The sequence below is a fragment of the Podarcis bocagei genome, assembly GCF_964188305.1.
Source record: "Podarcis bocagei genome assembly, chromosome: W".
NCBI lineage: Eukaryota > Metazoa > Chordata > Lepidosauria > Squamata > Lacertidae > Podarcis > Podarcis bocagei.
Window position 1 is genome coordinate 57,252,567 of NC_138131.1, and position 144,179 is coordinate 57,396,745.

Sequence of the window (144,179 nt, forward strand, 5' to 3'; positions counted from 1 at the left end):
TAAAATATGTTAAGATAATCATATGACAGAAAATAGAGAAAGATGGAAAGGATTTGCTGAAATAATTAATAGAAATGGAATACAAAAAGGGAGGTGAGAGGAGGTCGATGAAACAAGGGAATGAAAGAGAGGATATTGAGATGGTATGATATGTGTTTTTTGAACTGTTTTTGCTTTTGTTTTGTTTAATGTGTTAATGTTGTGTTGTGTATTGTTTATATATTGTACTGTATGTTTTTTCTTCTTTTTTCTTCTTTTTTCTTTTTTCTTTGCTCTTCTTCTTTTTGTAAGGTTTAAAAGTAATAAATATTATTTTTTTAAAAAACAAATCCACCAAACAGTTTCTTTGTTCAACCCACATTTTACCAGCTTCCTTGCAAGAATATCATGGAGGACTTTGTCAAAATCAAGATACACTTTGCCTAGAGTGTAAGGTCCAACAAATTCACCCAATGCCTTGCTGACAATTTCATTTCCCAGAAGGTGGAAGAAGCAACAAGGGGATCACCCATCTTGGACCTGGTCCTCACCAACAGGCCCATCTATTCCAACATCCATTTCTCACAGTGGATAAACAGTTACCTCTGAGAAACCAGCAAGCAGGACTCAAGGAGAAGAGCCCTCTCCGCTCCTGTTGTTTCCAGCAACTGGCATTTGGAAGCATAACAACTTCAAACTATGAAAGCAGAGCACAGCCATCAGGATTGGTAGCTATTGATAGCCCTCTCCTCTTCCATTAATTTGTCTGATCCTCTTTTAAAACCATCCAAGTTAGTGTCTCCTGTGGGAGCGAGTTCCACAGTTTAACAATTTGTTAAAGTGGAAGGGTGCAGCATTCCCTAAAATGGGCCAATCACCAACCAGGGCAGGCAGTGGGAAATGGGGTTGGTTTTTGTGTGCAGCAACCTGGACACTGAGGAGGCACTTGGGGTGAAAAAAATTCCCAGTGCAGAATCATAACAAAAATTACAAACATTGAATCCAAAATAATACTATACAAAAAAAAATGGAACATACAAAAAGAAAAAGAAAAAAGCAGAGGAAACAAAACAAAACAAAAAGGCACACATCTACAGAAAAGAACCATATCGTCATTATAATCTAGTCATTACATACATATACACATATTGACTTCCTTCCTTTGTTCTAAGACCTCAAAAAAATTACTCTTACTGTATTCTTGTGTCTAATTAGATTACTTCCATCTTTGTACTTTTTTTTTTTTACACCATTTTTCTTTTTCTTTAACCCTGTAAAGCATCATTCATTACATACCGATATACTTACTCCAGAACAATGTTTTTTTATATTCTTTAGCACATCCCCATTCTTTTAATAATTTCTGGTCCGATTGTCCCCTTATGAATGTTGTGAGTCTTGCCAGATTTATGTATCCACAAAATTTAATTTGCCATTCTTTCACTGATGGAATTTTTCTCCCTTTCCAGTTTTTTGCTATAAGCATCCTGGCAGCTGTTGTTGCATAAAGGAATACTTTCCTTTGATTGTCGGGAATATCGTTTGTGATTAAACCTAAAAGGAATGCCTCCGGTTTTTTACTGAAAGATATTTTAAACATCTTTTTGAGTTCTTCATAAATTTCATTCCAGAATTGTTTAATAGGTCGGCATTCCCACCACATGTGAAACATTGTTCCTATTTCTTTTTTGCATCTCCAACAGGTATTTGATTTTAATTTGTAAATTTTAGCCAATTTTACTGGAGTTAAGTACGGTGGGACACACAATTTGTGGGGCACACCAAAGGTTTGTCAGGAAAAAGCACCAATGCAAAAGCCAGCTGCAGGTGGCTGGAAAGCAAAACAGGATGTTGTTGTCTCGAACTGTACTGTTGGGAAAAAGGGGGAGTCTATTCTCTGTACTGAGCACCGGATGTTAGCTCAGAGTGTTATCTGACCTGTGCTGGAAGCACAGGGGTGGAGTTGTGACTCTTCTGATGGAGTCTGGAAGGTGCAGTCACGTTTCTATGTACTGCTGAATGACAGGAATAAAAGACATGTAAATAGACTCCTGTCTGTCTCATTTCCCCTCCCTGGGGGGGAAAGCAGGGAGGGAGAAGCAGAGGGTGTGTTCTTCTCACGTCTGACGAGGAGAATCGCCGATTTACGACCTTGCCTGCCGGGAGACGCAGACGGAAAGGTCAACAAGTATCTCACTCAGTTTGCCCGGGGGAGGCCAGTTACCTCTGACTGTGAGCTGAGATACTGACAAGGTTCACCTTCTTCCAACTTGCCTAAGCCTTGGGGGATGGCCTTCTGTGACACCATTTCCTCTCTTTCCTCTGATTTTTCTCCTGCCGTAGAGGTTATTCAGGGGTCAGCAAACTTTTTCAGCAGGGGGCCGGTCCACTGTCCCCCAGACCTTATGGGGGGCTGGACTATATTTTTTTTTTGGGGGGGTGAATGAATGCCTATGCCCCACAAATAACCCAGAGATGCACTTTAAATAAAAGCACACATTTAACTCATGTAAAAACACGCTGGTTCCCGTACTGTCCACGGGCTGGATTTAGAAGGTGATTGGGCCGGATCCAGCCCCTGACCTTAGTTTGCCTACCCATGGGTTATAATCATTTGTAGGAGGAGCACTGCATTCACCTCCCTCAGGGCCCGTTTTTGTTTTTCAATTGTGTACAAAGGTACTTCAGGAAGAACTCTTGCTTTGATTGGTCTTTAGCTTTTTCTGCCTTTTGGTTGTGGTGCTGAGGTCCATCTGGTTGTTTTCTATCAGCTGTAACTCACTAAAAAGATGAATACATTTTCTATAGAAGATTAAGCTGTAGCTGTAAAATTTAAAATGAAGTGTATTTTCACTTCTTGTGTGTGTGTGTGTGTGTGTGTTACATAACTACCAAGCAACTCCACGGTCTATCTATTTCATTTATACATAAAAAAAGAATTCCAATGTATGTACTACTTGAAAACTGATTGCCTTCTTCAAAATATAAAATAAAAGTAAACTATGATTAGGAATGTATAAGATATAACAAAAACTAATCTGAATAAAACTGCGCCTCTCAGAGGTCTCTACGGGGCCCCCCTGACGTCTGCGCCCTAGGTGGCTTTCTAGATGTCCTGATGAGAGCCCCAGCCCTGTGTGCGTGTGAGCGGGGGCGGGGGGAGGCTGCACCGAGCGCCTTCAGGGGGTCCTTCCCGGCCTCTGAGAATGATCTCTTGGCCCTTTCGGCCTGGTGGGACTCTGACTCCCATCAGCCCGAGGAAGCACGGTCAATGGCCAGGGACAATGCAAGGAAACCTACTGTTTTGTTCGCTTTCGATTCCTTTTGCAAGTGCATTACATTTTGCTTTTTCAACTGTCTGAAGCAAGTTGAACTCGTGTATAAAAAAGTGTTTCAGCTCAGCCTCTCTGAGACAACCCACGAAATAATCCAGTAGTCTATTGAAGCATTCGTCGAGATTTGCTGCAACCCATTCATCATCATCACGGGACCACTTGGTACATGCATGAAAAAAGGTAGTTTTGGCAAGGTAAGAATGGACGCGCAGCAACATCGCGCTCGCTGGCCCTGCCGGAGAGTGGCGCGCACATTGAGGAAGAGCGCAGGGGAAGAGCGAAGTCAGGCTACAGCGCTTCTGCCTGTTGGTAGATGTTTCCGGGGATGCTGTAAGCCTGCAGAACCCGAACCAAACCCCTGGGTCCGCCTTGCTCAGGGCCTCAGAGGCTCTCCAAGGATTTCAGGCAAGGAGAGTCTCTCTCAGCCCTGCTTGGAGATGCTGAGCGGGATACACTCTAGGACGTCCTGAGCGTGAGGCGGATGCTCTGCCACTGAACCGTGTCTGTCCTTTGCCTCTGCGCCCTGTAGCGCATCAGCAGCACCCAGAGGAGACCTGGTTGGGGGAAATACTCTTGTGCGAAAGGGAGAACCGCTGCAGAAAGAGGGGCTGCGTTGGCCACTCTCTTTTGTCATGTGGATTTCCCCATCACCGCATTAAAAAAAGTCAAAATACTAGGAGCACGTTCTTTTAAATTGCTCATCCCTTCGTTTGAAGGTGGTTCGAAATCCTTTTTCAGGCTTGCTATGGGACATTGGTTTGGCGCGTTCCTCCGTCTTCCGATGCTTCTTTATGTTATGATGATCATGTTTAATGTATCTATTAGCGATACATGTGTGCTGAGGCTGCTGCCCGAGAGCATAACGCGCTGGTGGCTTACAATATTATTATTACACAATAAAAAAATTAATACATTACAATATTTTATCATAATTACCGTTTATAATATGTTACAAAGTATAAATTTTAATATTATATAAAATGTATAGTGTACAATCATAGTATAACAAAAATAATATTAATGTACCCCCTGAATTTATAATAATAATATAAATATTTTATACTATTTTATCGTATTAACATTACTATATCTTACAGAGTGTGCTATAAATTATATAACACAATATTGTATAACAACTCTAATATTTATATGTCTTCTGCCCTCAATATATTATTACATAATTATCATACATTCTAATTTATATTAACATGCTATGAATTGTAATATATTATATTTAAAGTATATAATGTTATGGTATAACAGTAAGATTGATATTTCTCCCCGCCTTCCGAATTACCCAAATCTCTAATAATTTGGAGCGTGATTTGCTGAGTGGGTGGAAGAAAATAAAAACGGCATATGAGGCTGGGCGCGGGGAAAACAAATAAAAACCGCCACCCCCGTTTTCTTTTCACCGGCGGTAGCGGCATGAAGTTCTCCGGCTGACGCGTGTTCTTTTTCGACACAGGCAAAGAAAAGATGCTTCCGAGTCTTGTTTGGTTTTTTTCCTGAAAACAATCCGAAACACATTTTGGAAGGGGGGGGGTAATTTTCCCTCCTCCACTCTTTTGCTCGGTCCTGGACTCCCCTGAAATCCAGGAAGTCTCCTGGCCGAGGCGAACCGGCCCGGCTGAATCTCCGCGGCGCCTCAGTCTGCGCGCTTTGGGCTGCTGGCCAGTTCCCCGGGCTGACCGTGAGGAGCGAAGCGCGCCGCTGGGGAGGCCCGGTCGACGTCACGCGCGCGTGCACCCATCCAACCATCCAACCATCCAGGGTGAGAGAAAACAAACCCGGAGGGAGACTTTCCCCCCCAAGAGGATAATACCCCCCATGCCCCCGCCCCATGTTTTCCCGAGGAGCACAGAGTTTCGGTCGCTCCAATCTGGAGTGGGGGGGTGGGGGTGGGTGGGAAACCAGGGAGGGAACCAACAGAAGGCCCTCGGTGCTGGACCTCAGTGTCCAGGCAGAACGATGGGGGTTGAGACACTCCTTCAGGTATACTGGACGGAGGCCGTTTAGGGCTTTAAGGGTCAGCACCAGCACTTTGAATTGTGCTTGGAAAGGTACTGGGAGCCAATGTAGCCCTTTCGCCTCCACTGTTGCTCCTGAGTAGCCAGTGCGCCCCGTCGGGGCCTCAAGTGCATGGAAGCCAGTCTCCAGCTGGGCTGATGAGGATGGGACGTTTCGTCTTCGGGCTGCGCCAGGAGGTGGGGCAAGCGGAGATCTGCTCAAAAGGCCGCGGGGGGGGGAGCACTGCCCCCATCGGGTGGGTGGGGGTTCTGACTCCCGACGCCCCACCCCATGGGTATAATGGAGCCCTAACTCTCCACTCCCCAGCGCCCTCCTTCCTCGGCTGGGCGCTTCTTACCCCCGCCCACCCCCACCCCCACCTCAAGAGGCGGTGGAAGAGACTGGGCTAGCGCAGCCTCCCCGCCCAGTTATAAAGGCGGCTGCCCTCCCCTGCCCATCGGTCGGTCGGTCGGTGCCGCTGCCAGTCCGCCCTTAGGTCCCGGACCCGCCGCCACCATCACCGCCGATTAAGGCTCAGACGCTGCCCGGCTCTCCTACTTTCAGAGGAGATGATGGATTGCTCCTACGACGATGATCTGGACGAGCTTTGCCCAGTCTGCGAGGACAAGGTATCCGGTTACCATTACGGACTGCTCACCTGCGAGAGTTGCAAGGTAAGGGCCGGCCGTCGAGGGACAGCGACCCGCTCGGGTCTGCCTTCCGCAGTCGAGAAAGGGGCTTAGTGGTCTTCTTCTTAGGAAGGAGAGAGGGAAGAGGTTTGAGATCAGGGATCCCCAAATTTGGACCCCCAAAAATGTTTCAGGGCAGCAGCGTGGGCTTGTGGGGTCGGATGCCCTTCTTTTAAAAAAATGCAGGCTTCCCCTTCCCCAATGAACTCCGCTCCACCCGCCGACTGAATAATGACCCCCGGATGGGATTATCATAATAAATGCCGCATTGAAAATTGGCTATCGCCCTGGGCTTCTTAACTGCAGCGCCCTAAAACACCCCAGAGCAAAACCGTCAGTGCAGAAAATTATGGTGGCGTATTTTAATACATGACGCTGGACGTGCGTATTTAAAAGAGGTTCATCTCTCGGCTAGGGATGGGGTTTACAAATATTCGCAGGGCAAAACGGTGAGTACAGGATTGAAAAGGAAATAATTAGGATGCAAACAAAATTTGAATTATTATCGCTATCACTGCTTCATGGTTATAGGAAATAGTGATAACTGCTTCAGTATTATTAAAAATAATCATTAAAATTAAGCCATGCTACTAATATTAGCAACATAAATGCAAATCATTATATTGATTAAAATAGCTCCAAAATTATTGTTAAATATATTTTTCTTAAGCACCAAGCCATCCACATCGAACTCTGGATTACCCAGCGCTTCAGAACAGTATTTCATTAACCCCAGAACCTTTCCCATATTCTGTTGAAAATCCCGGTACATATTTCGACCTGTAGAAGCCGTCACTCATCTTAATTTTCTCGGGCCCATCTCTGTAACGCAGCCCCACAACGCTTGCCCTGTAGAACCCACAATACGGCCTCAGTTCCTTTGGGGTTTTTGTTTTCGATCATTTGTGATATTTTAGAGGCCACAGGAGGACTGCGAATGTTTATCACTTCTCTTCAAACCCCGATTTTACGGATGGCGAGTTTTAAGGAGTCTGTGATCCGGCGCCCAAAATCGCATGTAACGCCGATTTGATGTCACTCCCATTCAGGAGCGATAGGTTCCCTAAGTCTGTTCCGGGGAGGGGGCGGGGGCCGGGGGGCAAATGCTTCCCCTGCGCGGCCTTTTCGTCCCTAAAACTCTTTTCGAAAAATGCGCGGTAGGAATTCTTTGGAAATCTTCTCTGAGAATGAATAAAATGCTTCCGGAATAAACGAAATTGACTGGTTTGCGGGCGACTCGATCAGGCAATGTGTCCGGGAAAATGCATCCCGGTCTGGAGTTCTCTTTTTTTTTTTAATTCTTTTTATTGAATTCCTTTTATACACACAACAGAAAAAACAAATACATTCATACTAAAAAGAAAAAAAGAAAAAGTGAGAAAAGGAAAAAAAATCAAGTAAAGTAAAAAAGAGGGGAGACAAAAAACTACAACAAAGAACATAAAAACAACGACTTCCTTCCCTACTGATTTCGGGTATATACTTTCAATAGTTTCATTTTTACCGCTGGTATATTATTTTTAATTTGCACATCGGAAGTTTTAAAACAGACCTGCTGTATTTGGTAAGTTTTTAAAATTACCTTCAAAATAAACCATAAATTTGTTCCAATCCTCTTTTAGCTTTGTATTTTTGTGATTTCTTATTCTTTGTGTCAGTCTTGCCAATTCAATAAAGTCGTATAGTTTTAATTGCCAATCCCTCACCGTTGGAAGATTTGTGCTTTTCCAATTTTGAGCGATTAGCATCCTGGCCGCTGCTGTTGAATATTGGAATAGAGTTTTGTCTTTTTCCTGAATTTCTTTCCCGACCATCCCTAGTAAAAAGGCCTCTGGGTTTTTGGGGAATGTGTATCTAAATATCTTTTTTAACTCATTATATATCTGGTCCCAAAATTTTTTGATTTCCTCACATGTCCACCACATGTGTATAAAATTGCCTTCTTTTGTTTTACATTTCCAGCAAGCCTTGTCTGCAGTTTTGTACATTCTACTCAGTTTTTCTGGTGTTAAGTACCATCTGTAAATCATCTTTTCCAAATTTTCCCTAATTGCAGCGCTCGCCGTAAATTTTAATCCCTCACTCCACAGTTTTGACCATTTTTCGTATTCTATACTATGCCCCAGATCTATCGCCCATTTGACCATAACTTCTTTGATCTCTTCATCTTTAGTTTCCCATTCCAATAGTATATTGTACATCTTAGATAATATCTTCGATTTACTTTCAATTACTTCAATCTGAAATTTCGACTTCTTTTCATTCATTCCTGTTTTTTTATCTTCTGTCCATTTTGCATTAATTTGATGATACTGTATCCAACCCGTCAACTTCTCCTTTAGTTCTTCATATGGTCTTAGTTTCCAGCTGTCTTGGGATCTTACTAGTAGATCTTCATATGTCAATTTTCGCTCTTCCATATTTATTTTTTTAATTGATAAAATATCTGTTGGGGATAGCCACCAGGGTGTTCTCCATTCCAGCAGTTTCTTATTTCTTTCCCAGACTTCATACAAAGGACCTCTAATGATATGGCTCGAAAACCTTTTGTGTACTTTTTCTTTATTTGACCAGAGGTAGGCATGCCAACTGAATCTATTATCGGCCCCTTCCAGGTCTAATAAGTCTGTGTCTTCTAAGGTTATCCAGTCTTTGACCCAGCAAAGACAAGCCGCTTCGTAATATAATTTTAAATCCGGTACTGCCGATCCTCCTCTCTCCTTTCGGTCTGTTAGTAATTTGAATCTGATCCTTGGCCTTCTTCCCTGCCATATGAATCTTGAAAGGGTCTTCTGCCAGTCCTTAAATATTTTAGTCCCTCTGATAACCGGTATATTTTGAAATAGGAACAGCATCTTAGGGAGTATGTTCATTTTTATTGCTTCCATCCTGCCCAGCCACGAAAGATTTACCCTGTTCCAAACATCCAAGTCCTTTTTCACTTTGTTCCATGTTGGCGTATAGTTATCTTCAATTAAATTTATGTTTTTGGGTGTAAGCCAGATTCCTAAATATTTTATTTTTTTAGCCACTTTGATTCCATATTGTCTCTCTAATCTTTCCTTCACATCATTTCTCAGGTTCTTCGTCAACATTTTTGTTTTGGTTTTGTTCAACTTGAAGCCCGATATTTTGCCGTACTCCTCCATAATCTCCAATACTTTGCCCACGCTTTCTTGCGGCTCTTCTAGGGATAACATCAGGTCGTCCGCATAAGCTTTTAATTTATACTCTTTAAGTCCTATTTTAATCCCTTTTATCTCTGTTTTTGACCTTATTTTATTCGCCAAGACTTCCAAAGCTAAAATGAACAAGAGCGGGGAGAGGGGGCATCCCTGCCTTGTTCCTTTCTCTATTTTGAATCTATTCGTAAGGTTGTTGTTTATTATCAATTTGGCATGTTGGTTTGAATATATTGCTTGTATTCCTTTCAAGAATTCACCCTCAATCCCTGCCTTTTCCATTGATTTTAGTAGAAACCCCCAGGAGACGTTATCGAACGCCTTTTCTGCGTCTATGAAAATCAGGGACGCCGGTATATTATTGTTAATCTCCAAATATTCAATTAGATTAATGACATGCCTCACATTATCTTTCAGAAATCTATTTGGGAGGAAACCCGCTTGATCTTTGTGAATTAACTTTATTAAACATTTTTTCAGTCTGTTCGCCATGATGTCCGCATATATTTTGTAATCATTATTTAGTAACGATATTGGCCTGTAATTCTTCATGTTCGATTTGTCCGTGTCTGGTTTAGGGATTAATGTTATAAAAGCTTCCCTCCATGATTCGGGTATTTTCCCTCCTCTTATAATATTATTCATGGTGTCACAGAGTACTTGTGCTAGTTGACCTCCCAAAACTTTGTAATATTTGGCCGATAACCCGTCCGGCCTGGTGCTTTTCCCAATTTCATTTTTTTAACCGCATTCTCAATCTCCTCCATACTAATAGGTCTATTTAATTGGGTTCTTTCTTCTTCTGTAACAGTTTTCCCTGTGCAATTCTCTAAATATTTTTCTATTTGGGCTGGGTCTTCTTCTCCTTTCTTATATAACTCCTCATAAAATTTAAGAAAACTTTTTTGTATTTTTTTGGGGTCTACTATTAATTCTTCTTCTACCATTATTTTATTTATGACATTCTGCTTCTGTCTTTTTCTCAATTGCCAGGCTAGGAATTTTCCCGTTTTATTCGCCGATTCGAAATATCTCTGCTTCATTAGCTTGATTTTCCATTCTATTTCCTGGTTCGTTAATATTGAGTATTGTCTTCGTAATATTTTTATTGATTGTAAACTTTGCTCGTCTTTCGGGTGTTCTATTAATTTCTTCTCGTGCTCCCTTAGCTGTTTAAGTATTTCATCTGTCTTTTGCTGCTTTGTTTTTTTCTTATGGTTGTTTTGCTGGATGAAAAAACCTCTTAAAACCGCCTTACTGGCGTCCCAGACTGTTTCTATTTTTGTTCCCGTGTTGAGGTTCAAGTCCCAATACTCTTTTAGTGTAGCCTTAGCTTTTTCGATGACCTCATCGTTGTCCAACAGAAAATCGTTCAGTCTCCATCTGAAGCCTCCATTTGATTCTCCTTTTAATTCCAAAGTTATTGAGTTATGGTCAGAGAAGGTTCTCGGTTGAATTTCACATTTTATCGCTCTTAAAGTAATTTCTCTTGAGGCCCAAATTTGGTCTATTCTTCCCCAGCTTTTGTGTACTTCTGAGAAAAAGGTAAACTGTTTTTCTGTTGGATGCTTATGTCTCCATACATCTGTTAGGTCCATGTTCTCCTCCAAGTCTTGAAATGATTCCGGTAACTTTCCTTGTTTTCGTTTTCTCTTTTCTGTTTGTCTGTCCATTTCTAATGTCGGCACTGCATTAAAGTCTCCCAATAATATCATCTTGTTATTTCCTAATTCTAGTAACACTTGTTCCAGTTTTTTGTAGAACTCTGACCTATTTGTGTTTGGGGCGTAGATGTTTACCACGTCGATCTTTTCTCCTTGGAAGCTTATTTGAACCCCCAGTATCCTTCCTTCTTCATCCTTGTAGGTCAGTTTGGGTTCCCATTTTTCGTCGACATATGTTACCACTCCCCTTTTTTCCTCTCTCCCGGAGTTTATGAATTCTGTTCCCAGGTTCTTATTTATTAATACATGTTTGTGCTTTTTGGTTACATGAGTCTCTTGTATACAAATTACATCCAGTTTTTTCTTCTTCAACACATTTGCAATTTTATTCCTTTTTGTTTTTTCATTCAGTCCATTAACATTCCATGTTAAAATTTTGAGATTCATTATTGCTTTTATCTATTAACAAGTCAGTAATTTGTCGGTTTAGATTTTAGGTTTTAACCGATTTAAATTCGGGTGTTTTGATTCTCTACTTCCTCCTGTTCCTCCTCTGCCTCTTCCTCCTTCGCCTCCTCCTCTTCGTCCTCCTCCCCCCCTCCCACTCCTCCCTCTCCTTCCGGCCTTCCCCCCACTCTCCCCTCCCCCTCCCTCTCGCGGCCCCTCCCCCCATGACCCTCCATCAACCCACCAAGCTCTTTTTCATATCTGCGAAGGAATTTACTGACTTCCTGAATCTCTGTTATCTTGAACCTTTTTGCTTTGTAAAAAAATGAGATCCCTTCAGGGAATTCCCATCTGTGCTGTATACCGTTCTTTTTCAAAGTGTTGACTGTCTGTTTATAGCCCTCTCTCTTGCGAAGGAACCTAATTGGTATTTCCTTAAAAACAATAATTGGTTTCCCATCAATCATTAATTTCCTCTGATAGCTTTCTCTCAAAATTATGTTTCTCATCTCTATCGATCTGAAAATCACTAAGCAGTCTCCTGGAATCCTTTTCTGTTTGTTTTGTTTCGATCTTATTTTTATTCTAAAGGCATTTTCTATGGTTTGTGCAACTTCTTCTTCTCTCAATACTAGCCACCTCGCCAGTTCTTTTGTCATTTTTCCTTTTATATCTTCGTCCCTTGCTTCCCCTATTCCTCTAAATTTCAAATTTAGCTGCTTTTGCTTCATTTCCATCATGGCTAAATTATCTAAGACTTGATCTTGGCTTTTATTTAGTTCTTCAAAATTCTCCTTAATTTTTTCTACTTCTCTTCTCTGATCTTTCATTTCTTTCTGTGTTCTCCTATTTGAGTCCTCTAAGGACTTTGTTCGGACCGTTAGATCTTTAATTTTGTTTGAAAGTTCCCCTACCACAACCTCTATTTTTTTATCAAAAGATTCTTGCATCTCTCCTAACTTTTTTTCCATGTGGGTTTCGTTCTGTCTAAATTCCTCTTTTATTTTCAGCCATAAAGCATCCAAATCCCTTATTTCCTCTTGCCTTGAAATTTTCCTCTCTATTGGTGTTCCCACTGACTTTTTCCCGTCTCTCCCCGCCATCTGCCCGGTCTAATTCCGTCCCTCTTCCCCAATCCTTAAGGATAAACAAACTTATGTGTCAGAGCTGCTTCCAGATCCTAGCTCACAGAGGATCACGCTAGCCAGCGATCATTAAGTAAAAGTCTTTATTGAGTTACAGTTTCCATTCTCAAGCTGCTGCGTGCAACTCTACGTCTAGTGGTTAGATCGGCGAAGCTCCGTCTGAGTCTCCGCCCCTTGTGCACCAACTTAATATCCTAGCCCTGCTCCACCTTTTCCGCCTGACTGTTCTCCTCTGGGTCCCTCTGCCCCCCGGGGTCTCTTCCTTCCGGGATTCTTCTGACGCCGACCCCCCGGAACTCCCTGTCTCCTTGCGCCGGGCTTTAGGACCTGGCTCCCTTTCCTGGCTGCCTACTGCGTCACTTTCCTGTGCATTTGAACTTGGCGTGCGCGCCCAACCTTCCACTTTCCGTCTGACCATTTCTTCGCTCCCCAATGGAGGTGTGGCCACTCCTGACTCGTGCCCTCCCCCCTGTTGTGAGCTGCCAGCGCTTGATCCCTGGCGCTCTTCCTCTTCCCTGCTCTCTGGCGGTGACGCTGGTCCCGATTTCCAACTGCTCTCCTCTGAGTCCCCTCTGGCTCTATCTTCCTGGGGTGTCCCCCTAGGCTCCCCCCTTGCCCTGGCCACTGGTGCTCCTTTCTGTGAATCTTCTGATTCACTGGAAAGACTCGGAGATCTCGGGTCGTCGTCATCACTCATCTTTTCTTCTGCCTCCTCCCCCTCGCTCTCTGTTTCCTCCCTTGCCCTTGCCTCTGCTCCTGAACCCCTGACATCCATCCCCCCCTCGAAGCCCCCCGTTCCCCCCTCCCCTCCTTCCGGTGCGGGAGCTGGGTGCTGCTGTGTCAGGGGGACGAACGTCGGATACAGTTCGCTTCCCGTGGCGGGCCTCCATCTGAAGTCTCCCGGTTCTTCCTCCTTGCTCTCGTCGACGACGGTCACCTCCGCTTCCATCTCTGTGCCGCCGTGCTCGAAACCAGGGTCGTCCCCGAAAACGTCCATGTCCGTCTCTCCCTCACTTCCTCCTGGCGGCGTTGCTCGTCCTGGACCCTCCAGCCACTTCCTGCGCCACTGCTCCTCTGGTCTATCGTCCCACCAATGCGAGGGTTCTGAGGCAGATCCCGAGGGTGACCCCTCCGGGGAACGGGCGTCTCGTATCGGGTCCTCGTCCGAGTCGAACCCCCGGAACGTGCTGGCAGAAAGCGTGGGCGTGAAAAGCCAGTCGTCGAAAAAGTCTTCTGGCATTGGTCTATGTGGGAAGAGGGCATGAAACTCGTCTTTGAGCAGAGGTTCGTCCAAGGCGTAGCCTGGCACCCAGCTGTTCGCACTGGCCGGGGTGCCCTCCTTGGCGAGAAGGTATTCTACCCCCTCTTCCCCCCATCTGGAGTCCAAAATCTCCGTGACTTCGTTGATGCGCTCCTCCTGTGCCCCTCCCGCGTGCCCGGTTCTTTCTCTGAGCGGACTCGGTGCCGTTCCGGGTTCCTGAAACCTGTGCGGTGCCTTGTAGGGAGTGAGCACCGATCTGTGGAACACCGGATGCATTCTGGAACCCTCCGGAAGCGCCAGCCTGAAAGCCACCGGGTTGACCTGCTCTTCGACTTGGTAGGGCCCCAGTTGCTTATGCCCTAGTTTCTTCTTGGCCAACGACCTGGCCGGCACTGCGTGAGCTGCTAACCAGACCCAGTCTCCCACCTGGATCTCTTCGCCAACCCTTCTGTGTTTGTCCGCTTGTACCTTGTATGCGTGTTTGGCCAGCTCCAGGTGCCGCCGCAGCTGATCGTGGACCTCCTGCAACTCCGACGCGAACGCATCTGCTGTCTGCGGCTCCCCCTCCTCCATTCTTTCCAGTCCCGGGAAGGTTCTGGGGTGCCTCCCGTTGTTGGCGAAGAACGGCGTGACTCCCGTGGACACGTGCTTCGTGTTGTTGTAGGCGAACTCGGCGAGAGGCAGGTAATCCACCCACGTCGCAGGCTGTTGATTCGCATAACATCTCAGGTACTGCTGCATGATGGCATTGACCCGCTCCGCTTGCCCGTTGGTCTGCGGGTGTCTCGCCGACGCCAGGTTGATCTTGACGTTCAGGAAGCCCATCAGCTTCTGCCAGAAATTCGAGATGAACTGTCGCCCTCGGTCGGACAGAATAGACCGTGGCAGACCGTGAACCTTGAACACGTGGTCTATGAACAGTTTGGCGGTTTGTTCCGCCGTGGCCACCTTAGCACACGGAATGAAATGTGCCATCTTGGAGAACAAGTCCACCACCACCAGCACGGCCGTCTTGCCCCTCGAGCTGGGCAGATCCGTGACAAAGTCCAGGGCCACTCTCTCCCATGGTTCGACCGGAGTTTGCAGCGGTTCTAGCAGTCCGGCCGGCGGTCTGTGCACTGGTTTGGCCCTCTGGCAGGTGTCACATCTCGCTACGTAGTCCACGACTTCCCCTCTCATTCCGGGCCACCAGAAGTCTCTGGTGACTAATTCCACCGTCTTTTCCTTGCCGAAGTGCCCGGCAGTGGGCGCGTCGTGCAGCTGCTGCAGTACCTTGGCGCGGAGTTCGTCTCCCGGCACGTAGATGGCCCCTTTACGGATGAGCAATCCATCTCGCAGCTGGAACTCGTCGGTCGCTGCCGTGCCCCTTTGCACCTCTGCCATCTTTGCTTGCGCGAAGGAGTCACCCTGCAACGCTCGTCGCACCGCCTCCAGGTCAACTGTTGCCGCAGCGCACGCCCACACTGTTGGTGCGAAGATGTGCATGGCGGCCGCTGGCGTTGCCTCCTCCAGATACTGCGGCTTACGGGAGAGAGCATCCGCCATGATGTTGGTGTCCCCCGGGACATACTCTATTCGGAAATCGAAGTTTGCAAAGATCTCAGCCCAACGTATCTGCCTCTGGTTCAGGAACTGTGCCGTGCGCCAGTGCTCCAGATTCTTGTGGTCCGTGCAGACCTGCACCGTGTGCTTGGCGCCGATCAGGAAGTGCCTCCACGCTTTGAACGCTGCATGAATGGCCAGCAACTCCCGGTCCCAGATGGTGTAGTTCTGTTCGGACTTGCTGAGCTTCCTGGAGTAAAACGCTCCCGGCCTCCAAACCCCCTGCGGGTCTTTCTGCAGCAGGACCGCTCCCACGGCTCTGTCCGAAGCGTCTGTCTCCACCCTCATCGGCCTGCTGGGGTTGACATGAAGCAGCTGCTCTTCCGACGCGAAGAGACGCTTAAGTGCCTGAAAGGACTGCTCCGCCTGCTCTGTCCAGATGAACTTCTTTTTCTTGGAGCTGAGCGTGTCCGTGATGGCCGCTGTCTGCATGGCAAAGCCTTTGATAAACTTGCGATAGAAATTCGCGAAGCCGACAAACCGTTGGACCTCCTTCCGGTTGCGTGGGCTTTTCCAATCCAACACTGCTCAAACCTTGGCGCTGTCCATGGCGAGCCCCTTGTCAGACAACTTGTAGCCCAGGTAATCCACCTCCGTCACGTCGAATTGGCACTTCTCCAGCTTGGCGTAAAGCCTATGCTGCTGTAGTCTACTCAGCACTTCCTTGACGTGTCTGTCATGCTCCTGCTGCGATTCCGAAAAGATCAGGATGTCATCCAAGAAACAGACGCACGTCTTGTAGAGGAGCCCGGCCAACACGTGATGCATGAAAGCTTGAAAAACGTGGGAGCCATTTTGCAATCCAAAAGGCATAACTCTATATTCGTAGGTGCCCAGGGGCGTGAACATGGCTGTCTTCCACTCATCTCCTTCCCGCATGCGAATGAGGTTGTACGCCCCACGCAGGTCCAACTTGGTGAACACGCTGCCCTTCCGAACCTTTGCGAGGAGGTCGTCGATTCGGGGCATGGGGAAGTCTGATGGCTTGGTCATACTGTTTAAGATGCGATAGTCCACTACAAGCCTTTTTTGGGGCGTGTCCCGCTTCTTAACAAAGAATACAGGACTGCCCCCCGCTGCCTTGGACTCTCGGATGAAACCGCGCTCCAAATTGTGATTTATGAACTCTTTGAGTTCCTGCAGTTCGTCCTCAGACATGGAATACAGCTTCCCTTTGGGCAGCGCCGCCCCCGGCAGCAGGTCAATTTTGCAGTCATATGGTCTGTGGGGGGGCAGCCTGTCCGCCTCCTTCTCGCAGAAAACCTCCAAAAATTCTGCGTACTTGTGGGGAACCACTTGCAGCGTGCCTAGCTACAGCTGTGACTCCTCTTCCTCTCCCTCCTGCCGGGGCACGATGCAGTGTTCAGCACAAAAGGAAGAGCCGAAGGTCAGCTGCCTCTGGTACCAAGCTAGCGTTGGGCTGTGCTTGTCCAGCCAACTCATGCCCAATACAATGGGCGTGTCCGATAGTTGAGTGACGTTGAAGCTGATGATTTCCCTGTGATTCCCAAGTCGCATCACCATTGGTGGCGTCTGCTTCACCACTTGCCCCCCTAGCAGCTCCCTGCCGTCCACCGTGACCACCTGCAGGGGCAGCGTGGCAGGCAGCAACTGTATAGCGTGCCGGTCGACAAAGTCCTGCCCTATAAAGTCCGCATTGCTTCCTGAGTCAATGGTGATTGGCACGTCCATGGTGATTCCATTGGGCAGCTGGAGCGATGCGGTGAGCCTCACCACTGGCTTGGGCGGGAGGGGGTCCATGGGCTGTAGAATCTCCGGGGACTTCTTCACTGACACGTCTGGCTGGGCCCCAGTGCCTCTTCCTCCAGCCAGACTCCGTCGTTTCCCTGCTGCGTTGCTGCAGTTACCATTGCTGAGGCTGCAGTGTGCTGGTGGAGCCTCCGGGGACACTCTTTCGCCATATGCTGCGGATCCTCGCAGATGTAACACTTCCTGTTCCCTCTAGGAGGCTTCGCTTTCACTGCTGCCGGTGCTAGGGCTCTGGCTGCTGACTGAGCCCTTGCACTTCCAACCTCCATAGGTTCCGTCCCTCCTCCAGACGGAGGCGTGGATTGCGCATGCGCTGCTTCTCTGGGAAGGAAGGAGGGGCCCCTGGCTGGTTCGCGCCCTCCACGCCCTTCGTCCCTGCTCCACGGACGTTCTTCCAGCCGCACCCCCACCGCCAGCGCCCTCTGAACGATCTCCTGCGTGGTCCGGGGTCTCTCCCCCCTCGCAATTTCATCTTTAACCGAGCCGTGCAATCCCTCCCAAAACAGGTCTCTGACCGGAGGCGAATCTCTGTCCCATTCCAGGGCGCTGACCAAAGCGAAAAAGCGGGCATGGTACTGCCTTACGCTGGCCCTCCCTTGCTTCAGTCCATGTATCTGCTGCCGAGCAAGATCCACGTCAATGCTTGATAAAAAGCACCCATCCATCGCTTTAATAAAGGCATCCGCATTTTGGAGCGCCGGATCCTTATCCCTCCACAAATTGCGCAGCCATGCTTTAGCATCTCCATGCAAATGGGACATGATGAATCCCACTTTCTCTAGTTCATCTCTAAAGTCTTTGTTCAGCAGTTGCAGTGCACACATTACATCTGCTCTAAAGTTGGGGTACTGTTGCAGGTTCCCATCGAAGTGAGAGACCAGACCGCCTGTGCGTCTCCCCAACCCAATCCCCTCCGGTTTGGGTGTCAGTTGCCCTTGCTTCGTAAGCACTTCCAACCTGACCTGGAGATCCCTGTAGGCGGCAGCTGCGTCCTCTTCTCTCTTCCTGGATGCAAGAGCCTCGGCATTCAGTTGTGACACTGCTTCTCTGAGTTCCGCTATCTGCTGCTCAGCCGTCATGTTGCCTGCCGTTCGTGAGCTCGCTAGTAGGCACCCGTTTTCTCTCCTCTCCTTGAGGCCGTAGATGCCCACAATTAAGGGACGGAGCTTACTGTCAGAGCTGCTTCCAGATCCTAGCTCACAGAGGATCACGCTAGCCAGCGATCATTAAGTAAAAGTCTTTATTGAGTTACAGTTTCCATTCTCAAGCTGCTGCGTGCAACTCTACGTCTAGTGGTTAGATCGGCGAAGCTCCGTCTGAGTCTCCGCCCCTTGTGCACCAACTTAATATCCTAGCCCTGCTCCACCTTTTACGCCTGACTGTTCTCCTCTGGGTCCCTCTGCCCCCCGGGGTCTCTTCCTTCCGGGATTCTTCTGACGCCGACCCCCCGGAACTCCCTGTCTCCTTGCGCCGGGCTTTAGGACCTGGCTCCCTTTCCTGGCTGCCTACTGCGTCACTTTCCTGTGCATTTGAACTTGGCGCGCGCGCCCAACCTTCCACTTTCCGTCTGACCGTTTCTTCGCTCCCCGATGGAGGTGTGGCCACTCCTGACTCGTGCCCTCCCCCCTGTTGTGAGCTGCCAGCGCTTGATCCCTGGCGCTCTTCCTCTTCCCTGCTCTCTGGCGGTGACGCTGGTCCCGATTTCCAACTGCTCTCCTCTGAGTCCCCTCTGGCTCTATCTTCCTGGGGTGTCCCCCTAGGCTCCCCCCTTGCCCTGGCCACTGGTGCTCCTTTCTGTGAATCTTCTGATTCACTGGAAAGACTCGGAGATCTCGGGTCGTCGTCATCACTCATCTTTTCTTCTGCCTCCTCCCCCTCGCTCTCTGTTTCCTCCCTTGCCCTTGCCTCTGCTCCTGAACCCCTGACATTATGTTTCTTACTGCTCACCCCTAGAGGGCGCACAATCTAGAAGGGGATTCCGTTAGCCAGCTCCTTGAACAGGTCAGAGCACTATTGTAAAATTCAATAATAAGGGAAAGAGGAAAGAGGGGGAAAATAAGAAGAAGGAAGGGAATGGAGCGGGGAGGAAACTGGAAGAGGGAGGGGAACAAGAAAGGGATACAAGAAATCCAAAAACAGTGAGGGAGGGTTTAAGATTCTTTCTTCTAGTCTGACTTCAGCTACTTGTTTAACCTAGTCGAAAGTTCTAGCTTTGACAGCAGTCCAGTGTTCAAACCTTGTATAGATTAATGTCTCCGTGGGGACAGCCAGAACTACAAGCCAGGGATAAGGGGGGCGGGGGAGGCGGGAGGGAGGGGGGGTAGACGTAGGAGGAGAGAAGGGGAGCAAAGGGTAGAGCAGTGCTGGGGGTCCTATAGGTTTCCGAGTCTTTCTGCGGGGTTTAAATAGTCTGCAAGAGAAAGGAAGGTGGCTAGATTTCACTCCTGGTATCCAACTGGAGTGAGGTGAAGGACAAAGCTTCCACCGCCCCCAGAAAAAAGGTGTTCTTCAGCTTAAACAGAACTGAGGGAAGTCACTACTTTCGTAGTTCTAGTTGAAATTAAGCCTAAACAATGATTAAATCCGTCGAAGTCCAGCCAGGTATCAAAGTCGCGCCAGGTTTCCCAGCCAGGTTTCACAATATCAGCTTGGTTGCAGCCCAATGGAGATAGAGACTGGCGTACGTGCTCAAGCTCACACAGAGTTTTCCTCCCGCATCCGACAAGCTGCGAGAGCTGCAAAATCCGGCAAGAGCCAAAAAGTGTGGAGAAAGAAAAAGGGAGGGGGGGACGGAGGCTCAAAGTCTCCAAAAGTTGTTTTGTTTAACACCGCTGTCGAGAACCAGCGGGGCTGTTGGAAGTATTGAGGAGGGGGGCAGGGCTCGTCTCCTCCGTGTTTCAATCAGGGCTCTTCACCTCTCCCCCTCCTACCCCCTCCGTCTCCGTCTCTGGTTATCGTCTCCTTTCAATCTTCTAAATACTCCTTTTAGTCTCTCTCCAAACTTGCCTCTAGCGATCTATTTAATACAAAGTCTCTAAGGTCTCCTTTCCAAGTAAACGCTATCTGTCTTGGATACTTTTGCCCCCCTGAAACTCCCAGCGGGGACTTTCTCTTCTTTGTTTCTACAGCGGGTAAGTAAGAGTTTCTTTGTTTCACTCTCCCGATTAGCGTCCCAGCGCCATCTTAGCTCCGAAATGCAGATCGGGCTCCTTAGTTTAATCAGGTTATATCCAACACGCCTTGGGCTCCATTCTTCAAATTTTCAGTTCTGACATTTGTTAGATAGCCCCAGAGGCGGTTGTTCTTAAAGTTACGGAGATTTGTCGCCACTTTCAGCTGGTGCTCGAAGCATTACTGCATGGGGTTCGCAGGGCTTACCATAGTGCGTCTCTCGATCCGTCACTCCTGAGTCATCCCAAAATAGAGAAAGCTCAAAGGGGTTTCGGGTCCCTCCGATGCTGCCGGTTGCGCTTCCCTCAAGGGGGCCCCCCTTGAGGTTTCGGGGGTCGCAGTGCCTTTGCGTTGCCCCCTCAGAACCCCCTATGCAGTCCGGAAAAGCTGTTCAGCAACTTCTCCGCGCATCCATACTGCAGGCGATCCAAACCGGAAGTCCCCGGTCTGGAGTTCTCAAAAGGTGATTCAATGAAGGAGATTCGTCTTTTGGGGAACCACAAGTCTTAGCAGTTAATATTATTGAAAAACTGAACCTAGGGGAGCGTTTGGCGATCTGGGGATCTGGGGACGCTTTCTGGTGAGCAGCATGTGCACGTCGGGGTGTGGATGTGATGGCAATTATTTTCCAAGAAAGTGCCTTGTAGATTTTTAGGCGCGGGAAAATATATGGCTGCGCGAAAGACGCCCGATGACCCTGCACGCCTCTTTCCCTAGAGTCGAGGGGGTGAACCAAATGGAGCCCCGGAGCGCTGCACTCGGCCCTTCTGTGCAAAAGGCCTAGTGGTGCTCAGGACCAGACCCAGCTGGTCTGCTCCGTCCTTCTCTCCAGGAACGGGTCTGCGCCAAACAGGGTCTCCGGAGGCCGCCAGAGGACGGTGCTTGGCAGGGGCCCCTGCTGGGAAGGGTCGCTTTGCAAGCGGTGGGTGCGAGAAGGGTTAGGGAGAAATTGGGGGGGATGAGGCGAATATTGCCCTCCATCCCACCCCCCAAATGATGACACCCAGCAAGGGCATCCCTTTAAAGTGAGGTTACAGGGAACCAGGCAGAGGGCCTTCTTGGTAGTGGCGCCCGCCCTGTGGAACGCGCTCCCAGCAGATGTCAAGGAAATAAGCAGCTATCTTATTTTTTAAAGACATCTGAAGGCAGCCCTGTTTAGGGAAGTTTTTAATATTTAAGTTACAGATAGGTAGCCGTGTTGGTCTGCCATAGTCAAAATAAAAAAATTCATTCCAGTAGCACCTTAAAGACCAACTAAGTTAGTTCTTGGTATGAGCTTTCGTGTGCATGCACACTATCTGTGTATCTGAAGAAGTGTGCATGCACACGAAAGCTCATACCAAGAACTAACTTAGTTGGTCTTTAAGGTGCTACTGGAATGAATTTTTTTATTTTTAATATTTAATGCTGTATTGTTTTTAACACTCCATTGGGAGCTGCCCAGAGTGGCTGGGGAAACTCAGCAAGATGGGCGGGGTATTATTATTATTAATAAAAAAATAAATAAAAATGTCTGTTCTTGGGCATTTTTCTGCTTTGTGGATTTATTTATTTGCCGGGTGAGGGAAGACATTATTCTGTTTTTCTTCGTTCAGTTCAGTTTAGTTTCTTTCCAGTTCCCCCGTCCTCCCTTGCTGTCTCTAAAGGTGTTTTTGCTTGCTTGCTTGCTTGTTTTGAGACGGTGCTTTTGAGATTCCCACCTTAATGGTAGGATCAAGGAAGGTGGGGGAGGAAGAGGCCCAAAGACGGAAGGATGTGTCTCCGGGTATGTCTGTCACATTTGTCGTGAGGCTCCCACAAAGAAAGGGCAAGGTCCATGGAGTCTCTTCAAACTTCCGGAGGTGTCCCCCATCATGTGTGTGTGTGGGGGGGGGGGGAATCGGCAGCTCCAGCTTGAAGGCCCGGCCGCCCCCACCCTCACCACCAGCGAAAGGGAGATGCGCTTTCCCTGGGGGACTGATAATGCCCTAAGCGCCTTGCGGGGGTGGGTGGGTTGCCAGTTAGGTCCTGTGAGAAACTCTAGTCTTAAGAAACATCTGCCACCCTGTCTCAGTCTCTTGCTGGAAAAAGTGTATTCCTTCACTTACACTTCAGAATTATAATTAGAATTATTAAATGTATTGCTCACTCTTCACCAGTAGGTCCCAGGGCGGCTTACAACAATCTGAAATTCAGAATTAACAATTGTGTGGTAAGCTGGCACTGCTCCCCCCCCCCCCCGTGGTTCTTGCAGTTTAACATCCTGGCGGAAGGTTAGATTCCAGGAGGCAGAATATGACAGGGCATGGGGTATCTGCAGACAGGTGCCGGGGCTGAAGCGAGGGGGCCTGGGCAGTGGAGCCAACTGAGGAACCGTGCCCATCTTGCATTCTGAGAAGAGGCGCGCTCTTGAGGCTCCCTTTCCCCAGGGTGAGGCCACCTCTTCTAGGGATTCATCCCTGGAGCTGAGCCGCCCCCCCTGTTCTGAGTCGAATATCTTTTTATTTAATTGCCTGAGGTTGTGACGTCATCGGCGGCGTGCAGAAGTTCACAAGACAAAATGACTTGTGGAAATGTGCTTTATTTAAAATAATCACAATATAAGGTGGTGCTGTGGGTAAAACCTCAGTGCCTAGGGCAGCAGCTGAAGAAGGAGCAAAAGGGTTTTCTTGTGTGTGTGTTTCTTTGTGGCTGATTAGCTGCTCTCCCTGTGCAAAGGTCAGAGGGGGCAGGGTTTCTGTTGAGGCAGGTGATTAGCTGTGGGAGGAGCTTATCAGAGTTTGCAGGGCAGCAGTTGAAGAAGGAGCAAAAGGGTTTTCTTGTGTGTGTGTTTCTTTGTGGCTGATTAGCTGTTCTCCCTGTGCAAAGGTCAGAGGGGGCAGGGTTTCTGTTGAGTCAGGTGATTAGCTGTGGGAGGAGCTTATCAGAGCTTGCAGGGCAGCAGCGCGAGTAGTTTGATCCATCTTTTAGATATAGGGGAGCTAGTCTCAAACGTTTGTTGGGGGAGACCTAGGTTTTTTTTGGGGGGGGTTATTTGTCCTGTCTTCACGCTTTTTAAGATGGAGGACCACTGTAGCCACCCCCAACGACATGTTTTCAAGATGGAGGGTGAGGGAACAGCTGCAGTCGCCTGCGGTTCCTGCGCAATGTTTGCCATCTTGCCAAAGGTTGCAGGCAGCTTTACCTGCAGCAATTGTATGTTGATTGCCCTCTTAGAAGACAAAGTCCAGCAACTGGAGGAATGTGTAGCTATGCTCCAAAGAATTAGAGAGCTGGAGCTCTTCTTGGAAGCAACAGAGACCTTCCCGCCGGAGTATTTATCTACTTGGAGCAGCCCCACGCTGCTCTCTGATGTTGCAGGCAGTTACAGCTTAATATTGCGCGTTTCAAATGCCCTTGCCGTGCTTTTTAGAGCCTTTTAGAGATAGTAGATAGCTTTTTAGAGCTTTTTAGAGATAGTTTTTTTTAGAGCGAGTATTTTTATTGCCTGTTAAGCTTTAGCTAACATCGACGCTGACTCCAGCCTGAGTGATTTATTACCTCCTTATCTTACTGGTATTTGGCTGCTGGAGGTTTGCCTTCCACAACGAAACACCTCTCCAAGTGCAACTATAATAGAAGAGAGAGGAAGAGTGAGTACAGAGCTTTACTTACACCTTGGAATTCCACACAGCTGGTGGGGCACAGCGGGGGCAGTAAATTAACGTCAACATCACTGGAGGGCTTTCAACGCCGGCGGGAAGTATCATCACATAGTCTCTTCGGCAAGTAAGATGGCGGTTCAAGCCAGACAGGATTTCATCACCCTCCTCCCCCCTACGTTTCACCTGCCACAGTCGTCGTAAGTAATGCTGCTGTAAAATCTATTTTATCTATCCCCCTCTATCTCTGACCGCTAGAGTGTGAACTGTCGGAAAGTCTGGCACGCAGTGGACCACAGCCACTTCTAATTAATTAACTAGACGTGGAGCTTCTGGGGAGAGCGTTATTTAACGAGAGGAGTGCTAATTTCAGCTTGTCTAACTGGGACTAAGCAGTGCTATCTACACATCCACATATCCCACATAGCTCCATATACTCTACGGAGATGGTGCTCACCAGACAGAAATGTAAAGTTCTGAGGATCTCCCCAATGCAGAGGGTTGAATCAACACCAATAACCTCGCAGACGAAAATTTTGCATTATTTTAAGCCTAAAATAAAAACGCCCATATGCTCCGAGTCCCCACTTCTTCACGACTGGTCTATTGACCGAACTGTCAGGATTCCAGCTGGGGTCAGAGGTGAACTGGCCTCACTCCAGGCATTCGGCTGGAATCCTTGTTGACCTTCCGTCTGCGTCTCCCGGCAGGCAAGGTCGTAAATCGGCGATCCTCCTCAAACGTGAGGAGAACACACCCTCCTCCTTCTCTCCCTCCCTGCACTCCCGGGGGGGGGGGGAGAAAGACAGACAGGAGTCCTTTTTACATGTCTTTTATTCCTGTCGTTCAGCAGTACAGAGAAAACATGTCTGTACCCACCAGACTCCGGCAGTAGAGTCTCTGCTCCACCCCTGCACTTCCAGTACAGGTCAGATGACACTCTGAGCTAACATCCGGTGCTCAGTACAGAGAATGGACTGCCCCTTTCTCCCACCAGTACAGTTGTAGACATCAACATCCTGTTTTGCTTTCCAGCCACCTGCAGCTGGCTTTTGCATTGCTGCTTTTTCCTGACACGAACATGGTATGGGAAGGATCCTGATACTGGTGAGGAGAGAGAGGGGATCAGTCTGGCAATGGAGATGGCTCAGATAGTCTCCCAATCCAGTGCTACCGACACTTTCGTAGAACATGATCAAGAACGAAATTTGAAACGCCTGGAAGTCACACTGGATGGATCAGTTAATGCAGCCAGCCCCAGCGAAAAGGCTAGGATGGAACCCTCAAGTGCGACGAGAACAGAGGAAAATCCAAGTCAGCTAAAAGGAGCCTGCTGGGACACAGATAGCAATATCTGTATCCTGATTGGGCTTTTCAATGAAATGATGAAAGAATGCCAAATGCACATAAGTAAAGAATTAGGACCAATTAGGAACTTTCTTATGGAATGCGTGGGTTTGCTAGTAAGCCTGACAGAGCTCATCAGGAAAGGAGCAATCTCACACACCCCCACTCCAGCGGCTGAAATTCCAACAGAGACCAGTATCTCAGAGAAGGTCCCAAAGAGAGCCACTCCCATGTCTACCAACAGTCGAGTCACACACACACCCCACCTAAAAAGAAGCATCGCCACCAAAGAATACACCCACTTCACAAGAAGAAGTCTAAAAACATAAAAGTGGGAAGGCGGACTAAGAGTCATACACGAACTAAGAAATTGAATTTTTCTAAGTTATTCAAGCTCCTGGAGAATCCCACAATAAAGGAATCAAATACAAAGAATACTAAACCCGTGACCCCAAAACAGAGCATTATCCAGCAACTTAAAGTGACAAGTGCATCACAATCCCCTAACCCTCAATCAACGAAAGATCGGAACGAACAACTAGATAAAGACCGGCAAACCTCCTCTGCTACTGTGGAGACTAACACCCCCATTCACAATAAGATAACTCAGAACAATCAAACGCTGATCCTCAACAGAAGCAGATTGGTTATTTGCCCTATGTACAACCGTACAGAATTACATTCACTGGACCAACAAAGAACGTATATTTTAAAAAAAATTGACCTAGCACTCAGAGGCCTCCTATTACAAGGTAACGTTATCAATGTAGATTTTCTCCCAAATGACAATAAGTATAATCGAGTGATGCTGACATTTAAAGATGACTCGACTGCAAAACAAATATTAATTAATAAGGAGAAGCTGCAAAGGGTGGGCCTGACAGTGACTCGCCTATTCGAAGTGCCTGGCCCCCCCCTCGTGCCTCATCAAATTAAATAAGAAAGACATCCATTCAAAGGTGGTGGAAATCAATAAAGCTGAATATCAGAATAATCACCAGTCGCCTCACGAACTGGGTACCCCCCCACACAACTTCTCCCTCGAAGAAAATACCTTAATTAGTCAATTCTGGACATTCCCACCTCTAATACAAGCTGAAATCCTAGAAAGATTAGAAACGCTAAGAAATAAGCTGGCAGGGAAAGACTTATATAAGGAAACCAAGGTGGATGTCCATCGAAAGAGCAAGTGCCCTCCCAAAATGATCATCTCACATGAACTCGATTCAGCGGCTCGTCGACCACGTAACCTTCAGATAAAGGCAGAGATTAATCTACCTGCAATCAAGAAAGTACAACTCACAAAGGAGAACAATGCATCGCTCCCTATAAGGAAAAACATGCCTAAGGAAACCTCACCAGGCTTCTGGTCCAAAATGAGATACTTAGATGAAGCGGAATTAGGCTACAACCAGGTAGAGTACCCCCAGGAGGAGGCCTTGTATAGCAAAGGCCCAGTGTCTACCAATGTGAGCATTTACCATCTGACACCATAGAACACCTGGGCAGTTCTCCATGTAAGGATGATAGTCAGCTGCCACGTAGAATGGTAAATTCCAACAGTACCTTGGAAGATAATTGACAAGGAGTGGATCTTGGTAAAGCCAACCTTAGCTTTTTATCATGGAATATCGCAGGATAGCAAAAAAAAAAAGGCAGCTGACCCATCCTTTGTTAAATTTATCCAAGGCTACGACATAGTATTTTTACAGGAGACATGGCTCACAGGGGACCTAGAAGTTAACGGCTTTTCCTCAATGTCCCTCACAGGATCCCCAAGCACTAAAGGGGGGGAGAGTCAAGGGTGGCCTAGGCATTTTAATATCTACAAGGTTGAGGGCGTCCTTAGTAAAGTTAGAGACACTGAAACACTTGGCTATGGCCTTACTAGTGAAAAGTAGATTCTTCACCCTGCTACTGATTAATGTATATCTCCCCCCCCCCAAAGAGGCAAGCAGCTGATTAAAAACACCTGGCATGGGCTAGAAACATACATTGATGGTTTGAAGACTCAAACCCCTGCAGCTTCAGTGCTAGTGGCTGGTGATCTTAATGCCAGAATTGGCCAGTCTGACGAAGCATTATATGCACACTTCCACGACTCGCCACCCATCGTGGAAGAAAACCATCTTATACCCACCAGACTCTCAAAAGACAAGGGATGTAATTATGCAGGTCTGTGCCTATTGCGTCTTTCTAACAAACTGGACCTGGTCATACTAAATGGGCGCAAGAATGGGGAGACTTGTGGGGAATTTACTTTTATATCAAATGCGGGAGCTTCCACTATCGACTATGTTATGGTATCATTTAATCTCCTAAATAGAGCCCTTGAGTGCAAAGTGGAGGAGAGGGTTGATAGTGATCACTTACCGCTCTGCCTCCTCCTGGATGCAAGAAAAGATTTATTTTGCAACGATAAACTTGAAGCCCCCAGGTCCTCCAACATGGAGTTGAGATACTCACGTATTAGATGGTCCGAAAAGCTGAATGCCGAAACATCTGAAAGGCTATACTCGGACACATTCCTCATGAGAAGAGATAATCTCTTAAACTCACCATGTTTTGAATCTAGAATAATCTTGTTCCAGGATCTGATCTTACAATTGCAACCCCACCTGACCCAAAAAAAGACATCGCGCCAACCTTTATTCTTCAACAAATCCAAACCCTGGTTTGATCAGGAATGTATTGCTATGAAGCGTTCTTTGTTGAATAAGTACAGGGATTACAAATCAGCGAACTTACCCTTGCTTCCCACGGAATGGTTCGAAGCCAAACGTAAATATAAAGATCTGATTAAAAAGAAAAAGCTTCAGGCCCAAAGGGGGGAGTGGCAACGTTTATTAGAGGCCTCTCGAAGGAAAGACTCAGCCACTTTTTGGAAAATAGTCGCGAAAAGTTGGCAAGACTCCCCGATTGAAATTGATTATACTATACCAGTTGGGATTTGGGAGGCTTACTTTCTATCTTTATATACATCAAATCAACATCTGCAGGCCCTGCCCCCAGCTCCGAGTGATATTGGCGCCGAATGGCCCCCAGTAGCAACTGAAGAGATCTATAGGCTCATCCAATCCCTTAAACCTGGAAAAGCACCCGGCGTAGACAACATTACATCGGAACTCCTTAAGGCTAATGTTGAATGGTGGGCCCCTGTGTTAGCTGCCCTATTTACCAGCATAGATCAATCGGCCACTGTCCCTGAGGACTGGGGATTAGCAATCATCATCCATTTATTCAAGAAAGGGAGCCGATCAGACCCGGCTAATTACAGGCCAATCAGCCTCCTAAGTATCATTAGCAAATTGTACGCTGCCCACCTATGCGACAAATTAGTGGACTGGTTGGAACAAGACCACATTCTTTCAGAAGCACAGGCTGGTTTTAGGGCAAATCGGTCAACCTTAGACCAGGGCCTTGTTCTCCAACATCTTGCGGAGAAATATACATCAAGAAAAGGAGGTTCCCTATACGTGGCCTTTATAGATTTCAAATCTGCTTTTGATTTAATACCGAGGGACAGGCTTTGGGGAAAGCTAAGTGCCGCAAATATAAACAAACGCCTACTGTATCTCATCCACAGTCTATATGAAAATACACGGATCCGGGTAAGGTGTGATCGACAGGGCCACCTAGCCAAGGAAATCCAAATCCATCAGGGGGTCAGGCAAGGGTGTGTCCTTGCGCCTACTTTATTTAACTTCTATATCAACTCGTTAGTAGGAAATATGGAGAAAGAAAATGCCCATCCCCCCAAATTGGCTGGTACGCCCCTCCCGGTCCTTTTATATGCGGACGACACAGTTTTAATTTCTTTTTCTTGTGTTGGATTAAGAAAACTTCTGAGATCTTTTACCAAATACTGCAGCACCGAACAACTAACAATTAACTACAACAAATCCAAAGTCATGGTGTTCTCTAAAAAAAGGAGGAGGCACAAATGGAGAATAGACAATCGCTCAATAGAACAGGTAGCAACCTTTAAATACCTGGGTGTAACCTTCCAGGAAAGGGGCTCCTGGCGCTTTCAGATTAATAATACTATTGCAAATGCAGAAAGATCTACCAAAGCGTTAATAAGATTCTTCTATGGGAAAGGGGGCCAATACATACCGGCAGCCTCCCAGGTCTTTGCTGCCAAAATACTATCACAGTTGTTATATGGATCCCAGATCTGCAGCTTTAAAAACCTTACTCTCCTAGAGGCATTCCAAACTAAGTTTTTCCGCTGCCTGCTGGGGATACCCTCTTGCGTATCCAACATAGCGGTCCGTTTGGAGGTTGGGCAAATTCCTATCAGTACTCGGATATGGATATTGAAGATTCATTATTGGCTAAAGCTTATTTTCTTCCCAGTTGGGCTGGCACCTTTAACCCTATTAGATAACTACCAATCTAAATGGAAAGCTACACTGCTGGAAAAGCTCAAAGGCTTGGGGATCCCACTACAGACCCTGATAGCGACAGGCTTCGAGAAAGCTAGGACTACAATTCGCCAGCGTATCTGGGACGTAGAATTACAATGCCACATGAGCGAAATGATCAAACACCCATCAATAAGGGACCATGGGAGAGGTTTCTCTCCAGCTAACTATCTGTCAGGTCTTCAGGTACCCAAATACAGACGGTCTTTTACTCTCGCCAGATTCAACGTTCTCCCTTCTGCCTTACTTCAGGGCAGATTTGAGGGTAAACCATATACAGCACGGGTCTGCCCTTGTGGCTCGTTGGAAGTTGAAACTGCTCTACATGTACTATTACGTTGTCGTCTTTATGAGGATATACGTTTGACTTTTATTACACCTGTTTTGCAAAAGTCCAGTAAAGAATCGGAACTCCATAGTTTAAAACTACTGCTAGAGGATAAGAATCCCAAGACTACATTAAATGTAGCCAAATTCTGTGTGTCTGCAATCAATCGCAGGAAGCAAGTGGTATCCCATAATGACCAAACCCCCAAATGTTAGCTACAGGAGCACGCTAATAATTAATTTTAATTTTTATATTTAAATCCTTGTTATATTCATATTGCCCTTTGTATTTCTGATATTTTTATGATCTGTGATATTGTGTGTGTTGATGCTGGTCTGTGACCGTATTAATAAATTCATTCATTCAGAGCACACCGTCTCCACCAAGGAGGAGACAGGGGACACCCCTGAGAAGGAGGCTAGTTCACCAACGCAGGTGCCAGATATATGGAGAAACGTGACTCAAAGAAGTAGGAGGCCCAGGGTTCGCTCTGATTGTTTAGAAATACACAATCGCTTTGAAGTCCTCTCCCCTAGCATGGAAGACGAAGAACAGACTCCGTTTGAGGATCTCTCCCTCATTACAGTTGATCAGGTATATGAAGACGAGCAGCAAAGTCAGTCCTCAGGGAATGTTCAGGCAACCTTGGAACGGACAGCTCATGGAAGAACCCCTAAGAGGAGGCGTGTAGTGGTGATAGGGGATTCCCTACTGAAGGGAACAGAAGCAGTGATCTGTGGGCCTGACAAGATGTCTCGGGAGGTGTTCTGTCTCCCCCGGGCTAAGATCCAAGATGTAACTGAACGACTGCAAGGAATCATAAAACCCACTGACAAATACCCCTTCCTCTTGGTTCATGTGGGAACCAATGACACTGCAAGCAATAGCCTCCAGAAGATCAAAAGAGACTACGAGGCTCTGGGCAGGAAATTGAAGCAATTAAATGCACAAGTTGTCATCTCATCTGTCCTCCCAGTTGAACGCCGTGGCCCAGGGAGAGAGGGAAAAATAGTGGAAGTGAACAGCTGGCTTTGCAAATGGTGTAAACAGGAACGGTTTGGATTCTTAGATCACGGACTGCAGTTTCTTGAAGATGGACTTCTGGCAAGTGATGGGCTGCACCTCACAACGGTTGGGAGGAATGTTTTTGCCAAAAATCTCAGAAACCTCATCAGGAGGGCTTTAAATTGACTAATGTGGGGGAGGGAGACAGTGCTCCTGAAGGTAGGAGTCTATCAATTGATGAAGATGATCATCCAAATGTCATAGACCAAATGGAGCAAACAGCACGCAGAACTAGTGGTGGGAGGAAAAAATCCTTAAATAAGAGACACGGGGGAATGATTAATGGACTTCAATGTCTGTACACTAATGTGCAAAGCATGGGAAAGAAACAAGATGAGCTTGAGCTCTTGGTACAGCAAACTAAATATGACATAATAGGCATCACTGAAACCTGGTGGGATAAGTCCCACGATTGGAATGTAATAATGGAGGGATACAATCTATTTCAGAGAAACAGACCAGACAAGAAAGGAGGAGGAGTGGCATTATATGTCAGGGATGTGTATACCTGTGAAGAGATCCAAGATTTAGAACCTCAAAGCCAAAGTGAGAGCATTTGGGTCAAAATTAAGGGAGAGAAGAATAACAGAGACCTCATTGTGGGAGTTTACTATAGATCCCCAAGCCAAACGGAGGACATAGATGATGCCTTCCTGGAACAGATGGCCAAGCATGCAAAAGGAAGGGAGATAGTAGTAATGGGGGACTTCAATTACCCGGATATTTGTTGGATGTCAAACTCAGCCAAGAGCATAAGGTCAAAAAGATTCCTCACTGGCCTTGCAGACAACTTCATTGTCCAGAAAGTGGGAGAAGCAACAAGAGGAACAGCCATTTTAGATTTGGTCCTAACCAATGTTGATGGCCTGGTTAGTGGGGTAGAAGTGGATGGATCATTAGGCGCGAGTGATCATGCTCTTCTGAAGTTTACTATACAGCAGAAAGGAGCAGCCAAGCATACTAGGACTCAATTTCTTGACTTTAAGAAAGCCGACTTCATAAAACTTAGGGAAGTGCTAGGTGAGATCCCATGGACAGTAATACTAAAAGGAAAGGGAGTTCATGATGGCTGGGAGTTTGTTAAGAGGGAGATAGTAAAAGCACAACTTCAGGCAATATCAATGAGACGGAAACATGGAAGGTGCCTAAAGAAGCCAGGGTGGCTATCTAAAGAACTTTTAACTGAGTTAAGATTAAAAAAGGATGTGTACAAAAAATGGAAAAGGGGGGAAACCACCAAAGAGGATTTCAAACAAATAGCCAGCACATGTAGACACAAAGTCAGAAAAGCTAAAGCACAGAACGAACTCAGGCTTGCTAGAGAGGTTAAAAGCAACAAAAAAGGCTTTTATGGGTATGTTCGTAGCAAAAGGAAGAACAAAGAAACAGTGGGGTCACTCAGAGGAGAAGATGGTGAAATGCAAACAGGGGACACAGAAAGGGCTGAACTCCTCAATGCCTTCTTTGCCTCAGTCTTCTCCGATAAAGAAAACAATGCCCGACCTGAAGAATTTGGAGCAAATGATTCAGCAGAGGAAACACAGCCCAGAATAACTAAGGAGATAGTACAAGGATACTTGGCTAGTTTAGATGTATTCAAGTCTCCAGGGCCAGATGAACTGCATCCAAGAGTATCAAAAGAACTGGCAGATGTGATCTCAGAACCACTGGCAGTCATCTTTGAGAATTCCTGAAGAACAGGCGAAGTCCCGGCAGACTGGAGGAGGGCAAATGTTGTCCCTATTTTCAAAAAGGGGAAAAGAGAGGACCCAAATAATTATCGCCCAGTCAGTCTGACATCAATACCAGGGAAGATTCTGGAGCAGATCATTAAGCAAACAGTCTGTGAGCACCTAGAAAGGAATGCTGTGATCACCAATAGTCAGCATGGATTTCTGAAAAATAAGTCATGTCAGACTAACCTGATCTCGGTTTTTGACAGAATTACAAGCCTGGTAGATGAAGGGAACACAGTGGATGTAGCCTACCTTGATTTCAGCAAGGTGCCCCATGATATTCTTGTAAAGAAGCTGGTAAAATGCGGTCTTGACTATGCTACCACTCAGTGGATTTGTAACTGGCTGACTGACCAAACCCAAAGGGTGCTCATCAATGGTTCCTCTTCATCCTGGAGAAGAGTGACTAGTGGGGTGCCAAAGGGTTCTGTCTTGGACCTGGTCTTATTCAACATCTTTATCAACGACTTGGATGATGGACTCAAGGGCATCCTGATCAAATTTGCAGATGACACCAAACTGGGAGGGGTGGCTAACACCCCAGAGGACAGGATCACACTTCAAAACGACCTTGACAGATTAGAGAACTGGGCAAAAACAAACAAGATGAATTTTAACAGGGAGAAATGTAAAGTATTGCACTTGGGCAAAAAAAATGAGAAGCACAAATACAAGATGGGTGACACCTGGCTTGAGAGCAGTACATGTGAAAAGGATCTAGGAGTCTTGGTTGACCACAAACTTGGCATGAGCCAACAGTGTGACTCGGCAGCTAAAAAAGCCAATGCAATTCTGGGCTGCATCAATCAATAGGAGTATAGCATCTAGATCAAGGGAAGTAATAGTGCCACTGTACTCTGCTCTGGTCAGACCTCACCTGGAGTACTATGTCCAGTTCTGGGCACCACAGTTCAAGAAGGACACTGACAAACTGGAACGTGTCCAGAGGAGGGCAACCAAAATGGTCAAAGGCCTGGAAACGATGCCTTATGAGGAACGGCTAAGGGAGCTGGGCATGTTTAGCCCGGAGAAGAGGAGGTTAAGGGGTGATATGATAGCCCTGTTCAAATATATAAAAGGATGTCATATAGAGGAGGGAGAAAGGTTGTTTTCTGCTGCTCCAGAGAAGCGGACACGGAGCAATGGATCCAAACTACAAGAAAGAAGATTCCACCTAAACATTAGGAAGAACTTCCTGACAGTAAGAGCTGTTCGACAGTGGAATTTGCTGCCAAGGAGTGTGGTGGAGTCTCCTACTTTGGAGGTCTTTAAGCAGAGGCTTGACAACCATATGTCAGGAGTGCTCTGATGGTGTTTCCTGCTTGGCAGGGGGTTGGACTCGATGGCCCTTGTGGTCTATTCCAACTCTATGATTCTATGATTCTAGGGCTTGCCGATCGCATGGCCGGCGGTTCGAATCCCCGCGGCAGGGTGAGCTCCCGTCTTTTGGTCCCAGCTCCTGCCCACCTAGCAGTTCGAAAGCACTACTAAGGGCAAGTAGATAAATAGGTACCACTTTATAGCGGGAAGGTAAACGGCGTTTCCGTGTGCTGTGCTGGTGCTGGCTCGCCAGAACAGCTTCGTCATGCTGGCCACGTGACCCGGAAGTGTCTCCGGACAGCGCTGGCCCCCGGCCTCTTAAGTGAGATGGGCGCACAACCCTAGAGTCGGACACAACTGGCCCGTACAGGCAGGGGTATCTTTACCTTTACCTTTAATGTGATTCTTCTTCTTATGTGGAGGTGGTGATGGTGATGTGATGTGATGGAATTGGAATAATAAGAAAAAAATATTTTTACCCCGCACATTTAATTGGATTGCCCCAGCCACTCTGTGGGTGGCTTTCAGTATATATATATAAAAATAGTAAAACACAGTAAAACATTACACCTTATAGAGCTTCCCTATACAGGGTTGCCTTCAGATGTTTCCTAAATGTTATATAATTACTGATCTCCTGATGGGAGGGTGTTCCACAGGGCAGACACCACTACTGAGAAGGCCCTCTGCCTGGTTCCCTGTAGCTTCTCTTCTCGCAGTGAGGGAACTGCCAGAAGGCCCTCGGAGCTGGACCGCAGAGTTTTGGGTGCTTGTCGCCCCTCCTTGATAGGAGTCAGGGAGGTGGCGATGGTGGGGTCCAGAACGGGACAGCTTGATTAGATGCTAATTATATTGGAGCTGTGGTCCCCAAAGGGGTCCCTGGCTTCCCAATTCTCCTTTGCCCCAGTTAGCATGGCCACCGGACTGGTTAGGGGTGATGGGAGTTGTACCCTTTGCTATCAAGTGCTTGGGTCCAGGGCGCTCCGGTTATTGTCCCTGCTCAGCCCTGAAACTCTCCCCGGTTTTGCCACATTTCCCTCCTCCTCTCACCGTTGCTCCATCCCTGCTTTGCTCAAACGTCTCCCTCTTCCATTTCCGAGCTGCCTCTTGTGGATATGATATGATATGATATGATATGATATGATATGATATGATATGATATGATATGATATGATATGATATGATATGATATGATATGATATGATATGATATGATATGATATGATATTATTTCACTCCTGGTGCGATGTGTGGTCTTCTGCATGTAGTTCCAAACTGTGATAATTTACAACAGGTACTTTATAATAAGCAAACATCCAAACGTGGAAACTATTATTTTATTTTAAAAGCCACATGTTCGATCTCCAGCTTTTCTAAGTACCGCTGGGAATGACCTCTGCCCATGAGCTCTGCTGCCAGTCCATACAGGCAGTGTTGAGTCAGGTGAACCAAAGTTCTGCCTAGGTATGAAGCAGATTTCCATTTTCCTGAACTGCTAAGACAAAAAAAATGAACATGCTATAAGCTTCTTCATCAGATGCATATGGGGACATGACTCTTGGGTTGTGGTATTGTTTAGAGATTGTTGTTGTTGTTTATTGTTTACGACTACTTTGGAATGTTTGTAATTGTGTGGGTTTTTTTACATGTTGTAAGCTGCTTTGAATATGGTTTTAACTTTGGAAAGGCAGCACACAAATAAAATGATTGAAAGACAGAGAGAAAGTTAACTGAAATCAGAGGGAAATTAAATGGATTTATGAAGAAGAAGAAGAAGAGTTTGGATTTGATATCCCGCCTTTCACTCCCTTTAAGAAGTCTCAAAGAGGCTAACATTCTCCTTTCCCTTCCTCCCCCACAACAAACACTCTGTGAGGTGAGTGGGGCTGAGAGACTTCACAGAAGCGTGACTAGCCCAAGGTCACCCAGCAGCTGCATGTGGAGGAGCGGAGACATGAACCCGGTTCCCCAGATTACGAGACTATCGCTCTTAACCACTACACCACACTGGCTCTCTGATTACTAATAGTATCACTATCATCTTACAAAGGGCCCCAAAGTATCTATCAGCTGTAAAGACAAAAACAGTCTATGCCCACAGACTCACCACCAGAGAGACATGGCACAAAAGAAATAAACAAGGAGGAAGGCAGAGGAAAGCAAGTGTTGGAGCAGTTGCTTCCTAACTGGCCCACGGATGGGGCCAGGTTGGTCTCCCCTTTGCAGTGTTGCTGTTCCTTGAACAGTCCTTCAGATACCCGTGATAAAGGATGCAAAAATGGTTACAGTCACCCTTCCCAGAGCAGAGTTGATGATCATAATGCTTTGGTACATGTGTAGTGGGATACACTCTCACACATATTCAAGTCTCCCGATTCCACCCTGCCGCTTTCCCAGTTGCCCCCCTTGTGTCCCAAAGAGCACCAGAGGGAACTGGGTTTTGAGACAAGGAGCAGAGCTAGCTAGCTAAACACATTTAAAAGGACACAGAATTTTTTATTTTTTAAAAAATGCTTTTTATTGACTTTTTCCAAAAAACAAAATAAAACAGTCTTTACAATCCTTCTTAATGTCATCTTATTTACATTGCGCAGAATCACACTTCGACTTCCTTCCTTCCCAGTTGCGGTTTTCTTAATATGCATCTTCTCTTACAGTTTCTTCTACATTTCTATACACGTCACAAGAATTATATTAACCCCGCTGTAGTTCTTAAACCTTTACAATTAATTCCTATATATGTTACAAATTTACTCCATTCTTCTACAAACTTTGCCCCTTTTTGGTGTCGGATTTTATATGTCATTTTTGCTAATTCTGTATATTTGAAAAATTTAGCTTGCCATTCCATAACTGTTGGGATCTCCGATGACTTCCATTTTTGGGCTACAAGAACCCTGGCTGCTACAGTGGCATATTGAAATAATATATGATCCTTCTTTTTTATTTTGTCCCCTATTATCCCTAATAGAAATGCCTCCGTTTTTTGGGGGAATGTGTACCTAAGGAGTTTCTTAAGTTCATTATATATTAGATCCCAATTTTTTTTCATTTCATCACATACCCACCACATATGACAGAGATCCCCATCCTTACGTTTGCATTTCCAACAAGCTTTGTTACCCATTTTGTACATTTTCGCCAATTTGACCGGGGTTATGTACCACCGGTACATCATTTTTTCCAGGTTTTCCCTTAAAGTGGCACACGCTGTGAATTTCATCCCTTTATTCCATAAATTTACCCATTTATCATATTATATGTTGAAACCAAAATCAATTGCCCACTTTACCATCACTTCTTTTATTAACTCATCCTTGGTATCCCATTCCAACAAAAAGTTGTACATCTTGGATAAAAGTTTTGTTCTTCCTTCAAAAATTTCTATTTGATATTTAGATTTTTTTCTCACTAAATCCTAATTTTTTATCCTCCTTCCATAAACCATTTATCTGATGATATTGTAACCACCCTGTTAACCCATCTTTTATTTCCTCGTATGTCTTAATTTTCCATCCACTCTCCGTTTTTACTAATATATCTTCATATGTTATTCTCTTTCCTTCCATATTCAATTTTTTCGTTGTTAATATATCTATCGGTGATAGCCACCAGGGTGTGTTTCTTTCTAATAGATTTTTATTTCCCCCCCAAAATTTGTACAGGGTGCCTCTAAAAATATGTTTCATGAAACCTTTATGGACTTTCACCTTGTTGTGCCACAAATAGGAATGCCATTCAAATCGGTTGTTGTACCCTTCCAAATCCAACAAGTCTGTGTTTTTCAAGATGATTGATTCCTTAATCCAACATAAACAGGATGCCTCGTAATATAATTTCAAGTTTGGTACTGAAAACCCTTGTCTTTCTTTCCGGTCTGTTAGTAATTGAAATTTAATCCTTGGTCTCTTTCCTTGTGAAATAAATCTTGATAGGGTTTTTTGCCAATCCTTGAACTGAGATGACCCTTTAATCACAGGAATCGTTTGAAAGAGAAATAACATCTTCGGAAGAATATTCATTTTAATCGCTGCCATTCTCCCGGTCCAGGACAGCTTTATTCTGTTCCATGTATCCAGGTCTCCTTTAATTTCTTTCCATATTGAGGTATAATTGTCACTAATTAAATTAATATTTTTCATTGTTAACCAGATCCCTAAGTATTTTGCTTTTTTCACTACTTTAGTTCCACATTTCTGTTCTAGTCGCTCTATCACATTCTTCTTCAGATTTTTAACCATCATTTTAGTCTTTATTTTATTTAATCTAAATCCTGATAATTTGCCAAACTCCTCTAATTCTTCCAATACTTTGCCAACACTGGTTTGAGGTTCCTCTAAAGATAGTATCAGATCGTCCTCATAAGCCTTCAATTTAAACTCCTTAGTTCCAATTTTTATTCCACATATTTCTGATGCTTTTCTCACCCTGTCTGCTATTACCTCTAAAACCATTATAAACAGCAATGGAGATAGCGGACATCCCTGTCTCGTTCCTTTCATAATATCAAATGATTCTGTCAAGTTATTATTAACAATCAATTTTGCAGTTTGATTGGAATAAATAGCTCTTATACCCTTCATAAATGCACCTTCTATCCCCATTGCTTCCATACTCTTTAACAAAAATTGCCACGACACATTGTCAAATGCTTTTTCTGCGTCAATAAATATTAACGCTGCTGGCATTTCGTTTCTAATTTCCAGATATTCTATAATGTTTACAATATGTCTCACATTGCCTTTAAGTTGTCTATCAGGGAGAAACCCAGCTTGATCCTTATGAATCAGATCCTTCAAACTTCTTTTCAATCTGTTTGTCAGTATTTCTGTAAAAATGTTATAATCATTGTTTAACAATGAAATAGGCCTGTAGTTTTTGATGTTTAGTTTATCAGTTTCTGGTTTAGGGATCAGAGTTATATATACTTCCTTCCATGTGTTTGGGATGTTCCCTCCTTGAAGGATATTATTCATGACTTCACAAAGTATGGGGGTTATTTGTTTAATCAAGATTTTATAATATTTAGCAGAGAGTCCATCTGGGCCTGGAGCTTTACCTATTTTCATCTTTTTTATCGCATTCTGAATCTCTTCTGTTGTTATTGGTTTACTTAATTGCTCTCTTTCTTCCTCTGTTATTTGTTTCCCTTTGTAATCTTCTAAGTACTTTCCTATTTTACTTATTTCTTCATTCTCTTTCTTATATAATTCTTCATAAAATTCCTGGAAGGCTTTCTTTATTTCCTTCGGGTCTTCTATATGATGTTCTCCTACTTTTAATTTATTTATAACACTCTGTTTTTGTCTTTTTCGTAATTGCCAAGCGAGAAGTTTCCCTGTTTTGTTGGCTGATTCAAAAAATTTCTGTCTCATTAGTTTAATTTTCCATTCCACTTCTTGATTTACTAATATTGAAAATTGGGTTTGTAACATTTTAATTACTTGCTTGTTCTGTTCATCTTTGGGTTTTATTGTTAATTTCTTTTCACACTCTTCCAATTGAGCCAGAATTTTTTTTTTCTCTTAACCTCCTCCTGTAATTATTTTGTTGGATCAGGTAACCTCTCATGACAGCTTTGCCTGCATCCCAAACAATGTCCAGATTTGTTTCTTTATTTAAATTCCATTTGAGGTATTCTTTCAAAGTCTCCTTGGCTTTTTCCGTCACTTCTGGATTTTCAAAAAGATTTTCATTCATCCTCCATCTGTATGGGCTTTGCTCATTACTTTTTACCTCTACAATTATAGAGTTGTGATCTGGTAGTGTTCGTGGCAACATTTCACATTTCGATATTCTTGGAGTTAAGTCCCTTGAAACCCTTATTAGTGTTGGGATACTGCCAGGGAGACAAAGGCTATCATGCCCCCACGCCGTCTCCGGACGATCCATCAACCTCCCGTAGAAATGCAATATCAGTCAATTAGCAAGACAAGCCTCAGAAACATCTTTCCACATTCCAAGGACTGGTGCATGCCCTTTGCAGAGTTCACACAACGAAAGATGCACTCAGGAGAGCATTATTTACAACTTTATTCAGCGTTGGTCAGAACAAAGAAAAACATGACTGCCTGTCTGCGTGTCGAGACACACAGAGAGAACAAAAGCTATATGCAAAAGAGAAACTTCCTGTGAGCCGGAAGTACGCAGACTGTGACTCAAACAACAGACTGCTCCCTGTTTAAGGTGGAATGGAAATATCCTAACATCCTCCCCCTTTCCGTGTAACCTGTAGTACTTGTGGTTCAACCCAATTGCAACCTCTGTACGTAAACCTTAAGTTGTTCTCTGTTAACAGCCTTAGACTGTTCAGTTTCTGTTAACTGATTCTCATGGGAACTTACAGATTCTGGCTTCACACAATTAACTCAAGGCAGTGTCAATTTACTCTTGGCAGAAAGCCAAGGTCTGCTTGACCTAGAAACTGCTTACTCTGATTGGTTAACGACCAGCACTCAACTCTGTTATCTAGAAATGCTAGCACAGTTTGGTGGTTGGTGTGTTAGGAGTAGAAGTGCTGTGTATGGTAGAGAGAGAGAGAGAGAGAAAGAAAGGATTTATTTTGCTTTGTTTTGTATGCAGAAACTCTGCTGGTTTTATTTTTCCTTTTAATAAATCCTGTAAATAGTTATTCTGAGTCTAGCTGACTAGTCATTTCCACCTCGACTAGCTTCTTCGCTGTGCAGGAAAACTCTGCTACGTTTGGGCTAAAGCCATTAGAGCTATGCCTGACACTTCAAAGTTCCATGAGGTTATGGGCATTGTGCTGCCAGCCTGAGTTGTGGTGGTGTCAGCATCAACGGTGTTGCTTCCAGTAGTCCCAGAAGTTGTTGTTCCTGTCGGTGCAGCAGATGGACACTGGCTGGTTCCTGACTGTTGTGAGCTGGTGACGCAGCGGACACAAGGACAACAGCTGCAGCGTGTGAGTGCTGGGTGCTGTGGTTCCTGTTTTCTCCCTCGGTGGTCGTGAGTAGCTGGTTCCGGGTTCCAGGGACATCGCTCTCAAGATGGCCTCACAACCAGTTCAGAGGGCTTTTGAGCGTCTGAATGACTCCAATTACTTGCTGTGGTCAGAACGCATGCAGGAAGTGCTGCAGAGGGATCGTCTCTGGCAAGTGGTGAGTAAGTTTCCTACGAAGCTTGATGATGAAGACCTCGATAAAGACCAAAGAGCAAGGGCCACCATTGTCTTGGGGCTGGAAGATTCCCAGTTGCCATATGTGAGGGGAATCAAGACAGCTAGAGGTGTGTGGCAAGCACTTAAAGAACTCCATGTGCGTGAGACAGCGGTTTCCAAGCTGTTCATTCGCAAGGCATTGTACAAGGCAATGTTACAGCCTGGGGTTACAATGCAGGAACACCTACACAGTTTACAGTTAAAGTTTGCTGCGCTACAGGAAAGAGACTGTGCGTTAGACCAGCAGGAGAAGGTGGCTATTATTTTGAGTTCTCTCCCGGAAAGCTGGGATAATTTAGTTTTGTCTCTAGAAGGCATACAGGAGCATGATTTATCAGTCAGTTACGTTACTGGGCGTTTGATTGAAGAATGGCAGAAGAGGCAAGAAAGGTCGTTGGCTGCAGAGACTTCTACTGGCGGGCGGTTTGGAAGGAGTTCTCATGCCGTGCCAGAGGTGAAGCAAAAGCAGATTACTGGTGAGGAGTCAGCGTTTGCTGTTAGGCGTTGTTTCCGATGTGGGTCTTCAGCGCATCTAAAACGACAATGTCCGGAGTTGGTCAAGTCTCAGTTGCCGGTGCAGGAGCAGAGACGAGATCAGCAGCAGCAGCGTAAAAAGAAATTCTTCAAACAAAAACAGTCGGCTCAGCTGGTGACCGCCGAGGTCAAGATTGCTGATGAGAAACAAGCTGTCTGGATGGTCGATTCGGGAGCGTCTCGGCACATCGTAAATTCAGATGAATTGTTTGTTTCCAAGAACTCAGCACAGCGCAGCCAGGTGGCTCTAGCAGACGGAAGTACTTCCGAAGTGATTTCGGGGGGTGCAGTTTTTGTTCCTTGTCTTCGTGAATGCTTGCAAAATGTACTTTGTGTGCCTTCATTAAGGAGCAATCTGATGTCCGTAGATTGTTTGCTGAAAGCTGGGTTTAAAGTGTATTTTGAAGGAGACAGTTGCATTATTAAGAAGGCTGGTGAGATTTTAGGCACTGCTAAGTCAGAGGGAGGCTTGTTTTGGCTTAAAGCAGGATCTTAAGTTGCAGCAGTAGTCAGTAAATCTCAGCCTGCAGTGAATAACAAAGCTATACATGACAACTGTGTGCACTTATTGCATAGGAAAATGGGGCATGCTTGCTGGAAAAGTGTACTAAAAATGTCTGAATTGGCTGATGGGGGTGATTTAAAGAGCTGTAACAAGTACCTTGATTGTAATGTTTGTAAAAAGGTTAAAACCCACAGAGTCTCTTACCCCAGAAGTGACAGAGTTAGTGAGTCACCGCTACAGCTGGTTCACATGGACGTAATTGGTCCATTTGCTGTAAGCAGGGGCGGAGCGCGCTTTTCACTAACAATTGTGGATGACGCCACGCGTTACTCTTGGGTTTTTCCCATGAAGAATAAGGGTGACGTGTTCACTAAGTTTAAAGGCTGGGTGGCATCTGTGGAAAGATTTCTGTCCATTAAACTCAGAAGGATTCAGACGGACAGAGGTGGCGAATTTATGTCAAATGCCTTTAGAGATTGGTTACAAAAGCGTGGCATTGGGCATAGAAAAACGAACGTTTTTCCCCCCGAGGAGAATGGCGTTGCAGAGCGAAAAAACAGATCTTTACAAGATATGATGTTTGCCATGCTTGATGATGCTGATTTGCCCATGTCTTATTGGGGGGAGAGCATGCTTACCGCGTGTTATCTCCAAAATAGGCTCTTTCATCAAACAATAGGTACAACCCCGTACTTTAAATTGTTTCAGAAAAAACCTAAAATTGACCATTTGCATGTGTTTGGATCAAAAGCCTGGGTATTAATTCCGAAACAAATGAGAAAGAAGGGAGATCCTAAGACCAAACAGTTAGTGTTTGTGGGTTACCAGGAGCTGGGAAAAGGTTTCCATTTTGCTGAAGGGACAAATGGCTTTGTGATCTCCAGGAATGCCAGTTTTTGTGAACATAGTGGCTGGGAGAGACTACATGCCAATACTGAGGTTTGGTTTGAACCTTCCCAGGAGCTTCATGACTCTGAAGGTAAGCATAGAGAATCAGAGTCTGAGGAGGAGGAAAGTTCAGATAAGAGCTCTCAAGAAAGTGGAATTAGCCAGAGACCAGTTGCTAAGCTACAAAAGAGAGGTTGTAGTTCTGAGGAGGAAAGTGGGTCAGAAGAAAAATTTTCTCCCAGAAGATCTAAAAGACAAAACAAAGGAGTGCCTCCGGTGCGTTTTTCTCCAGATACTGCAAATGTGTTTAGTGTAACTGCAGAACCCAAGAATTTTCAGGAGGTGTTAAAGTTACCAAAAGAGGAAGCAGAGCTCTGGAAACAGGCAATGGAGGAAGAGATGTCCTCTCTGAATGAGCATAAAGTCTTTACACCAGTAGCAGTGCCTGAGGGGGCAAAGATTGTAGGCTGCAGGTGGGTGTACAAACTTAAACCTCTGGTGACAGGAAAGTACAAATACAAAGCTCGTTTAGTGGCTCAAGGATATTCTCAGAGGCCTGGAAAAGATTATGACGAAACTTTTCCCCCTACTGCTAAGGGGGACAGTGTAAGGCTGATTTTAACACTTGGAGCAAAGAGAAAACACCTGTTAAACCATTTTGATATCCAGACTGCATATTTACATGCATCAATATCAGAAGACCTGTATCTAGCCGAACCGCCTGGTTATGAGACAGGTTCCAATAGAGTGTTAAAATTAAACAAAGCTCTATATGGTCTCAAACAGGCTGCAAGATCTTGGAACAAATGTTTCCATGAGGCCTTAGTGTCATTTGGTTTCAAGCAGAGTACAGCTGACAATTGTGTTTATGTACGTGGTACAGGCAGTGATCAAGAGTTTTGTCTGATTTATGTAGATGATGTATTGTATGCCTGCAAAACAGATAAACAAACTAAAAGATTTGCCAAGCAATTGTCCAGTAAGTTCAAAATGAAAGACTTAGGCCCAGTTAGGACATATCTAGGGTTGGAAGTGTGCTGGGCCCAAGATGGCAGCTGCCTAATTAGTCAGCAGAACAAAGTTAAACAACTACTGACTACATACAGGATGCAGGATTGCAAAGGGGCAGTGGTGCCTATGGATCCAGGTTTCATAAAAACACTTCATATAGATGAGAGTCCTGAATTTGAACATCCTGATGTATATCACTCTGTAATTGGAAGTTTATTGTATCTAGCACAGTGGTCCAGACCTGATATTAGCTACGCAGTAGGCATATTAAGTAGATTAGTCTCAAAACCCACACTAAATGCCTGGAAAGGGGTAAAACAAGTTCTGAGATACAGACAATTGGCTATATGTTACAATTAAATTCTTCCGAGGACGAAATGTTGAGTTGCTACTGTGATAGTGACTGGGGAAATTTGCCAGATAGAAAATCTGTCACAGGACTAGTCATAATGGTCGGTGGAGCTTTAATCAGCTGGCGGTCACACAAGCAAGACGTTGTAAGTGTGTCATCAACGGAATCCGAGTACGCCGCATTGAGTGAATTGTGCAACGAGGTGATTTATTTCAAGCATTTGTTAGCAGATTTAAATGTAAATTGTGAAGAACCAGTATGAGTTTACATTGATAATCAGGCTTGTATAACCTTAAATAAAACAGAGGGTTTCAAATCACGTTCCAAACATATCTCTGTAAAATACGAAAATGTACGTTGCTGTGTACAAGACAATATAATCACATATACTTTATGTATCAAGTGAAGAAAATGTAGCAGATGTATTAACTAAACCATTGGCAAAGATAAAGAACAAGCAAATGTGCAAGGGTTTAGGTTTGCTGGAAAAATAATCTCCTACATAGGTGTTATTTGATGTTAATTGTCCAGCAGAATCTGTGAGGGGGTGTTCAGTTTCTGTTAATTGATTCTCATGGGAACTTACAGATTCTGGCTTCACACAATTAACTCAAGGCAGTGTCAATTTACTCTTGGCAGAAAGCCAAGGTCTGCTTGACCTAGAAACTGCTTACTCTGATTGGTTAACGACCAGCACTCAACTCTGTTATCTAGAAATGCTAGCACAGTTTGGTGGTTGGTGTGTTAGGAGTAGAAGTGCTGTGTATGGTAGAGAGAGAGAGAGAAAGAAAGGATTTATTTTGCTTTGTTTTGTATGCAGAAACTCTGCTGGTTTTATTTTTCCTTTTAATAAATCCTGTAAATAGTTATTCTGAGTCTAGCTGACTAGTCATTTCCACCTCGACTAGCTTCTTCGCTGTGCAGGAAAACTCTGCTACGTTTGGGCTAAAGCCATTAGAGCTATGCCTGACACTTCAAAGTTCCATGATAGACAACAGATCAGCAGGAATTTCATTTCCTGGCATGTAGGACACCTGAATGAGTCCTTTCTAAATACACTCTCTTGCATGATGTAGCTTAATCTGCAAGTACTTGGTTCTTTGCTTGCAACTCTCTGAGTTCAGCAAAGCCAAACAGGATCTATTGTCTTGATACACCTGTATAGGACATTTCACAGAAGAGGGAGGAAGTGAAGCCTTTCTCATTCCTCTCTCACTTTCTGCATCATGTAATCCAAGCTTAGAGCATGTGTCTGGAGCTATATACTGTATTTTTCTACCCAATAGAACTTTGCCTGTGTTTCTCCTTGCTACTGCATGACTGAGACTTTGAATCTGGACCCAGACATTTTTTGTGTCCACAGGAGGAGGCCAAGATGGCGACGGAGGTAGCAGCCTAATTAGAGCCTCCAATTTCAACTAAGCGTTTTTATTAGTTTTAGCCTCTTCAAGACCCCAAAACTGCACCTTAAGGACCTTAAAGACTGTTGGTTGTCTGTCCTGTCGCCTCGTTTTAATTAGTTTATTCTTTTATTGTTTTATTGTTTTATCGTCGCACTGTTTACTGATACTGCCACATTGACTTACAACCTTGGAGCTCCCGGACGACGGATTGGCTTGAAATACAACCAAAGAAGCAGAGGAAACCTCTGAATTCCATTGAGCCTAACCTCGATAAGATAAGTCCAAGAACTCCCCCATGAATACCCTTCCGCCCCAAGTTAAGGCTTAAAGAGGGAAAGGTAGGGAGGCTCCCTGACCCAACAGCCTGGACACTGGGTTTTGCAAACTTTACCTCTACCTTTATTTCTGTAATAAAGTGCCCAATAAGGGAAGCTTTCAACCTAGAGAATGGTGTTTACAAGACAGAGCTATAAAGAGCTGGGGATCCCCCTCACCAAAGCGGCTGAACCCTCTACAAGAGGAAGGCAGGTGAAAATCTCACAATATTTTAAACCGAAAACAGACAAAATAAATAATGCTGACAAACGACACCCCCACAAATGGTCCATAGACCGCACCAGGTACGGGGAGCTAATGGAAACAGACGAAGAAGGGGTGGGAGTCAATCTGGCAATGGAAATAAAACAAGTTGCCATAGAAGATGAAACCTCAGTGATTCAACCGGGGCTGGGGCAGGAACAAGAGTCACAAGAGGAAAACCCAGTAATTAAGACAGATGAGCCCTCCCAAAGACCAAGGTCCGGGGAGAAGATGGGGTTTCACATTGTGACGAATGAGGACCTGGAGGACACAAGAGCCCAATATCTGGACTTGGAATGCCTCCCCTACATACTAACAGGGCTATATAATGATCTGTTAAACGAACAGAAGTTGCAGATAGGCAGAGAACTGGGACACATCAAAGACTTCCTCTCAGAATGCTTGGGCCTACTTACCACTCTGACTGAAATAACCAGGAGAATAGACAACTTGCATTCATATAAAATTCTCTCTAGCACACCAAACGATAACACCAGTAAGGAAAATAAAACCCGACATAATGTGGAAAAAAGGAAAACATCTAGGATCAAAGCAAACCAGAAGGGAAACTTAATTGACCCTAAGAAACCCCTCTTAAAGGGGAAGTGTCCTAGGAATAAAGAGAAGAAGCCCAAGAACGTAAAAATGGGAAGGAAGACAAAGCTCCCATCTCGGACGAAGAAAATGAACTTCACAAGACTATTTAAGCTACTAGAAAATTCAAATCCAACGAACCCAGCTAACCCAGTCCTGCCACCCCTTGATAACAGCTGAAGCCCAAGCCCAAATAAAAACCTCCATAAGACTGGGCTTTTCAATTCAACAGAGGAACTCCATAAGGCTAGGCTTCAAAATTCAACAGAGCAACTAGCGCTCCCGAATGGAACCGCGGGAAAACCAAGAGAAAACCCGATCCCTAAGCAAGAAATTACTCCTAAAACAACATACTCTCACAGAAATCTAATTCTAAATAAACAAAAGCTCATCATCCTACCTGTATATATGCACAAAGATCTCCTTTCTCCAGCACAACAGAGAATTTATATTCTCAAGAAAACTGAATTAGCCGTTAGAGGATTCGTCCCAGCAGAAAACATCATTAATGTTAAATTTCTGCCATCAGACAAGGACCTAAACAGAGTTGTGGTAACATTCAGAGACTGGCACACAACCAAACTAGTTTCAGACAATAAGGACAAGCTACAAAGGGTTGGATTGCAGGTGACTCGCCTATTCGAAGTGTCCGGTACTCCCATCCCTCTCATTGAAACAATCAAGACTGATAAGATAAAAATAAAGCCGGCCATGTCTATGATGGACGAGAACTATAAAATGCTTCAACTAGAGGCAGACAAAGCCCCAAACCAGCTGGCTAAAAGTCCAAAAACCCTATCCCCAAACCAAGTATCAGATGAAAGCTCCAACATAGAGAAAGAAAACCGCTTCATAGCAACTATTGAACAAATACATAAAGCTCAGGACGCACTAATTGAAAGATTAGCATCTATAAGGAAATCTATTACACTCCTAGCCACACCCGTCACCAGGGAATTTAACTATGCAACCTATACCACAAAACCTTTATCCAACAGTGAGTGGAGACTAAGGCTATTCCTATCGCCAGAGGAACTCGGACCTACGGAACCACATATAACAAAGAAAACAATAACACATCAAGCTGAAATAGCGGTACCACCAGGCAAGAACGGTTCAATCTTTGTGGACAACCTAGGAGTCCTAGACACCATTCACACGGACTGATATAAGACCACGGGGAAAGAACGCCCCTCTGGGACACTAAAGTATGTCCAAGTTCACACCCTGCCAAAATGTCCCACTACACACCTCAAAACGGACAAAATAAATGATAAATCCCAAATTGGCTATAAACCTAAGTTTGAACGTCCCTTGAGATGTCTGACAACCAAAAATCACAAGCTGTCCACCTGTACGTGTAACATCGCAGGTTGGGGAGCGAAAAGCAAAGATCCCAACCTAATGGACTTCCTCACTAAATTTGACATCCTGTTCATCCCGGAAACCTGGTCGATAGACGAGCTCTACCTGGATAATTACCACTCGTGTATTAAAAGAGCAACACCTAGTCAAAGAGGGGGCAGACCCAAAGGAGGCTTAGCCTTAATGTTCTCAACACAAATACAAGCTAATATTATCCAATTACCCTCCAATGATGAATGGTCTGTAGCAGCAGTTCTAGATTTCGGACAAAGCAAACTGCTATGCATAAACTTATACTTACCTACATGTCGTCGGCAGGCACAAGTAGAACAACTATGGAAAGAAGTGGAAGCCCACGTGGTGCAATGGAGGAGACAACACCCGTCAGCCATGATATTACTAGCTGGTGACCTAAACGCAAGAGTGGGCCCTAACGACAACGCCCTATATGCACATTTTCACCAATGGCCTCCAGAAATGGAAACTATCCCACCCTTAATGATAAGATCATCCTACGATAAGACATGCAACATTGGAGGACTACACTTAACACACATGGCCTACAGACAGAATCTACACTTACTGAATGGGGCTATACAAGGAGATTATCCTGGTCAATACACATATTGGTCAGGACACAAACTGTCAACAATAGATTATTGCATTGTTTCCCAGGACCTGATCCCTAGGATATCAAAATTCACCATTACAGCAAGAGCTGAAAGTGATCATCTACCTTTATCCCTCGTGTGTGATTTCCCCTTTGATCTGCCTAAACCACAACACAGATATCAACCAGATCTAACACCCGGATCAGGCCTCAAGAAAATCAGATGGAACGGACAAGTGAGCGAGCGGATATCTAACTGGTACAAAACTGAGGAGAGCTACCGTCTCTCAAAAGCAATTATGGAAGGATGCTTAGAAATAGAGGAGAGCACCCCGAACATGATGACAACATATGAAATGCTTATACAAAAAATTCAAGGGTTTGTTGTAAAACCGAATTCCAAGTCTCCCCACCGTCGGAAAACTTCCAGGGAGTGGTTCGATCATGAGTGTATTACCTCCAAGAAATCATTGATCCACTCCTTCATCTGCCATAAGGATAATCCAACAGAGGATAACAGACAAAAGATGCTTGAAGCCAAAAGAAGTTACAAAAAACTTCTGACACAAAAGAAAAGATACGCAATGAAGTTATTATGGCAGCAACTGATAGAGGCCTCCAAATCAAGTAACCCATCATTATTCTGGAGAATCGTAGCTGTACAGCCAGATAGGGGCCTATCACAACTATCCTGCTGCATATCAATGAAAGCCTGGGAAACACACTTCCATAATCTTTATGAGGAACCCAGCGTTGAGTCCTATGCATTAGACATACCGGATGATCAGATACAGCCATGGCCAGCAGTCTCATCAACAGAGACCCATCGGCTGATTGACCAACTAAAGAACGGGAAAGCCCCCGGAATTGACTGTATACCAGCGGAACTACTTAAAACCAATGCAAACTGGTGGGCCCCCTTGCTAGCCTCTCTGTTCACATATATAGATAGAACCACACAGATCCCATACGACTGGGGGACTTCCATCATTATTCCCATTTATAAAAAAGGCTCGAGGGACGATCCCTCCAACTATAGACCTATAAGCCTCCTGAATATAATAAGTAAATTATACGCTAAACACCTCAGCGAGAAACTGTGCGAATGGATAGAAAGAGCGAAGATTCTTGATGATGCACAGGCAGGATTTAGACAAGGGAGATCCACAATGGATCACTGCCTGATTTTACAGCACCTAGCTGAGAAATACACGTCGCTCCACAATCACCACCTATTTGCAGCATTTGTAGATTTTAAAGCAGCCTTTGACTCCATCTCAAGAACTCGACTCTGGGACAAACTCAATAAATCATCCATAGACCGACGTCTGCTGCTACTAATATACAAACTGTACAACAACACACGACTTCGTATAAGATGCAGCCAAGAAGGTCAACTCTCTAATTTTATTAGAACAACAAAGGGAGTTAAACAAGGATGCATTTTGGCCCCCTTTTTGTTCAACATCTATATAAACTCCCTAATAGACCACCTACAAGGAGCGGATACACACGCCCCAAAATTAGCAGACAAAAAACTGCCTATCCTACTCTATGCAGACGATGCGGTTTTATTGTCCCAGACTCAGATGGGCCTCAAAAGAGCTCTTAACAGCTTATCCCAATATTGTAGAGAAGAGAAACTAGCAGTGAACTACCAAAAAACAAAAATCATGGTTTTCTCTAACAAAAGGAAAATATACAGATGGAATTTAGACAATCAGGAGATTGAACAAGTGACATGCTTTAAATATCTAGGAGTGATATTCCAAGCATCAAGGAAGAAGACTGCCCACATAAACTACAGCTCCTTTACAGCACAAAAAAGTACAACAGCAATCCTAAGATTCCATCGTACAACGGGAGGAAATTTCATTCCTGCTACAATTAAACTATTCGTGGCAAAACCAACAGCACAAATCCTATACAGCGCACCACTCGTCTCCCTCTCTAATCTAGACCCATATGAGAAGATACAATCAGGTTTCCTTAGATCACTCCTGCAAACACCTAAATGCGTCCCAAACGCCGCCCTACGACTGGAAACGGGCTTATACAGCATTAAAGCCAAAGTATGGATAAGAACCTTATGCACTTGGCTAAGACTTAACAACTCGCCGGTTGGACTACTTTCCCTGATGCTTCTCGACAAATTCCAATCTAGCTGGTTGAAGGGCATCCTCAGAAAACTGGCCACATATGGTCTCTCCCCAGAGTATTTATTAAGTTTAGAAAGGGGAAGGGCCAAGAACATAATCAAAGAAAGGCTCAGGGACATTGAAACCCAAAATGACTTTAACCAACTTCCGATAACTTATAAACTTCTATACAATTCCCAAAGGCCCCATCTAGCAAACTATCTCAAAGTTCTAGACAACGCTAAACACCGATGGGCATTTTCCAGGGCCCGCTTCAACGCTCTCCCTTCAGGTCTTCTAGAGGGAAGATACAATAAAACACCGATCGAACAAAGATTATGTCCCTGTAACAGCAATGAAATCGAAACCATTGGGCATGTCACCTTATACTGCCCATTATATCGAGACTCAAGAAAAGAGCTGATCGAACCGATTCTGAGGAAAATACCTCGTAGCACAGACGACACCTATATCAGACACCTCTTAGCTGACAAAGAGCCCGAAATTAACAGGTCCGTGGCAAAGTACTGTTACATTGCAACAAGAATAAGACGAGCAATGATGTCTACAAAGGAGTCCAAACTGTAAACATCGAAGGAATGATATTAAACAGTAGCGACTCCTGAATTGAATTTTAAAAACTTAAAACTCGAAACCTGGTCATAAATATAAGCACCAACTCTGAGAATTGGCCATATTTTTACTGCTACTTCTAGCACAATATTACTCTTAATGTCATATTTTATAAATTGTTTCCTGGTCACTGACCGTATTAAAGATATTTGAATTTGAACAGATCAGCAGGAATTTCATTTCCTGGCATGTAGGACACCTGAATGAGTCCTTTCTAAATACACTCTCTTGCACGATGTAGCTTAATCTGCAAGTACTTGGTTCTTTGCTTGCAACTCTCTGAGTTCAGCAAAGCCAAACAGGATCTATTGTCTTGATACACCTGTATAGGACATTTCACAGAAACTCTGATGTCCTTAAACAGTTGCATCAACCATTCACAATCCATGAGTGAAAATAACAGAGCTTTGAGCTTTGCTTCACAGGAACTTAGGCTTACTGTCGTCTGCTTCTTGCACAACCAGTCAAACAGACAGTGGTTGTACATGTAGCATACTCCAGAAGTGCTTGTACCATCCATGGTGTCACTTCCAAAACTAGCATCTGCAAAGATTTCAAGACCTCCAGTCTTCTGACTGGTGAACTTCAGCCTGTAGTGCAAAGTCCCTTTCAAATAGGGCTATGCGCTTCAGAGCTTTCCAATTCTGAACAGTAGGATTGTTGGCATGTCTGCTAAGCAGGTTATTTTATTATTTTTTAAAGATATTTATTGAAATTTTCAAAATATTACAAAATTAAAAAAGAAAAAAGAAAAATACAAAATAAAAATAGTTAAAAACAATTCGCTCTTTCAGTGACTTATCTTTCATTTGCTTATTTCCCGGACCTCCTCACGCCTCCCTTTTCTGTATTCCTGTTCAGATAGTTAGTTCAGCAAATCCCTCCCCTCTTTGTTTATCCTGGTCTTCAATCTTAAAATATTGTAACATTGGATTTTTACCTATTAATCGTCCATTTTCTCGTATTCCCTTATAACATTACAGCTATAGACCACTTAGTTTCTATCCAACATCCTTCTAACATTCATTAATTTTACAATATTTCTGTAAATAGTCTTTGAACTTTTTCCAGTCTTCTTCCACCAACTCTTCTCCCTGGTCTCGGATTCTGCCAGTCATTTCTGCCAGTTCCATATAGTCCATCACCTTCATCTGCCATTCTTCCAGAGTGGGTAGATCTTGTGTCTTCCAATACTTTGCGATAAGTATTCTTGCTGCTGTTGTGGCATACATAAAAAAAGTTCTGTCCTTCTTTGGCACCAATTGGCTGACCATGCCCAGGAGAAAGGCCTCTGGTTTCTTCAAGAAGGTATATTTAAATACCTTTTTCATTTCATTATATATCATCTCCCAGAAAGCCTTAATCCTTGGGCACGTCCACCAAAGGTGAAAAAATGTACCTTCAGTTTTTTTACATTTCCAACATTTATTGTCGGCCAAATGATAGATTTTTGCAAGCTTGACTGGTGTCATGTACCACCTGTATATCATTTTCATAATATTCTCTCTTAGGGCATTACATGCCGTAAATTTCATACCTGTGGTCCACAACTGTTTCCAGTCAGCAAACATAATGTTATGCCCAACATCTTGTGCCCATTTAATCATAGCAGATTTCACCGTTTCATCCTGAGTATTCCATTTCAACAGCAAGTTATACATCTTTGACAAAAACTTAGTTTTAGGTTCTAACAGTTCTGTTTCTAATTTTGATTTTTCCACCTGGAAGCCAATTTTCTTATCCAAATTATATGCCTCCATTATCTGATAATAATGAAGCCAGTCTCGCACTTTATGTTTTAATTTCTTAAAACTCTGCAGTTTCAATTTGTCTCCTTCTTGTTCCAAAATTTCCCAATATTTCGGCCATTTGGCCTCCATATTGAGCTTTTTCTGAGCCTTTGCTTCCATCCGTGACAACCACCTTGGCGTTTTATTTTCAAGTAAGTCTTTATATCTTGTCCAGACATTAAACAGTGCTTTTCTGACAATATGGTTTTTAAATGCTTGTCATACCACAAATATGCATGCCACCCAAAAACGTTATTAAAACCTTCTAAATCCAAAATGTCTGTGTTCTCAAGAAGCAGCCATTCTTTCAGCCAGCAAAATGCCGCTGATTCATAATAGAGTTTAAGGTCTGGCAGGGCAAATCCACCTCTGTCCTTTGCATCAGTTAATATTTTAAATTTTATTCTGGGCTTCTTGCCCTGCCAGACAAATCTAGAAATGTCTCTCTGCCACTTCTTGAAACAGTCCATTTTGTCCAAAATTTGCAATGATTGAAAAAAAATAACATTCTTGGCAATACATTCATCTTTATAACAGCAATTCGACCTAACAAGGAAAGCTTCAAGTTTGACCATATCTCTAAGTCCTTTTTGACTTCTGACCAACATTTCTCATAATTGTCTTTAAATAGGTTTAAGTTCTTAGCGGTCATATTAACCCCCAGGTATTTTACTTTCTTAACCAGTGTTAAACCTGTCTCCTTCTGAAACCTCTCTTTCTCAATCGGTGTTAAATTTTTCTCAAGCACCTTAGTTTTTAACTTGTTCAACTTAAATCCTGCCACATGACCGAATTCCTGAATCAATTCTAATACTCCTTTAGTACTAGATTCTGGCTCCTGTAACGTCAATACTAAGTCATCTGCAAAAGCTTTCAATTTGTACTGTTTGGCTCCGGCCTGTATACCTTTGATCAAACGGTCCCTTCTGATCATGTTTAGCAGAACCTCCAGGACCGAAATAAAGAGCAATGGGGAAATTGGGCAGCCTTGTCGTGTCCCTTTCTCTATCTTAAATTCCTCTGTCACCACATTGTTAACTATTAGTTTAGCCTTTTGTTCTGAATAAATTGCACTTATACCGTTTTCAAACCCTTGACCAACCCCCATCCCCTGAAGATTTTTCTTCATGAAACTCCAAGAAATATTGTCAAAGGCTTTCTCCGCATCTACAAAAATTAAAACAGCTTTAGTATTAATATTCACTTGCAGCTTCTCTAAGATGTTAATTATGTTTCTCGTGTTGTCAGACAAGTGTCTGCCCGGGAGAAAGCCAGCTTGGTCTTTGTGTATCTCCTCAACTAAAACTTTTTTCAATATTTTAGTCAATACATCTGTAAAAATTTTGTAATCCACATTGAGCAGGGATATGGAGCGGTAATTCTTAAGTTGTGTCTTTTCAGACTCATTTTTCGGTATTAGTGTAATATAAGCTTCATTCCACGACTCTGGCGCTTTCCCCCCCTCCAAAATTTCATTACAAACCTCCTTTAGTGGTTGAATTATCCAGTCCTTCAAAGATCTATAATATTTTGAGGTTAAGCCATCTGGCCCTGGAGATTTGCCCAACTGCATGTTCTGAATGGCACCTTCCACCTCCTGTTCTGTTATTTTGTGGTTCAACATTAACTTATTTTCTTGAGAGATTTTTTGAAGTCCATTTGTTTTTAAGAATTGGTCTAAATCAAACTCTTTCTGTGGCCCTTGTGTATATAACTGTTTAAAGTACCTCTGGAAGCATTTTCTAATTTCCACTGGATTCTGGATGTTCTTTCCTTCCACTTCCAAGTTGGTAATGGTGTTAAGTTTTTGTCTTTTTTTCATTTGCCAAGCTAGCAGTTTTCCACATTTATTAGCCGATTCAAATGTCCTTTGTCTCATCTGTTTAATTTTCCATTCTCTTTCCTGATTCATCATCTTCATATATTGAACTTGGTATAACTTTATTTCTCTCAGAATCTCTTGTGACTTTGGTTTCGCTTTCAGTTTCTTCTCACCCTCTTTTATTTTTTCCAAAATTTTATCTTTTTTCTCATTTTGAGTTCTCTTCTTTATTGCGTTCTGTTGAATTAGAAACCCCCTCATAACTGCTTTACTTGCATCCCAGATTACTCTTTTTTCGATGGTAGTGTTCATATTTATCTCAAAATAGTCACTCAAGGTTTTTTGGGCCTTCTTGGTAACTTCTTGATCCCTAAACAAGGTGTCATTCATCCTCCATCTGAAGGAACCGGTGGGTGTTAATTTCATCTCCATTTTCAAAGCATTATGGTCAGAGCAAGTTTTAGGGCAAATTTCCACTTTTCGAGTCTTAGGTGCCAGTCCTCTAGTTATCCAAATTTGGTCAATTCTTGTCCATGTCATTTTGGCTTCAGAGAAGAAGGTTCCCTCTCCAAGGGATTCTTTATTCTCCAAATGTCAATCAAGTCCATATTGTCAGTCATCTCAAAAAAGGTTTTAGGTAGTTTGCCATCTTTAGTAACTACCTGTCTCTGCAACTTATCCATGTTTGTAGATACCACTCCATTCATATCTCCCATCATGATAATGTTGTAGTCCATATAGTCTAACAATGTCTCATGCAACTTCTTAAAAAATTCAGATTTCCCCTCATTTGGTGCATATACTCCTACAATTAAAAATTTTTCTCCTTGTGTTTGGATTTCAATTGCCACATATCTTCCTTGGTCATCTTTAAAAATAAATTTCGGTGATAGGCTCTCTTTCGCATAAATTACTACTCCTCTCTTTTTAACCTTGTCCGATGAAATAAACTCTTGACCCAGTCTTTTATTAATCAATACTTTCCTATGAAGCCTGATCACATGTGTTTCCTGTAAACAAATCAAGTCCAATTGTTCCTTTTTCAATAGATGAAATACTTTTTTCCTTTTCTCCGGGGAATTAAATTCATGAATATTCCAACTTAATAGTTGCAGGGACATGATGTATTTATTTTGCTTTTCCTCCAACTGCACCAAGTAATCGTTCTTGTTCTGTCTGTGGTATCACCTTCTCTAACTTGTCCAATCCCAAAGGTAGTGATACTATGTCTTGTAGTCCTGGTTTTAAGGCTCTTGGCTCTTCTTTGGCTTCTTTTTGTAGGTCTTCGTGTTCTTTCAGAAATTTTCCTTTATCTTCCAGTGATCTTATTTTAAACTTTTTCCCATTAAAGGTAAAGGATAGGCCTTGGGGAAATTCCCACCTAAAGATGGTTCTGTTTCCTCTTAATAGGGCCACTAGATCTCCGTAGTTGGACCTGAGATCCAAAAGATGTTTAGGGATGTCCTTAAATATCTCCACTCTTGATTCACTTATTTCCAAGGTCTTCTGGAAGTGCAGACTTAATATTCTGTCTCTCTCCTCTTTTGATCGGAGGGTAATCAAACAGTCTCTCACCCTCTTCTTTCTCCCCCCTCTTCCAAGTCTAAAAGCACTTACTATCTTAAAATCTAACTTGTCTGAATCTAAGTTCCAAAAGTCTGCAAATTCCAGCGTAAGAAAGTCAATCAGGTTATCTTTCTCAAGTTCAGGTACAGCCCTGATCCTTAGATTTGTCTGTTGTTTTTTTTCAATTCAATCATAGACAGCAATGACTTATGGTCCTCCAGCTGTTTACAGATCGGTGGTATCTTTTCCTCTACAGCCAATACTTTTTCCTTAGCTTCTTCAGCTGTTTTTCGGTTCAAAGTAGATTCCTGCAGCAGTTTCTCAATAGATTCTGTATTTGAATTCACCTTCTGCCCTAAGTTGTTGATGCTTGATGTGTTTTGATCAATTTTAGTTGTCGCTTCAGCAACTTGTTTGCTTAATTTTTCCAAAGATTCAAAAATTTTATCTAGAGCTGAAGCTAAACCCCCTTCAGATGCCATTTCTTTAGTCGTCACCTGAGCTGGATCTTCCCCTGGTGGGGCAGAGAGGCCAGATGCTGACGGTCTATGCTGCTGCAGTCTAATTCTACCCGATCTTCTTGTTTTTTCCTGAGTCAAGTCTGCCATAACACTTTATCTAAGGATCAAGGTCACTCTCACGGTTTTATAGTGGAAAATTCCCTTTGGCCAGTTTAGAGTGGAAAATTCCCTGGCCAATTGAAGCAATTTCAAAGTTCCTCTAGGGGGACACAGTAACAGTCCAAACATGTAACAATAAAGTAACTTTTCCAACTTTCAGAAATCCCCCCTTTAACCAAAAGAAACAACAATTTCAAGTCTGGAGGGACCCTTCAGAATCAAAGTATCTCTCTTACAGAGTTAGCTGTCAAAAAGTTGCATTGTTCCTTAACAGCGCGATTCACAGCACGGCAATTCCATTGTCCCTTGACAGTCCGTTCCCAGGCATTAAGTGGTGGTCTTTGTTCCCTTCTGTCTTCTTTTTTTGCAGGCAAAAAAGTATTCCCCTTCTCCCTCCCCTCTCCCGTACCTCAGGGAGGGAGTTCTCTTTTGATTGATGTTAAGATTTAAGTCTTTTTCAGCATGATTTTCAGGGTCTTAGCTTAGGCTGTCTTCGCTTTGATCTATTTACAGAGTAACGGAAGGCGGATTTCCTGTTTACGCCTTCCCGCTTCGATACCAAATTAGTCCTTTTAGCCTTAAATTTCCCAATCTTCAAACTTAACCTACTCACCGGTAGTTGTTTGTTAACCGAATTGTCACAGGAAAAAGGTCGGCGCTCTCCGGCAACAGCTGCGCGGCTTCACTCCACGGAAGAAGCAATTGACTCTCAGCACCGCGCCAGACTCCCCGTTTCGCTCCGGAGCCCCTTACAGGGTTCCCTCGCAGATTGGGGGGGCGCTAAGGGTGCCCGCCGAGTCCCACGGTCACAGGCTTCACCCGCCTGTGGTTTTTGAAGGGGTCCCCGCTTTGCCGTAGCGGCAAGACCCGATTTCCACGGAGCTACTCCCTCGAGACTAGAGGGAATCCGCCATTGCCGATGGCGCCGCCTCCGGAAGTCTCCCATGTCTGCTAAGCAGGTTAGTGCTTACAGCTATGTCAGGTCTTGAACATCTAGCAATGAAATTCAGCTTGCCTAGAATGCATCTGTACAGCGTAGTGTCAGAAAACGCTTCAGCAGTACTATCTACCTGGTAACCTGTCACAATCGGTGTGTCTGCAGGGTTTGCATCAACCAAATTCAACCTGGTTAATACATCAGCAATTTTCTGTGTTTGGTGTACCAGAAAATTACCTGCTTGGTCCCTCTCCATCTGCAGAGAAAGATAGTTGGATACCTCACCAAGATCCTTCATGTCAAAGTGCTCCTTCAGCTGAGCTAGGGTGCTTTGGTACAAAGCCTGATTCTTCCAAAACATCAGAAGATCATCAACAAAACATAAACAATACAGTTTGTTTTGCCCCTCCTCCTTGACAAACACACATGGACCAGCTTTGCCCTGGTGAAAACCTAGAGAAAGCAACGTCTCAGTGAGTTTTGTGTTCCAACACCTGGCACTCTGCTTGAGACCATATAAGGATTTCCGAAGTTTACAGACCATTCCCTTCTGTATCTGCATCCCATCAGGTGGAAGCATATACAGCTCCTCCTCCAAAACCCCGCACAAAAAAGCTGTATTAATGTCATGATGGGAAACATGCAGTTTCTCCTCTGCAGCAATCTTGAGCATACTTGATGGTGCTCTCATACTTGACGGTGGGTGAGTAGGTCTCGTGGTAATCCTGTCCTGGTACCTGTGAAAAACCTCTGGCAACCAATCTGGCTTTGTGTCTGACAACCTTGCCATTCTGGTCTGTCTTGGCCTTGAAGACCCATTTGCTGCCAACCAGTCTCATTCCTGGGACTACCGGTACCAGCTCCCAAATTTGGTTCCTATTCAAGGAATCAACTTCAGCCTTCATGGCATTAAGCCAAGGCTCAGCATCTTTAGAGGTTAACGCCTGAACCTCTTTGAAGCTTGAAGGTTCCCATACCTTCTCTGAGCTACTAAGGACAGCAGTTGCCGTCTTAGCAAACTCATCAGCAAATCTCTTTGGAGGTTTGCCTTTTGTGGCCCTTTCAGATCTGCGTACTATACGCAAGTCTTCTTCACTCATCTCCTCTTTCTTAGGAGAAAAGTGACCAATGGTGAACAGTGGTTCTTACTGTTCATTGTCAGACACATCAGATGGTCTGACTGAGGTCTTTGCGCTCTTGTAGTCTGCTGTGTCATCACTGTCGCTGACAGCAGCAGCGCCACCCACTGAGCTGGAATCTGATCTCTGATCATCATCATCATCCTCAGCTTCCTCTTTTACCTCAACATTATCTGCCTTTTTCACATCATCTTCAACTTCCTCTGGGTAACTCTGGAAAATTCCCACATTTCCCCCCCACTTAGGATTGTACTCAACACTCTTTGTGAACTTAATGGACTTAGATTCAGTCATCCATACCCTGTATGCACCTTTTTCGTACCCCATGAACAAACCATGTGCCCCACGCTTCCCGAGCTTGTTGCTCTGTGGGGTGTGTACCCACATGTCAGAACCAAAGATTCTCATGTGCTTGACGTAAGGTTTCTTACCAAACATCTTCTCATAGGGAGTACAACCAATAGGTGATGACAGTCTCCTGTTATAGGAATAAACGAATGTGTTCAAAGCCTCCCCCAAAAACTTCTCAGGGAGATTGGCATCATGCAACAAGGTTTTTAGGCCTTGAAGCAAAGTCTGGTTTGCTCACTCAGCAAGTCCATTCATCCATGGCGATCTAGGCGTTGAGAGGTCATGATGGATTCCCTTCTCAGTCAGGAAAGCTTCAAACTGCTGAGAAGTGAACTCCCCGCCCCGATCAGTAAAGAGACAGCCGATACGTTTACTGTGAGCATTCTCCAACCAAGCACAGAACGCCTTGAACCTAGGAAACGCTTGCGATTTCTGCTCGAGCATAAACACATGAATGTACCTGGAAAAAGAATCAATTAGAACCACGAAGTACCTTGCTCCATCCAAAGAGGGCACAAGTGGACCAACCAGGTCTGCGTGGACTAGCTGGTAGGGCTTGGAGGCCTGCCTGCTAGACTCCTTGCCTTTTGGAGCAACCTTCACCTTGTTCTCTGCACAAGATACACATTTCATGTGAAACTTACAGGGCTTGATGTTCAAACCCTGAACCAATCCAGGCATCTTGGCCAGTGCCTGCCAAGACATGTGACCAAATCTTCGGTGTGCCTCGTGAATACATCCGGCATGAAGAACTTTGCTAGTTTGTGCTACACAACAAGAATCAACATTAGACACAGCAACAGGATTGCCATCATAGGTTATACAGAATAAGCCATCCATAAACTTTGCATGCAAAATGTCCTCTTTGCCTTTCCTGATGACACAGACGCTCTTCTTGAAGGAAATCTCAAAGCCACGCCCAGTCAGCTGTGGGACACTGAGCAAATTGTCTGCAGAACCTGGAACATAAAGTACATCTCTGATGGTTGTGTGCAGACTTGCCAGTTTCACAGTCCCGATTCCTGCGATTCGCAACTTCTTTCCATCAGCCTGGTGGACCTCTCCATCTTGAGGTGTGAAGGAGATAAAAAGGTGCCGATCCTTTGATAAATGGCGGGTAGCTCCAGAGTCGTCAATAAATCTTCCTTTGGCTTTTGGGGACGCAGTGCCAGCAAACAGAACCTTGTTTTCCACTGGCTTGGGCTACTGCTGCTTGCCCCCCTGCTCCTGGCCATCACATTTGCCTTTGTCCTTCGGTGAAGCAGTGCCAGCTAACAAAGCCTTGTTTTTCCCTGGCGTGGGCTTTCCACCCCCCTTCTGCATCAGGCCATCTGCAGGCTTCTGTCTCTGTTTACTTCTGGCCTTCCGGCCTCTGTGAGGATGACCTTGGTTCTCATGAGAAACAGAGCTCCTAGTTGTCGACTCCTTGGCTCCCCCTGGAGGCTGGAACGCTGCCTGGGATGATGTCACAGTCAGCTCCCCCTGCAGCCTGCAACCGGTGCCCTCGGCATCCCTGCATTCACTTGCATTCTGGGAAACAGCCAGGACCTTCGACGCAGTCAAACTCTGGGCTGGGATGACCGGCAGATGGGCTACTTTCAAAGCATTCCACATCTGACTTGCTGTGGTGTTGCCAGCCAGTGTTGATATTTCCTCCAGAGAGACGGACAAGACTATTACGTCTATGGCCCGTGGATCTTGGGCCCTCCATGTATCTGTCAGAGGAACTGGAGGGGCTTCACACACAGTATGCCACACTCCAAACTGTCGTAGTAAGCTCTCACACCACACTGCCCAGGTCTCATAATTTTGGCCATTTAACTTAGGGCACTGAGTGTCGGAAATCAAGCCTTTATTGGGAGAAACTGGCAACTCTCCCAGGCACCTGGCTTGGTCTCCTGTTGACCTCCCTGGCTGCATTCCCCAGCAAGATCCAGGCTAGGTCTCGATAGGCGATTCTTCCCAAACGTGGGAAGAACACCCCCCTCCCTCCTGCTCCCCTGGCAGGGAAAGGAGATAGACAGAAATGTATTTACATGCCTTTATTTCTGTCTTTTCAGCATTACAGAAAACATGTCCGTTCGCTTCAAACTCCAGCAATCAAGTGACAAAGACTTCCTGTACTTCCTGTACATACGCAAGAGGAAGAGCTCAAATTACACTCTGAGCAAATTCTGAGCATCGCCCTGTGAACTGACTGTCCCACTGTTTCCCACGGACAGTCCCAACATTCCCATCATGTTTTGTTTTCAAGCTACCAGTTTGCAGCTGCATTGCTTCTATATCGTAACACTGAGTGCCTTCAGAGGCTTGGAAAAACCCCATTCAAGCTCTTTACTTGACCCGTGAGTCTTTTTCACTTCAGAGACTCCTTATCTTGGCACCTCATAAATCACGAAGCCTTTGGCGCGGCTCCCAGGCCAATTAGCCAGCCGGAGTTCAAAGACTCTTCCGCGGCAACGAAAAGTCTTACTTTTCTCCACATACCTCTCACAGTCTCTCGCAGTCTTACTCTCCTGTAAGTGCCATGAATCTGGGCCCGAAACCTGTTGTTGGGATACTGCCAGGGAGACAAAGGCCATCATGCCCCCACGCCGTCTCCGGACGATCCATCAACCTCCCATAGAAACGCAGTATCAGTCAATTAGCGACACAAGCCTCAGAAACATATTTCCACATTCCAAGAACTGGTGCATGCCCTTTGCAGAGTTCGCACAACAAAAGATGCACTCAGGAGAGCATTATTTACAACTTTATTCAGCGTTGGTCAGAACAAAGAAAACATGACTGCCTGTCTGCGTGTCGAGACACACAGAGAGAACAAAAGCTATATACAAAAGAGAAACTTCCTGTGAGCCGGAAGTACACAGACTGTGACTCAAACAACAGCCTGCTCCCTGTTTAAGGTGGAACGGAAATATCCTAACAATTAGGCCTATCCTTCCCCAACTTTGATGTGGCTCCGAAAAAAAGTAAATTGCTTTGTGGTTGGATGTTTCAGTCTCCAAACATCTATTAAGTCTAAATTTTCCACAAGATTGAAAAATGACCTTGGTAATTTACCTTGTGTCAGAGCTGCCCGAGGTCCCAGCTCACAAAGGACCAACGCCGGTTCGTTGTTATATACAAAAGTCTTTATTGAAGTTCAGTTTTGCTTTCACAGCCGCAGCGCGCAGCTCTACGTCTGAAACTCTAGACCGCTGAAGCTCCGTCTGAATCTCCTCCCCCCAGACACCAGTTTAAGACTCTGGCCTTGCTCCACCTCTTCCTTTGCTCTTTCCTCCTCTGGTTCTGCCCGTCCGCTGGGGTCTTGCCCTTCCTAGACTCTTCTGACGCTGAGTCCCCTGAATCTTCCCCCTGCCTCCGGCGGGCTTTAGGACCCAATCCGGGTTTTCTGCTGTCCCACACGCCTGTACATTCGAACTTGGCGCGCGCGCCCATCCGGCAACCTTCCTCCTGACCGTTACACTGCTCCTGTCACTGCTTCCCCCTTCGGGGGGGGGCTAGCTGGACCTGACCTCCCCTCCGTTCCCCCACTCTCCGATAGAGGCGTGGTCAGCCCTGACTCATCTTCTCTCCCTGCTGGAGGAGACGCTGGCCCTGACACATGGGACTCTTCCCCCCCACTACGCTCTGGTGGGGAAGCTGGTCCTGATCTCCCGCTGCTGCTTTGGGAGTCCCCGCTGGCCCCTTGTTTCTGGTGCGTCCCCCCTGGGACCCCCCTTGCCCTGACCATCTGCGCCTCCTTCTGGGAATCTTCCGATCCGCTGGAGAAGCTCATGGAATCTCTCGGGTCACTGTCATACTCCCCTACGCTGCCCTCAGATTCTTCCCCTTCGCTCTCCATTTCCTTCCTCCCCTGTGCCTCTGCTCCTGAGCCCCTGACACCTTGTTTAACTTTTTTCTTCTTCATTAGTCTGCCCAATTCTGGTGTCACCACCCCATTACAATCTCCCATTAGTATTATCTTCTGATCAGCCAATTTTATCAGTCTTTCTTCTAACTTCCTATAAAATTCTACTTTATTTGTGTTTGGAGCATATATTGGAACCACGTTGATTTTTTCACCTTGATAATTAATTTGTACCCCCATTACTCTCCCTTCTTCATCTTTACAAATTAATTTAGGTTCCCATTTCTCTTTGACATATAACACCACCCCTCTTTTCTTGTTCATGTCTGAATTCATAAATTCCAAGCCTAACCTTTTATTTTTCAAAATATGTTTATGTTTTTTAGCTACGTGGGTTTCTTGTAAACAAATTACATCAAGATTTCCCCCCTCAAAACATTCTCAACTTTATTTTTCTTAGATTTCTTGTTTAATCCATTCACATTCCATGTTATTAATTTCAGTCATTTTTATATATTTAAATCAACTGTAATTAAAGTTAAGTTCAAATTTGAGTGGTTTTGTCCCTAAGATTCTCCCCTTCTTCCTCTTCCTCCTCTTCCTCTTCCTCTATTTCCTCTTCTTCCTCTTCCTCTTCCCCCTCTTCCTCCCTCTCTCTCTCCTTCTTCTTCTTCTTCTTCTTTCTTTCTTCTAAGTCAATCTCCTTTCCTCCAGGTTTGTACGCAGGTCCGTCTCCTTCTATCTTTCCTAACTCTCTCTCATATCGCTTTATAAATTTCCTCACATCTTGAATATCAGTCAGCCTAAATCTTTTGTCTTTATAATAAAAAGAAATCCCTTCTGGAAATTCCCACCTATGTTGTACTCCATTTCTTTTCAACAAGCTTACCAATTGCTTATGACCATCTCTCTTGCGTAAAAATCTAGTGGGAATTTCTTTAAAGATGATAATAGGCCTACCATCAATTACCAGTTTTTTGGTAGCTCATTTTCAGTATTGCGCTTCTCATGTCTAGTGAATTAAATATCATTAGGCAATCTCCTGGTAGTTTTTTTGATTTAGCCTTTAAAGATCTTACTTTTATTCTAAATGCATTTTCCACTGTATATTCAACCTCTTCTTCTTTCATGTCCATCCATCTTGCCAATTCCTTAATCATTTTGATTTTTATATTTTTATACACTTCTTCACCTACTCCTCTAAATTTCAGATTCAATTGTTTCTGTCTCATCTCCAACATAGCTAAACTGTCCCAGACCTGCTCCTGGGTTTTATTCAGATCTCCTGTTTCCTCTTTCATCTTCTCCATCGCTCTCTTATTTTCCTTCACTTCTTTTTGAATTCTTTTGGTTGATTCTTCAATTGTCTTCGATCTGACTGTCAGATCTTTAATTTTGTTTGAAAGTTCCCCCATCACCCCTTCTATTTTCTTATCCAACATTTCCTGTACCTCTCCTAACTTTTTCTCCACATGTTGTTCATTTTGTTTGAACTCTTCCTTTATCTTCAACCACAAAATGTCCAAATCTTTAATTTCTTCTTGTCTAGAAATTATCCTTTCTCCTGGGATCCCCCCAATCTTTTCCCCATTTTCCCCTGACGTTACAAATAAATTTCAATACTTCTGTATACAATAAAATAAAATAAAATAAAATAAAATAAAATATTCTAATACTGTAATACCCAATTTTGACCCCTAGGGGGGATACCTTCCGCAATCTGGCACCTTAAATATATATATAACCAAATTATTTGTTGGCAATACAATCTAATTTTTATGTGCATATATACTTTAAACCTGCAAAAATGCTTCATACCTCTAGATGACCCCCCCCCCCACAGTCTTTTCCTTCCTCAATGACTATGCACTTTTATCTCTTTGTTACCAATTTACATTAAATATCTCAGGGGTTTAAAGCGCCGTTAACAAACAATGAAATTAATAAATTTGATAACATTAAGGGGTACTTAAGATACTTCGGGAATTCAGTTAAATTATCTTAATTATAATTTTATTTAGGGGTTCTCTTCTGTTCTTCTAATCTTCTTATCTTTCTTAACTCAGTTTTTCAATATCCTTCAGCCACTTGCAGGCCTAATCCATCACGACAAAAACAAAAACAGAACAAAAAAAGATAAAACAAACCTTGTGGTTTCAAATCTCCGTACTTGCCACTGTTTCGGAAAGCTTTTAATGTTTGATGTATTATAGTATTTTAATATTCTTTTGGAAGCCGCCCAGAGTGGCTGGGGAAGCCCAGCCAGATGGGCGGGGTATAAATAATAAATTATTATTATATTATTATTATTACTACTTCAAGTCCAAATTCCAAAATTCCCCAGTTCCAAAAACTAAATTCCAAGTTCTAATTTTCCCTCTTCTTAGCCTCTTGCTGGCTTAATCTATTAAAGCGTAGCAGATTATGTCCAAGTTCAATATAAAAAGCCAAAATTTAGATTCTTATTTTATTTATTTTTATTTTTCTTAGCCTCTTGTTGGCTTAATCCTTAATCCTTATGGAGAAAGTAAAAGAAAGTAAGAAAAAGAGAGACATCAGATGGGGGGGCTTCTCCCCCCCCGCTTCTTCTTCTTTTGTTAAGATAGATGTAAAATATAAATTAAAAGGGGAGTAAATGTTTGTAGCATGTACCACTGTAAGCATAAATAAGTTTCAAAAACAGATGGCATGATATAGTCGATAATATTCTTAGATTCAAGCCTTCTTTGCCACCTTAAATTGTCTCTTTAATTAAATCTATTTTCTTAAGTCTTTTAAAACTTTAATTCTTTTCCCTCTTGAGCAGTCTCTCTCCCTCGTATACACCCTCCAAAAAGGAAATACAAAATCTCTATTTGGCTCTTCTTTCATTCCTTTGTTTCCAATTAATCCTTTGCCTCGGCACATTGTTGCAGAAGACTTTCACTTTTATACTCACTCAGCAGGAACCTTCATTTCCTTCTTTTTTCTTGCAACTTTTTATCTCTGCACCATTTTCTCTCCGCTGCTGGAATGGACTCCCTATTTATATCCCACAGCATACGAATCTTCTCCAGGTTCTCTTTCAAATTTTCCAGGATGAAAACATCCAGTAAACGCTCTAGATTCAGTCCAATTATTTTTTGGAAGTTTACCGCTTTCGATAGAAGCTAGAGACAGCGCAGCGTGGGGGTGGGGGTGCTTCCCTTTTGCATCTGCCGCTCCGACCTGCTCCCGGGCTTAAAAAAAAATATGGGAGTTGGAACTTAACAGGTTAAGTTGTTCCCATGATGCCTCAGCATTCTGACGTCAGCTTTGGAAGCTGGGAGGAAATTTGGGAGGAGTCTGTCTGTTCCTCTCCGGTCGTTGAGAGAGAGAGACGCAGTTCGTAATGGCTGCGAGGAGTCCTGGAAATTTCTGAGAAAACGATGCAATAAAGAGCTGTAAATGGACATTACTGTGCTCTGTGTGTTTATCAAAACTAAGTGACAGTTTGCTGCTGTGTTTTACTCTGCTGGGCGTGACGGAGAAGAAGCAGATTGCATCGCTGAGAGGGAAGCGTGCCAGACCGCTGTAAAGAGCTAATTGGATTATAAATCAATTAGCACGTCAAGGACTGACCGATATATCTACAGGTTATGGCCCCCTAAATTACCGCTCGTAAAACTGTCACTGGAGGCTGTCGGAATGTTTGAAGTTTGCGTTCTGTGTTTGTGAAGCTGACCGGGAGCAGAGGCCTGTATTTGAGGCAAGCAGCTAGCTGAAAGACGCAAAGGTTTGCCTGTGCTGAATGCAGCAGTGCTGAGAGCAGCAGGAAATCGTTTCTCCACGGAGCAGGAGCCGGAAGAGCTGGTGTTTTGTGAGTACAGCTTGGGGCACCTGGGGAGAAAGGGAGAACATGGCAGATGGCCAGGAGGTGTTTCAAGCTCCGTTTGAACAGCTTGAAGAGCTCACCACCCAGTCGTGGGAAATCTGGGTCAGAAGGGTGAGAGCCTGGTTTTGGGCAACTGGCTTGTGGGACGTAAGCAAGAAAGAGCCGTCCACAAGCGGACCGGCTGCTGCTGAAAGTGCGGGGCTGGTGGACAGAGATGCAGGAAAGCTGGAGTCTGCTTCTCTGGAGGAGAAGATGCAGAGAGAGAAAGCTGAGAGAGCTGAGATCTGCATGTTGAGAGCAGGTGTGCATGCTAATTTGCAACATCACCTGGAAAGCATTGAATCTGCGTGTGAGGCCTGGAGAGTGCTGAAACGTCTGTGTGAAGACTCAGCAGGGGGCCAAGAGCAGATGAAAGCTGAAAGCCTAGAGATGGCTGGAGCCCCTGTTCCTGATGATTTAGCCTCAAGGAGTGCTAGTGAGCAAGATGGGGGGGGGGCGAAGTATTCCAAAGGCAAGTTTGAAAAGTTTTCCACTGTGCGTGCTGGAGTGGAGTTCAGAGGGGGCGGATCTGGCAAGGAGTGCTTTTCCGGAAGAAGGAGGGCCAGGCCAGCTGGGAGGAGCCCCAGGCAGTGTTTTTCCACTGAAGTTCGTCGTTGCTACATTTGCAAGTCAGCTGACCACGTACGTCGAGACTGCCCACAGAGAGCGAGGGCAGCTGCACAGGGAGGCTTCAAGGTCAACTCCCACGGGAATCAGTCGGGTTTCCATGGCAACCAGCCTGGGAGAGCAGCCAGGCGTGGGACAGAGGCAGGTGGATGTGACAGACATCAGGAGGAAATTTACCAAATAACAGCCAGCATGGCGCTGTTTGAAAACAGCTGTGAAAAAGGCTCAGAGTTTTGTTTCGTTATTGACTCTGCAGCTAATCGCAACTTGATTCCAGAGACCCCTGCTGTCGAGATGTGGAACTGCAAGGCAATTCCTGCTGGGAAAACTGTACTGTTTGCAAATGGACAGAAAAGAAATGTGACTAACGTTGCAAATCTCTTTATGTCTATTTTACAGGAAACGTTGGAGTGCTGTACCGTTCCTGGGATGCACCACTGTCTTTTATCTGTGCCTTATTTGTTAAAAAAGGGATTTAAGGTTTCTTTTGAGGATGACGTCTGCACAATCTCCAAAGGAGGGAGGATGCTTGCCGAGGTTAAAAAGGGGCAGAATGATCTTTTCATTCTTAAAACGTCTCTGGAGGGTGAGGGGAAGGTTGAGAAAGCACAAGCCCTGTGTGCTAAAATTCCCGCTCATGTGCAATGTGCCCATATCTGGCATGCTAGGACGGCTCATGGTTCTGTAGAAGAACTACAGACGCTACCCGAGGTCGCTAACGGTTGCCACATTGTAGAATGTGGATGTGCGATGGATTGTGAAGCATGCAGACATGCAAAGGTAAAAGGGTGCAGTTACCCAAAAGTGGATAGGGTAACCGAAAAACCTTTTGAGCTAGTTCACATAGATCTGTGGGGTCCCGTGAAGGAACCAAGTCTGGGAGGGTCAAGGTTTCTGCTGACGATGCAGGATAATTTTACGCAGAATTCCTGGACCCATGGTCTCAAATCCAAGGATGATGCAGCACAGCTGATCAAAGGGTGGATTGAGGAGGTGGAACAAAGGTTTGCCACCAAAGTGCAAGCTGTCACAAGTGACAGAGGTGCTCAGTTTACAGGTTCTGCTTTGCAGAAGTTCTTTCGCAAGAAAGGGATACGTCACACAGTGACTTCACCCAATCAGAGGGGGGAGGCAGAGCTCCGATGTCAGGCTCTGGTCCAGACTGCAAAGGTGTTGCTGAAGGATTCTGGGTTGCCACCAAAGTTTTGGCTGGAGGCAATCAGGTATGTGAGCTTCACCTGGAATCGGACCTACAATTCAGTGGTAGGTGACACACCGTTTGGTTTGTTGCATGGCAGGAAACCCCAGATTCATTTTTTGCGCAAGTTTGGGTCGGTAGCATCTGTGCCAGTGCCTAAAGTTTTACAGGGGCCAGATGGATCCAAGTTCCGGAAAATGATCTTCTGCGGGTATGAGCCAGAAGCACGTGCATGGAGGTTCGCATTTCCATCAGGTGATCAGAGTAAGTTACTGATCAGCAAACACGCTGAGTTCTATGAACAGGATGAAAAGTCAAAGACTCCTGTCAAGCGTGATGTTCTATCAGAATGTCTTTCTGATTCAGAACAGGAAGATTCTGAGGGGGAGGAAGGAGAGGCTGAGTCTGCTGATGACGATCAGGTCACTGACCAAGGTCTGGAGCAGGGTGGGGCATCTCCACAAGGTGTTAAAAGAGAGGCCAAGAGTGAGCCTAGTTCTCCAGTAAGTGTGATGGAGAGGATTCAAAGACGTGTTAAGTCAGAGGGGGAATCCAGAGACGCTGAGGACACACCTGCTAGTGATGGTGAGCCAGGGGAAGCATCTGGGTTTGTGCCCAGGCGATCCAGTCGCACAACGAAGGGTGTTCCACCAGAAAGATACCAAGCCACAGGTGCGTGGGTAAGTTTCGCACAGTGTGAGTCTGAGAGGTATGTGGATGTTCCACAGGTATTGTCAGAATGTGAAGCAGAGGGGGTATGGGAGTTGGAACTTAACAGGTTAAGTTGTTCCCATGATGCCTCAGCATTCTGACGTCAGCTTTGGAAGCTGGGAGGAAATTTGGGAGGAGTCTGTCTGTTCCTCTCCGGTCGTTGAGAGAGAGAGACGCAGTTCGTAATGGCTGCGAGGAGTCCTGGAAATTTCTGAGAAAACGATGCAATAAAGAGCTGTAAATGGACATTACTGTGCTCTGTGTGTTTATCAAAACTAAGTGACAGTTTGCTGCTGTGTTTTACTCTGCTGGGCGTGACGGAGAAGAAGCGGATTGCATCGCTGAGAGGGAAGCGTGCCAGACCGCTGTAAAGAGCTAATTGGATTATAAATCAATTAGCACGTCAAGGACTGACCGATATATCTACAAAAAAACCCCGAGAAAACAGGAGAGCAGCTATAACGCCGCTGGGTGCCCCTGTCCCCCAAGCATCTTCCCCTTGAGGTTTGGGGGTGTGCAGTGCCCTTGCGCCACCCCCGGAGCCCCCACGCCGCTCAAAAAACCTCGGAGAGGTTTTTCACGCTTCCACAATGTCCGTGGATAAACTGGAAGCCCCAAAAGGACACAGAATGTTAATTGGCTGAATGCCTGGCTGAAGTAAAACATTTTCGCCAGGCGCCACAGATATGTATTGGAGGCGACAGCCGAGCCTCCCTGGGGAGAGCATTCAGCAAGCGGGGAGCCACCACTGAAAAGGCCCGTTCCCCTACTGCAGCTCTCCGGGTCTCCAGTAGAGGGGGCAAACGAAGAAGGGCCTCAGGTGGTACAGTCTTCTCCCTCCTGCACCCAAGCTTCATCTGTGTCAGGTTCACCGTGAGTTCCTCAGAATCATAGGCTCTGCTCTGGAAGGTCTGGCATATTTACTGTACTAAAGCGAGAATTATAATAATAATAATAAATTTTTATTTATACCCCACCCTTCCCAGTTCAGAAAACCGGGCTCAGGGCGGCTAACAACAAATTTAAAACACTTAATTGAGGCAACAAAAAACAGCTTAAAATACAGTATAAAACATGAATAATAATAAATTCAGAATTCAAAAATCAATTGAGGGGGGAAATCCATCCAACAAACATTAGATGATCACCAGGGCTAGCTGGCTGAGTTAGTCCTATTAGGGCCAGCGAGGAGACCAGGGGAGAATGAGCTGTGGGATCCCAGATAAGGTAATCTTCATAAAAAGGGGAGGGGGAGGGAAGGGAAGGAAGGGGACTAAAAGATTAGGCTACGTTCAAATTGAAAGCCAGGTGGAATAGCTCTGTTTTACAGGCCCTGCGGAAGGAATTAAATCCTGCAGGGCCCTGGTCTCATGGGTCAGAACATTCCACCAGGTCGGAGCCATCACTGAGAAGGCCCTGGCCCTGGTGGAGGATAATCTGACTTCCTTAAGGCCCAGGACCTCTAAACTATGACACTGGGCAACAATTTTTTACTTTTTGAATGTTGTCTAGATTTCTACAATTGATTTAGGGTATTTTTGCACTGCTGAATCAGGAAATGGCATCCGTTTCTCTCCATCAGGTCAGGTTTTTGTGCTATGTTGATTTGAAAAAGATCAGATCTTGTGACAAAATCGATTACATTTTTGTGGCATTATCAGCTGATTTTTGTTAACACATACCATCCTAAATATGTTTTTAAGAGAAAAAAATGTTTTCCCCACAACATATATTGATTACCTGATAGTAGATAGGTAGCCGTGTTGGTCTGCCATAGTCAAAATAAAAAAAATCCTTCCAGTAGCACCTTAAAGACCAACTAAGTTAGTTCTTGGTATGAGCTTTCGTGTGCATGCACACTTCTTCAGATAACATCTGTATCTGAAGAAGTGTGCATGCACACGAAAGCTCATACCAAGAACTAACTTAGTTGGTCTTTAAGGTGCTACTGGAAGGAATTTTTTTATTTTGATTACCTGATAGAAGCATTGATTACTGTAAACTGAAAGGTGGACATTGATAAAGGTAAGTACATGTAAATTGCATGTTGCTTCACCATTTTTCATACTTCAGGGCTTGAACTTCCGTTTCTTGGAACTCCTGGAATGCTCAGCGGCAGGGAAGTCTCTCTTCAGAGTCCAACAGTAGTCAGCCATCATGACTGCGTCCCAGCGACCCTGAGACCTGGTCTCCATCTCTTTCATGTCATGATGGAATCTCTCCCCCTGCTCGTCACTCATTGAACCCAGGTTCTCAGGAAACCAGTCCATATGTGAAAATAGGTAGTGCATCTTGACGCTCATGTTGCAGCCCAGGTTTCTGAAAGCAGTCAGCATGTTGTTGACAAGTTCTGCGTAGTTTCTGGCCTTATTGTTGCCAAGAAAGTTATTCACTACCAGAACAAATGCCTTCCACGCTTCCAGTTCCACTTCGTTCATTGAGTTTCCGAACTCTGGATCTCTGATGAGCTGACGGATCTGAGGACCGTAAAAGATGCCAGCTTTCAACTTCTCCATGGTCAATCCTGGAAAAGCCTGGCACAAGTAAGTGAAGCAGTCACCATCCTTGTCCAGAGCCTTGGTGAACTGCTTGATTAAGCCGAGCTTGATGTGCAGCGGTGGGAAGAGTATTCTGACTCTGTCCACCAGAGGGTCATTGATGACGTTCCTTTCTCTGCAAGGCACCAGTTCCTCCCGCACAGGCCAGTCCTTCTTCGTGTAATGCTGAGCACGGTCCCTACTATCCCACATGCACAGAAAACATGGGTACTTGGTGAAGCCAGACTGTTGTCCCAACAAAAAGTTCACCATCTTCAGGTCAACACAAATAAACCACTTATGCTGATCATAACCAATTTTCTCCAGCACATACTTCACCGCTTCATAGTTCTCCTTCAGTGTACTCTAGTGAGCCAGGGGTATAGAGGCAAACTGGTTGCCGTTGTGTAGCAGAACACATTTCAGTGATCGCTTGCTGCTGTCAATGAACAGTCTCCAATGTTTGGGTTCATACTGTGGCACTCCAAGCTTGAGCAGAAGCTGTGCAATATCTGCACAGTACACCAAGTCCTTCTCTTCCGAGAAAAAACGGAGGTACTCTTGACGCCTGTTGCGGAAGAAGTTGATGCGAGCACTGTCAGAGAGGAGGTTTTTTCCCTTCAATCTGGATGCCAACAGTTCAGCAGAGTCCTTTGACAAGCTGAGGTCGTGAACTAGATCATTCAACTCCTTTGGGGAAAATGGATGTGGAGCATCATCTTCAAGAACCACTTCTTCTTCTTCATGTCCTTCAACACTGGAGGCATCTTCGTCACTAATGTCAGGAAGTTCTCCGAAGATAGGCACTGGAATTTCATCACAATGAGCTACAGGACGACGTGCTGATTGAAGATCAGGATACTTGAGGCTGCTCCAGTTCCTTCTGTTGATCCCAGTCACATCAACAGCGCAGAAGTAGCAGTCAGTGACATGGTTTGTCGGCTCCATCCAAACCATGGGAATTCCAAACAAAAATAGGTACAAATTAGTCATAAGTTGGCGCATGCGCGGGTGGAGTTTCCTATACACTTCGTGGGGCGGCTGCCCCATTAACTTAGTTTTGATCCTCCAACTTTATGCTTTGCCGCACCAATTTATGGAAGATTTCGAGGTTTTATTACTTCAAACTGATCCCTTTTCGACATAATCACCCAGAACTATTGGACCTGAATACTTCTTGTCATTAAAATAATCATTTCCAATCAAAACAATTATTCGACATGGCATTTTACCCCCACCACCTTCTTCTAAAATGCTCCACACAAGTGTACATGTGAACAAAAACGTAAAAAAACGACATGCGGCCATAGCTCAAAAACTTGACCTGATTGAGCAAAACCAATATGATTTTTGGATTCAGCACATCAGATTCGTCCTAAATCAACTGAAAAAAACGCAGACAGCAAATTTGTTGTTGACCAGTGATTCATGGACCTTAAGGATCTCTGCGGGGCATACCAGGAGAGGTGATCCCATAAAGAGTTCCACTGGGCATACTCGGAGAGCATTTTTGAATTCTCCTCCCAAGTGACAGCTGCTTTGGGCAGGGTGGGGTCTTCAAGGCGAGGAGTGTGGGACCCACCTGTGATCCCCGTTTCTGGGGAATTCTTCGCACTTCCAGACTCCTTGAACTTCTCACACTTTCCCCACACATTTTATTAAGATCACCGGCTGTGGTGAAGACTGCAGGGCCTGCTCCCTTCCAGGGCCCTTTCCAACTGCCCCAGGCCCTCACTCTCCCAGCTATAAAGGGACTCCTGCTGTGGGGAGGACTGCAGGGCCTGCTCCCTTCCAAGGCTTTTTCCAACTGGCCCAGGGTGTGTGGCCCAGGCCCTCACTCTCCCAGCTATAAAGGGACTCCTGCTGCGGTGAGGCCTTGGATCATCGGCTGTGGTGAAGACTGCAGGGCCTGCTCCCTTCCATGGCCCTTTCCAACTGGCCCAGGGAGCGTGGCCCAGGCCCTCTCTCCCAGCTATAAAGGGACTCCTGCTGGACTTCCGGAGGCGGCGCGAACGGCAATGGCGGTCTCCTTCAGCTGCTGAAGGGGAAGCTCCACGGAAACGGGTCGTCCGCTACGGCGAAGCGGAGACCCACGTCGGAAAACCACAGGCAGAGCGAGCCTGTGGCCGTGGGACTCGGCGGGCACCAAAAGCGCCCCCAGAAACGAAGAGGGGACCCCGTAAGGGGTCTCGGAACGTGGAAGGGTGCGCGGTGCTGTGAGTCGATCGCTCTTTCCGTGAGGGCAAAGCCGCATAGCTGCTGTCAGTGAGCGCTGACCTTTTTTCCTGGATTATTGGATTCGGAAACAGCAACCCGTGAGTAAAGGGGACTTAAAACAACCTAAATTAACTTTCAAAATTCGGATAAAGTGGGAGATGCAACCAGGAAGTCCGTCTCCCTCTTCCGCTAAATTTTAAAGCAACGTCTTTGATCTGATGCCTTTGAAAAAGAGTTCAAAGCTATAACTGCGTGCACGATCTGAACTGCCACTATAGGAATTAAGGGATTTAAATCTTCTTCTTTTCTGGACGTAGGTTTTGCTTTCCTCTCCCTGTGGATTTACAAAAAATTCTATAAAAGAAACCCAGGTACTGGACTGCCGAATTGCTGGGGTTGTCAGTTGTTGGACTTTGTTACTGTTATAGTGAACTGCTACATCTGAGTGTTTTTGGACTAGTTACTTTGAAATACTTTTCTTTGCACCTTTTTTGAAACATTGCCTAAGCAAGGATTACTCTGCTGATTTTAAAGAAGAGTTGAAGTTCTTTTTTGTTAATTTTTGGCTGGTGGGACATTATTGGATATTGAGGAAAATCTTCAAGTTTTGGATTTAAACTTTTGGGAAAAATTTCCTTTGTTTCCCTCAAGACCTGCTTTTACTGCCCCTAGTGGATCTTTGGATTTACAGTTGTTTGGGACTGGTATTTTTCCTCTTCCTTCCTTCAACCTTTGGTTTATTCTCTGGGCTTGTGGTTCCCATGGGATTATACAGAATCTGACCTTGGCACGTAGACGGGAGTGGAATGAGTGGCACTGGAAAAACAAGGGCGGCCAAAGCTAAAGCTAAACAACTGACTCAATCAACATTGACTTCCCAGCTGCGTAGATCATCGGTTCCCACTGTTTTGGGAACACAAGAAGCAGAAATTGAGGTGACTTCATTAGAAGGTATGGCAGCTGGAGGAGACGACTCAGTACTAGATAAAATCTTGCAGAAACTGGAAATATTGGACAAGAAAGCGGATGTACAAGCTGCTAAGACTGACCAAAATACTGCCAGCCTAAACAAACTAACTGAACAAGTTACCTTACACACACAATCAATTGGGAAACTTTTTGAGGCTACTTCTGAGAATCGTAAACTGGCGGAAGCGGCCAGCCAGAAAGTGGAGGCAGTGAAGGAGGAAGTCAGACCATTGCACAAACAGGTTGGTGAACATCAGGCCTACCTGTCTATGGTTGAACTACGTTCCAGGGAAAACAATCTGAGGCTGAGATCAATTCCAGAACTTGAACAGGGTAATCTGACGGAGTTTTTGACAAAAGAATTTGCTAAGTTCTGGAATTTGGAGGAAAATAAGGACTTTAGAATCTTGACCGCCTTCAGACTTGGAAGAATAGTGAAGAAGGACAGACCCAGAGACTGCTTAATTACTTTGAGATCCAAGGAGGAAAGGGATAAAATGCTAGGCCTACACTATGAAAAATACCTTCTAATTCAGGGCACGAGAGCTGAAATTTATAAAGATATCCCTAAACAACTTCTGGAGCTTAGAGCCTTCTACACAGAATTGACAAAGCTTCTCAGAGGTAACAAAATTCCCTTTAGGTGGGAATTTCCACAAGGATTATCTTTTACTTTCAGAGGGAAGAAGGTGAAAATCAAAACACCAGAGGATAAAGATAAGTTTCTGAAAGACTACGAAGAAGACCTTCAGAAAGGGATTACAGGGCCTGATTCCTGGCCACCGCCGCAACCTGCACCTACACCTTTGGGATCAATTGACCAGGAGAAAGAAACACCATCACTTACTGAATAACAGATTTGTCCAGGATGTCTCTGCAACTTCTCAGCTGGAACATTAATGGGGGAAATTCTCCGGAAAAAAGGAGAAGGATATTTCATATATTAAAGAAAGAACAATTGGACATTATTTGCTTGCAGGAAACACATGTGACTAGACTCCACAGGAAAGTGTTAATTAATAAAAGATTAGGCCAAGAATTTATTTCATCAGACCGAGTAAAAAAGAGAGGAGTGGTGATCTACGCAAAGGAGAGTCTTTCACCAAAATTTCTTTTTAAAGATGAGCAAGGAAGAATCTTGGCAATTGAAATACAAACTCAGGGTGAAAATTTTTTGATATTAGGAATCTATGCTCCGAACGAAGGAAAATCGGAATTTTACAAGAAGCTGCATGAGACAATGCTGGACTATCTGGACTATAGTAACATCATTATGATGGGAGATATGAATGGGGTGGTGTCTACAAATATGGATAAGTCACAAAGCCAAAACGTTACAAAAGACGGCAGACTACCTAAAACCTTTTTTGAACTAACTGACAATATGGACTTGATTGATATATGGAGGACAAAAAACCCCCTAGGAAGAGAAGGAACATTCTTTTCTGAAGCCCAACTGACATGGACAAGAATCGACCAAATTTGGATAACTAGAGGTCTGGCACCTAAGACCAGGAAAGTGGAAATCTGCCCAAAGACCTGCTCCGACCATAACGCAGTAAAGATGGATATGAGACTAACTACAACCGGCTCCTTCAGATGGAGGATGAATGACAACCTGTTTAGAGATCAGGAGATTACCAAAAAGGCCCAAAAAGTTTTGAAGGACTATTTCGAGATAAACTTGAACACTACGGTCGAAAAAAGAGTAATCTGGGACTCAAGTAAAGCTGTGATGAGAGGGTTTCTGATACAACAGAACTCCATAAAGAAAAGAGCACAGAATGAGAAAAAGGACAAGATCTTGGAGAAAATTAAGGAGTGTGAGAAGAAGTTAAGATTGAAACCGAAGTCACAAGAAATTCTGAGAGAAATTAAACTCTACCAAGCACAATATTCTAAATTGATAAATCAGGAAGTGGAGTGGAAAATCAAGTTAATGAAACAAAGATCATTTGAATCGGCCAATAAATGTGGGAAGTTGCTAGCATGGCAACTGAAAAAGAGACAAAAATTAAATACGGTTACTAATTTAGGCAGCTGGATCGAGGCGGGTCGGGGCTGCTGATTCTTCTAGATCTGTCAGCAGCCTTTGACATGGTCGATCACGAACTCCTGGACCACCGCCTTGCCGACGTGGGGATCCAGGGCACAGTCCTTCAATGGCTGCGCTCGTTTCTCTCTGGTCGGGGACAGAGGGTGGCGCTTGGGGGGGAATTGTCATCGCGCCACTCCTTGGTGTGTGGAGTGCCTCAGGGTGCGATTCTCTCCCCGATGCTTTTTAACATCTTTATGCGCCCCCTCGCCCAGCTTGTCCGGAGTTTTGGGCTGGGTTGCCATCAGTATGCTGATGACACCCAACTCTATCTGTTGATGGATGGCCATCTTGACTCGGCCCCAGACACACTGACCAGATGTCTGGAAGCTGTGGCTGGATGGTTACGTGGGAGCCGGTTGAAGTTAAATCCTTCGAAGACAGAGGTCCTCTGGCTGGGGCGGGACGATATGGGATCGAGGGGGCAACTCCCATCTCTTGCGGGGGTGCAATTAGTGCCAGCACCGTCCGTTAGGAGTTTGGGTGTAATCTTCGATACCTCCCTCTCTATGGAGGCGCAGATTACAGCTATAACAAAGGCGGCATTTTTTCATCTCCGCCAAGCTAAGCAGTTGGCCCCTTATCTCTCTCGCCCTGACCTAGCCACTGTGATCCATGCGACGGTCACCTCCAGACTGGATTATTGTAACTCGCTCTACGTGGGGCTGCCCTTGAGACTGACCCAGAAACTCCAGCGGGTGCAGAATGCCGCGGCGAGACTCCTTATGGGGTCTTCGCTGCGAGATCACATTCACCCGGTACTATACCAGCTGCACTGGCTCCCGGTGGAGTACAGGATCAGGTTTAAGGTGCTGGTTTTAACCTTTAAAGCCCTATACGGCCTAGGACCCTCGTACCTACGGGACCACCTCTCCTGGTATGCCCCACAGAGAAACCTACGGTCTGCAAATAATAACATCCTCAAGGTCCCAGGCCTCAGAGAGGTTAGGCTGGCCTCAACTAGAGCCAGGGCCTTCTCGGCTGCGGCTCCAATCTGGTGGAATGCTCTGTCACAAGAGACTAGGGCCCTGCGGGACCTGACATCTTTCCGCAGGGCCTGCAAGACAGAGTTGTTCCGCCAGGCCTTTGGTCAGGGCGCAGCCTGACTCCCTCCTCTGGCAACCTGCACAGAATTTTGCTTAATTGGTTGCCTTCAATTTGATTTAATTAATTTTTATAATGAAATATTTTTAGATTGTGTAACTATTTTACTGTTTGATTATTTGATTGTTGTTAGCCGCCCTGAGCCCGGCTTCGGCTGGGGAGGGCGGGATATAAATAAAATTTATTATTATTATTATTATTAATTTAGAGATTGAAGGGAAAAATATTCAGAATCCCTTGGAGATTAGAAAGTGTTTCCAGAGATACTTTAAACAACTTTACACTCAAGGGCCGCAAAATGAGATTGAGATAGATCAATTTTTGAAAAGGAATGGTCTACCGAAATTGTCTCAAGAAAATAGAACAATCCTGAATTATAAAATAACACAACAAGAGATCGAAGGTGCCATTCAAAATATGCAATTGGGCAAATCTCCAGGACCAGATGGGCTCACCTCCAAGTACTATAAGATACTGAAAGACTATTTGACAGAACCATTAATGGAGGTTTGCAATGAGATTATGGAAGGGAAGAAGGCGCCAGAATCGTGGAAAGAGGCTTTCATCACATTGATACCTAAATCAGAAACTGAAAAGACACAACTTAAGAACTACCATCCCATCTCCCTCCTGAATGTGGATTACAAAATTTTTGCTGACATTTTGGCAAACAGACTTAAAAAAGTTTTAAATGAAGTAATTCATAAAGACCAGACAGGCTTTCTTCCAGGCAGACATTTGTCTGACAATACTAGAAGCATTATTGACATTTTGGAACTTTTACAAACGAACATTAACACTAAAGCTGTGTTGATCTTTATAGACGCGGAGAAGGCCTTTGACAACATCTCTTGGAAGTTCATGAAAAATTTTTTGGGAGGGATGGGAGTGGGACGTGGGTTTGAAAATGGCATAGAGGCAATCTATTCAGAACAAAAAGCTAAATTAATAGTTAACAATGTGGTGACAGAAGAGTTCAAGATTGAGAAAGGAACACGACAAGGTTGCCCTATTTCCCCTTTGTTATTTATTTTGGTTCTGGAGGTGCTCCTGAACATGATTAGAGGGGACCGGTTGGTTGAAGGGATACAGGTTGGAGCTAAACAGTACAAACTTAAAGCCATCTAGAGGGCTGGCACCTAAGACTAAAAAAGTGGAAATCTGCCCAAAAACCTGCTCCGACCATAACGCTTTGAAAGTGGAATTGAGACTTACTCCAACCGGTTCCTTCAGATGGAGAATGAACGACACCCTACTAAGAGATCAAGAGATTGTGAAGAAGGCCCAAAAAACCTTAAAAGACTATTTTGAAATAAACTTGAACACTTCGGTGGAAAAGAGAACAATCTGGGACGCAAGTAAAGCAGTAATGAGAGGTTTTCTGATACAACAGAATACGATCAAGAAAAAACTCTGGAATGGGAAAAAGGATAAGATATTAGAGAAGATAAGAGATGGAGAGAAAAAATTGAGATTAAAACCAAAATCAAGAGATTCTAAGAGAAATTAAGTTCCATCAAGCACAATATGCGAAATTGATAAATCAAGAAGTGGAATGGAAAATTAAACAAATGAAACAAAGATCATTTGAATCGGCGAACAAATGTGGAAAACTGCTAGCATGGCAGTTGAAAAAGAGACAAAAATTGAATTTTGTTACCAATCTGGAGATTGAAGGGAGAAACATACAGAAACCAGAAGAAATTAGAAAGTGTTTCCAGAATTATTTCAAAAAACTTTATACGCAAGGGCCTCAGGAAGGGACTGAGATAGACCAATTCTTAAAAGTTAATGGATTACCAAAACTATCTCAAGAAAAGAGAACAATCTTGAATTACAGAATAACACCACAGGAAATTGAGGGTGCCATTCAGGGTATGCAACTTGGCAAATCTCCAGGCCCAGATGGACTTACCTCCAAGTACTATAAGACTTTGAAAGACTATCTGATACAAACATTAATGGAGGTTTGTAACCAGATTATGGAGGTGTCAGGGAACTGCCATCAGAGCAGCAGGTGGTGGAGGGACTCAGGCAGGATGAAAGAGACTCAACTGCTGAAGCAGGGACCAGCAGGGGGAGGAGTGGGTCTCTGAGGGAATGCGAGCAGGAGGGAGGGCTCAGGGAGGCTTCCAGCGAGAGCAGTGGGGAGGTATCGGAGTCTCCCATAGGGAGACCCATACCTCGCAGGAAACTGTCACGCCGTGAGTCCAGGAGACGCGTTTCCGTTAAGGAACTTCTTTGCTGGAAACGCTTCCGCAGACAGCCACTGTCGGACTCTACTAGTGACTAGAGCAGACATGTCTGAGGAGCTCCGTCACACACGGAGGTTTGTGGGGGCGCACAAACTCTGAGGGAGCACGTTTTCACGCACAAGCAGCTAATCAAACCCTCACAGCAGTCCGACAGTCTTTGTACGCTGCCTGTGCAAGAGAAGGCATCATGAGCGAACCAACCGGAACCGGAGGAGCAGGGGCTGGAGCTGGTCCAAGCTTGGAAGATAGATACCGAGCGTTGGAGGTTCAACTGGCCCTGCAGACGGCGAGGCTGGAGGAGAGAAGGGCTCAGGATGCAGACAAGAAGGGGAGAGCCACTCAATTCCCCAGAAAGGTACCAGGATTGGTGCAGAAATTTGGGGGGGACCCCAAGGACTACCATGCTTTTAGGACAGAGATGCAATATGCCCTTAATGTGCAGTTCGATGAGTTCCCTGATGAGGAATCGCGAGTTGCTTTTGTAATTGGGCATCTTGAGAAAGGGGCTAGAGACTGGGTTCGACCCCTAATGGCAACGCACAATGACATACTAAAGGACACAATGAAGTTCTTTCGTGCAATGGATATCATGTTTTCCGGCGATATTGAGGAAGGGGTGGTGCGCAGACAGCTAATGGCTTGTAAGCAGGGGAGTCGATCTGTCCGTGAATATTGGACTGAGTTTACCATGCTGATTCACCGACTGAGTTGGGATTTATCGGCGGCACCCGTTCAAATGCTATTTGAAGAAGGTCTTTCTTCGGGGGTGAAAGACGAGCTGGCACGGAGCCCCAGGGCGGAGTCTATGGATCAGCTGACCAAATCTGCGCTGACCATAGGAGCGCGGCAGGAGGCAAGAGCCTTGGAGAGGCGGGAAGGGAGAGGGGAACGTTGGAAGGAGTTCCGCATTCCAGACATTCCTGAGCCAGCTTTCCCGCCGGCAGAGCCGATGGAAATCGGAACAGCGCGCGCGCGCGCATTTTCAAAAACCAGCGAGGGAGCACCCGAAGAAACCCATATCATTCCAGAGGACCGCTGGGTGTGTGGGGCGACTTTGGTGGGGCAAAGGGAATTGGTAGAGGGTACGGTGCAGGATGCATACGCCCAGGGGAAACTCAGGGATCTCAGAGGGGAGGAAGACAAACCCGGTGGTTTTGAGGAGAGAAATGGGGCATTGTATTATAAGGGAGCGTTATATATACCTGAAGGGGAATTGAGGGAGAAAGTACTCAAGCAGCTGCACGATAGCCCCACAGCAGGGCACTTTGGGCAACACAAAACCATGTGGCTGGTTACCAGGGAATTTTGGTGGCCCAAGGTCAGGGAAGATGTGCGGGAGTATGTGAGAGGGTGTGAACAATGCCAAAGAGCCAAGGGGGAGAGGCAGGCGCCGGCTGGTTTATTAGAACCACTGCCCACACCTGAGAGACCGTGGGAAGCAGTGGCAATAGATTTCATGACTGATCTGCCAAGGTCTAGAGGGAAAACAGCCATCATGGTTGTAGTAGACCTGTTAACTAAAATGGCCCACTTCATAGCCTGCTCACATGCGGTTACAGCAGAAGAAACCGCCAAATTGTTTGTAGAGAATGTGTTTAGGTTGCATGGCGCCCCCTTGAGGGTGGTTTCAGACCGAGGGAAACAATTTACTTCCAGGTTCTGGAGGAAGCTCATGAGCTTACTGCATGTAGAGGTTAATTTCTCGACGGCCCGTCATCCTGAAACCAACGGGCAGGCGGAAAGAGCAAATGGGGTTCTCCAACAATATTTGAGGTGTTATGTTAATGACAGAGAGAATGATTGGGTGGAGAAGCTGGCGTTGGCAGAATTTGCCTACAACAATGCAGAGAACGTGTCCACGGGGATGAGCCCCTTTTTGGCTAATCACGGGTGCCATCCCAGAGCCTTCCCAGGGGGGGAGGGGGAGAACTGGAGCGTTCCAGCTGCAGAACAGTTCGTGGAAGAAATGGAAGCGATCCATCGCCAGCTCCAACTCAACTTAAACAGGGCTAAGGAGGAATATAAGAGGCAAGCAGACAAAAACAGAAGGGAAGGTGAAAGCATCAGGGTGGGGGACCAGGTGTGGCTGTCAACCCAAGGGTTGCCATTCAAAGGAGGTTGTAAGAAATTAAGACCCAAAAGGCTGGGTCCGTTTGAAGTCATACAGCAGGTCAATCCAGTGGCTTTCAGGCTCCGGTTACCGAACCACATGAAGCTGCACCCAGTTTTTCACAGGTCGTTGCTGTCACCGTATAGAGGAGACAGTGAGGGGAGGGTCACTAGGGGACCAGCAATGGAGGAGAAGGAACACAGCTACCATGTAGCGGAGATCCTCGATTCCAGGTGGAAGGGAGATCAAGTAGAGTATTTGGTAATGTGGGAAGGGGAACCGGAGTCGGAAAACACCTGGGTTAGGGCAGAGGATGTCAATGACGAGGTTTTAATAGAGACTTTTCATCAGAGGTTCCCACGTAAACCTCAGCCTGTAGCGAGGTTCCGAAGGGAATACTTTGCCACCACCGACGAGGAAGAGGAGTTGGAGGGGTTCCCAGATTCTGAAGAGGAGGAGGATTCAGCTGGCCAGGACGACGATCGATGGAGAGAATTGTTCGAGACGTCAGAAGATGAGGAAGATTCGTTTCGGGGTTTTAGCCCTTCACCTCCCAGGGGGGAGGAATTGGGAGGGGGTGAGGAGGGCCCTGGAGGGGAGGTGGATGTCAGGGAACTGCCATCAGAGCAGCAGGTGGTGGAGGGACTCAGGCAGGATGAAAGAGACTCAACTGCTGAAGCAGGGACCAGCAGGGGGAGGAGTGGGTCTCTGAGGGAATGCGAGCAGGAGGGAGGGCTCAGGGAGGCTTCCAGCGAGAGCAGTGGGGAGGTATCGGAGTCTCCCATAGGGAGACCCATACCTCGCAGGAAACTGTCACGCCGTGAGTCCAGGAGACGCGTTTCCGTTAAGGAACTTCTTTGCTGGAAACGCTTCCGCAGACAGCCACTGTCGGACTCTACTAGTGACTAGAGCAGACATGTCTGAGGAGCTCCGTCACACACGGAGGTTTGTGGGGGCGCACAAACTCTGAGGGAGCACGTTTTCACGCACAAGCAGCTAATCAAACCCTCACAGGAGGGGAGGAAGGCAACGGAAACGTGGAAAGAAGCTTTCATCACATTGATTCCTAAACTGGAAACTGAAAAGACTCAACTAAAAAACTACCGTCCCATCTCACTCCTAAATGTGGATTACAAAATTTTCGCAGACATTTTGGCTAGTAGGCTTAAAAAAGTGCTAAATGAAGTAATTCACAAGGACCAGGCCGGCTTTCTCCCAGGCAGACATTTGTTTGATAATACTAGGAACATTATTGACATTTTGGAACTTTTACAAACTAACATTAATACCAAAGCAGTGTTAATTTTTATTGATGCGGAGAAGGCCTTTGATAACATCTCCTGGAAGTTTATGAAGAAAAATTTGGAAGGGATGGGAGTGGGACGGGGGTTTGAAAATGGTATAGAAGCAATCTATTCAGAGCAAAAAGCTAAACTGATAGTGAACAATGTGGTGACAGAAGAGTTTAAAATTGAAAAAGGAACACGTCAGGGGTGCCCACTATCCCCTCTTTTATTTATCTCAGTCCTGGAGGTGCTTTTGAGTATGATTAGGGAGGATCGGTTGGTACAAGGAATACAGGTCGGAGTGAAACAATATAAACTGAAAGCTTTTGCAGATGACTTGGTATTGACATTACAGGAGCCAGTATCTAGTACAAAAAGAGTTTTAGAATTCATTCATGACTTTGGTTGGGTGGCGGGATTTAAGTTGAACAAGCAAAAAACCAAGGTTTTGGGAAAAAACTTGACACCTTTAGAAACAGATGAGTTTCAGAAGGAAACAGAACTAAATGTGGTTAAAAAAGTGAAATACCTGGGGGTTAATTTGTCCTCTAAAAACTTGAATTTATTTAAAGACAATTATGAAAAATGTTGGTTAGAAGTTAAAAAGGATTTAGAAACTTGGTCAAGACTGAAACTTTCCTTGTTGGGCAGAATTGCAGCTGTAAAGGTGAATGTATTGCCAAAGATGTTGTTTTTGTTTCAAACCCTACATATTGTGGACAGGGTGGAATGTTTTGGAAAGTGGCAGAAAGATATCTCTAAGTTTGTCTGGCAGGGCAAAAAGCCCAGGATAAAATTTAAAATACTAACTGATGCAAAAGAAAGAAGGGGATTTGCCCTGCCGGACTTAAGGTTATATTATGAAGCTGCAGCTTTCTGCTGGATGAAAGATTGGTTTTTGTTAGAAAACACCGATGTCCTAGATCTGGAAGGGTTCAACAACGCTTTTGGGTGGCATGCATATTTGTGGTACGACAAGGTTAAGGTTCACAAAATGTTCAAAAACCATATTGTCAGAAAAGCATTATTCATTGTCTGGACTAAATACAAAGACTTATTAGAAAACAAGACCCCGAGGTGGTTATCACCAATGGAGGCTAAGGCCCGAAAAAGACTCAATATGGAGGCTAGTTGGCCGAAATATTGGGAAATAATAGAAAAAATTGGAGACAACTGGAGGCTACAGAGCCTGGATAAATTAAAGAGTAAGGTGCGAGATTGGTTACATTATGCTCAAATCCAAGAGGTTTTTAAAATGGACAAAAAAAATTGGATTCCAGGTGGAAAAATCAAAGTTAGAGACAGAATTGCTTGAACCAAAGACAAAGGTACTTTCGAGAATGTATAACTTGCTGCTTAAATGGAATACACAGGATGAGACAGTCAAATCAGCCATGATAAAATGGGCTCAGGATATTGGGTATAACATTATGTTTGAGGACTGGGAAAGGTTATGGACCACCGGAATGAAGTTTACGGCATGTAATGCCTTAAAGGAAAACATTATGAAAATGATATATAGGTGGTACATGACCCCAGTCAAGCTTGCAAAAATATATCACCTGTCTGATAACAAATGTTGGAAATGTAAAGAGGCTGAAGGGACATTCTTTCACCTCTGGTGGACCTGTCCAAGGGTGAAGGCCTTCTGGGAAATGATTTATAACGAGCTAAAAAAGGTATTTAAGTATACCTCCACCAAGAAACCAGAGGCCTTCCTCTTGGGCATTGTCGGCCAGAAGGTGCTAAAGAAGGACAGAACGTTTTTTATGTATGCAACAACAGCAGCAAGAATACTTATTGCAAAGCACTGGAAGACACAAGATTTGCCCACACTGGAAGAATGGCAGATGCAATTGATGGACTATATGGAATTGGCTGAAATGACTGGCAGAATCCGAGACTTGGGAGAAGAGACACTGGAGGAGGATTGGAAAAAATTTAAGGACTATCTACAAAAATATTATAAGCTATATGAAGGTTAAGAATTTGCATGATTTGGAAAATCTAGCTTCAGCAATAAGATTTGGTATATTTGGAAATTAAGTTATAACTATGAAAGGAATAAAGTTTAAAATAATATTATATTTATATATTTTAGGGCAAAAGTAAATCGATAACAAGGATTTTAAACTTATAATATAATTATTTGAAAGTATAAATAACACATGAAACAAGGTATTAATTTGCTGATATTTTATTGTAAAGAATGCAGGGTGAGGGAAGTCCGATTGGTTATAAAAAAATGTATGGGAAAGATGGATTTCTTTTATTCTTATTTTCTTTTTTCTTTTTCTGTTATTCTTCTTTATATCTGATCTTATATCTGTATCTGGAAAAAAGTAATAAAAATATTATTTTAAAAAAAAAGCTTTTGCAGATGACTTAGTTTTGACATTGCAGGAGCCAGAATCTAGTACGAAAAGGGTTCTAGAACTGATAAATGAGTTTGGTCGGGTGGCGGGTTTTAAACTAAACAAGCAAAAGACTAAGGTTTTGGAAAAAAACTTGACAACTGAGGAATCAGAAAGGTTTCAGAAAGAGACAGATCTAAAAGTGGTTAAAAAGGTGAAATACCTAGGGGTGAACATGACTGCTAAAAATTTGAATTTATTTAAGGACAACTATGAGAAGTGTTGGACAGAGATTAAAAAGGACTTAGAAAGTTGGTCAAGACTTAAACTTTCCTTGTTGGGCCGAATAGCTGCGATTAAGATGAATGTACTGCCAAAAATGTTGTTTTTGTTTCAGACCCTACAGATTGTGGACAGAGTGGAATGTTTTACAAAATGGCAGAGAGACATCTCTAAGTTCGTCTGGCAGGGCAAAAAGCCCCGAATAAAGTTTAAAATACTAACGGATGCTAAAGAGAGAGGGGGGTTTGCCCTGCCAGATCTGAGGCTGTATTATGAATCTGCAGCTCTCTGCTGGATGAAAGATTGGATTCTTCTTGAGAACACTGATGTCCTGGATCTGGAAGGGTTTAACAATGCTTTCGGATGGCATGCATATTTGTGGTATGACAAGGTAAAAATCCATAAATCTTTCAAGAACCATATTGTCAGGAAGGCAGTGTTTAATGTCTAGGCAAAATATAAAGACTTATTAGAAAATAAGACCCCAAGGTGGCTGTCACCAATGGAAGCCAAGGCCCAGAAAAGACTCAATATGGAGGCCAATTGGCCGAAATATTGGGAAATATTAGAAAAAGAAGGAGATGCCTGGAGACTGCAGAGTTTTGAGAAATTAAAGGATAAAGTGCAAAACTGGTTACACTATGCTCAGATCAGAGAGGTCTTTAGATCAGATATGAAAATAGGTTTCCAGGTGGAAAAATCAAAACTAGAAACAGAATTGTTAGAACCTAAGACCAAGGTACTTTCAAAAATGTATAACTTGCTGTTGAAATGGAATACGCAGGATGAAACAGTCTAATCAGCCATGATAAAATGGGCGCAGGACATTGGGCACAACATTATGTTTGTTGACTGGGAAAGGTTATGGACCACTGGTGTGAAGTTTACGGCATGTAATGCCTTGAAAGAAAATATCATGAAAATGATATACAGGTGGTACATAACCCCAGTTAAGCTTGCAAAAATATACCATTTGCATGATAACAAATGTTGGAAATGTAAGGAGACTGAAGGAACATTCTTTCACCTCTGGTGGACTTGTCCGAAAGTGAAGGCCTTCTGGGAAATGATCTACAATGAGTTAAAAAAGGTATTTAGGTATACCTTCCTTAAGAAACCAGAGGCCTTCCTTTTGGGCATTGTCGGCCAAGGGGTGTTAAAGAAAGATAGAACTTTTTTTATGTATGCAACTACAGCAGCAAGAATACTTATTGCGAAACATTGTAAGACCCAAGATCTACCCACACTGGAAGAATGGCAGACACAACTGATAGACTATATGGAACTTGCTGAAATGACCGGGAGAATCCGAGACCTGGGAGAAGAGACGCTGGAAGAGGACTGGAAAAAATTTAAAGACTATTTACAAAAACACTACAAATTGTATGAATGTTAGGAGAATGCACGCTTGAAAGTAACAGGGCAGCAGTAATCTGGTTTTATGATATAAGAAACTAAGTTGACAAAGATACTTAAAATCTGGGATATAACATTTGAGGAAAGTTAAGAACTGAAATAAGGTAATAAATTGCTGTTTATAATCATTGAACTGAGAACGCAGAGAAGGGAGATGTGAGGAAGTCTTAAGATCATGAAAATACGATTGTCTAACAAATGTATTTTATATCTTTTTTCATTTATTCTTTGTCTATTCTTTCTATTTTTCTGTGGTGATGGTATTTTATATGTTTGGTGGTTCTTCTGTTATGTAAAGAAAACTGCAATAAATATCTTATAAAAAAATATATATAAAGGGACTCCTGCTGCAGGGAAGCCTCGGACCATTGGCTGGGTAGGACTGCAGGGCCTGCTCCCTTCCAGGGCCTTTTCCAACTGGCCCAGGGGGTGTGGCCCAGGCCCTTATTTGGAACAAACTTTTGGGGAAGTGTGGGAAGTGCTCTGCCATTGCTTCCCTGTTCCAAGTGGTTAATGTGTTTTAAAATGTCCTCAAGCAGTCGGTGGCAATTTAATTTTTAATTTTTTTCCCTTTTTTCCTTTGTTGGGGGTGGGTGGGTGGGATGGATATTTGGTTGGGCATTAATTTTAGTATAATTGTTCTGTTTTTATTGTTTTATTGGTTCTGTATAGTTTGTGTTTTGTTTTTAAGGGGCGGGATCAGGGCTGCCTGGGAGTGGGGCCCCAGCCAACATGATGGCTGGGACAAGTTCCACAGGGGGGGAAGCACTGGGACATCCGATCTCAGTGATCATGGGCAGGAGGCGGAGTTACACTAAGACCAGACCATGTCATTACCGAGGAGGCAGGTTTAGTCGTTGTTTGAAGACTATCCCTGCCTCCGGGTCTGGCCTTGACTGGATACTGGAATCAACAGGGGAAACCCACATGACCTGAAGGTGTTGCTGTGTAATGCCAGGTCAATGATGAATAAAACCACTGCCATCCACGACCTGATTGTGGATGGAGGATTTGACCTGGCTTGTGTGACAGACCTGGTTGGAGGAAGCAGATGGGCCTGTCCTTGCTGCTGCTTGCCCACCAGGTTTCTCTTACGCACCCAGGTCATGTGGGCGGGGAGGGGGGGTTGCAGTGATTTTTAGGAAGTCATTAGCTTGCATCAGGCGTCCTACTGGGAAGACCCAGTTCTCTGAGTGCATGTTCTAGAAGTTGGGCAATAGGGGCAGTACAGGATTCCTTTTGGTGTACCGACCTCCCCGCTGCACCAAGGATTCCCTGTCTGAGCTGCTTCAGGTCGTGGCGGATGTTCTCCTGGAGACACCTAGTTTGGTTGTCCTAGGGGATTTTAACATCCATGCTGACACGACCTTACAAGGGGCCGCTCGGGACTTCGTGGAAAGCATGGCCTCCATGGGGCTGTCCCTGAATAAGTTTGGCCCGACTCATAGTCATGGACATGCCTTAGACCTGGTGTTCACCTCTAGTGACGTGGGTGATCTGACACTAAGTAAAAGTGCAACAAAAGAAGTGCCATGGTCAGATCACTTCCTGGTGCAACTGGACTTCTCCGCGACCCTTCCCCTCTGCAGGGAGGTGGGACCAATTCGGATGGTCCGCCCCCGCCACTTAATGGATCCAACTGGCTTCCAGAGAGTGGTAGGGGATGCTTTATCCTATGTTGATGGCCTCTCAGCTGATTCCCTGGTGGCACGCTGGAATGCGGAGTTAACCAGGGCTATCGACTGTCTGGCTCCGAAGCGCCCTCTCTGATTGCATGGAGCCCGGACAGCCCCGTGGTTTTCTTCGGAGCTGAGGGTGATGAAACAATCGCTGAGATGGCTAGAGCGTCGGTGGCAGAAAACTCACTCCGAATCTGACCGGACACAGGTTAGAGCTCAACGTCGAGCCTACCAAGTGGCGATAGCGACGGCGAAGAAGACTTTCTTCACCGCCTCTATTGCATCTGCAGAAAATAGTAGCAGGAGACTCTTTCAGGTGGTCCGCAATTTTACGGAACCACCTTTACCACCGGGGCCATGTAAAGACCCCAAGATCTCCTGCAACGATTTTGCAAAGTTTTTTGCAGATAAAATCACTCATATTTGGAAGGAGCTAGACACCACCATGGGAGCAGGGCTGGGACGGGAGAGTGCTAGAGCCCTGTCTGGTCAAGTTGCATGGAATCAATTTCAATCCGTTACCCCCGAGGATGTGGACAGGCTGCTTGGACGTGTGAAACCAACCACCTGTCTCCTTGATCCTTGCCCATCCTGGCTAATAAAAGCAAGCCGGGAAGGGCTGCGCGATAGGCTCTGCGGGGTGGTGAATGCTTCCCTGTGTCAGGGAACATTCCCAGATCCGCTGAAAGAGGCAGTCATTAAACCGCTTCTTAAAAAACCATCTTTAGACCCGGCCAGTATGGCCAACTATCGCCCAGTCTCAAATCTTCCATTCTTGGGCAAGGTGATTGAGCGCGTGGTTGCTGAACAACTCCAGGCACGCCTGGAGGATGCGGACCATTTGGATCCCTTCCAATCGGGATTCAGGCCTCATCATGGGACTGAAACTGCCTTGGTCGCACTGGTTGATGATCTCCGGCGGGCTAGGGACAAAGTTGAGAGTTGTTTCCTAGTTCTGCTGGATCTCTCAGCGGCCTTTGATACAATCGACCATAACATCCTTCTGGACAGTCTAGAGGGGCTGGGAGCTGGGGGCACTGTTATACAGTGGTTTCGTTCCTTCCTCCTGGGCCGTGTTCAGAAAGTGGGGGGGGGATGAGTGTTCAGACCCTTGGGCCCTCACTTGTGGGGTGCCTCAGGGTTCCATCCTCTCCCCCATGCTTTTTAACATCTATATGAAGCCGCTGGGAGAGATCATCAGGGGGTTTGGACTGGGTGTCCATCAATATGCAGATGATACCCAGCTCTACCTCTTTCAAATCAGAACCAGTGAAGGCGGTGAAGATCCTGTGTGAGTGCCTGGAGGCAGTTGGAGGTGGATGGCGGCTAATGGATTGAAGTTGAATCCTGACAAGACAGAAGTACTGTTTTTGGGGGACAGGGGGCGGGCTGGTGGACTCCCTGGTCCTGAATAGGGTAACTGTGCCCCTGAAGGACCAGGTGCACAGCCTGGGAGTCATTTTGGGCTCACAGCTGTCCATGGAGGTGCAGGTCAATTCTGTATCCAGGGCAGGTGTCTACCAACTCCACCTGGTACGCAGGCTGAGACCCTACCTGCCCGCGGACTGTCTCGCCAGAGTGGTGCATGCTCTAGTTATCTCCCGCTTGGACTACTGCAATGCGCTCTACGTGGGGCTACCTTTGAAGGTGACTCGGAAACTACAACTAATCCAGAATGCGGCAGCTAGACTGGTGACTGGGGGCGGCCGCTGAGACCATATAACACCGGTCTTGAAAGACTTACATTGGCTGCCAGTACATTTCCGAGCACAATTCAAAGTGCTGGTGTTGACCTTTAAAGCCCTAAACGGCCTCGGCCCAGTATACCTGAAGGAGCGTCTCCACCTCCATCGTCCAGCCCGGACACCGAGGTCCAGCTCCGAGGGCCTTCTGGCAGTTCCCTCACTGCGAGAAGCCAAGCTACAGGGAACCAGGCAGAGGGCCTTCCCGGTAGTGGCGCCTGCCCTGTGGAACGCCCTCCCATCAGATGTCAAAGCGATAAACAACTACCTGACATTCAGAAGACATCTTCAGGCAGCCCTGTTCAGGGAAGTTTTTAATGTGTGATATGTTAGTGTATTTTTGGTTTCTATGGAAGCCGCCCAGAGTGGCTGGGGAAACTCAGCCAGATGGGCGGGGTACAAATAATAAATTATTATTATTATTATTATTATTATTATTATTATTATTATTATTAGTGGTGTTAAGATGTTAAGAACGGTGGACTCATAATCTGGTGAACCGGGTTCGCTTCCCCGCTCCTCCACATGCAGCTGCTGGGTGACCTTGGGCTAGTCACACTTCTCTGAAGTCTCTCAGCCCCACTCACCTCACAGAGTGTTTGTTGTGGGGGAGGATGGGGAAAGGAGATTGTGATAAAGCGGGATATCAAATCCAAACTCCTCCTCCTCCTCTTCTTCTTCTCCTCCTCCTCCTCCTCCTCCTCCTCAGGGCTTCTTCAAGAGAACTGTGCAGAATAACAAGCACTACACGTGTATGGAGAGCCAGAATTGCAAGATCGACAAGACACAACGCAAGAGGTGTCCCTATTGCCGGTTCCAGAAGTGCCTCGTGGTGGGCATGAAACTCGAAGGTGACTCCAGTTGGCATAGTCTTGGGCGGGCGGGAGGGGGTGAGTCTTTGCAACACAGAAGGTAGGTGCTGACGGGAAAGTGCCTTCTGCCAAGTGGGTGGGGGAGGGATCCTGACATCCAGCCTATGTCCTTGATGCTGCTGCCTCTGAGCTAACCGCAGCCAAGAGGGCTTCTGCTCCAGCCCAAACAAGATGTGGGGACGTGAGACTTGATGTGGGCGGGGGTTGGTGATCTGACTCCTACTAGCCATTTTCTTCCTCGTTCCCCCTCTTAACCCCCGTTGCTTTTCTACCTCTGAGGGGGCGGGGAAGCAAAACATATAGGTATACATGCATTTCTTGCCTAGAATGCAAAACCTTCCCTGGCCAGGACGTGTGTTTTTGAAAAGAGCGCGCCTCCACACACAGCGTCCACCCAAACAACAGTGCCAGGTGGTTTAAAAGAGACTTTTTGAGATGTTCTAGATCTGCTTCCTTTATATCTTTAGCCTCTTCCCCCTCTACCCACCCCGTCCCCTAGTAATCCCCCCTTCTCCTTCTGCTGGGTTTCCATGTGTCCCGTGTGGGTCTCTAGAAGAGACCTTACCCTGCAAGGACTCTTGGAAGCGAGACCATGTAAAATGTAAAGGAGCTGAGGTTTTTTCCCCTGTGTATGCTGTCAAGCTTAGTTGCAAGCCACAATATCCTTATTACTATTAATTCAGTGTTCCATTTGAGTGGAGGCCCCCTAAGGCCGTTATCATTGGGAAAGTCGGATAATGATGACAGTATTCTTGTGGTTCCTCAGGAGCCAGTGATGGTAACCAACCTGGAAGGCTTTAAAAGAAGATTGGACGAATTCATGCAGGATGATAAGGCTATCAATGGCAGCAATGCTTTCAGACGTGCTCAGATCCTGCTTGCATGTTTCCCATGGGGGTATCTGGGTGGCCACTGTGAGAACAGGATGCGGGGCTGGATGCCACCCCCACCCCCGCTTGGGCTCCTCTTATGTTCTTGAGGCAAAATGCCTGTGCAGCCTCTTCTGACGCTCTTATGTCCAAGGAGCGTTTCGTGCCCGCCGCCCCACCCGCATCATAATGCTGACTCTTTGAGAAAGGGCTAGCAATAGGGCGATAATTAAATCTGACAGGAGTCCCTCCCCACATCTCATTGCCCAGGCCCAGTTCCTGATGCTCGGTGCGCTTTGCTGGAGAAGTCCTGGAAAAAAAAAAACGCATTTATTTTTACACTGCTTTTAAAACCCGACTTTCCAGCTCTGTTTCCACTGAGTGAGCTGAAGATTGGTATATTTCCCATTTAGAGTCTAGCAATTAAAAAGCCGCAGTACCGATTCAATGCACACTATTTGCTGGTACTCCCAGTTTAAAACCCGATTTTCCAGCTCTGTTTCCGCTGCCGCTGCCGCTGCGGGTTGCTGTCTTGTTCGTGGGGACCTTCCTGCCTTGGAGAGCTGAGGGCTGCCTGTAGCTTGCAGCGGCGTGGCAGCCTGGAGAGCAGGATGGGGCGGCGGCTTTGAACGACATAAAGTGAAAGCAAATTCCTCCATGGGGTGGAAAGGAGGAGGCGAGGCTGGGCGCTGGTCCCGCGGGAGGCTGCTCCACAGCATAGTAGTCTAGGTCTGGAAGGACACGTGTCTCCGGGAACCAATTGGGGTTTCAAATAATAAAAACAAGATAAAAATAAACACACAGAGAGATCATATGAGAGCCATCTTCAAATACATAAAGGGCTGTCGCATGGAAAATGGACCATGCTTGTTTTCTCCTGCTCCGGAGGGTAGGACCCGAACCCATGGTTTCTTTTTTTTAAAAAAATATTTTTTTTTATTGCTTTTCTCAGGTACAGAAATAAAGTCAGATACATAAGAAAAAAGAAAAAGAAAGAAAGAAAAAGAATCCATCTTTTCAAAACATTTTTTCATCACCAACCGGACTTCCCCACACCCCCCTCATCCTGCATTCTTTATAATAAAGATGTCAACAAATTATTATCTTGTTTCGTGTATTCTTTGTACTTTCAAATAGTTATGTTTTAGGTTTAAAATACTTAATAGCAATTTACTTTTATCCTGGTATAAATGTAATGTCATTTTAAACCTTAGTCCCTTCATATTTAAGATCTAATTTCCCATTACGCCGAATCTTGTTGCTGAAGCTGGGTTTTTCAAATCATGCAAATTTTAACATTCATATAACTTGTAATATTTTTGTAAATAGTCCTTAAACTTTTTCCAATCCTCCTCCATTGTTTCTTCTCCCAAATCTCGGATTCTGCCGGTCATTTCAGCCAGTTCCATATAGTCCAGTAACTGCGTCTGCCACTCCTCCAGTGTGGGCAAATCTTGTGTCTTCCAGAATTCTTGCTGCTGTTGTTGCATACATAAAAAAAGTTCTATCTTTCTTTAACACCTTCTGGCCAACAATGCCCAGGAGGAAGGCCTCTGGTTTCTTAGGAAAGGTGTATTTAAACACCTTTTTTAACTCATTGTAAATCATTTCCCAGAAGGCCTTCACTTTTGGACAAGTCCACCAGAGGTGAAAGAATGTCCCTTCAGCCTCCTTACATTTCCAACATTTATTATCAGACAAATGATATATCTTAGCAAGCTTGACTGGGGTCATGTACCACCTATATATCATTTTCATAATATTCTCTTTCAGGGCATTACATGCCGTGAATTTCATACCGGTGGTCCATAACCTTTCCCAGTCTTCAAACATGATGTTATACCCAATGTCCTGAGCCCATTTTATCATTGCTGATTTGACTGTCTCATCCTGAGTGTTCCATTTAAGCAGCAAGTTATACATTCTCGAAAGTACCTTGGTCTTTGGTTCTAACAATTCTGTCTCTAGTTTCGATTTTTCCACCTGGAAACCTATTTTTTTATCCAACTTAAAGACCTCTTGAATTTGAGCATAGTGAAACCAATTTTGCACCTTGTTCTTTAGTTTTTCAAAACTCTGCAGTCTCCAAGTTTCTCCAACTTTTTCTATAATTTCCCCATATTTTAGCCAACCAACCTCCATATTGGGTTTTTTCCAGGCCTTGGCCTCTGCTGGTGATAGCCACCTCGGAGTCTTACTCTCTAATAAGTCCTTGTATTTTGTCCAGACCATAAATATTGATTTTCTGACAATATGATTTTTAAACATTTTATGAACCTTTGCCTTGTCGTACCACAGATATGCATGCCAACCAAAAGCATTATCAAACCCTTCCAGATCTAGGACATCAGTGTTCTCAAGAAGTAACCAATCTTTCATCCAACTGAAGGCCGCAGCTTCATAGTATAATCTCAGGTCCGGCAGGGCAAACCCCCCTCTTTCTTTTGAATCGGTTAATATTTTAAACTTTATCCGGGGCTTTTTGCCCTGCCAAACAAACTTTGATACATCCTTCTGCCACCTTCCAAAACATTCCACTCTGTCCACAATCTGTAGGGTTTGAAACAAAAATAACATTTTTGGCAATACATTCATCTTTATGGCTGCGATTCTACCCAACAAGGAAAGTTTCAGTCTTGACCAAATTTCCAAATCTTTTTTGATTTCCGACCAACATTTTTCATAATTGTCTTTAAATAAATTCAAGTTTTTAGCAGACAAATGAACCCCTAGGTATTTCACTTTTTTTACCACACTTAATTCTGTCTCTTTCTGAAACCCATCTGTTTCTGATGATGTCAAATTTTCCCCCAAAACCTTAGTTTTTTGCTTATTCAACTTAAATCCCGCCACCCGACCAAACTCATGAATCAATTCTAAAGCTCTTTTTGTACTAGATTCTGGCTCCTGTAATGTTAAAACCAAGTCATCTGCAAAAGCTTTCAGTTTATATTGTTTCTCTCCGACCTGTATTCCTTGTACCAACCGGTCCTCCCTAATCATGTTCAAGAGCACCTCCAGGACTGAAATAAATAAAAGAGGGGACAGAGGGCACCCCTGTCGTGTTCCTTTTTCAATTTTCAACTCTTCTGTCACCACATTGTTCACTATCAATTTGGCTTTCTGTTCTGAATAAATTGCTTCTATGCCGTTTTCAAACCCCCGTCCCACTCCCATCCCTTCCAAATTTTTCTTCATAAACTTCCAAGAGATATTGTCAAAGGCCTTCTCCGCGTCAATGAAAATTAACACTGCCTTAGTATTAATGTTAGTTTGTAAGAGTTCCAAAATGTCAATAATGTTCCTGGTATTATCAAACAGATGTCTGCCTGGGAGAAAGCCTCCCTGGTCCTTATGAATTATTTCATTTAACACTTTTTAAAATCTACTTGCCAAAATATCTGCAAAGATTTTATAATCCACATTTAAGAGTGAGATGGGACGGTAGTTCTTCAGTTGAGTCTTTTCAGTTTCTACTTTAGGTATCAATGTGATGAAGGCTTCTTTCCACGTTTCCGGTGCCCTCTTCCCCTACATGATCTGATTGCAGACCTCCATTAGTGGTTGTATCAGGTAGTCTTTTAATGTCTTATAGTACTTGGAGGTAAGTCCATCTGGGCCTGGAGATTTGCCCAATTGCATATTCTGAATGGCATCCTCAATTTCCTGTTGTGTTATTCTACGATTCAGGGTTGCTGTCTTTTCCTGAGGTAGTTTCGAGAGTCCATTAGTTTTTAAAAATTGGTCTATCTCCGTCGCATCCTGAGGCCCTTGCGTATAAAGTTTTTTGAAATATCTCTGGAAACACTTTCTAATTTCCTCTGGTTTCTGAATATTTCTACCTTCCACCTCTGGATTGGTAACAAAGTTCAATTTTTGTCTTTTTTTCAACTGCCAAGCTAGCAGTTTCCCACACTTATTCGCTGATTCAAATGATCTTTGTTTCATTTGTTTAATCTTCCATTCAACTTCTTGATTTATCAATTTCGCATACTGTGCCTGATGGAACTTAATTTCTCTTAAAATCTCTTTGGATTTTGGTTTTGATCTCAGTTTTTTCTCACCATCTCTTATCTTCTCTAATATCTTATCCTTTTTTCCATTCCAGAGTTTTTTCTTAATTGTATTCTGTTGTATCAGAAACCCTCTCATTACTGCCTTGCTTGCGTCCCAGATTGTTCTCTTTTCCACCGAAGTATTCAAATTAATTTCAAAGTAGTCTTTTAAAGTTTTTTGGGCCTTCTTTACAACCTCCTGATCTCTTAGTAAGGTGTCATTCATTTTCCATCTGAAGGAACCGGTTGAAGTAAATCTCAATTCCACTTTCAAAGCATTATGGTCGGAGCAGGTTTTAGGGCAGATTTCCACTTTTCTAGTCTTAGGAGCCAGCCCTCTAGATGTCCATATTTGGTCGATTCGTGTCCATGACAGGTGGGCCTCAGAAAAGAATGTTCCTTCTTTACCCAAGGGGTTCTTTGTCCTCCAAATGTCAATCAAGTCCATACTGTCAGTTAGTTCGAAGAACGTCTTAGGTAGTCTGCCATCTTTAGTTAAATTTTGGTTCTGTGACTTATCCATATGGGTAGAGACCACCCCATTCATATCTCCCATCATTATGATGTTGGTAAAGTCCAGATAATCCAGCATTATCTCATGCAGCTTCTTGTAAAATTCTGATTTTCCCTCGTTTGGTGCATAAATTCCTAATATCAAACATTTTTCTCCTTGTATTTGTATTTCAATGGCCAAGATTCTTCCTTGTTCATCTTTAAATAAAAATTTCGGTGACAGGTTCTCCTTTGCATAGATCACTACGCCTCTCTTCTTAACTTTATCTGATGAGATAAATTCTTGGCCTAATCTTTTATTGATTAAGACTTTCCTGTGGAGCCTAGTCACATGTGTTTCCTGTAAACAAATAATGTCCAAATGTTCTTTTTTCAAAATATGAAAGATCCTTCCTCTTTTTTCCAGGGAGTTCCCGCCATTTATGTTCCAACTTAAGAGCTGCAGAGACATCCTGGTTTAATCTATAAGTCCTAAAGGGGTGTGTCTTCCTTTTCGTCCGGGGCTGGCACAGGTGTCGGCTCAGGTTGGGGTGGCGGCCAGGCCCCTGCTATTCCCTTCTGAAGATCCTCTCCGTGATCGTGTAAAAATTTTTGCTGGTCCTCTGGTGTTCTAATTTTAACCTTCTTCCCTTTAAGGTTGAAAGATAGTCCTTGGGGGAACTCCCACCTATAAGGAATTGAGTTGTTTCTCAGTAATCTTGCTAGATCTGTGTATGTAACTCTTAAATCCAAAAGTTGTTTCGGAATATCTCTGTAGATTTCTGCCTTCCTGTCCTGGATCACCAGTGGTTTCTTAAAGTGTAGGCCCAAGATTTTATCTCTTTCTTGCCTAGATCTCAAAATGATCAGGCAATCTCTAGATCTGTCTTTTCTCACCAATCTTCCCAGTCTGAAAGCAGTAACAATTTTAAAGTCTTTATCTTCTTCTATATCCCAGAACTTGGATAGTTCTGATGTCAAGTAGCCAATCAAATCTTCTCCTTCAAGTTCTGGAATGGCTCTTAGCCTAAGATTATTTTCCCGATTTTTCAATTCCACCATAGACAGATAGGCCTGCTGATCATTAATCTGTCTGCATAGTGGCCTTACTTCCTTTTGTACTTCCTCAGCCTTCTTGTTAGCTTGTTCTGCTTTTTGGTTCGCTTGCTCAGCCAATTTGCGATTTTCTAAGGTTGTTGTTTGAAGACTCCCAATTACTTGTGTATTTTGGGAAACCTGCTCAGTCAGTTTATTAATAGTATTCGTAACTTGATCAAATTTTGTATTTAAAGCTGCCAACTGTTCCAAAATTTGTTTAGAGATTAGATCAGAACCTCCTGAAGCCATATCTTCTGAAGTTGGCTCTTGAGCTGGCTGAGCCGTTTCTCTTTCTTGCAATGTCAAAACAGTAGGAACGGTAGGAACAGATGATCTACGTGGCTGGACAGTTAATGTTGTCTGTAACAATTGTTGTACAGTTTGTTTTGCTTTCGACTTAGCAGCTCTTGCTCTCCCTGCGCCACTCATTCCACAGCTGTCTATGTGTCAAGGTCAAATTGTAGGTCCCATGGGAAAGACAGTCCAAATTGTAAACAACCACCAAAAGGATAATCCAAACAAAAAAGCAGTTCCCAGAGATTTATTAATCCCAAATCCACTAGGGGGAGCTTCCCTGTAACTCAGAGAAGGAAAAAATCTTTTTCCGCCATTAATCCAGCAATCCAAAAGAGGAGATAAAAAAAGCACAAGCTCCAGGGGAACCTTCTTTGTCCCTTTAAAACTGCAAAGTTTCCCCCAAATAGAACAAAGTTTCAATAAAGATGCAGGTAACAGTTTCTTACTTGTATCCTCCAGTGCTCAAAGTAACTACTCCATCTGATACAGTTTCCGCAGTTTGACAGTTCTTTAGTAACCCGGCAGCCCAGAGATCCGGTATTTAAGCTTTTATAATCCACTCAGAAGAGGGAGGATTTCAATTCAGATCCAGTCAATTCCTCTGCCCTTCTAGCTTGCCGAATCGAACTTTGACAATTTGCACGGAAAAGAAAGTCTCTTTTGAATATCCCTTTCAAAGCGCTTCACGCTTGGCAAAGTCTTTGCTTTGATCTAAAAGCAGTGTCGGGAGACGGACTTCCTGTTTCTCGTCTCCCGCTTTCAGCCGAAATTTACTATTTTAGTCCCATCCAAATTCTTATAGTCCTTACTCACGAGTATGAAGTTTGGAGCCTGATGTTTTCAGAAAGAAAGGACAGCGCTCATCAGCAGCAGCCGCGCGGCTTCACTTCCGCGGGAAGAGCGATGAACTCACAGCACCGCTCCCCCTTCCACGATCCGGGGCTCCTTACGGGGTCCCTTCAACGTTTCTGGGGTCGCTCCTGGTGCCCGCCGAGTCCCACGGCCACGGGCTCACTCTACCCGTGGTTTTTCTGGATGGGTCGTCGCTGTGCAGCAGCGCACGACCCTTTTCCGCGGAGCCCCTCTTCAGCAGCTGAGGAGGACCGCCATTGCTGTTTCGCGCCGCCTCCGGAAGTCCCCGAACCCATGGTTTCAAGCGACAAGGAAGGAGATTCATTCAGTGAAATATACTCCGAGTCGCAAAGTGATTTCATGCTCTTTATTCAGCTCATAGTGGTGAGGAGGAATGAATGAAAGTCCCCTCATAGTATCTGCTTTATATACATTATTTACACAATGGGCTGCACATGATTGGCTAATTCCGGAATTCTACTGTAAGCCAATCAGGTTGTGGATTCACTTCTATCTGGAGCAGGATTGGGTGGTTCCTGCCAACCAATCATACTGCTGCATTGTTCTAGGACCAATCAGACTGCTGCATTCTGAATCCTATTGTTCTAGGACTAATCAGACTGCTGCAATTTGGATCCTATTGTTCTAGGACCAATCAGACTGCTTCAGTTTGGATCCTATTCAACTCAGTACATAACACCCCTCCCCTCTAAATTCCAGTCCTGCCCGGGAGGTCGCATTCATAGTCCTCAAGGTATGCCGGCGGCCTACGTGTGCGTTGCGGCCTGGGGTGTTCCCTGGTTCAGGGTTCAGGTTCTGGCTCGTGTTCCAAGGATGCTGGCTGTGATGGGGCTGTTTGGTCTGGTGCAACTGGCTCGCTCAGTCGTGGTTCTGGTTCTGGTGTCCTTTCGGCCTCACGGGTCCTCTCTGTATTTACTGATTCTGCCTCTCCTGCTGGCCCCTCCTGCTCTATGGGCCTCACTGCCCCTCTGTTCCCTTGGGACTCCTCTGACCTTTCCTCCTGGTTTTCTCCTGGGAATCGTTGCCGTATCTGGTCACACTGGCGGCGCCAGCATTGCCCCCCCATCCGTTAGCACCTCGTACGACACAGGGCCAGTGACCCTGGTGAATGTGGCGGGTACCCATGCTGGGCCTGCCAAAATTCTTTGCGTACACTGGGTCCTGGGTCTCGAAGGTCCGGGGGTTCCTGCCTTCCCCCACCACTACCTCATCCTGAGCTCTATCGGGGTGAAGGCGGTCCAATCTGATTGCAAGGCGCCGAATGTTCAGCGGGGCTCCGGCCAGTCGTTGAGCTGGGGGTGCTGTGCTGTGCTAGGAGGAATGTGGCAAGGCGGTACTCCCAATCCCCTTGCGTCATGCGGCGAAGGGTGTCCTTGGTGGTCCGCACCATGCGTTTTGCTTGGCCATTGGTGGCAGGGTGGAATGGCGCCGAAAGGATGTGGCGGATGGCGTTCTGCGCTGTGAAGGTTTGGAATTCTCCTGATGTAAATGCAGTCCCGTTGTCTGAGACGAGAGTGTCAGGGAGCCTGTGGGTTGCAAACAGCCTGCGTAGTACCCGGATGGCTGCGGACGTGGAAGTGGATGGTACCAGTGCAACTTCCAGCCATTTGGTGTAGGAGTCCACCACTATGAAGAATGTTTTCCCCTGAAAGGGGCCAGCGAAGTCCACATGCAGGCGTGACCATGGTGCTCGGGCAGACTCCCAGGACTGGTCTGGGGCCCTTGGGGGATCTGGGCGGGATTCTTGGCAGGCCTTGGCAGTGTTTGACCCAGGCCTCTATCTCTCCGTCGATCCCTGGCCACCACACATAACTCCTGGCAAGGGCCTTCATTCTTACTACCCCTGGGTGTGTCTCGTGTAGGGCTGTGAGGACCCTTTTGCGGAGGGGCTGGGGAACAACGACCCTGCTTCCCCATAACAGGCACCCCTTGTGGGCTGACAGTTCATGTTTGCGGGTTGTGTAGCCAGCGAATTCTGGCCCAGGGCTGCTGCTGGGCCATCCCCTCCACACCCAGTCCAGGACCCAGGAGATGACCCTATCTTTCTTGGAATGGTGTGCAACTTTTTGTGCCTGAATGGGGCGGTCGGGAAGCAGCTCCAGGCTCATAACCTCTTGTGCAGGTGCTGGGTCGGGGCCTGTTTCCGGTAGTGGTAGCCTGCTGAGGGCGTCCGCATGGCCCATTGCCTTCCCCGGGCGGTGAATCAGTGCATACTGGTAGCTGGCAAGGAAAATTGACCACCTGAGGACGCGAGGAGACAGCACTTGGGGGATCTGCTTTTCGGGGGCAAACAAGCCAAGCAACGGCTTGTGGTCAGTCACCACGGTGAAGGGCCGCCCGTACAAGAAATCATGGAATTTTTTTACTCCCTTCTCGATTGCCAGACCCTCCTTGTCTATTTGCGAGTAGTTCCGCTCAGTTGCGTTGAGTGTCTGGGAAAAGTATGCCACTGGTACCTCTCTTCCATCCAGGAGTTGGTGTCCCAGGACAGCGCCAATGCCATAGGGTGAGGCGTCGCATGCTAGCACCACCGGCAGCCTCTCGTCGAAGTGTGCCAAGACCGAGTTTGAGACAAGCAAGTCCTTGACTGCCTGGAATGCGGCCTCCTGGCGCTGGCCCCACACCCAAGGGGCCCGCTTGTCCAGGAGTCTGTGTAGGGGCTCTGCTACCGCCGCCTTGTGGGGAAGGAAGGAATGGTAAAAGTTCAATAGTCCCAAGAAGGCCTGAAGTTCAGTCTTGCTCTTGGGTGCTGGGGCATCACAGATGGCCCGTACCTTGTCCCCAGTCGGGTGGACTCCTTCTGCGTCCACCATAAATCCCAGAAAGTCCACCTGAGGCACTCCTAGTAGACATTTTTCCCGCTTCACCTTGAGACCCGCCATCTGGAAACGGTGCAGAACGGTGCGGAGGCGGTCCTCAAACTCCTCTGGTGTGGGCCCGGCAATCAACACATCATCAAAGAAGGGGGTGACGCCAGGAATCCCTTTAAGGAGCGAGTCCATTAGATTCTGGAATATGCCTGGTGCCACGCTGACACCAAATTGCAGCCGCTTTACCCTGAACGCTCCTCTGTGCGTCACAATCGTCTGTGCCTCTGCTGTGGCCTCATCTACTGGCAGCTGTTGATATGCTTGGGCCAAGTCCAGCTTGCGAAAAAAAATTCGACCCAGCCAGGGTGGCAAGGACATGGCTGACCACTGGCACTGGGTATGCGTGGGCCATGAGGGCCTTGTTTATGGTACATTTGTAGTCTGCGCAGATGCGCACCGAACCATTAGGCTTGACGGGTGTGACGATTGGGGTTTCCCAGGGGGCATTAGGCACCGGCTCCAGCACTCCTTGCTCCACGAGCCTTTCCAATTCCTCGTCTATACGGGGTTTCAGGGCGAACGGGACCCGGCGGGCCTTGAGCCTGACCGGTCGTACTGCGGGGTCAAGCTGTAGAGCAATGGGGGGGGGCGTATACTGTCCCAATTTTCCATCGAAAACCCCTGGAAATTCCTTGCAGATGGCGTCCACGTCCACTTGTAAGGTAGTGTGGTTCACCCCAGTGATGGCTAGCCCCAGTGGTCCAAACCATGCCAATCCCAGTAAGCTAATGTAGGGGCCCTTGACCACGAGCAAGTCCAGTTGCCGCGTCCGCCCTCGGTATTGTTGGTTTCTGCTCTCTTCACTGTGCAGCGAAGTGCTTGTCACAAGACAATGTTTACATTCCACAGTCAGAGCACTGTTGGGTTTTCCCACGGGAATGGGAGGCTGGATGTGACGTACACTGGTTTCCTGTTTTTCACTGTTCTCTCGGTGTTCTTCATTCCGAGGAGAAGGACGGTTGCTTCTCTGCTCCCGCAGAGGCAAGATGCATGTTTGTAATTTCTCCACTTTGAACTGAAAATAAAGCAACTTTAAGCATGTGGCACGTACTGCTCATCATTCCGTTGTGCACAGGACTCTGCAATAACAACATTTTTGGTTATGGGCCCAGAAAGACGTAAATCAAACTGAAGAATGGAGACTCCAGAAGCCGAGTCGGAATGCCGGCAGAGGTACAGAGAAACGGATCGCGTTATCTGCTCTGCGCGTCAAGTTTGATTGATGAAGGTATGTGCTCATGCTCCGGGCAGCCTGCCAGCTTCTAGTTTATGGTTTTATGGCTGGACTTTGTACTTTTAAAGCCGTTTTGCCGCGATACAGGCAAAGGCACAAGCTCACAGGCTTGGTGGCTGGGAAAGCGAAAGTACTTTTCACAAGTGCTTTTGGAAGCAGCTGTACTGTGACGCAGCTTGATTACAGCAGCGGAGATGGCTAATGCAAAGCTGGCTGAAGCTTTTGGGATTCCTAAGCTCAATAAGAAAAATTATACGGACTGGGTACTTTATGCAGAGACTGTTCTGCGGAAGCAACGTCTGTTTAATGTTATTACAGACAACCCCCCAGCTCCAATTACAGATGAATGGGCTACTAATGATTCCAAAGCAAGGGGAACACTTACGTTGATAGTATCCCCAGAAGAGCAAATGATTCAGCAAAGGAAACACAGCCCAGAATAACTCAGGAGATAGTACAAGAATACTTGGCTAGTTTAGATGTATTCAAGTCTCCAGGGCCAGATGAACTGCATCCAAGAGTATTAAAAGAACTGGCAGATGTGATCTCAGAATCACTGGCAGTCATCTTTGAGAATTCCTGGAGAACAGGCGAAGTCCCGGCAGACTGGAGGAGGGCAAATGTTGTCCCTATTTTCAAAAAGGGGAAAAGAGAGGACCCAAATAATTATCGCCCAGTCAGTCTGACATCAATACCAGGGAAGATTCTGGAGCAGATCATTAAGCAAACAGTCTGTGAGCACCTAGAAAGGAATGCTGTGATCACCAATAGTCAGCATGGATTTCTGAAAAATAAGTCATGTCAGACTAACCTGATCTCGTTTTTTGACAGAATTACAAGCCTGGTAGATGAAGGGAACACAGTGGATGTAGCCTACCTTGATTTCAGCAAGGCATTCTTGTAAAGAAGCTGGTAAAATGTGGTCTTGACTATGCTACCACTCAGTGGATTTGTAACTGGCTGACTGACCGAACCCAAAGGGTGCTCATCAATGGTTCCTCTTCATCCTGGAGAAGAGTGACTAGTGGGGTGCCACAGGGTTCTGTCTTGGGCCCGGTCTTATTCAACATCTTTATCAACGACTTGGATGATGGACTCAAGGGCATCCTGATCAAATTTGCAGATGACACCAAACTGGGAGGGGTGGCTAACACCCCAGAGGACAGGATCACACTTCAAAACGACCTTGACAGATTAGAGAACTGGGCAAAAACAAACAAGATGAATTTTAACAGGGAGAAATGTAAAGTATTGCACTTGGGCAAAAAAAATGAGAGGCACAAATACAAGATGGGGGACACCTGGCTTGAGAGCAGTACATGTGAAAAGGATCTAGGAGTCTTGGTTGACCACAAACTTGACATGAGCCAACAGTGTGACGCGGCAGCTAAAAAAGCCAATGCAATTCTGGGCCTCATCAATAGGAGTATAGCATCTAGATCAAGGGAAGTAATAGTGCCACTCTATTCTGCTCTGGTCAGACCTCACCTGGAGTACTGTGTCCAGTTCTGGGCACCACAGTTCAAGAAGGACACTGACAAACTGGAACGTGTGCAGAGGAGGGCAACCAAAATGGTCAAAGGCCTGGAAACGATGCCTTATGAGGAACGGCTAAGGGAGCTGGGCATGTTTAGCCTGGAGAAGAGGAGGTTAAGGGGTGATATGATAGCCATGTTCAAATATATAAAAGGATGTCACATAGAGGAGGGAGAAAGGTTGTTTTCTGCTGCTCCAGAGAAGCGGACACGGAGCAATGGATCCAAACTACAAGAAAGAAGATTCCACCTAAACATTAGGAAGAACTTCCTGACAGTAAGAGCTGTTCGACAGTGGAATTTGCTGCCAAGGAGTGTGGTGGAGTCTCCTACTTTGGAGGTCTTTAAGCAGAGGCTTGACAACCATATGTCAGGAGTGCTCTGATGGTGTTTCCTGCTTGGCAGGGGGTTGGACTCGATGGCCCTTGTGGTCTCTTCCAACTCTATGATTCTATGATTCTATGATTCTATGATTCTATGTTGCGTGGAAAGACCACAGCCAGACAAATTTGGGACACTTTAAGAGAGGCTCACTTGAGGACAGAAGCTGGTTCCTCAATGTACTATTATGCCAAGCTGCATGGTATGGCTCTTGCTGAAGGTGGAGATGTGCGTACACACCTGATGGAGATGCAGAATCTGAGACACGAGTTGCAACAGAGAGGACTCAACTTTCCAGAGGCTGTGTATTCCTTCATGATACTACATTCTTTGGGTCCAAGTTGGGAGTCCGTTGCCACTCAGATTGCTGTTCAGCCAACTGCTCAGCTCACAGTAGCCTATGTTACTGCCGTGATCCAGAATGAAGCAGACCGCCGGGGTGCTAGCTGCATGGGTAAGGGGGAGTCTTCACAGACGTCATCCCAGAGTGCAGTGGAACCACCAGAGGGCGCCAAAGCTTTGAAGGCAGTGAAATGCTACTCGTGTGGACGTCGAGGCCATATGAAGAGGGAATGCAGATATCCCAGGGCCAAGACAGAGCAGTGCAGCGGAAGCTCATCGTGTGGAAAAGGCCAAAGCAAAGGCAAAGGTCCAATGTCCAGGACAACGCAGCACAAGGCAATGGTCTCACACTTCACTCCAAAGGTTGCAAAGGTCCAAAAGACGTCAAGATCTTTCTTCGTTGTTGATTCAGCAGCTACCCACCACATGTGCAACGATAAGAGACTGTTCGTGTCTTTCACACCGCAGGAAGGTGCGATTCACCAGGCGGATGACCACACGATCCCCAGTCAAGGCTACGGAACTGTTGTTCTTCACAGTTTGGACTTAGAGATACAGGATGTACTGTACGTTCCAGATGCCACACACAATCATCTAAGTGTGATGCAGCTGAATGAACGGAACATTGACGTTTCCTTCAAGAACAAGAAATGCACCATCACAAAGAAAGACGATTATGTATTGCATGCTGAAAATGTTGATCGTTTGTTTGTTTTGTATTATGATGATGTTGTGCAGAATGAGACTTGTTGCATTGCAGGTTCTAACAAAAGTTTGCATGCAGGATGTATTCATGATTTTCACAGGAAATTTGGTCATTTGCATTTTGAGGCAGTATCTAAAATGCCTACCTTGGTTGAAGGTATGACTATTAAACCCTGCAGGTACCACATGAAGTGCAAGGCATGCGCAGCAAACAAGGTGAAAATGGCTGCGAAAGGTAAGGTGTCTAGTAGGCAAGCTACAGAACCATACCAGATTGTTCATGCTGATTTAGTTGGTCCACTATCGCCCTCTTTGGGTGGCAATAGGTTCTTCATGGTTCTCATTGATGCATTTTCCAGGTATATTTATGTGTACAATCTCAAGCAGAAATCAGAGGCTTTTCCAAGGTTTAAGGAATTCTGTGCTTGGTTAGAGAATGTGCATGGTAAGAAGATAAAAACTCTTTTCACTGATCGCGGGGGAGAATTCACTTCTCAGCAGTTTGAAGCTTTTCTGACTGAGAAAGGAATTCAACACGATTTGTCCAGTCCTCGCTCGCCATGGCAGAATGGACTTTGCGAAAGGGCAAATCAGACATTGCTTCAAGGGTTAAAAACCTTGCTGCATGATGCCAATCATAGAATCATAGAATCATAGAGTTGGAAGAGACCACAAGGGCCATCGAGTCCAACCCCCTGCCAAGCAGGAAACACCATCAGAGCACTCCTGACATATGGTTGTCAAGCCTCTGCTTAAAGACCTCCAAAGTAGGAGACTCCACCACACTCCTTGGCAGCAAATTCCACTGTCGAACAGCTCTTACTGTCAGGAAGTTCTTCCTAATGTTTAGGTGGAATCTTCTTTCTTGTAGTTTGGATCCATTGCTCCGTGTCCGCTTCTCTGGAGCAGCAGAAAACAACCTTTCTCCCTCCTCTATGTGACATCCTTTTATATATTTGAACATGGCTATCATATCACCCCTTAACCTCCTCTTCTCCAGGCTAAACATGCCCAGCTCCCTTAGCCGTTCCTCATAAGGCATCGTTTCCAGGCCTTTGACCATTTTGGTTGCCCTCCTCTGGACACGTTCCAGTTTGTCAGTGTCCTTCTTGAATTGTGGTGCCCAGAACTGAACACAGTACTCCAGGTGTGGTCTGACCAGAGCAGAATACAGTGGCACTATTACTTCCCTTGATCTAGATGCTATACTCCTATTGATGCAGCCCAGAATTGCATTGGCTTTTTTAGCTGCCGCGTCACACTGTTGGCTCATGTCAATCTTCCAGAGAGTTATTGGGCCGAATCTCTCTCGTGTTTTGTTTACAGTTACAATCGTAGGTTATCTTCAGCGATTGGTTGTACCCCGTATGAGAAGATGTTTGGCAAGAAACCGTACATCAAACACATGAAAATTTTTGGTTCTGATATGTGGGTTCACTCACCACAAAGCTCCAAGTTAGGCAAACGTGGATTGCATGGTATCTTTCTAGGTTATCAGAAAGGTTCTTACAGAATAATGATGACTGACTCTAAGACAATTAAGCTCACAAGAAGTGTTGAGTACAATGCCAAGTGGGGGGAGAATGTGGGAATTTTTCAATGTTATCCTGATGACAGTGATGAGACTGAGGATAAGAAACAGCAACCCACACCCACTGATGAAGGTTCTGATTCTGAGTCTGAAACTGAATCTGATAATTCAGAGGATTTCAAGAGTGCGAAAGCCTCTATGCGACCCTCTGAAAGCTCTGATCAGGAATTGGAAGAACCATTGTTCACAATAGGCCACTTTTCTCCTAAGAAGGAAGAGGAAAGTGTTGAAGACCAAAGGCTGATTTGCAGGTCACAAAGAGCCACAAAAGGCAGACCTCCAAAGAGATTTGCTGATGAATTTGCTAAGACAGCAGTAGCAGCTGTTAAAAGCTCCAAGAAGGTTTTTGAACCTTCAAGTTTCCAAGAAATCCAGGATTTGGATTCTAAGGAAGCTGAGCCATGGTTAAATGCTATGAAGGCTGAGCTTGATTCCTTAGAAAGGAACAAAACTTGGGAGCTAGTTCCAGTAGTTCCAGGAATGAAACTGCTTGGAAGCAAATGGGTCTTCAAAGCGAAGACTGATCAGAATGGCAAGATAGTCAGACACCAAGCCAGATTGGTAGCCAGAGGTTTTGCACAGGTACCAGGTGAAGACTATCACGAGACCTACTCACCCACTGTGAGATATGAGAGCATTAGACTCATGCTCAAGCTAGCTGCAGAGGAGAATCTACACATTAGTCACCACGATGTAAATACAGCATTTTTGTACGGATCTCTGGGTGAATCACTTTATATGCTTCCACCTGATGGCGTACAGGTAAAACAGGGATTTGTTTGTGCTCTGAAGAAGTCCCTTTATGGTCTCAAACAAAGTGCACGGTGCTGGCACACAAAACTCACTGAAGCATTGTTTTCTCTAGGTTTTCAGCAAGGGAAAGCTGATCCATGTGTATTTGTCAAAGAGGAGGGGCAAAAGAAGCTGTATTGTTTGTTTTATGTTGATGATATTTTATTCCTTTGGAAAGATGTCACAATGTACAATAACGCCCTAGCTCAACTAAAAGAGCACTTTGACATGAAAGGTCTTGGTGAGGTAAACAACTACCTATCTCTGGAAATAGAAAGAGATCAAAGTGGTAACATTCTAGTACACCAGTCACGGAAAATTGCTGATGTGTTAAGCAAACTGAACCTGATGGATGCTAACCCTGTAGACACACCGATGACAACAGGTTATCAGGTAGAAGACACTGAAGAAGCATTTTCTGACACTACACTGTACAGAAGTGTGCTAGGCAAGCTAAACTTCATTGCCAGATGTTCAAGACCTGACATTGCTGTTAGCTGTAATTTGCTAAGCAGACAAGTTAACAATCCTACTGTTAAGGATTGGAAAGCTCTGAAACGCATAGCACGCTACTTGAAAGGCACTATGCATTACAGACTGAGATTTAACAATCAGAAGTCTGGTGGTCTTGAAATTTTTGCAGATGCAAGTTTTGGAAGTGACACTACAGACAGGAAAAGTACGTCTGGAGTTTGCTACATGTACAATCAGGGTCTATTTGATTGGTCATGCAAGAAGCAAACAACAATTAGCTTAAGTACTTGTGAAGCTGAACTGAATGCACTGTCTTATTCACTTAAGGATTGTGAATGGTTGTTACAATTGTGCAAAGACATGAAAATTCCTGTCAAATGTCCAATCCAGGTTTACCAGGACAACAAAGCATGTTTGGCTTTGCTGAATTCGGAAGGTTGTAAGCAAAGCACGAAGCACTTGCAATTGAAGGTGCAACATGCTAGGGAACATATTCAGAAGGGACTCGTAACGGTGTCCTATATGCCAGGTAATGAAATTCCTGCTGATGTATTGTCCAAGATTGTATCAAGGGATCAACACTGTACCTATGTACAGAAGTTGGGTTTGTACTGATACTGTACGAACACGCTGCCCAGTGATGTTCACAGAAAGGGGGAGGATGTTGGTTTCTGCTCTCTTCACTGTGCAGCGAAGTGCCAGTCACAAGACAATGTTTACATTCCACAGTCAGAGCACTGTTGGGTTTTCCCACGGGAATGGGAGGCTGGATGTGACGTACACTGGTTTCCTGTTTTTCACTGTTCTCTCGGTGTTCTTCATTCCGAGGAGAAGGACGGTTGCTTCTCTGCTCCCGCAGAGGCAAGATGCATGTTTGTAATTTCTCCACTTTGAACTGAAAATAAAGCAACTTTAAGCATGTGGCACGTACTGCTCATCATTCCGTTGTGCACAGGACTCTGCAATAACAACAGGTATTGCACCCTGAAGGTCCCCACCCCCATTGTGGGGACCTTACGTTTCTGGAAGTCCCGGAGGGTGAATGGGGCCGGCCTGAGTTTGGGACCCCCAGTAGGACACAGTTTCCTTAAGGTCCTTGCCGAGATTATGGATAGAGTTGAACCCGTGTCAAGCTCCATGCGGCATGGGGCCCCCTCTATCTGTACCTCTACATAAATTTTCTCTACGTTGGGGTGGGGCAACTGGTATACCTGGAAGTCCGTGAGCTCCGTAGAGTTGCCTTGGTGCGTTGGGCCCTGGGACCTGGGGCTCTTGGATTGGTCATCTGATGCCTGGCCTCGGGTGGGCCGAGCTCGACACACCCGGGCGATGTGTCCCAATTTTCTGCACTGCCTGCACTCTGCATTGCGGAAACGGCAGGTCCTCCTCTCGTGACTTTCCCCGCAGCTTGCGCAGTTCCCTCCTTCTCGTCGAGGCAGCTGTGGTATGTGGGCTGCTTGAGTGCGCTGCTGTACTCGGTGCACCTCCTCCCTGTCAGATTCTGAGTCGTCAGTGAGGTCTTCATGGTGGACCCTCGGTTGGGGTGGCAGGCTCGGCCGTGCCTCTTGCGTCGACCTCTTGGCAGCTTCCGTTGCCAGGGCCTCCTCCAGAGCGACCTGGAACGTTAGGTCCTTCTTGGCATAGAGGCGTCGTTGCAGCTTCTCATCCTTCAGGCCACCGACGAGGTGGTCACGAAGCATGTTCTCCAGCTCTGAGAAGTTGCAGAACCGGGCAGCTTGGCGGAGAGAGGTCACAAATCCAGTTATGGTTTCCCCAGGGGCTTGCCGCTTTGCATAGAAGGCATTTCGACGAGCCACCACTGAGGGCTGTGGGGAAAAGTGCCCCTTCAGCTGTTCCATTATTGTTTTGTATGGAACAGTAGCGACGTCTTCAGGTGCAAGGAGAGCCCGGGTGATTTCAAATGTCTCCTCTCCGCAGAGAGAGGGCTTCTAGAAGGAAGGTGAAACGGGAGGCGTACGCTTTCCAGTCTCCAGATGCTGGGTTGAACAGCGAGAAGCTGCTGTCGGTTGCCATTCTGAGTTCCTTGTGTCCCGGAGCTGAAGCCTGGATACACGGTGCGAGGCAGCGGTGTGGCAGGTGGCGGTGCTGCGGTGCTGTGTGTGGCAGTCAGCTCAGCAGGATCCCACCTTCGTCGCCAGTGAAATATACTCAGAGTCGCAAAGTGATTTCATGCTCTTTATTCAGCTCATAGTGGTGAGGAGGAATGAATGAATGTCCCCTCAAAGTATCTGCTTTATATACATTATTTACACAATGGGCTGCACATGATTGGCTAATTCCGGAAATCTACTGTAAGCCAATCAGGTTGTGGATTCACTTCTATCTGGAGCAGGATTGGGTGGTTCCTGCTGCATTGTTCTAGGACCAATCAGACTGCTGCATTCTGAATCCTATTGTTCTAGGACTAATCAGACTGCTGCAATTTGGATCCTATTGTTCTAGGACCAATCAGACTGCTTCAGTTTGGATCCTATTCAACTCAGTACATAACATTCAGACTCAGCACCAGGAAGAAATTTCTGGCAGCCCAAGCTGTTCGACAGTGGAAGGGTCTCCCGCAGGAGGTGATGGTCTCTCCTTCCTCGGAGGCTTTGAAGCAGAGGTTGGAGAGCCACCTGTCAGGGGTTCCGTAGTTGTGATTCCTGCACTGCGAGGGTTGGGCTAGACGACCCTTTGGCTTCCTCCCAACAAAGCCCAAGTAAAGACTACCAATTTTATCAGATCATTAAGGCTAGTTCCATAGTTGCCAGGCTTGCGATGAGGGTTGTCTTGAAAATGATGGTTCTGTTGCCTATGTCATAAAGGAATGCCAAATCATATAAAGTGTCCGGAGGTTCTACTCGTCTTCAAAATCTCAGATATGTGTGCTTCTCTCCATTAAAGCTGTATTCCAGAGTGTGTGGTACAAAGTGTCCAGTGTAAGATTTTGGGCTGTGTTCCACTGAGTTGCAATTATTATTATTATTATTATTATTATTATTATTATTATTATTATTATTATTATTATTATTATTATTTAATTAATTAATTACATTTCTAGACTGCCCTTCATCCGAGGATCACAGGGCAGTGTACAATATAAAATCACAAAAAATACATCCCTTAGTAACAATTAAAAAACAACGTTCCCCCACAGTTTAAAAGGCCACAGATGATGATGATGATGATGATAATTATACCCCACCCATCTGGTTTGGTTTCCCCAGCCACTTTGGGTGGCTTACAGAATATCTACAAACATAAGAAAATTAGCCAAAGGCCTGGCTGAAGAGGAATGTTTTTGCCTGGCACTTAAAGATATGTAGAGATAGCACCAGGCTAGCCCCCCATGGGGAGAGTATCCCACAAGTGGGGAGTCACCACAGGAAAGGCCCCTTCTCATCTTGCCGCCCTCTGGATCTCTCGTGGAGGAGCCACATGAAAAAGGGCCTCAGAGCTTATGGATAGAAGCGGTCCTTGAGGAGTGGTGCTCCTGAGCCATTTAAGGCTTTATAGGTCAAAACCAGCACTGAATTGGGCCTGAAAACTAAGTGGCAGCCAGTTGAGCCACAGTTGGCATTATATGCTTAAACTGTCTTATTCATGCTGCCAATGTCATATATAAGACCAATTCTTTTGACAATATATTTACATTTGTATCATCAAAAATATTCAGTAACATTAATTTTGGGCAACGAACAATAGTTTCTTTAGCAATATTTATCATTCATGTCAAGAATAAATTCCAAAAATCTTGCACCAAATTACAGTAAATGATAATATGTACGAAGTTTATTGCAGTCCCTCCAACTAGTAGGTGATAAAGAAAGAAATACTTTTGACATTTGCAAAGGAGTGCAATGCCATCTGTGAAATAATTTCAAGGAGTTTTCCCAAAGAAATCTGGAAGCAGATTTTAAGAACTGTGATTCCCAAATTTTATTCCCGTCCTTCCCAAAAAATATCCCCATATTTGTGTGCAAATATATAGTTCCCATATCTTTTTGAGGGGTTCCATAGATCCATTGATAACCAATGATTAAGCAATATAGAGTATAATTAAAATCTAATCCTTTCCCTCCTCTACCCATTGTAATTTTCAAATTTTGTTAAGAGTGTTAAGATCCCTTCACCATCTCCAGTTGCACATACAGACTCAGACATGCTTATGGGTGAGCTGTGTGATAAGCCAGTGGAGATAGGGTTTTCGTGTATGTGTGCGGGAGATACTTTGTACATGCTCAGAAGCACCCTCTACACATATCCCAAGGCATGTGGATGAAAGCAGGCAGTGCCAAGAAGGCGTGTCTGTGTGTTTGTTTGGGCACTAGGGGTATACCAATTTCCTGTATCATAATGGGATGCACTTTTGCTTAAAAACACTGAAAAAGGGACTAATTATTCTCAGTTATGGAAAAAGGTTGCCCTGAAATGAAAAGTTGGAAACACTGTATATGTAAAGTTACTACTCATAACTATCAGCACTTTTAAAAACTTCATGGAACTGTTTATAACTTTTACAGCTGCCTGGAACTTCCTAAAACTGTGGCGAATGTTCAAGAAGAATCCAAATATTGGTCTATAGGGAAAGATTTTTGGGCAAACAACTAAACTTCTTAATTTTTAATATTTCTTTCTGTGGCAATATACAATTGTGGTTGGAGAAACCCAGCTGGATGGGCAGGGTATAATTATAATCATAATCATAATCATTACAATGTCACACAAGATCCTCAATTTATTCTCAGCAATAGAAGTGATGAACCATGTATAAAACATTGTACATGTATTAGAAAATTTGCATTCTCTATTTTTCCTGTATACATGCTATGCATAATACATTATACAGTTACATAAACAAAAATCGATGTATTGATTTCAGGGTGACCTTTTTTCAAAAGGTTTGGAAATGACAGTTCATTCCTTTGTTTTTAGGCAAAAGTTCATCTAACTAAGCTACAGGAACATGAGGTTGTAAAAAAGTTCTAACCCTAGCAGACACTTCCCTTTCCAAAGATCCCAGGGGAAAGGAATAAAAATAATATTAAGATTTGTTTTTTGTTTAAATCCCAGCAGTCCGGACATTTAGTCCGGCAGGTGCTCAGCTTTTTCTACCGTTGCAAGGAAATAGCCTCCTATCCTGAGCAGTACCGAGTGTCTCGGCCACGGTCCCGACTCACTGGAGTCCATTGGGCACGCCCATTGTGCAGAACCTGGCTGGCTGGAACCCCTCTGATAGCAGGCGCCATGGGGGGGGGGGAGATCTGCTCGGTGGTGAAGTGCCCCCACTTTGCATGCCAAAGGCTCCAGGTTCAATCCCTGGCACCCCCCCCTTAAAAGGACCCTTGGCCGGAGAGCTGCTGCCAGCAAGCAGACAATGCCGGTGAGTTAGATGGGCACCAGTGTCCGCCAGATTCTTCTGTTCTGTGCCTTGGCGGAGCAGGTGTGATGAAACCTTGGGCCTCATCCTGGAGGTTTCTGAGCTACAATTCCCATCAGCCCCAGCTGATGGTGGTTGATGGGAGTTGTAGTCCAAAATATTTCTTTGTTTGCATTTATATCCCACCTCGTTCTCCAAGGAGCTTAAGGTGGCAGAGGTACAGGGTTCTCCCTTCCCGATTGAATCCCATCGCAACACTCTCTAGCAATACCATTGCAGTGCCTTTGAGTGCATGCAGAGTGCCCATACCCTGTGATGCCTTGCCTTCACGTGGCTTTATCCACCAGGGGTCGCCGCGAGGGGCGGAGAAGGGCTATAGTTCAGAAGGTCCCAGGCTGAGTCCACAGGGACATCTCCAGCAAGCAGGGCTGGGAGAAGACTCATGAGGAGATGCTGCCAGTCAGTGTAGACAATTCCGAGCTCTATAGACCAGGAGTCTCTGACTTGGCAAAAGGCAGCTGCCTCACGTTCTTATGTTCTTCTATTATTCTGCGTGGAGCAAATGGGTGCATGAAAAAGGGAACGAAAGAGAAGGAGGGGCACACATTCCAACACAACTCCCTGGTTGGATGCTATTTTTTCATTCATTACTTGCATTTATATCTCCTCTTTTCCTCGGAGAAGCTCAATGTGACATCCACGTAGCGTCCAGAGTGGCGCAATCTAATCCCAACGACAACCCTGTGAGGTAGGCTAGGGTGACAAGCAGTCCAGGGGGCAAACTTATATGAAATATTGTGGGAGGGCAGGTAAGCCCCTTCCTGCACACACATCACATCACTTGAGTAGCAAAGCCCATCAGCCGGGGGGGGAACTGTCCCCCTCAAATATTTTGTTAGGGGGTGGGCAAAGGGACCTCGACCCCTAGGAGTTGGTTTCTATGGGCTGGCCTCTAATGCCACACCCAGGGAGCTTCAAGGCCGAGTGGGAGGATTTGAACCCAGGTCTCTCCCAGGTTCTAGTAAACTAATCACTATGCCACTATGACAGCAATTTTGGATGGCTTCGGGGCGTAGTGGTTTTTTAGCTTCTCTTTTAGCACGTCCCATGGCGCTGCCTGGACTGCTAGTGGCGCGACCAAAACTCGGGCCGTCTCGAAAACATTGGGCTCGCAGAGGCTGAGGAATAGGCCCCACTTACGCTCCTCTGACCCTTCCGTCAGCTCGTTTGCTTGGAGGCAGCAGCCGAACCGAGCAAGATAGGAGTCCCATGATTCAGAGGCTGGGGCAAATGGCAGTAGAGGCACGAGTGAAGCCATGGTTCCGATGCCGACGTGGTGGGCGATGGATGGAACACAGTGCTCTAGCCAGTATGGTCAGCTCTGAATTGGGTTCTGTTCAGTGATTTTGCTCAGTGAGTGTCCAAATGTGGCTGTGCTCTGATGTCCATCTGATCCCATCCCCGTCACCAGTATTAAATAGTGGGTGGACATAACAGACAGCACAAGAGATTTCTCCAAGTAGTTCTTTATAAGTAAGTAAGCTGGAACTGAACTGAACAGCAAACAGCTCAGCCGGCTTGCTTTTATAGGCAGCCAGCTGTCAACATTGTATTTTTTTTTAATGATATTTATTGAAAAAAGATTTTTAAAAAAAAATTACAAAGAAAAAAGACAAAAACAGAAAACAGAAAAAGAAAAAGAAAAAAATAAAACCATCATTTTCAAATTCTCCACTTTCATTACCTTCTTTCCATGACCTCCTCCTCCTCCCATCTCTTATATCTTGATTAATAATTGTCACAGCAAATCCTTTCCATAATTCATAATATTCTGTCATTACATTACCTTACTCTATTTTCATCTTAGCTTATAAAAAACCTTAAAACTTAAAACTTAAATCTTATTTTTACCAGCTTCTCATAACCATTACCTTTTTACCTAATTCTTTAAGCATTTTTACAAGAGCCAAGTAATTTCATTTCAACATTTTTCCAACGTTCATAAAACATTTCTAATAATAAAAAAAGAGAATAAAAACAACCCAAACTTCTTCCAGCGTTCCCTCCCCCCGGTCCCAGGATTGTCAGTCCTTTTTATCCCATTGGTCTGGCACATTAACCTGGTGATCTTATATCCGAGGCCTTCAAATCTCTTCCATGTCCCTTCCGCAGCTGCTCTTCATATTTTCCTTTCACTCGTGGGAACTCCAGCTTGGTAGTGTTTTTGACCCTTTTCAACAAATCAGCCCCTTTCCCATAGTCCAGACTAGACTCCATGTGGTATTTTAAAACATGTTTCAAATTCCCTTCAAAATTGGAAGTCCCAACAGCTCCAAACCTCTGACGGCCCATTGCCAGACTCGGAAAGTCCAAACATCCCTGCATAGGGGGGTCAGTCCAACCCCCCATTTCCAAGTCAATCCAAACTTTATCTTTCCAAATCTGTTTTTTTCCAAGTTCATTTGTCAAATCCAAAGGCTCATTTTCCTGCTGGGCCAAAAGTCCCTCCATCTCTGGCGCCCAAGATTCTGCAACATCCTCTTCTATCATCTGCTCTGTCAGGACACACTCCTGTTTAAGTTCCTGGGTGGGCTCCATATAATTTCCCACTACCTGTTCAAATGTTCTGGCTGCATTAGTCATCAAATCCGTCTTCTGACTTAACTGATCCAATAGGGCATTTATTTTACAGAAAGCACCCAACAGTGCTTCTGAAAACATTGTCCTGCAAGGTCACAAGTCCTTTCCCACGGTTGTAATCTGGCAGCTGCAAGCTCCCTAGAATTGGTTACAGTTTCCCAGCTTCTAGGGGGAAGCTTCTGGTTGTTCTTTCTTTTAAGAACAATAGCAACAAAGTTTCTTTTTTAAAAAGATATTCTGTCAATATTTATTCCTTTAAAATGCGAAAGGAAACAGTGGAATCACAATGTTACTCTTCTTTTAACTATCTGTCAAAAACATTTGTCTCTGCTCAATGAGCTTCAAAACGTCAATTCTGACACCCCGCTCCAGGGTCAGGACGGTGGAAAGTTACTTTACTTTAAACTCACTTCTGCAGGTTTAAACAGTCCAAAAAAGATCACCCTTCTTCTCCTGCTACTGAAGGGGGGTTCAACACTTTTAGATGGTGAAAACCAATCCTTTAAAAGTAATTTTCTAAGCTCTAGTTTACGTTGTCTTTGCTTTCTTCTGACTACAAGGAAACGGAAGGCTGACTTCCTGTTTAGACCTTCCCGTTTCAGTACCAAATTAAGATAATTTTTTAAGTCCAATTCCTTTCTAATCGCCAGTTCTTATTTGAAGTCCAATTGTTCAGTGTTTGAGTACTCACGGGTGATTACTTTAGATGCCTAATTTTCCCAGGAAAAAGGCAGCGCTCTCCGGCAACGGCTGTGCGGCTTCGCTCCACGGAAATAGCAGTTGACTCACAGCACTGCGCCACTTCCCCCTCTTCGCATCGGAGCCCGTTAGTGGGTTCCTTTGCGGGTTGGGGGGCGCTAAAGGTGCCCGCCGAGTCCCACGGTCACAGGCTTCATCCGCCTGTGATTTCTGAAAGGGTCCCCGCTTCGCCGCAGCGGAAAAGACCCGTTTCGCACAGAGCTGGTCCCTCCGGTTCAGAGGGAGTCCGCCATTGCTGATGGCACCACCCTGGAAGTCCCCGGCTGTCAACATTGTAACAGCAGCCCAGGGTTTCCCTAAATTAACTTACGTGGACCTGAGTAAAAACTATATACACAATACCCCTGTTGGCCAGGGTGAGAACTTCAATACATAACACTGGGCCTTCCTGGCCGGATTTTGTCTGACGCCTTTTCCCCGCTTTCTCTCCCTTTGCCCCTTCTTCTCCTCCCTCCCTCCAGCCGTGCGTGCCAACCGTATGCGGGGTGGCTGGAACAGGTTCAGGCCCATGTACAAGCAGGACCGAGCCATGAAATAGCAGAAGAAGGCGCTGATCCACGCCAACAGCTTCAAACTGGAGACGGCGGCCCAGCCGCCCATCGTGTCCCCGGTGCAGGTGGCGGAGGAGTCCGGTGGGCTGTCGGCCTCGCTGCACGGCCTGAGCCAACACCACCAGCCTGAGGTGGCAAAGGGGCTACCCCCGCCCAGCAGCAGCAGCTCCAGCAGTGGCAGCGGTGGCGGTGGCAGCGGGATAAGCAGCTCCACCGCCATGACGCCCATCGACTATGAGTGCAGCTCCTACGGGACGCCCACGCTGGCCATGCCGGTGCCCTCGGGTCACCACTACCCGCCCTTCGCCAGCTGGACCATCAAGTCCAAGTGCCCAGACCCATACGTGATGCATCCAAACGAGGCAGCCCCGCCGTACCCCTACCCAGAGGTCTACCCCAGCGGCAGCTCCCCAGCCACTGGGGCCGACATACCCGACGTGATCCTGAAGTTGCTGGAACAGGAGCCCGACGAGGCGCAAGTCAAGGCCTGCATCCTGTCCTGCCTGCAGGAGGAGCAGAGCAAGGGCCTCCACAACAAGCTCAGCGCCTTTGGCCTCGTGTGTAAGATGGCAGATCAGACCCTCTTCGCCATCATGGAGTGGGCACGCAGCTGCATCTTCTTCAAAGAGCTGGAGGTGAGGGGGGGGGCTGTTGCTTTTCACGGGGCGGGGGATGAACCCTGAGAGGAAATGGCTTCCCACGACCTACATCTCCCCGACTTGGACATGTTTCCAGCGGTTGCTTTGTTTGGTCCCGGGGGTGGGGGTGGGTGGTGAGGAGGAAGGTTGAACTGTGGCTGGAGCTGGCTGGAGCGAGGCCTGCTTTGAGCACGTGCAGAGCTCAATGGTTAGAGTGTCAGACTAGGAAAAAGTTAACAGTAGATTGGGAGCAAAATTCTCTTAGCAGTCTGTCCTGAAATGATGACGAACTTAACACCAGTGTGTACCTCACAGCATACCGGTAGTTTTGAGGATAAAATAGAGGGGAGGCCAAGGTAGAATATAAATGTGATATAACAGTAAAAGGAGGGTTAGGCAAATGCGTGGGGTGTAAGGTGAACAGTGGCTACTAGTCATGATGGCACCTCCAGAGTGAATACTAGTTGCCTGGGGCTCAACAGTGGGAGAGAACTGCTAACACCCCCCCCCCCCGCAAATGTCCTGCTTGCGTGGCGAGTTCCTGCCCCCCCCCCAGTGGAAATAAAGACACATGACACAATTATTAAGGTTAATGGGCTAAATAAGGCCACAACTTTATTGGTTACAGGTGATGAACGGTATTGGCTTAGGCATTGGTCCTAACCGACTATATCCGGCTTCAGCCCATCCGCTTGAAGTCCGGGAAGGGTTAACCACCAGTAGGGGGAGTCCTGCTGATGCACATCAACTAGGAACTCCCCCGGGGTCACCGATAGGGGGCGTGCCTTAGGCCTTCACCTCTGGGCAGGGAGGTGGAATAGATTGCTCCTGGGGGTTTTCCTGGGTTTGGGCTCTTCTGTCCTCTTCCAGTGACAACCTATAATTTAATACAGTGTTTCCCAAACGTTTTTGGGCAACGGCACACCTGTGTACTAAAAAAAAATCTCGCGGCACACCACCATTAAAGCCCCGCCCCGTGACGTCAGCGCGCAGCGTCACGCCGGGAGGGACGCACAAAAGTGAACATTTTTTCCCTTGGCAGCTCCTCTCAGCTGCGCTCAATCCGCCTCGGAGCGCAGGAGCGATGCCTCTCTCTGGCTCTCCCTCCGCGCAGGCTGAGGGAGGGAGGGAGGGGCGCGTGTGACCCGTCTCTGCTGGGAGACCAAACCCAGCGAGACAGAGTCGCGCGGAGGCGCCCAGGCAGCGCTGCCGGCTGCGAGGAGGAGCGCCAGGCAGCAGCAGGAGGCGCGGCCTCTCCTCGCCGCCCCCGCCCCGCCTCTCGCCGCCCGACTCGCCCGCCTCCCTCCAGGCATCTCGCGGCACACCAGCCGGTGTGTCACGGCACACTCGTGTGCCGGGGAACACCGGTTGGGAAACACTGATTTAATAAATTATATAGAGATGGATTTCTCCCGGTGATGGGAGGCTTGAGGGTGGCTCCAAGCAATGGGAATCTGACGGGATGGGTGCTGTGGCTTGATCTGGGCTGAGGTCTTGTGATTTGTATTTGAATGGCCAGCAGGGTGTGGATGGAGAAATCCAAGGCTGGCTACAAGAAAGAACCAGTGTGGTGTAGTCCTTAAGAGTGTCAGACTAAGACCTGGGAGAGACCAGGGTTCAAATCCCCACCTGGCTGCCATGAAGCTCACTGGGTGTGATTCACTGCCTCTCTCAGCCTAACCCACCTCACAGGGTTGTCGTGGGAATTGAATGAGGAAGGGGAGAAAACCATGTACACCACTTTGAGCTCCTGGGGGGGAAAGCTGGGATATAAATGCTAATGCTAATGCTAATGCTAATGCTAATGCTAATGATAATGCTAATGATAATAATACAGTCATACCTTGGCTTGCAGACGTTTCAGGTTGCGCACCGCGCCGAACCTGGAAGTACCGGAACAGGTTATTTCTGGGTTTCAGCACTTGTGCTTGCGCAGAAGCACTAAATTGCGCTTTGCGCATGCGCCGAAGTGCCGAATTGTGACCCGTGCGTGCGCAGACACGGCGCTGCGGGTTGTGGATGCTGCGGGTTGCGAACGTGCTTCCCGCACAGATCACGTTTGCAACCCGAGTGTCCACTGTAATAAAAAAAAGATAAAACATTTGAAGATATTAGTACTGTGCAAGTGATCAGTGCTGTGAATTGATGAGTCGACACGGGGGCGGGGAGTGGTGTTGTGTTCAAACTGTGGGAGATGGAAAATGTTTTGCAAAAGTGACTCTGAAATAATTGGAGAGGGCAGGAAAGTTCCTTGGTGGTAGAAGCAAAACCCCCTCCACCCCACTCCCCGCCTCCTGCCGATAGATTGGACAATTGCAGTGTCTGGGCTCTCCCTCCAGACTGGTGTGTGGGTTCTATTTTGCAGCATTTCACTGACACAATAAGAGCGCGTTCGTGGTGGAGTTGCACCAGACTGTCCAAATATCATTCTGCTTTATTAGTTGTTCTGCAGTGTTATTGTGCTATTACTATCTGAAGGAACAACTCTTGTGCAACAGATGCTGAATGAAAAGACGCCCCAGCCCACCACTCCACACAATAGCCCTCACATTTCTGGTATGAAATGTTATAGGATTTCAGCAGGAAGTTATGGGGCCTGCACCAGTTGTGCTCCCTGAAACTTTTGCAGGGGCAAACTGTCCTGAAAGTGGGATAACCTATAACCACCCTGATACCTAGAGATGGGAAGGCCTGGAAACCCCCCCGGAAAAATCGAAAAAAACCCCAGGCTCTTTTCTGTTTTTCCCCAAAACTCTTTTCCCCCGGAACTTTTTTAAAAAAATAGTTTGATATAGTTTGAATATTCCACACATTTTTTTTTTATTTTTCTTGAAAAAAACGGCTTTGGAAAAAAACAGAAAAAAACCTGGTCCCGTCCCCCCCCCCATTTTTCAATTCCCCCCCACTGACACCAGGAGGCAGGTGCTCTCACTGTACTCTTTCCGGCAACTGCTCAAAACATTTTCGTTAGGGCTGTTGTAAACAGCCCATCTGAACACATAGAAGCTGCATGCGATTTACTTCCTTTTAACCACTGCTGACTTTAATCATCTTTTAAATACTCTTAAATACCTGCGTTTAACTGTGTTTTAGCAATCATTTTAATGTTCTGTTGTATATTTTTGTTAACTGTTTAGAAGCTGTCTTACTATCATGCAGTTTATAATATATAATAACAAATTCAATTAAAAAACCCACACACACTCCTTTTCCTTTCAAACAGAGTTTGAGCCTTAGTGCAACACTTCTGGGCCTGGCATGCAAAAAAATTGAAAGCTGTTTTTTAGAAGTCCATGAGAAAAATGACAAAGAGGAAGAAGAAATGAAAATGATAGCAGTAGTTCAGAAAATGAGATAGAAGAAACTACATGTATATGTTGTGTCTTCTGTTTCTTTTCTTTTTTAAGCACTACTCAAAGGGTAGACCTTCTAGGGATCTTAAATATTGAGGTGGACCTTAACTTCATTTGCTGTTGGTGCTAATGGGCAAATCTGATTATTTTTATGTTGATGGTTTCTTGCTTTTTTTTTTGTTGCTTTTGAGGGAAAGCGGGGTGGTTACCTGTTTCATTGCAAGCATAATATTTTTACATACATTGCATTTCATGCAATTTGTAAAACTACTCCACACTGAACATTTTTTCAATTTTCCCAAAAATTTCTATTTTTTTCTGGAAAAAAACAGGGGGAGGGGAACATTTTTTTCTCATGGCATCAAAATTTCTGGAATTTTTACATCTCTACAGATACCATCATGAATGTACAATGACCAGTTTTGGAACTTCGTTTGCTTCCAAGATCTGTGGCTAGTTTCCTGATGGAAGCCTTCTTCCCTGGGGCTCTCCTGTGTCTGATAAATACTTTGAAAGCTCATTGGAGAGTCTGTAGTGGGATGGTCTGCAAAGGAGGGCCATGGCTGCTCTTGGACTCAGCTGTAATTATCATAGAATTGTAGAGTTGGAAGGGACCTCCAACCCCCTGCAAAGCAGGAATCTCAGCTAAAGCATCCAGGACAGATGGCCAACTTCTGCTTAAAAACCTTCAAAGAAGGAGAGCCCACCACCACCTTCCCAGGTAGTCTATTCCACTGCTGGACAGTTCTTACTGTTAGAAAGTTCTTCCTAGTGTTTTGTTGGAATCCCATTTTAAAAAAAGTTGAATCCATTGGTTCGGGTCCCACCCATCAGAGCAGCAGAAAAGCAGATTGTTTCATTTGCCAAGTGACAATCCTTCATATATTTGAAGACGGCTATCCCATCACCTCTTAGTCTTTTCTTCTCCAGGCTAAACATCCCCAAATCCTTCAAGCTTTCATCATCAGTCTTGATTGTGAACAGAGCTCCCCCCCCCCCCAGAACTCACCAGAACTTAGTTCCTGCACCTCTCAGGTGGGCACCATTGCCATTATAAGAGAACAATAGAGGCGTTCAGGGTGAGTTGCAGCACCTCTTTTTCTGGAAAAATAGCACTGGTTTTGTGACCGTTGATCTTGGTCACCCTCCCCTGCACACATTTCAACTTGTCAACATCTGTCAGAGCTGCTCCCCGATCCTACCTCACAGAGGATCACGCTAGCCAGCGATCATTAAGTAAAAGTCTTTATTGAGTTACAGTTTCCATTCTCAAGCTGCTGCGTGCAACTCTACGTCTTATGGTTAGATCGGCGAAGCTCCGTCTGAGTCTCCGCCCCTTGTGCACCAACTTAATATCCTAGCCCTGCTCCACCTTTTCCGCCTGACTGTTCTCCTCTGGGTCCCTCTGCCCCCCGGGGTCTCTTCCCTCCGGGATTCCTCTGACGCGGACCCCCCGGACCCTCCTGTCTCCTTGCGCCGGGCTTTAGGACCTGGCTCCCTCTCCTGGCTGCCTACTGCGTCACTTTCCTGTGCATTTGAACTTGGCGCGCGCGCCCAACCTTCCACTTTCCGTCTGACCGTTTCTTCGCTCCCCGATGGAGGTGTGGCCACTCCTGACTCGTGCCCTCCCTCCTGTTGTGAGCTGCCAGCGCTTGATCCCTGGCGCCCTTCCTCTTCCCTGCTCTCTGGCAGTGACGCTGGTCCCGATTTCCAACTGCTCCCCTCTGAGTCCCCTCTGGCTCTATCTTCCTGGGGTGCCCCCCTAGACTCCCCCCTTGCCCTGGCCACTGGTGCTCCTTTCTGTGAATCCTCTGATTCACTGGAAAGACTAGGAGATCTCGGGTCGTCGTCATCACTCATCTTTTCTTCTGCCTCCTCCCCCTCGCTCTCTGTTTCCTCCCTTGCCCTTGCCTCTGCTCCTGAACCCCTGACAACATCCTTCTTAAATTGTGGCACCCAGAAATGGACACAAGACTCCAGGTGGGATCTGACCAAGGCAGAATAGAGCAATACTATGACTTCCAATGATCGGGACACTAGACTTCTGTTGACGCAACATAGCATTGCATTACAGTCATACCTTGGTTGTTGAACGGAATCTGTTCTGGGAGTCCATTCAACTTCTGAAAATGTTCGACAACCAAGGCGTGACTTCTGATTGGCTGCAAGAGCATCCTGCACTCAATCAGAAGCCGCAGAAGCCACGTCAGACGTTCGGCTTCCAAAGAACATTCGAAAGCCGGAACACACACTTCCGGGTTTGCAGTGTTCGGGAGGCAAAACGGATGAGTACCAAGGCATTCGACAACCAAGGTACGCCTGTCCCCCCCCTTTTTTTTCTTTTTGCTGCTGCTGCATCACACTGTTGACTCATGACAGGTTTGTGGTCTATTTATTTATTTATTGTGAATATATAGCAAAATACACCAGAAAAAAAAACAACCAGTAATAATAATAGCAAAATTTGTTGTTGTTTAGTTGTTTAGTCGTGTCCGACTCTTCGTGACCCCATGGACCAGAGCACGCCAGGCACTCCTGTCTTCCTCTGCCTCCCACAGTTTGGTCAAACTCATGTTCGTAGCTTCGAGAACACTGTCCAACCATCTCGTCCCCTGTCGTCCCCTTCTCCTTGTGCCCTCCATTTTTCCCAAAATCAGGGTCTTTTCCAGGGACTTTTCTCTGCTCATGAGGTGGCCAAAGTCTTGGAGCCTCAGCTTCAGGATCTGTCCTTCCAGTGAGCACTCAGGGCTGATTTCCTTAAGAACGGATAGGTTTTGATCTTCTTGCAGTCCATGGGACTCTCAAGAGTCTCCTCCAGCACCATAATTCAAAAGCATCAATTCTTCGGCGGTCAGTCTTCTTTATTGTCCAGCTCTCACTTCCATACGTCACTACTGGGAAAACCATAGCTTTCCCAGCAAAATAGCAAAATACACCAGAACAATGAAAAAACAGTAATAATAATATACCCCCGCTTCTTATAGCAATGTGTATACAGGAACAACAATGCAATGTTTCAGCTGTTGCTGCTTGTGTGAGTGCTGGGAAGACTGCTCCCTCTTCTGCCAACTCCATCCGGCCTAGGGGGCGGGGCCTGCACTCACCGCCACAGCTTGAGGGCCTCCATCAAGGCCTCCAGGACATGGCTGCTGCTGCTGCTCGCGTGAGTGTTGGGAGGACCGCTCCCTTTTCTGCCAACTCCATCTGGCTGTTACGGAAAAATCTGGGTGCGGGGTTGCTCTGCCACCCAGCTCATCGGACTAAGTCCGCGGGTCCCTGCGGAGGAGTATGAGCTCAGCCGGACGCAGGAGCAAACTACAGAAGATCCGAGTTTATTGTGCAACAGGTTCAAGGCGAGATTGAACCCCGAGCAAGGGGTGACAGGAGTTTTTGAAACTTCCCTCCATGTCCCAGAATGCAGTGGAAAATACATCATAATCACATCATGAATACATTAGGGAGAGGTTGGGTTACAAGGATTAACATATGGATCAGGGAGGGGGGAATATGCAGAGCTGGAGATATGCGTGGATAAGCGCTTCCTGAGTACCGGTGATGAGAAGACAATAGTCCAAGGGTGCAAAGTCTGTCACCTGGCATTGCCCGGAGGAAGGGCTGGGTAGAGTGATTTGACTAGATTAGGGTCTTCCTGAGTACGTGACTCCTCGCTCAAGGGATTATGGAGGCCGAGGAGGTATCATGGAGTCCTGAGGAAACTGAGTTGATTGACAGCAAAACCAAGGAAATCGGAGCTGTGGTTGATTTTATATGAATTTAAGAAGTTTTCGCCTGTTCTAGTCCATTCATATAGTAGTGATTGAAGTCGGAAATAAATGGATACATTGTTGCAAGTTTTGACACTTTTACAAGTCCATGAGTTTCGATTCCATTGTTCTCCCAGCGGGGAGCCGTCAGTAGCTTGTCAAGAGGTTAAATGAGGCGTGCAGAGGCTCGCTGGGCTGATTCTGCAGAGCGGATGCATGGTTCTGATTGGCTAGAACGCGGCCATTGAAACAAATGGGAACACAGTTTCCATTGAAACAAATGGGAACACAGTTTGATACGGTCAACTCATGATAAAGATTGGAGCAAGAGTGAAGAGAAAGAGTCTTGAGAGTTTGGGCTTATTTCGCCCGGGTCCTTGGGGTTTTGGGTCGGTGTGGTGCTTGTGTAACGGTGAGGGGGCTGAAGGGTGAACGTGCAGCGGGTGTACTCGAGGTCATCGCCTCGAACGTGCCAAAGGAGGGGTGAAGGAAGGTACGCCCCCTTTCCGTATCATGGCCTAGGGGGTGCACTCATCGCCACAGCATAAGAGGCCTGAGAGAGGCCTCCGGGACACGACTGCTGCTGCTGCTCGCGTGAGTGTTGAGAGGACCGCTTCCTTTTCTGCCAACTCCATCTGGCCTAGGGGGCGGGGCCTGCACTCATCGCCACAGCATAAGAGGCCTGAGAGAGGCCTCCGGGACACGGCTGCTGTTGCTGCTTGTGTGAGTGCTGGGAAGACTGCTCCCTCTTCTGCCAACTCCATCCGGCCTAGGGGGCGGGGCCTGCACTCACCGCCACAGCTTGAGGGCCTCCATCAAGGCCTCCGGGACACGGCTGCTGCTGCTGCTGTTCGCGTGAGTGTTGGGAGGACCGCTCCCTTTTCTGCACTACCATTACAGTTTAGAGGACTGAGCAGCTACCGGCAGCAATGGACAAAATGGTTTTAAACGTTTTAATTGCTTTTAATTTGCAGCACCTTAAATGGTGGTTGTTGTTTTTTGTAATATTATATTATTTCATTATTTTACTTTTGCTTGGGGTGGGATAAGTATTTAGTCAGTGCTATTGTATCTCGCTGTGTTTTGTTTTGTTCTGTTTGTTTTGTTTTATTATTAGTATTATTATTTATTATTATTATTATACTGTTAAATTATTATATAGTTTGTATTTTGCTTTTTAAGGGGAAGGGTCATGGCTGCCTCGGAGTGGGCCTCACCCAATAGATTGGGTGGGGCAGGTTCCACAGGGGGGAATGTATTGGGACACCCGATCTCAGTGATCACGGGCAGGAGGAGGAGTTATGCTAAGACCAGACCATGTCATTACCGAGAAGGCAGGTTTAGTCGTTGTCTGAGGACTATCCCTGCCTCCAGGTCTGGTCCTGACCGGAAGGATACAGTAATCAGCAAGGGAAACCCACATGACCTGAAAGTGTTGCTGTGCAATGCCAGGTCAATGATGAATAAAACCACTGCCATCCACGACCTGATTGTGGATGGAGGATTTGACCTGGCATGTGTGACAGAGACCTGGTTGGATGAAGCAGATGGGCCTGTCCTTGCCGCTGCTTGATCACCAGGTTTCTCTTACGCACAGCAACCCAGGTCATGTGGGCGGGGAGGGGGGGTTGCAGTGATTTTTAGGAAGTCATTAGTCTGCACCAGGTGTCCTATTGGGAAGACCCAGTTTTCTGAGTGCATGTTCTGGAAGTTGGGCAATAGGGGCAGTACAGGATTCCTACTGGTGTACCGACCTCCCCGCTGCACCAAGGATTCCCTGCCCGAGCTGCTTCAGGTCGTGGCGGATATGCTCCTGGAGACACCTAGCTTGGTTGTCCTGGGGGATTTTAACATCCATGCCGACACGACCATACAAGGGGCCGCTCAGGACTTCGTGGAAAGCATGGCCTCCATGGGGCTGTCCCTGAATAATTTAGGCCCAACTCAATGCCGTGGACATGCCTTAGACTTGGTGTTCACCTCTATGGATGTTGGTGATCTGACACTAACTAAAAGCGAAACAAAAGAAGTGCCATGGTCAGATCACTTCCTGGTGCAACTGGACTTCCCCGCAACCCTTCCCCTCTGCAGGGAGGTGGGACCGATTCGGATGGTCCGCCCCCGCCACTTAATGGATCCAATTGGCTTCCAGAGAGTGGTAGGGGATGCTTTATCCCATGTTGATGGCCTTTCAGCTGATTCCCTGGTGGCACGCTGGAATGCGGAGTTAACTAGTGCTATTGACTGTCTGGCTCCGAAGCGCCCTCTCCGATTGCATGGAGCCCGGACAGCCCCGTGGTTTTCCCCGGAGCTGAGGGTGATGAAACAATCATTGAGACGGCTAGAGCACCGGTGGCGGAAAACTCATTCTGAATCAGACCGGACACGGGCTAGAGCTCAACGTCGAGCGTACCAAGTGGCAATGGCGACGGCGAAGAGGGCCTTCTTCGCCGCCTCCATTGCATCTGCAGAAAACAGCAGCAGGAGACTTTTTCAGGTGGTTCGCAATCTATCGGAACCACCTGTACCACCGGGGCCTGGTAGGGACCCCAAGATCTTCTGCAATGCTTTTGCAAAGTTTTTTGCAGATAAAATCGCTCAGATTCAGAAGGAGGTAGACTCCACCGTGGGAGCAGGGCCAGGGCGGGAGAGTGATAGAGTTCTGTCTGGTCCTGTTACATGGGATCAATTCCAATCTGTTACCTCCGAGGATGTGGACAGGCTGCTTGGACGAGTGAAACCAACCACTTGTCTCCTTGATCCTTGCCCATCCTGGCTGATAAAAGCTAGCCGGGAAGGACTGGGCGATGGGCTTCGTGGGGTGGTGAATGCTTCCCTCCGTGAGGGAGCCTTCCCAGACCCGCTGAAAGAGGCGGTCATTAAACCGCTTCTTAAAAAAACATCTTTAGACCCGGCCAATTTGGCCAACTATCGCCCAGTCTCAAATCTGCCATTCTTGGGCAAGGTGATTGAGCGGGTGGTTGCTGAACAACTCCAAGCACGCCTGGAGGAAACGGACCATTTGGATCCTTCCAATCGGGATTCAGGCCTCACCATGGGACTGAAACTGCCTTGGTCGTGCTGGTTGATGATCTCCGGCGGGCTAGGGACAAAGGTGAGAGCTGTTTCCTAGTTCTGCTGGATCTCTCAGTGGCCTTTGACACCATCGACCATAACATCCTTCTGGACCGTCTAGAGGGGCTGGGAGCTGGGGGCACTGTCATACAGTGGTTCCACTCCTTCCTCCTGGGCCGTGTCCAGAAAGTGGTGGTGGGGGATGAGTGTTCAGACCCCTGGGCCCTCACTTGTGGGGTGCCTCAGGGTTCTGTCCTCTCCCCCATGCTTTTTAATATCTATATGAAGCCGCTGGGAGAGATCATCAGGGGGTTTGGACTGGGTGTTCATCAGTATGCAGATGACACCCAGCTCTACCTCTCCTTTAAATCAGAACCAGTGAAGGCAGTGAAGGTCCTGTGTGAGTGCCTGGAGGCGGCTGGAGGATGGATGGCGGCTAACAGATTGAGGTTGAATCCTGACAAGACAGAAGTACTGTTTTTTGGGGACAGGGAGCGGGTTGGTGTGGGGGATTCCCTGGTCTTGAATGGGGTAACTGTGCCCCTGAAGGACCAGGTGCGCAGCCTGGGAGTCATTTTGGACTCACAGCTGTCCATGGAGGCGCAGGTTAACTCTGTGTCCAGGGCAGCTGTCTACCAGCTCCACCTGGTACGCAGGCTAAGACCCTACCTGCCCGCGAACTGTCTCGCCAGAGTGGTGCATGCTCCAGTTATCTCACGCTTGGACTACTGCAATGCGCTCTACGTGGGGTTACCTTTGAAGGTGACCCGGAAACTGCAATTAATCCAGAATGCGGCAGCTAGACTGGTGACTGGGAGTGGCCGCCGGGACCACATAACACCAGTTCTGAGAGATCTGCATTGGCTCCCAGTACGTTTCCGAGCACGATTCAAAGTGTTGGTGCTGACCTTTAAAGCCCTAAACGGCCTCGGTCCTGTATACCTGAAGGAGCGTCTCCACCCCCATTGTTTTGCCCGGACGCTTAGGTCCAGCGCCGAGGGCCTTCTGGCGGTTCCCTCATTGCGAGAAGTGAGGCTACAGGGAACCAGACAGAGGGCCTTCTCGGTAGTGGCGCCCGCCCTGTGGAACGCCCTCCCATCAGATGTCAAAGAGATAAATAATTACCTGACATTCAGAAGACATCTTAAGGCAGCCTTGTTCAGGGAAGTTTTTAATATGTAACGCTGTACTGTTTTTAACATTGATTGGGAGCCGCCCAGAGTGGCTGGGGAAACTCAGCCAGATGGGCGGGGTATAAATAATAAATTATTATTATTATTATTATTATTATTATTATTATTATTATTATTATTATTATTATCTTATCTGATACTAAAACTGAAAGTTATGATACATTTACAGCTCCATCTGGATGGGCTCATTTTGTTGATTTGCCTATAGATTTGTGGCGGAGGTTGGCTGGGGCAGGTGGGGACAGCCTTTCCACTGTGGAGTTTGTGCTTAACTTATGTGGATGGTTTTTGAATCTAGTTGAGCTAAACCTAGATGAAACCACCCATTTCCCTTGGAATGCCAAGTAATAGGGGGAATATCCACTCCAATTAACTATAAGGGAGAGAATAATTTTTGTCTGCATTTTGATGAAAAAGTACCCAGTTCACACAATTTGAACCAATAACAGTATCCTTCAGAAGGATATTGAGAAGCTGGAACGGGGGCAGAGGAGGGCGACCAATGATAACGGTTCTTGAGACCCAGACTTAAAATGAATGTTTGAGGGATTTGGTGATGTTTAGTCTGGAGAAGAGGAGACTGAAGTGGCCATATTCAGATATCTGAAGGGCTGTCACATGGAAGATAGAGCAAGCTGCTCCAGAGGGCAGGGACCAAACTATCAGACTCAAGTTACAAGAAAGGAGATTCTGCCTAAACATTAGGGAAGAATTTTCTGACGGTAAGAGCTATCCAACAGTGGAACAGATTTCCTCAGAAGGTGTGGACTCTCCTTGGAGGTTTTTAAGCAGAAGTTGGATGGGCATCAGTCATGGATTCTTTAGCTGAGATTCCTGCATTGCAGGGGATTGGACTAGATGACCCTTGGGTCCCTTCCAACCCTACAAATCTGTGATTCTAAGTGAGTTGAAGCACAATTATCTTTCAAAATTTGTACTTCTCTGAATTAAGTAATGCGGTTCTCCATCCAGTGTGTACAAGAATGCATACATTAGGAGGAAGTGTGCCTAAAAAGGCATGCATTAGTAAAATTAGATATAGAAATGCATTCTGTTTGGGGAAACTGATTGCAGGAGTGTTTTAAGTTCACCAAAGGTGCATCTAAAAATAGTGTTTGTTAGGTGAAATTCACAATTAAATGCTGATGAATTTTCATGAGGATTTCTTATTTTTTACTTGTGGAAATGTGGAAAGCTGAATTTAATATTAGAAAAACAAGAAACTGAAATTGACAGATTCCTCTCATTAGCCCCAGCCAACATGGCTAGAGGTCCGCAGCGACGGGAGTTGTAGTCAGATAACATCCATTGGCAAGGCTGTGCAAGGAGCAAAGTTAGTTCTTTGCATTTTTTTGCTTTCTTTTAGGTAGGGTTAAATGTCCTGCACACCCAGTTCTTGGGACGGAGAAGGAGAAGGAGAAAGTTGCAAGCCTGTTGTGCTGAACTGACATCTAGGCAGGCAATTAAACAACATCTTGTTTTCCTGATGATCTTGGTGGTGGTTGGGGGAGGGGATAGGTCAGTCACTGTGACATCTGAAGGGTGTTAACCTCTTATTAACCCCTTCAATTTGTGAAAGGTTTTGATTGTCATCTCCTGGCCCAGCTTTGTCCCTTCCCAATTGTCGAGGGGACACATCCAATCTTCACCAAATAATTGTGCCCTCTGCAACTCCCCCCCCCCCCCTGCAGTGGCTGCATCCATAGCAGCCTCTCAGAGAGACTTGTGGACATGTTTCATTTTGAGTGATCATAACAGCACAAGAAGAGGCTGCTGGATCAGGCCAGTGGTCCATTGAGTCCACCATCCTGCTCTCAGAGCAGCCAGTCAGATGCCTAGGATGGGAAACTTTGGAGGCTGAGCAGAGCCATCCTGGCTAGAAGCCATTGACAGCCCTCTCTTCCTCCTCCATGAATTTGCCCGGTCCTCTTTTCAAGCCATCCAAGTGGGTGGCCATCACTGCCTCCCGTGGCAGGGAGTTCCATAGTTTAACTTTTCTTTTCTTCCAATATCTTCCAATATTCAACTTCATTGGAATTCCTCCACACCATGTGTAATTTTACAAGCTTCTGTCATGACGCTTCTGACTTGCCTTTTCTCTATAAACTAAAAAGTCTCCAAAGTTACAACCTTTCTTCATAGGCAAGTCACTCCATCCAATCTATCATTTGAGTTGCCCTTTTCTGCACCTTTTCCACCTTGTGGTTGGCATCCATCTGTCTCGAGAAGGCAAGCTGCTTCTTTTTAGCAGCACCAAAGTGACCTCCCTGGGATGCAAACCCAGGCAGTGTGTCTGGAGGTTCTGGGCTGCCCAGATGATACTCTCAGCCTGCTTCCAAAGGAGAGCAGAGCAAGATGTTTGGCACCAGCTTGGCTGCAGGAGTTGCCGGAAGGAGGCGTGCAAGGCGCCACACTCCACATTTGTGTCGGGTTTGCTCCTTAGCCTTTTTTCCTCCCAAAGATATCTTGCAAGGCAGCAGATGTTTAAGATCAGTTTTCTTTCTTCTAGATGGACTCCCTTCCCAGGTGGACAAGCCCCACCTACCCCTCACTTTCCTCTGCAGCGCAGGCAGAAACTGCCTTCTTGACCCGCTCTTGGTCTCATCTGTTCAATGCGTGAGAACCTTGTCTTCGCATGCAGGGGAAGTTCCTAACTCACTGAAGGTTTGAAACCCATTAGCTCCCCTCACCTGATTTAGCCAGCCAGTCGAAGCCATTGCTGCTGGGCTTGTGGCTCCTGTCTCATGCTGACAGCTTCTGGGAGCCACAGTTGAGAGCTGAGTGCAGGGTGGGGACCAAAGGGGGATGAACTACCTCAGAAGGAGCATCATGTGTTCCCCCCACCTGAGGTACTGCCCCTCCCCTAACATGCCATACACCCCAACTCTACACTGTCCTTTTTTAAGATGAGACAGCCAGTATTCCAGGTGCATAGCGGCAGTATGGTACTGGCAGTTTTATTTTCACTCTTATTCCTAATGATCCTTGGCATGGAATATAGCGCACTCTCTCTCTCTCTCTCTCTCTCTCTCTCTCTCTCTCTCTCTCTCTCTCTCTCTCTCTCACACACACACACACACACACACACACACACATACTGCAAACAGCAGGCTGAGCACCTGCAGACATTTCTGCAGCTTGGAGATCAGGTGCTTGGGAAAGCCTCTGCCTCTCCTCTGCCTTTCCCCCTTTTTGTGGCTGCTCTCAATGGTGCAGAAGCAAGGGCAGTGAAAGCAGGGCTCTCCTTGGTTTGGGAGCAGAGGCAATGGGTGACCTGTGCAACGCCCAAATTCAGCACCCCTCCGCCTCCTCAACATAGTTGCAGTGTCCCCAACGGTGCTCTGCGCCCAGCGCAACTGAACTGGTCCTGCTCCCCTAAACCTGCCTCTGGCGGAGGTTGCACGTCTTCCAACACACACAGACCCCGCCCTCCTTTGCAGGCAAAACTGGTGTGTCCAAAACCCTCCTGGTGACTTGCATGGAAGAATTTGGCTTGAGATTTTCAAATCTTGTGGAGTTCTTGATTCATGGATAGGAGGGCTATTGACATCTACGTGCCACGATGGCTCTGCCCTGCCTCCACAGTTGGAGGCAGGAATGCTTCTGAATGCCAGTTGCTGGAAATCACAGGAGGGGACAGAGGGCTGCTGTGATTGAATCCTGCTTGCTGGTTTACCAATAGATGCACCTGGTTGTCCACTGAGAGCTGGATGCCAGACTGCATGGGTCCCTTTGGCCTGAACAAGCAGGGCTCTTCTTGTGTCCTTGGCCTGTTCCACTTGCAGTTCAAGGCACCCATTTCCTCTGTACTCCCTGAACTCTGTAGCACCCTTGTTACACAAGCCAGGCATGTTACCCAGACGTTGAAACAATTTGCACCTCTAAATAGCTACTTGGGACCAGTGCTCTTTGTGTTGGAGTGCTGTGCACCAAAGGTCATTGGTCAGAGTGACATGGGCTTGTAGGTGTCTCTCACCCCCCAGCCTAATTCCTCTTGGAAAGCTTTGATGCCAGAAAAGATACTTTCTGTAACTACCAAGGAGTTAATTGTCAGCTTCAAGCAGTGGAGTTCTAGCCCACATTGCATCCTGCTGTTATGAAGGTTTCCAAAGACAATTAAAAGCCCTTCTCCTTTCCCCACTAGCCCACACACACACGGATTATACCGCTTTTTGGCTGTGAACTGAGGTTCATTGCCTAACACCATCAAGCAGCGGGCTCCAGTAGCATCATGTTTTGATTGGTGTGAACTGTCTCTGCTTAGGTCTCCTGGATGAGATGAAGGTCCTTAAAGCAAACTCTCAGTCTGCATGTGCAAAGAGGTGATCTCATGACAAAAAGAGACTGTGGGAATTGCACTTTGTTCACGTTCATTTCTTCCTTGTTTGCACCATGCACACACTTTGAAACAGGTATTACTTTGTTTGCACTCTGGGCTGGAAGAGATAGTGCTTTGCTTACACCCTTGTAGGACAGGGAGGGAAGAGGAGACTCCTGGCAAGGTTGAAAGAGAAAGTGGTAGTCTCTGAGGTCTGGGTTGGCTGGCTGCAGATTCAACCGCTGCCCTTGGGGCCCGTCTGCCTAGACTCGTGCTCAGTTGCTCATCTGCAAAATGGCAACAATGGGGGCCTATTTCCCCTCTAGGTTTGTTAGGTGGGCAGGCGTAATTAACGTCTTTGCAAATAAGGAGCACGAAGAAGAAGAGGAGGAGGAGTTTGGGTTTGATATCCCGCTTTATCACTACCCGAAGGAGTCTCGAAGCGGCTAACATTCTCCTTTCCCTTCCTCCCTCACAACAAACACTCTGTGAGGTGAGTGAGGCTGAGAGACTTCAGAGAAGTGTGACTAGCCCAAGGTCACCCAGCAGCTGCATGTGGAGGAGCGGAGACACGAACCCCGTTCATCAGATTACCAGTCCACCGCTCTTTTTCTTTCTTTCTTTCTTTGCATCCTGACTGCATTTTATTAAAGGATGTATTTTATCATTTTGGATCTCTCACCTGCAGGCATTTCTAAAGCATGCCTCAGGAAATGTGAACTTAGAAAGCAAAGGAACCCCCTATATTGAGAATGCCAAAAAACCAAAAAGTTTTGTGAATGAACTTAGAGCCAGTTCTGTAATTCAATATATTTAATCATTTGAAATACACATTATCTTTAGGACCCACATCCAGACCCCAAACACATACTGCTCTTAACCACTACACCACACTGGCCCTCTGCTAGCAACAGGAACTGCTTGAGTGGGGCAGCTCCTGGGATTATGCATTGGCTGAGGCAGGAATGTTGAGTCTTGGAAGTCTCCTGCAACTCCACCTCCCATTCCCTGAGTAATCTTTCTCCTGGCTCCTGCTTTATTGCCACTCTCTGCTGGGGAATCCTGGTGTTATCTGCTTCCCTAGTTCCACACCCATCTTTTTTCTATTATAAGTGCCTTGCACAATGGGTGCAGAAGCCAGAGTTCTCGGGAGGAAGCGTAGGTGTGTGTGTAGGTGTGTGTGTGTGTGTGTGTGTGTGTGTGCGCGCGCGCGCATCTTCACAGTCCATGAAATGCTCTGCTCACTTTTGCCAACACTGTTGTTACGGAATTGAAATGGAGGAAACTGGCAAAGGAGTTGATTTTAGATTATTGTTAAAGCTAGGTAACTTCCCTGAGCTGTCAAGTCGAAAAGATATATTTATGCATAATATTTGTAACATTTAACAACTTGAAAGATGTGGGGGCCCCCGTAATTTCCACAACACTGTCTGTTGGAAAAACGCCCCCAGGAAGGGTGCCACTCTCTGGCTGGAAATTGCCCTCAGTCCAGAGAGACGGGTAATAAGCGACCCCTCCATCCTGAGACTGAAGCCTTATTTACCTAGGGATCCATTAGCCACGCCATCCCCTGGACCTCGGAGGGAACAAAAGTACCAGGAAAGCAAAATCTTCTTTGGAGAAAAAGAGTTTATTGAAAATCTGTGCACAGAGTTATTCTGTGCCCAGAGACAGCCAGCTAGATCGCTCCTGAAAATATACTGGCTGTAAAGCAAGACACTTCAGCAGACTTTCTTATACTTTTCTGAACACTCTTCCCCCTCCCACACCTTCCCCAGACTTTCCCAATCGGCTAGCAAATATTTCCTTATACAGCACATCTATATTGCTTGCTAAACACATTTTATTGCTTGCTAAACATTCCTGTCTTTCTGCTAACCAAGCACTCTCCTCCCCTCTCCTTCATACACGTGTCTTCTTTTGCTAGCTAAGCATTCCCTTCGTATCTCTTCCTATCTTGCATTAGTAAGCATAAGACAGGAAAAGGGGGCCTCTTTAGCAGACCTGGTTGATTATTGCTTACAGTAGCAGCTTCTGCTAGCCAGAAAGGCAGGAAATGAACTTTTGACCTGCCAGCCGAATTTAGCAAACAGTCACTGGCGGTGTGCTAACTGTCTGGCCGAAATTTGCAGAAGTAAGATTAGCACAGGATTAGCACAGGAATTTACTGCAGATAGTATTTGAGAGCAACAGAATACAAAGCACAGAAAATATTGAGAGAAACCTTTCCCATCTCCCTTTAAGAGTAGCACACTCGTCTTCTGGTATCCCATCACAGAAGAAAGAAACAGTCAGCAGTCTACACACTACTTTATTTACAGACTGTACACGCAGCTCTCATCCAACATGTCTGCTCTCCTGAGCAGCAAGCACAGAAGTACGACTCAACACCCGCTTCACTCAGAAGCGAAAGTAACTCTCCAGTTGAGGCATCTGTTCATAGTCTGCATTTTAATCAAGGCTTATATTTTGATCAGATACCTGTATTCTTAAAATGAGCTTAAAATATATTTTAAAATATCTGTATCTCTCATGCCAGGCAGCATCTCTCATGCCAGGCAGCTGAGTGTATCGGCAGATGTGTTCATCTTAAACAGGGCCCCTCTGACAGAGCCTCAGGGTTGCAAAAGGAAATTACAGGCTAAGAGCAAGAGGTCACACTGACCATACAAATTACAGAATATAATCAAGCTGCAAAGACACAATTAAGAAATTTTATTGTTTAACAGAAGACTCAAGCCACATCTTCATAAGGTTAAAAAAAAAAAGGCAAGAGCTAATGAGAACAGCAGCTGCCTGGGAAAACCGAAGAGGCTTCTCTCTGAAGTTGATTCTGGAAACTACTGTTTTTATTAAATTCCTTCTCTTTGAAAAGGCCCTTTCCTTCTACAAATCTATATATATTAATGTATTGGCTTAAATGTAATTATGCAAACGATTTAGAAAATAAGAAATGTTAAATTCATGTTAGATTCTTATTTCATAGAATCATAGAGTTGGAAGAGACCACAAGGGCCATTGAATCCAGACCCCTGCCGGGCAGGAGACACTATCGAGCACTCCTGACATATGGTTGTCGGGCCTCTGTTTAAAATGAAATTAAAAACCATCTGGTTTGCAGTGAAAATGGCAGTAGGGGCCAAAGGTTATCTGGTAATTAAGGTGCCTTGTCGAGGTTAATGGCTACTTGTTTGCCATTTATAAATAGAAGAAAATATAGCTCTCTGTCTCCCATAAAAGGTAATAGGAAATGGGTGTATCTTTTATGATTGGTTCTAGCAAACAGCCAATAGAAATTTCAACCAGGCTGATTGGACAGAGGCAGCCAAAGGAGGAGCAAGGGGACTGGGCTGAGGGAATATAAGTGCTGGCCATAATGGCAGGAGGGCAGGCCAGAGCTTGGTAACCATATACCACTGTGCCTCTCATTTATTTGTCCGACAAATAAATTATTATTTTAATTTCGCTATTGCTGCGTTGAATATTTCATTCCAGCTAAGCGTTAACCACAAGCAGGGTGCTACACAGTTACATGAGAACAAGCAGAGACTTCCTGTCTCACGCTCACAGACATCACATGATGTCAACAACCATTGTGCTGCTCCTCGCAGCTGGTGAGATATAAAAATCCCAACACTGTCAAGGTGTCTGTTGCAGGAGAGTAGCAACATTTTGAGGAAGCAGGTGGACTGAGGGGAGCTTGAAAGAGGGTCAAGGTAGCAAGTAGGACTCTTTTGTGGGGCAGAGGGAGAAATGAGGGAATGGCATAATGTAACTTTGTCCAAACTGACACTGCCCAGAGCTTTTGGGACTATGACAAGCTTGATTGGGAGTCAGTTTTACTTTCTCTGCTAGATTTTGGATTTTGCTGTTGTATTTTTGACTGTCCTGTGTTTCAGCTGAACCCTTCCCCCCCCAATAAATTTTTATTATTTTCTTTACACATTCTTTCTTTCAATACATTAATCAACATATAAACATTTTTGCTCTGCCGAGCTTGTGTCTTCCCTCCCTCCCTTCAGTTGGTATCCCTTATCAAATCCATTCGCGTATTTTATCTTTTCACATCTATCATCTACATTGTAGGAGTTACTTCAGTCCTGCTAGTGTCTTTAGATTTATACAGCTGTCCTTTAAATATACCGTATTTTTTGCTCTATAAGACTCATTTTTCCCCCTCCTAAAAAGTAAGGGGAAATGTGTGTGCGTCTTATGGTGCGAATGCAGGCTGCGCAGCTATCCCAGAAGCCAGAACAGCAAGAGCTGATTTCACTGCACAGAGATCCCTCTTGCTGCTCTGGCTTCTGGGATTCAGAATTTTTCTTCTTCTTGTTTTCCTCCTCCAAAAACTAGGTGTGTCTTATGGTCTGGTGCGTCTTATAGAGCGAAAAATACGGTACAATAAATTTACTCCAATTTTCCTGGAATCTCTGATCGTCCTGATCCCGAATCCTTCCGGTCAGTTTGGCTAACTCCGCATAGTCTGTCATCTTCGCCTGCCACTCCGCAATGGTAGGAACTTCTTGTGATTTCCAATTTTGGGCCAACAAAGTCCTTGCAGCAGTTGTGGCATAAATGAATAATCTTTGATCTTTTTTGTGTTTTTTTTAATTCAAAGTTATAACAAAACATATTATCCAAAAACATATCCTTATTCCCCTCCATTTCCCCCCTCCCCCTCCACAGAACCCACCCCTCCACCCCACCCCACCCCCCAATTTCCCTCAGTTCCAGTCTTTGGTTTCTCCAATAATGCTATTTTCTGCATGTTACAAAGTTGTATAGATCCTCAAACTATTTAGCTGATTATTATCAATAAAAAGTTTGTGAATGTTTATTCAAAACCTGCCAAGGAGTCCAGTTCGCTTTGTTGCATCTTCAGATACTTTGTAAAGGGTTCCCATTCATCCTTAAAGTCACAGTTATCCTTGTCGCGTAGCTTATATGTCAATTTTGCCAGTTCTGCATAGTCCATCAATTTTTCTTGCCATGATTCTTTAGTTGGGGCTTCTTCAGTCTTCCATCCTTGTGCTACCAGAACTCTCGCGGCCATTGTCGCATACATGAAAATGTTTTTCAACTTTTTTGGCAGGTCTTTCCCTACGATCCCCAACAAAAATGCCTCAGGGTTTTTTAACAAATGTTAAATGGAACATTTTCTTCAATTCATTGTATATCATTTCCCAATTGTTTTTAATTACCTTACAATCCCACCACATATGATAAAATGTTCCCTCCTTTTCCTTACACTTCCAACATATATTTGAACTAGTTTTGTACATTTTCCCTAACTGCACTGGTGTTGTGTACCATCTGTACATCATCTTCATGTAATTCTCCTTCAATAGGGAACAATCTGTAAATTTTAAGTCAGTTTTCCATAATTTAACCCAATCTTCCATCATAATCTTGTGACCTACATCTTGTGCCCATTTAATCATAACTGATTTTACCTCTTCATCTTTTGTCTCCCATTCTAATAATATGCTATATGCGACCTTCAGTAGTTTCACTTTCCCTTCAATCACTTCCGTTTGAAACCTAGATCTAGTATAACTAAATCTTTTCTTACTGTCTTCTTTATATGTTTCATGTAGTTGTCAATAATGCAACCAACTCTGAAAATGGTCTTTGATCTCATCATAATCTCTTAATTTCCATTTTCCATCATGTTCCTTTAATAAATCAACATATGTGAGCCATTTTCCTTTCTTTCCAAGTGGTTTGTGGTGAAAGCCACCACTTCATGTGGTGAAAGCCACCACGGAGTCTTTTGTTCCAATAAGTCTTTATATCTCTCCCATACTCTCATTAATGATTTCCTGATTATGGGGTTGTAAAAGCTTCTATGAATCTTCCCTTTCCCGTACCATAAGTATGCATGCCAGCCAAATCTGTTGTCATGTCCTTCTAGTTCTAATGCCTCTTGCTTGTCCAGTCTCATCCAGTCCCTGATCCATACCAAACAAGCAGATTCGTGGTACAATTTAAGGTCTGGGAGGGCAAACCCGCCTCTATCTTTTACATCTGTAAGTATTTTATGTTTTATCCTTGGTCTTTTGCCCCCCCAGATAAATCTTAAAATCTCTTTCTGCTATTTTTTAAAGCATTCATCTTTCAGGATGACTGGTATTGATTGAAAAAGAAATAGCATTTTTGGCAACACATTCATTTTAATCGCTGATATTTTTCCTAACATTGAGCGATTCTTTCTGCTCCATATTTTTAAATTTCTTTTTACCTCAAGACAGATTTTTTTCATAGTTATTTTTAAATAGGTTTATATTTCTTGATGTTAACCAAATCCCTAAATATTTAACCTTTTTATGGACTTCAATCTCAATGTTTTGTTCTAATTCGGTTCTTTCTTCTTCCTTCATGTTTTTAACTAATAATTTAGTTTTATTCCTATTTAGCTTAAATCCTGCCACTTCCCCAAAATTCTGAATTTTTTCTATTACTTTAGGGAGTGAAGTTTTAGGTTCTTCCACTGTTATCACTAGGTCATCTGCATACGCTTTTAACTTGAATTCACTTTTCCCAGTTTTTACACCTGTAATCTCTTTATTTGCTCTTATGTTTTTGACAAGTACTTCCAAGACCAGAGTAAACAATAATGGTGGTAATGGGCATCCTTGTCTTGTTCCTTTTTGGATCTTACGGTCATCCGTTATCACCTGATTTATAATTAGTTTGGCTTTTTGTTCTTAATAGATTGCTGCTATTGCATTTAAAAACTTGGGACCACTTCTGATTTGTTCAAACAGCTTTATCATGAACTTCCAAGAAACATTATCGAAGGCTTTTTCAGCGTCTATAAACATCATTGCCACTTTCTTTTCATTTTTAGCCTCCAAATATTCTATTATATTAAAAATATTCCTTAAATTCTCCTTCATTTGTCTTCCTGGTAGGAACCCGGCTTGATCTTGATGTATATACTCATTTAAATTTTTTTTTAGTCTGTTAGCTAGAATATTTGCAAACAATTTGTAATCATTATTTAACAAGGAAATAGGTCTATAGTTTTTAATTTGCAGCAAATCTGCGTCTTGTTTTGGAATTACTGTTATATAGGCCTGTTTCCATGTTTCTGGGATTTCGCCTGTGTTCAATATTTCATTCATTCATGACATCTTTCAATGGGTTCGCTAATTGTTCATTTAATATCTTGTAATATTTTGCCGTAAAGCCATCCGGGCCTGGAGACTTGCCATTTTTAGAGCTTTTTATTGCATCAAGTATTTCTTGCATTGTTATCTGGGAGTTAAGGATGTTCCTTTGTTCTTCTTTTAAATATGACATATTGCTATTTCTGATGTTTTTTCTTTCCCTTGTCTATACAGCTCAGAAAAATATTTAACAAACCCTTCTCGTATTTCCTTCAGCTTGTCTGTAATTCTGCCATTTATGTTAATTTTATTTATGGAGTTCCTTTGTTCACTTTTATTCAACTGCCAGGCTAACAACTTCCCTGGTTTATTTGCGTGCTCAAAATATTTTTGTTTTACTCTTTTTATTTTCCAGCTGATTTCCTCATTTATAATCATTGAATATTGGGTTTGTAATGTTTTGATTGCCTGTTTTACT

The 144,179-nt window shown here is 45.4% G+C and overlaps 1 pseudogene across 1 annotated transcript; it reads left to right on the forward strand.

The window, feature by feature from the left end:
• The first annotated feature begins 5,893 nt into the window (after positions 1 to 5,893).
• On the forward strand, positions 5,894 to 120,931 carry LOC308578115 (steroidogenic factor 1 pseudogene; annotated as a pseudogene). Its single transcript has 3 exons — positions 5,894 to 5,998; positions 93,148 to 93,289; positions 120,159 to 120,931. The product of its transcript is annotated as a steroidogenic factor 1 pseudogene (transcript).
• Positions 120,932 to 144,179: the final 23,248 nt, after the last annotated feature.